General features: G+C 46.7%; 4 protein-coding genes and 1 pseudogene across 5 annotated transcripts; 3 read left to right on the forward strand and 2 right to left on the reverse strand.

Moving 5' to 3' along the window:
• Window positions 1-2,840: 2,840 nt before the first annotated feature.
• Window positions 2,841-29,551, reverse strand: Cacna1f (calcium voltage-gated channel subunit alpha1 F). Its single transcript, XM_028881336.2, has 48 exons — window positions 29,490-29,551; window positions 27,651-27,900; window positions 27,006-27,111; window positions 26,661-26,800; window positions 26,278-26,420; window positions 26,038-26,190; window positions 25,246-25,442; window positions 25,036-25,139; window positions 24,289-24,479; window positions 23,969-24,061; window positions 23,761-23,854; window positions 23,587-23,613; window positions 23,278-23,438; window positions 22,080-22,305; window positions 21,037-21,244; window positions 20,772-20,892; window positions 20,579-20,660; window positions 19,458-19,503; window positions 18,673-18,724; window positions 17,775-17,928; window positions 17,488-17,617; window positions 16,517-16,576; window positions 16,264-16,370; window positions 16,087-16,174; window positions 15,582-15,689; window positions 15,451-15,503; window positions 13,801-13,947; window positions 12,489-12,690; window positions 12,238-12,396; window positions 11,405-11,515; window positions 11,081-11,164; window positions 10,332-10,352; window positions 9,862-9,990; window positions 9,520-9,585; window positions 9,176-9,267; window positions 8,444-8,603; window positions 8,084-8,211; window positions 7,723-7,819; window positions 7,435-7,537; window positions 7,086-7,187; window positions 6,834-6,964; window positions 6,468-6,608; window positions 6,034-6,206; window positions 5,312-5,419; window positions 5,077-5,204; window positions 4,879-4,991; window positions 3,379-3,576; window positions 2,841-3,148 (listed from the first exon to the last, which is right to left on the reverse strand). Exons 1-48 carry the CDS (start codon window positions 29,512-29,514, stop codon window positions 2,918-2,920), a joined length of 5,943 nt encoding a protein of 1,980 aa, XP_028737169.1. The 5' UTR covers window positions 29,515-29,551; the 3' UTR covers window positions 2,841-2,917.
• Window positions 29,552-31,209: 1,658 nt separating this feature from the next.
• Ccdc22 (coiled-coil domain containing 22) lies at window positions 31,210-42,143 on the forward strand. Of its 2 annotated transcripts, XM_028881337.2 has the most exons (17): window positions 31,230-31,503; window positions 32,643-32,820; window positions 35,293-35,425; window positions 36,274-36,380; window positions 36,512-36,578; window positions 36,680-36,858; window positions 38,301-38,495; window positions 39,136-39,198; window positions 39,391-39,510; window positions 39,971-40,090; window positions 40,173-40,289; window positions 40,384-40,485; window positions 40,568-40,675; window positions 40,927-41,022; window positions 41,215-41,274; window positions 41,351-41,425; window positions 41,780-42,143. In XM_028881337.2, exons 1-17 carry the CDS (start codon window positions 31,454-31,456, stop codon window positions 41,891-41,893), a joined length of 1,884 nt encoding a protein of 627 aa, XP_028737170.1. In that variant the 5' UTR covers window positions 31,230-31,453; the 3' UTR covers window positions 41,894-42,143. The 2 variants fall into 2 exon arrangements, with proteins under 2 accessions (XP_037054811.1, XP_028737170.1); XM_037198916.1 differs by lacking the exons at window positions 40,927-41,022; window positions 41,215-41,274; window positions 41,351-41,425; window positions 41,780-42,143 and adding an exon at window positions 40,760-40,897 and having other exon boundaries at window positions 31,210-31,503.
• On the reverse strand, window positions 41,992-58,792 carry Foxp3 (forkhead box P3). The gene is made up of 12 exons (XM_028881339.2): window positions 56,925-58,792; window positions 50,053-50,277; window positions 49,422-49,526; window positions 49,186-49,324; window positions 48,712-48,799; window positions 48,525-48,629; window positions 47,652-47,739; window positions 47,438-47,518; window positions 44,475-44,625; window positions 43,751-43,827; window positions 43,245-43,346; window positions 41,992-43,077 (listed from the first exon to the last, which is right to left on the reverse strand). Exons 1-12 carry the CDS (start codon window positions 56,979-56,981, stop codon window positions 42,934-42,936), a joined length of 1,362 nt encoding a protein of 453 aa, XP_028737172.2. The 5' UTR covers window positions 56,982-58,792; the 3' UTR covers window positions 41,992-42,933.
• Window positions 58,793-62,502: 3,710 nt separating this feature from the next.
• Window positions 62,503-78,933, forward strand: Ppp1r3f (protein phosphatase 1 regulatory subunit 3F). The gene is made up of 4 exons (XM_028881335.2): window positions 62,503-63,545; window positions 72,549-72,601; window positions 72,928-73,007; window positions 76,992-78,933. Exons 1-4 carry the CDS (start codon window positions 62,542-62,544, stop codon window positions 78,264-78,266), a joined length of 2,412 nt encoding a protein of 803 aa, XP_028737168.1. The 5' UTR covers window positions 62,503-62,541; the 3' UTR covers window positions 78,267-78,933.
• Window positions 78,934-104,269: 25,336 nt separating this feature from the next.
• On the forward strand, window positions 104,270-104,393 carry LOC114701342 (annotated as a pseudogene).
• The last annotated feature ends 26,233 nt before the right edge of the window (window positions 104,394-130,626 follow it).

Here is a 130,626-nt window from a genome sequence, read left to right on the forward strand (position 1 = left end):
AATGAGTCTCCAGAGAGATTAAGTGACTTGCACAAGGTCACACAGTTAGTAATCGGCAGTGTTCAGAGCCTTTGCAGTTTAAATGTCTCCACAGTTTAAAAGACAGTTCAAGGTCTAGAGGATTCCTTTTGCGAAATCTGCATTTTTAAGCACATCCCCAAACTCTAACCACCTCAATTTCGCTCTTCTTCTTGGTAAATTATTGCCTACTTTAACTCTGTACTTCACCTTCTGTTTTTTCCTTGGCCTTCTCTTTTAATACATTTATTTATTGTGTGTTAACCCTCTTTTTTTTTAAAACTACATTTATTTAGTATGGAGAGAGGGATGTGGGTAGGGAAGGAAGGGGGGACACTATAATGCAGGTGTGGAGATCAAAGGTCAGCTTGCCAGAGTAGGCTCTCTCTTTTCACTGTGTGGGTCCTCCATCTCTTAATGGACTGCCCTCTTTCATGATACTAAACCGAGACCCATCAAGGTCAGTGATGATTGCCATGTTACAAAATCCAAGGGATAAAATATAGTTGAGGTTAAGATGGTCAACCCCACATTAAGAAATGCATATAAAAAGCACTAAGATTCTGAGTGCTAACCCATGAGTGCATCATCTTACACGGATAATAAAAGATAATGGATAACACTGTCAGCAGCGGAAAAAGAACATCATTTTATAACCCTCGGTATGCTTGGATTTCGAAACATTTGAATGGATGCCATTTATTTATTTATTTATTTATTTATTTATTTATTTATTAGAATTTCATAATAGCCCAGGTTGGCCTTGAATTTCATGTGCAGCTGAGGGTGACCTTAAATTCCTTATCTTCTTTCCTCTACTTCCCAGATGCTGGAATTATAGGCAAGTACCATCATGCTGTCTCTGGCTTTTTTGTTTGTTTGTTTGTCTTGTTTTTTCCAGACAAGGTTTCTCTGTGTAACAGTCCTGACTGTTGATCTGTAGACCAGGCTGGCCTTGAACTCAGAGATCCTCCTGCCTGTGCCTCACAAGTGCTGGGATTAAAAGTGTGTACCACCACAGCTAGGCTTGCTCTGGCTTTTATACCTATTTTTTTTACATTTAGTTATTTACTGTGTGTGTGCGTGGATGCATGGGGGAGGACAGAAGACATTGTGGGAGTCATTTCTTTTTACCTTGGGTCCTGGGGATCCAACTCAGGTCTTCGGGTCTTGGTGGTAATCATTTTTAACTGCTGAGCTATCTCCTTAGCCCCCATATTTACTTTATTTTATTCTTTTGAAACAAGGTCTCTCTGTATAGCCCTGGCTGGAACTCACTGTGTAGACCAGGCTGGCCTTGAACTCACAGAGATCCACCTGGCTCTGCCTCCCAAGTGCTGGGATTAAAGGCATGTACCACCGTACCTGGCCCCTATATTTATTTTAAAAAACACAAGTATGTAATAGATACTTCCTAGTTGTTTGGATTTGGGCACTCAGTTGCTTGAATCTCATTTCTAATATTTACTCCTGTTTGACCTTAGACATGTAAAATGTTTTAAAATGTTATATGTAGGGTTGTCATACTGATTAAAAAAGACAATCAACTCTAATGTACTTAGTAGAGGGATCATGGCATGGATCATCTTACTTTCCTTCCTATTCTGGAATCCACTGACTTCCCACCATCTCCCCTGTTACCTTCCCTGGCTAAGGTAACCATCATTTCTGACAATTTGAGCATCTCCATTCTCTTCCCCTCGGGTCTGTTTTCAGCACACCACAGAGCATCTGTTTAGAATGCGTAGTTAACTATGTCACCACCTTACTCAAGCTTTCCTGTGGTTCCCCATGCTTTTAGATAGAAAAAGCAGACATCTCAGAACCTGGCCTTCAAGACTGCATGATCTGGCCTCCAGCCTTAGTTCTCAGGAGTCTGTCTCCACTCTCCATGCTTTCCCCTAACTTGTGCTTTCATCACACACCAGCCCAACTTCTTCAAACCTTTCTTTCAAGGCCCAGTGTAATTAATCGTGTGCTCAGAGTCCCGGTTTTCGATTGTGGCTCCCCCCAAATTCCCTGGCTTGGTTGACACAAAAGATACAGCTAAGAACCCCTTGCTTCAAGAGTGAGGAAGGATGATTAAACGGTGGTCAATTCCTTTGCAGTGGCGCTGACTCCCACTTTAGATAAACATGTCATATGTCTAAGCCACCTTAGTTTGCCAAACCGAGGGAAACCAGCAAGGTACCTGGCCCACGCCAAGTGCCTGATAAGCTTTCCCTGAATGAATGAGATCCCCAAGGCAGATCGAGAAGCAGAAAGAGGAGCTCAGGCATCTGTGTGGGAAGAGAGTCACTCTCAGGTGTTTCCGGGAGATCAAGGGGGCTCGGAATGGGTTCCCTGGAGCCGGAAGCACCACTGTTTGCTGTCACCTAAAATTCCTACCAATGGATTTAGACTTTTCTTCTTGATGCTGTGAGAGGACATTTCTGCTTAAGCTACCAACTCTAACCTCTAGGCCTTTGCCCTGTCCAAACTCTTCTACGGTCCATCCTTCTTTGGGCTGACCTGACTGACCCCTTGTGACGTCTCTGCCTTTCCCGGTTATCCGGACACCCAGTATCTCCTCTGCTCCCTTCCCCCTCTCTGCCCAGTGCTCTCCTTCTCCCCCACCTCCACTCTGTCTCCAGCTTTTTTTGGCTGCTGTCTCTTTCTCCTCCTCCTCCTCCCTCCTTCCCTGACGCTGAATAATCAGGCCTAGCTGTCCTGGTTTCTGGAAATACTCATGTGTGGGCAGTGGCTCAGGGATGCAATAAGGGATGGATGGAAACTGCTGGGCTGCCCCAGACTGCCAGTGCAAAGACACTAAAATCCAGCAGTGTGTGGTCAATGCTTGCCTCCTTCTGGGCGAAGGAAGGGCCGGGGGTTTATTGAGCAGTGGATGGGGGGTACGAAATTAAAGGGCATGGACGCAGGCCATCTCATCTCTCAGATCTTCTTCATCAAAGCGGGAGAGAATAGACTCCTCGTCACTATAAAGGGAGGTGGTTCTCTGTGCTAGCAGGTCACTGGCAGCACTGTCCATCTCATCCAGGGTCAGGTGGCATGCATCCGCAATCTCCTGCTTGGCCAGGGCCACAAATCGTGGGTCTTGGGCAAAGAGACCCAGGCCTTCAGAGATGAGCACCTGGGGAGGGGGTTCAAGTGGGAATAATGGTGATCAACAGCACAATGTGCAGAGTAGTCACTGCGAAAAAATGATGTGCTAATGGCAGAATGCAGGGGGGCAGAGTCAAGTACAGTATACAAGCTCAACAGAGCGTCTGGCCACTCCTTGGTGCCCGTTCCCTGCTCCCACCTCTGCCCCTTCTACTCCAGCACTAACCCCACCACCCCCCTCCACCCATCAGGACTCACAGCCTCCACCAAACTGTCGGCACTGCCCCTCTTGCGGCGACTGGGATCTGAATGAGCTCCAGGCACTTGCAGGCAGGCGAAGGTACGCAGTGGCCCGCTGAGTTTGTTGAGGTATCCTTCGCCCACTGTGCCTTCCTCCACCAACAACAGGGGGGCATACAGCAGTCGACCCTTCTGAGGAGGGGCTGCCCAGGAACCCTGGGTCAGAATAAACCCCCGAGGGGGCAAAGATTGATGAGTGTGAGGGGCTATGATTCACTCTTGTGAGTTCTGTCCCTCTTCTCTAATATACATAACTGGAGTCATGCTGCATGGATATAAATCAGAGGAGAAATAAATGACTTCTTTATTTGTGGGGATCAAACCCAGAGTCATAAACATGCTAGGCAAATGTGCCACCAGCTCCAGACTTGAGTTTATGTCAGAGTACAGAAAGTCTTTGTTTGTGTGCATTACGTGTTATTCATCCATCCATCCATCCATCCATCCATCCATCCATCCATCCATCCATCCATTCATTCATTCATTTATTTGAGACAGGGCTTTACTCTATTATCAAGGCCTGTAATTTACTATGTAGCCCAGGTTGGCCTCAAATTTGCAGTCATCCTCCTGTACCAGCCTCACAGGAGCTGGGATTATAGGCATGAACCACCTCACCTGCTTGTTTTGGTTCTTTTGAAACAGAGTCTCATGTGGCCCAGGCTAGCCTCAACTCTATATGTAGCTGAGAATAACTTTGAACTCCTGATCTTCCTGTGCCTACCTTCCAAGTGATAGGGTTACAGGCATGTGCCATCCATCATATCTGACTCAAAAACCTGGATTTAAATGTCAGTTGTGATGCCGGGCGGTGGTGGCTCATGCCTTTAATTCCAGCACTTGGGAGGCAGAGGCAGGAGGATCTCTGTGAATTCGAGGTCAGCCTGGGCTACCAAGTGAGTTCCAGGAAAGGCACCAAAACTACACGGAGAAACCCTGTGTGTGTGTGTGTGTGTGTGTGTGTGTGTGTCGAGGCTAACCCTAACTCTAAGGGGAGCAGAGACAGGAGGATCACTGGAGATTGCTGGCTTCCAGCCTAGCCACGAAAATGTGAGTCCTAGGTTCAGGGAAAGAAACCGCTTTAAAGTAATAAGTGGAGACAGATAGAGGAGGACACTGACACCTTCTTCTGGACTCTGTGCACGCACGAATGCGTGTGCGCGCGCGCGCACACACACACACACACAAAGACATACATACACATACAAGAGTTAATGAATAAACAAATAAATACTAAGTTTTTTTAAAACGTCGCTTGTGCTGCTTACTAACTATGTGATCACAGGAGGATAAACTTCTCTGAGCCTCAGTTTCCTCACCTGTAAAACGGTGACAGCAAACCCATTTCCTAAGTCCTTTAAATGCCCCATTCTTTGGAAGGCCTTAAGATGGAGTACGTTTGTAGAGTTCAGCCCCAGATGCTACATCTCTGAAGGCCACAGTGTCCCTTTTCCTCACCTGAGCCCTGCCTGGTCCGGAGGTCCGTCCACGATGGTAGGTGCCTGGGATGGGTAAATCTTCACAACTGCCCTGGCGTTGCAGACACTGAATGGTGAAGGAGGGTTTCCGACCTGGCAGGCAAAGGACAATGGCAATTCCTCTCTTGTTCTGTTCTGCTAGCCCTTAGGGTTCCATCGGGCCCATTCGTCGGCTTACCTGCAGGTGTCGGAGGCAGCAAACGTCGGCGTGGTCCCTGGTGCCCATTTACGTGTCTCTGGGGCCAGTGGGGTGGCAAAAGGCCTGGGTTGGAGGGAGTCCCTGCCAGCTCATCCAGGTGGGGAGTCCTGTGGAGAAGGCAGAGCTAGCGGTGAACTGAGGTCTGAGATTCAGAGTTGGGGTTATCAACACTCCTGCCCTCCTCTCCACGGCCCCTGAGGTGTGGCCAGTGTACCAGTCAGGGACTTCCTGCTCCTCATTCTGATTGTCCTGCCCGTGAATTCCCTTGAGCTGAGTACTTCCTTCTTCTGGGATAGTGAACATGAAAACTCCAGAGCTCCTCCTGGGGGAGTGGGTGATGCATATTAGTTAGACCATGTCCCAACCCCCAAGATATGATCCAAGGCTCCCTGATCCTCTCATCCCATGCATGTTCCATTCTCTATACAAACACCAGGATATACAATTACTTTTAGACAGGGTCTTACCATGTAGTCCTGGCTGGCCTGGAACTCACTATGTAGACCAGGCTGGCCTTGAACTCACAGAGAGCTGTTTCCTTCTGCCTACTGAGTGCTGGGATTAAAGGCACGTGCCACCACACTTGATTTGCATTAACCTTTTGCACTGCATTTCTCATATTTTCTTGCTATTCTCTTTTCCATTTTTCTCTTGTTATCCTCTATTCCCATTTGAGCCCTTGATTTATCTTTGTCATTTTTAAAAACAGGGTCTCACACTCACTATATAGCCAAGGATGGCCTTGAACTCTGTATCCCCATGCCTCCACCTCCCAGGTGCTGTGGCCCACCACATCTGACTCTCACTTGAGCCCTTGAAACACATCTATCCTTCCCAAATTTCTTCTTGAAGGCCTCTAGCCCTTCTTCCAGCTCATCCAATACAGTGGCTAGTCTTTCTTCATTCTCACAACCTTCCCCAGATGCTTGACCATACCTGTGCGCTTGGGATCCAGCCTGGAGCGCACTGGGCTGCTTGGGGTTGGGAGCCAGTCTGTCATCATCATCACTAGGCCCGGGTGAGAGAGAATCTGGGAGTTTCTCCCTCACAGGTAGAGACACTGCAGTCTTGGAGTTCCACTGAGCTTGGGGCTGGGAGTCTATGGAGTCCTGAGGAGAAATTACTTGGCTGAGTGTTTTGTTAATGCAATGGCTAGGTTACTTCATCAGTGCTTCCCTCACTGGTCCATGGGGACCATCACTCCCTGGGGGCTGAATCTGGGTCTTGTTTTCCAACAGCCGGTGATAGGTATTCAACAGTTTTCCACTGTAGAGGAGGCTTCTCCCCAGAGACAGTATTGAATTGACTTAGGGGTCTGAGGGAGCATTTTCCAGGCAAGAGTTTGGAGGGGAGTAGAAACTTGTCCTCACTTTGTATGTTTCTGGGTTGTTCTCAGCTTCCTCCTCCTCCCCCTCCTGACCCACTGCCTCTTCCTCTTCTTCTTCCTCAGTGTCATAGGTGAGGGCCTGTCGGATCTCAGGACCCAAGTCCTGTAGGCTTCTTAGACCAACCTGTGGGGATGGATGGAAAAATAAGGAAATTGGTAGCTCATGGTCCAGAGTGCCCCTCTATGAGCTTGCTTCCCATGTGGACGTGTGTGTGCCAGGACTCTGAGGCTCCCTTGACCCTCTGTGAGGCCTAGGTCTCACTTTCTTCCTCTGTGACATGGGTTTCAGGAGATCAAGAGGGAGGTCAGCCTCTACACACATGACCACACCAGGCCCTGTCCTTAAGACCTGAAGGACAGAGGATGTGCTTGTTGGGGCTTCTGTTCCTAGTAGTCCTTTTTCTTTCCTTCTCCGGAATTTTCGGAAATAATCTTGGATCAGAAATGTGGCATAGAATTTGCCCACGGTGACTTCCTCCTCTGGGACAAGAAAAGAGGGCAAAGTCAGGCAGGGGTCCTCTATACTGCTACTGCCTCCTAGTTCCTACCCACCAGCAATGATCCGAGCAGACAATTAAGGAATTGGGGGTGGGCAGCTCACCATCTGGAGGGGGGATGACCTCATCCAACAGTTTCTGCTTTATCCGCTTCCAGATTTTTTTGATGACCATCCGAAGCTCCTGGTTGGCTTGATCCAGGTTCCCTGCAACGCAGGAGAGTGTGGGGTAGGGGAAATAGGAGAAGCTGCTCCTCATTGCTGGGGGGTGGGGCTTTGATTTGAAGCTTCACATCCCTGCTGGATCAGATAAGGTGTGGAAGCAGGCCCGGAGAAGCCAAAGCCACCCATTTTGAGGTCCAGAGTTTGGAGATGCATATCTGTCATTCTTTGCATTTGCTCCCTGAACGCTCCCCAGGGACCCTTTCACTCCTGCTCCGCCTCGCCCCCACACCTTCTGTCTTGATCTTCAGGGATGTCCGAACCAGGGCAAAGAGTGTAGCGTTGAATGTCACTGTTCCATCTGAGTTGAGGGGCACATTCATTGCCACAAGTCTCTGTAACAGCAGAGACATAGAACTCATTTTGGAAAAATGCTAGATATACTCCGAATTCCCAGGGTAGAAACCTTTGTGGATGCAGTCATACACCCATCCCTACCAAAGGAAGTCCCTGCCCGGTCCCATAGAGTATAGAGCCTTCTTGGAGGTCAGCAGGTAAGTAGATGGGCAAGTGCACAGACCTTGCAGGCCACTCGGTGTGGGCACAATTTTCCGAATCCCAGTGGGGGCTGGATGCGTCTCAGCAGGGCAACGACGTCCAGGTGCTTGATGCGGCCCCTGGGGCAGTCGGGGAGATGCCACTGGATCAACAGTGCTTCTTTAGACTTTTCATAAGCCCTGCCCCAAGTGAATCATTACCTCCCAAACCAACACCTCAAGGCTTTCCAGGGAAGAGCACAGATGGAGAAGACAGAGGCTAAGGCAGTAGAAACCTTTTTATCGTTGGGTAATGGAATGTGTGGGTCTGAAGGTCTAGAACTAGGGGCCATGGAGGACAGCACATTATCTCTAGGATTTGGGATAAGAAGTTAGAGGGTATACTTGGCTCCAGGGTCATATTCAGACCAGATCCTCTTGAATTCATCAAGGTGGTGGGGGCCCAGGATAGACCAATCTCTGGTTAGATAATCAAAGTTATCCATGATCACAGCCACAAAGAGATTTATAATCTGTGGGCCAACGAGCAAGCAGAGTTAAGTAAAGGAACAGAGCTGGGTTTTGGGGGGTGGGTAGGAGCTGGGATGATCTTATATGGCCATTGGGTCACACGTTCCTTGGTTGATCTTATTGTTGGGGCAGCCCTCTCAAGATCTGGGCTGCCTAATTCATTTGGACGTCTCTGAACCACTCAGGGCCAGCCCCCATGGCAATGATGGTGGTAGTGGAGAAATGTTTCCTTACCAGGAAGGCACAGAGCATGAAGAAGCTGATAAAATAGGCAATGGCAAAATTGCTACCACAGGTAAATTCCTCGCCTGGGCCAAAGTCAGACTCAGGGTCGCATCGATTTCCAGGAAGGCTAGCAAGCATTATCTCTTGCCATGCCTCACCAGTGGCACACCTGGGGAGGGTCACAGAGGGGTGGCATTCTGGAGAGGCTCTAAAGTTATGTCAAGTACAGTTGTGGGGGTCCAGAGGAGTGAGGGGATGACCTACTTCTCACTGGAGCTATACTTTACATTTAGTGTGTGTGTGTGTGTGTGTGTGTGTGTGTGTGTGTGTGTAGACAATCTGTGGGAGTCTTTTCTTTCGTTTCCCCATGTGGATTCTGGGAATCAGAACTCAGGTCGCCAGGCTTGACGGCAAAGGCCTTTGCTTGCTGTACGGTCTCACCAGCTTCCATGGCAACACTAACAACTAACATGACCACGACAATGGCAGTTATAGAAGGCCTCTTACAGATGAGGGCACTGTGGACTCAAGGGAGGCACATCTTACAGCCAGAAAAGGAATGGCTGAGACTCGAATATTTTGGAAGACTCCTCAGATCACAGTCAGAAATGGCCTCAGCTTACGTGGAACTCAGGCTGCCCTGATATTTCCACAGTTCAGGCATGTTGGGGCCCAGAGAGGGTATGTGGGGACCCTAGGTATTCTGGGGAGCAAGGTAGCAGGGAAATGGGAGTATATTACCTGAACAGAAGCAGCACAGCCTGTGGAAAGGTCTGGAAATTGTTGTTTCGATTTATCTGTGTGCCATCCTGAAGAGCCACCTTGCCAAACATCTGTAGACATACAAAGGCTGCGTGCCAGGAGGGAACCCACGCGTTCCCATTTACTTCACATTTCCTGTTGCCGAAGGGATCTTCCTAATCTTGAAATCTCTTCCTAATGAGCTCATTTCACACATGCAGGCTTACCCAGGGTCATCCAGTCTGTCTGTCTTTCTGCTCCTCCAGCCTCACCTTTGGGTTATTCCTACCAAGTCTCTCTGACAGAAGGGTTCCAGAGGGGTGTTCTCTCTGCTCTCCACTTACCTGCATGCCAATGACTGCATAGATGAAGAATATCATTGCTATGAGAAGAGCCACATAGGGCAAGGCCTGGGAGAATGGGAAGGGGACAGACATTTCAGGTGCAGTCATGGAACTATAAATCCCAGAATGCACTCCTCTCCCCCAGCCTGGGCCTGCTGGGGATGTAGTCTACCCTCAAAGTTTCCTGGATTACATGTGCCTCCCAAATGTCGACACAATATTAAATAGAATAGGGTAAATAAAGTCAGTGAACTAGAGGCCTGTTAAAGATTGAGAGCTCAGAGAAAGAAAGTTGGAAATGATATGGCAGACTGGGAACTGTAGTTCGGAGTGGGGAATTACCTGGAAAGACTTGATGAACGTCCAGAGAAGTGTGCGGATCCCCTCACCCTTACTGAGAAGCTTGACCAGCCTCATGACTCGGAAGAGGCGAAAGAATGTGATAGATATTCGGGAGCTGTCCTCTGAACTCTGGAGTTAGGGATGCAGTGGGGGTGCACAGTTTGCATCAGGTCTAGCAACTTCTTCTCCTCATGCCTTGGCCCTCTCAGTTCCCAAATCTCTCAGAACCCAGGCCCAAGAGTGGTCACAGAGCATTTTTTGTTGTTTACTTTTCGAGACAGAGTTTCTCTGTATAGCCCTGCCCTGGACCAGACTGGCCTTGAACTCAGAGATCTGCCTTCCTCTGCCTCCTGGGTGCTGGGATTAAAGGCATGCACCACCACTGCCCAGCTGTCAGGGAGCATGTCTAAGGTCTCTTGGGCTGGGAGGGATGGTTGAAAAAATTATTCCTGTTAGGGGTGAGACGCTACCTCGCCAAGATGGCCTCCATTCTGGTGGGACATGTGACCAAAACAGAGGTGATAAAGGAGATGATGTGATCATATGCCCAAACGGATAGGGGGAAATGATGGTGCATACTCAGCGAATGGTGGGGAAGGGTATGCGGTAGTAGATCATGATGGTTGTAGACAAAGTTTTAATGGGGTGTTAGTAAAAGGATCAGGTCAAGGAGATGGTGGAGCAAAGACATTGAAGGAAACGATGGAGCCAAAGTTTCATGGAAATGAGAACCAATGGGTGATCATTGGAGAAGCATTGTCAGTCAGGGTTATCATCAGGTAGTACCCATTGGATGAAATGATGGAGCCAATGATGCAATCAGTTGTGGTTACAGAGCCAGGGAAGAGCCAGTAGAGATGATGGAATTGGTGGAGAAAATGGAGCCAATGAAGTAGTCAGATGATGCAGCCAAAGCGGGAGTCAATGGAGATGATAGAGCCATCGGAGTGGGGTAGAGACAATGGAAGAGATAACAGAAATAACAAGGGAGGCATTTTAGGAGGCAGCAGAGCCACTGGGTAGGCTGCAAATGGAATAAGGGGTTGGTGAGAGGGAGGAGTACTTTGCCAGAGCCTAGCAAGGATTCAAAAAAGGCAGATCTAGAATGAGGAGTGCTCAGTCTCTAGAACCAGGGAGAATGTGAGTAGAAGCTGCCTACCCAAGTGAAGGAAGGCTCTAGGGAGAAGGTAGAAGGGTTAGCACAAAGCCCAGTTCTCACATTGACTTCTGTGACGGCAATGTCCACTACGCTGCCCACTACAATAAGAGCATCGAACGTATTCCAGGCATCGGCAAAATAATGCTGTAGACAGGAGGAAAGCAGTGTACTATGTTCTCTTAGCCGGCAGACCAGGGTAGGGGACCAGTAAAGGATAGGTGGTATTGAGGAGACAGGGCCTGGCTTGGGCCTCAAATGGTCTGTACCTGGGTCCCTCTCATTCCTTAGTCTTATGAATACTTGATTACGACCCCTCCTCCCAGGGCTGTGGAATGTGCTTCCTCCCCTGGGAGTTTATTCACAGGGAGTGGGTCTAGGGTGTACCTTGGGTTTGAAGGCAATGATTTTGAGCACCATCTCAATGGTGAAGAGGCCAGTGAAGACCATGTTGAGGATGTCCATGGCATAGTTAAAGGGAGCAGTCTGCTCATAGTGCTGTGGGGAGATCAGATGGGAACAGAGCCTAAGGCAGAGACACCCTACACACAAACACATAGTCCCTGGCTTGAGCTGAGGAGTCTGGGGACATGGAAACACTGTTTGCATTGTCTCTCATTATGGACATTGCAAAGCCTGGTTCTCGATTCCCAGACTGCCATGGTTGGCAGCTTCTGTGAAAAAAATTTTATTTCATTAAAATATGCAAGAGTTACTGCTTGGTTCAACTTTTTCTCTTTTTTTCCCCTGCCTTGAGCATGGAACTGATGTCTGGAATAGTTGTTTTGTGACCCTGAAACAACAACCAACTTACAGCAGAATGGCGTGGCAGGAAGATGGATAGAGCCTGGATCACTCATCAACAACGTGTTCCTCAACACTTGAGGTAACTAAACAAACTACACTGACTCTAGGATGCACAACCGCTTTCCTCTTAGAATCTGAGTCTGGAGCACAGTTTATAATCTGTGACAGTTTGCAACAGTCACGGACCGTTGTTTTCACATTCCTGCATCTTTAAAAGCAGAATTCCATTTTTGGCCTTAGATTTGAAGAAAAGTTACAAGTGTCATGATAACTTAAGACTCTGTCAGTTACGTGGGGGTGGGGCGTGGGGTTGTTACTTGCTGCCTAATGTATTCCTAATAGCTCTCAAGGGACGGTGTGAAAAGAACAAATGTCTGACCACGATCAAGATGGCGGTGGGGGCTCAGACAGACCTGCATGGCTAGGGCAACCGTGTTGAGCAGGATGAGCAGAAACATGAGGTACTCAAAGGCAGCAGAGTTCACAGTGGCCCACACTCGGTACTGATGTGGATTCTTGGGGATGTATCGGCGGAGTGGCTGGGCTTTGAGGGCATATTCTACACACTGGCGCTGCATAAGGGTATAGGGCATGAGTGAGCAGAGGAGGTTCACAAGGCAAGGAGAGACAGGTTGGTGGTCATTGGTCGGGAATGAGAAGTCACCTGGTTCTTGTCCAGCTCACAGTTTTGGTATTCCTGCTCTCCCTGGGCACGGAAGGTGATGATAACAAAGCCCACGAAGATGTTCATCATGAAGAAGGCAATGATGATGATGTAGACAATGAAGAATACGGAGATCTCCACGTGGTAATTGTAGATAGGGCCCTCATCTTCTGCGTGTGCATCTATAGCTTTGTATAGCAGCCTGTGGGAGACGGTGGGAGGTAGAGATGAGGGCATGTGCAGGGGAACCCCAGTCCCCTCAGACTTCTTCCCAGGCTACTTATCATAGTCACCTCCCAAATCTCCTGGCATACCAACCTCCCTAAATTTACAACCCAATCACTTGGGACTTCTATACATCCACAAAGAACCTCCCACAGGCCTTTTAAAGGGTCCTAAGTCTTTGTTTTTTGTTTTTCTTTTTTTGAGACAGGGCCTCACTATGTAACCTTGGCTGTCCTGGAACTCAACTGTGTAGGCCAGGATCCCAAATATTTTATCCCAGGCACCTCAAAGTTTCAGAGATTCCCATGCAGCCCTCAAAAGAATCCTATCCAGACCTTTCAAAATCCCCTATGTATCTACAGACACCTTATCCCTTTACAATGGTCCCTGGAGCACCTCCCCCACAAGCTTCTAAGATCCTGGAACCCCATCCTACAGCCTTGAATAATCTGCTCAATTCTCCCCCAGAAATTTCTATCTAGTATACCCAAAGGCTTTTGTAGCTTTCTGTAAACTTCTGAATCCTATCTCCTCAGTGAACCCCCCTTTGAATCCCTCTACATTCTATATCACCCTATAACACTCACCCACTTTTTTCTAGATTCACCTATTCCCTCAGAGACCTTTTCCCAATTTCTAGAGACCTTTCTTCAAAGTCCCAATGAATCCACAGTGAGGTTCTGGGAAATTTCCACCCAGTCTTCCAACACATTCACCAGTCTCTAGAAAGCTACACCCAACTGGAAGTGGGGGCACCAACCTGAATCCCAGCACTCAAGAGGATGAGGAAGGAGGACCACCAGTTTGAGGTCAAAGTGGGTGCATGGTAAGACCCTGACTCAAGAAAATAGGGGGGGGGTATAGGGATGTAGCTTAATGTTATACCATTTGCCTAGCATCTACAGACCCCGGGTTCCATTCTCAAGCCTTGAAAAGAGGAAAAAGGAAAGAAGGAAAACCCTATCATGGCTTAAGAGACTTTCCGAGTGTCCTTAAGCTACACTCCCATCCACTCCCAGTTGATCCCAGGCAATTATCTGCAATCATCTGCCCAGTCCCCTGCAATCCCCAAGGCCCTGCCCCTCACGCGGGCCAGCCTTCAAAGGTAGAGACAGTGAAGAGGGCCATCATGGCTGAAAGGACGTTGTCAAAGTTGAAGTCACTGTTGACCCAGAGCCGCTCTCGGACCAAGGGCCGTGACACATCTCCGTCAGGGTAGATGAGGAAGGAGCCCCTGTGAAAGTTGTAGACAGGCTAGTGAAGGAGGAGGAGGGAGGAGCTGTGGGAAGGGCCTAGGGTCTTTATTATGGATGTAGCAGGGCACAGTGGTGTACCTAGACAGCTTGAGTTCACACCCTGCCCTTTAATTTCCTGCCTGGATTATTGTAAACGTTCAGTCTCTGTCTGTGGACTTTTTGTTTTCACCATCTATCTCAAAAAATGAGGATTCTAACAGAATTCATTTCCCCTTTCTCACTAGGATTAAGTCAATAACCGACAGTTAATCATGGCAGAGGCAGGAAGATTTTTAGCGTTTGAGGCCAGCCTGGCCTACATGATTTCCAGGTCTTCCAGGGCTACACACTAAGACCATGCCTCACAACAAACAAACAAACAAAACAAACAAACAAACAAACAAAGCCAGGCATAGTGGCACATGCTTATAATCCCAGCGACTCAGGTGACAGAAGACAAGCAACTTGTGAGTTTAAGGCTGGCTTGAGACATACCGAGACTGAGGCTCAAACAAACAACCACCCCCCTCAAAACAACAACAACAACAGAAACCCAACAAGGGCCGGCAAAATGGCTTGGTGGCTAAAGGTCCTTGCTGCCAACCTGATGTTCTGAGTTTGTGCCTCAGAATCCACAGGGTGGGAGGAGAGAAGCGACTCCCTCAAGCTGGTCTCTGGTCTCCACACCTGCAGTGGCAGGCGGGTTCCCCATATGAATAAATACGAGAACTTAAGAAAAAAACCAAGCCTAATTTCTGGAACCCAGTTGGGATAGCATCGTCACCACAGCCATTAGCATTTTTTGCCACCAGGGGAGAGTAGTTCTCCAGGTGGCCAAAGTTTCTTAGCGCTGACTCTCCCAGGTACTGTGGCGGCCTGCCCTGTAGGTACTTTACTGTGTCTACATATTCCATGCCCTGACTCGCTGCCTCTCCTAAGCCCTGTGAAACAGGCACCTCCCTTTTCTCTGTTTTTGGAGACAGGGTTTCTCTGTATAACAGTCCTGGCTGTCCTGGAACTCACTCTGTAGACCAGGCTGAACAGGCCCTCTTTTTATCCCCATTTTCAGTTGAGCTACCTGGGACCCAGCAAAGTGACTAAATGCCTCCAAGCCTTGTGAAGTGGGTTCGAGCCAGGGATTCCTGGCCTCATGGTTTTTGCTAGAAGCCACCGCCCTCTCCAAACATCTCTAGAGGGAAGCTGGGATTCTGGGGGGGGGGCAGGAATTGCTAGGGCTTCTGGGGTGGAATGTAGGTAATGCTGAAGAATGTGGAGAAAGGTTATGGGGCGACTTAGAGTGCTTGCTCTGATATGAAGGCCTCTACAATTATTGGGAGAGTTCTTCTGAGGGTCTTAGGGATTTTGAGGAAACCGGAGATGTCTAGAGTTCTTGGCAAAAGACTCTAAGTGGCTTCCGGGACCTTAGAGAGAGAGGCCTGTGTTTCTCTATGTGATTGGGAAGGGGTTCTGGATTCCACAGAGGGCGAGCCTCAAACACTTACTTGCATTCTTTCAGGGTGTGTTTGGCCTCATCAGTGCAACTGTAGAATTTTCCCTGTATGGAGGACATTGGTCAAACAGGTTCACCTTTCACCCCCACCTTGACCTGGGCCTCTCCCTGGGTCTCCCCCACCTTGAAGAGCTGCACACCAATGCAGGCGAACATGAACTGCAGGAGGGTGGTGACGATCATGATGTTTCCAATGGTCCGGATGGCCACGAACACACACTGCACCACGTGCTGCAGACACACACACATGACTAATGGGCATCGCAGGCCATAGCATGTAGTGAGGACTTCGGTGATGGATACAGCTTAAGGACTTGGGCCAGGGGTATGTGGTTACAAGTCAGGAACACATACATGGTCAAAGGCAGTATTGTGGGCTAGCATGTATGGGTATTAATAAAGAATAAGTGTTTTCTAGGTAAGGACATGTAGTCAGTCACATGTCAAGGACATGAGTCAGAAAATTGTGGCCACTGGTATAGTCACTTGTAAGGAACATGGGTCAGACCACATGGCCAGTAGTCAAGAATCTGTGGTCACATGTTGGATTCAGGTTGCCAACGGTCAGTTGGAACTGTGATCTTGACCCAGGCCCTGGGTTCTGTGGGCTTGGGTAAACTGGGCTTACCTTGAGTCCCTTGGCCCTGTTGATGGCTCTGAGGGGCCGGAGGACTCGGAGGACTCGGAGAATCTTCACGACTGAGATGGCACTGGAGCTGGGGTGGGGTGGAGAGTTTCAGGCCTTACTTAGGGCTTGCTCCTGGTTCTGGGAGGAGTGGGGTGGGCAGGGGCAGGAGTTACTCACTGGATGCCGAAGGAGATGAGGGACACACTGACCACAAGCAGATCCAGCATATTGAACCAGCTACGGCAGAAAGAGCCTCGGTGCAGGAAGGCTCCAAACACCGTCATCTGGGGATCAGATGACATTAGATTAGACCTCAGATATGAGGCTAGCTGGTGGGTAGGATGGGAGAGAGACCAGAGAGAGAGGTGGTAGGGGTGCCCGGGAATGTATTGGGGGCAACTGAGGGTATGGTTGGGGGTTCAGTTATCACCTTTAGTAGAATCTCCACAGTGAAAATGGAGGTGAAGGCATAATCAAAGTATCCCAGAATCTGAGGAAATGAGAAAGACGAGGAACACTGTCATTACTAAAGGAGATAGATAGGTATGTGTGTGTGTCTCTTTTTACTTCCTTATCTATCTATCATCTATCTATCTGCATATCTATCATCTACCTATCTATCTACATATCTATCTATCATCTATCACTTATCTATCTATCATCCATCTACATATCTATCATCTATCTATCTATCTATTTATCTATCTATCATCTATCTACATATCTATCTATCTACATATCTATCTATGTATCTATCCATGCATCTATGTATTTATCTATCATCTATCAATTTATCTATCATCTATGTATCTATCTATGTATGTATCTATATCTATCTAGGTATCTATCTTTGTATCTATTTATTCTCTCTCTCTCTCTCTCTCTCTCTCTCTCTCTCTCTCTCTCTCTCTCTCTCTCTGAGACAAAGCCTCACTCTGCAGCCCAGGCTGACCTCTGAGTTGCAGTAATCCTCCAGCTTCAGTCTCCTAAGTGCTAGAAATCCAGGCAGGTAGCACCACGGTAGCTTGTGTGCGCACCACTCAGTGTAAACCTTGCTCTCCCTCCTTCCCTCCCCTCAGCATTAGGAAAGACCTTTGTACACATGCCAAAGGCTTGGCCATCTGAGATGAGGGCTCAGATTCAGACTCCTTTGTCTCTACCCAGCTGCATGAGTGCCCTTGGCCTGTTTAACCTCTCTGAGCACAGGTTCCTCTCATCCCCAGTCTAATCCTGATCCCCTGCCCGCACTTCCTGCAGTATGGAAATGGCTGCTGGCACTGTAGTCTCCACCATTACTGATCCTCTTCCCCAGCCCAGTGAGGGGTCTTCTCCTCACTGGCTCGAACTTGTGCCCAGGAGAATGCCCCTGTGAGTTCGTCCTAGCCCTCAGCATGGGCTCACATGGTTGCGGAAGGAGTGGGCTCGGATGGGGTCCTCAGCGGCCAAGGACACGCTGCTGAGGATGATGAACACCAGGATGAGACTGGTGAAGATATGATGATGTATGAGGGTGTGGCAGGCCTTCCGAAGTCTGGGGAGTGGGAAAAAGGCAGTGATCAGAAACCAGGATCAGTGTTTATTGGGAGACCTCCAGGGAAACATCTGTACCTGGTGCCTCCTGGGTAGTTCTAGGGCTCTCCAGCTGGCCAGCCCTGTTACCCTGCCCCACTGCCCCTTCTAGCACTCACGGATTGGTTTGGCTGAGGCAGAAGAAGGCACTGCCTTCAGGAATGGGTACCACCTTCTCCTTGGGTACAACTTCCTGCAAGAGTTCCACATGCCCTGCACCGCCTTCCTCGTCCTCCTCCTCCTCTTCTTCTTCCTCTTCCTCTACGCCTGGTGCTGGAAAAAGAGCAAGAAGCGAAACTGGTTGAGAAGTCAATGGAAAGCTCCTGGAACTGTGCTTGGTACAGGACAAATTCTTCTCATTTCCTGCCCAGAATCTCCGCTCCTCAGGGAAAGGATCTTAAGTCTGTTTTGTTTAACAGATGCCTAGCTTTTAGAACAATTCCTGGGACACAGTGAGAACCTGGTGAGTGTGTTTAGTGAGTGCCATGCGTGCACACACACACACACACACACACATACACACACACACACACACACACAATTTAATACAAAGGCTCTGAGAAGGTCCACAGTAAAATAAAATGTCCATTTGTCTTGTTTAACCTTGGTGTCCCAAATGTTGCTGTCTAGGGATCAAGCCTATTCATTCCTCTCAGAATAATCGTTTTTGCAGTCCTTAAGACTGTACTTAGGGCCTGGTACATGCTATGTAGGCACTCTACCACTGAGCTATATCCCCAGTTCTTATTTGTGTGTTTATTTCATTTTGGAGATAGTGTCCAGTGCCTCTAATATAGTCCAGGCTGACCTGGAACTCACTGTTTAGCACAAGGTGTTCTTGAATTTGCCACCCTTCCCAAGTTTTGGGACTACAGGCATGTGCCACTCTGCCTACTGCCTTCAGGATGACCTTGGAAGAGTCTGCTGGCCAGAGAGGACCTTGTCAGGGGTCGGGAGTTCTCTGCCTGGGTTCTTTCCCAAGACTCCATGCCTCTTCCATCTGACCTGCCTACTTGCCTGCTCCTTCACTCTTTGCACCCTCTGCTTCCTTGTTCTCTCCACCAGGCTCCTGGAGATAGGAAAATTGGAGTTATTGATTATGCTAAAGATACCAGAAAATGGACACAAAGGAGGCATGGAAGAGACAGGATAATGTGGAAATGGATTGGCAGAGGATGGAGTTAAACCGTGTCCACATCGGTAGGTGTGGGTGGTAGGAGGAGGTACAGACAACTCCCGGGCTTCTTTCCTTTAACATTTATTCATTTATTTATTTAGGCTTTTGTTTTTGGCGACAGGGTTTCTCTGTATAACAGCCCTGGCTGTCCCAGAACTCACTTGGTAGCCCAGGCTGGCCTCAAACTCACAGAGATCCACCTGCCTCTGCCTCCTGAGTGCTGGGATTAAAGGCTTGCACCACCACTGCCCAGTTTTAAGATTTTTATTTTTATTTTTTTTAAATTATGTGTATCCGTGTGTAGGTATGTGCATGTGAATGCAAGAGTTCCAATGCCTTGGAACTCTTGGACCGGAATAACAGGTAGTTGTGATCTGCCTGACATGGGTCTGGAAACCAAACTCAGTCCCTTTAGAAGAGCAGCAAGCACTCCTAACTCCAGCTCCCCCACCTTTTTTTTTTTTTTTTTTTTTTTTTAAAGACAGGGTCTTACTATATAGCCCTAGCTGCCTGGAACTCACTATGTAGACCAGGCTAATTTAAAACTCATAGACACTCCCCTGCTTCTGCTTTCCAAGTGCTAGGATCAAAGGCGTGCATCAGCATACCCAGGCTTCGAACTCACCAACACTCTGTTCTCTGGTGGGGGGTTTCCTTCACTTCTCTTCTCTCTGTTCAAGGAAATAAGGGGTGATTGCTGTCGGTGGGAACAGATGGCTAAAGCTGGGTGGCCAGCGCTGTCAGGACAGACCTTTCTTGGGGCTTCCTGTTTCTGTTCCCAAAGCCTATAGTCTATCCTCACAGCACCCAGAAAGAGCCCATGAAATCCCACCACTCTCATGCCTCTCTCCAGCAAGAACAAAAGCCAGAATCTCATCTTGACCCAGAATCAGAGTCTGGTTCTTTTGTTCCTCCCAACATCTACCCATGTTTTCTGTCACTCCCTTTCTGCTGCATTCCTACCTCACTGATGGGTTTTGTTTGCTTGTTTATGGCGCCGGGGTAGAAACCAGAACTTTAAACAGGTCAATTTTCTTCCTCTCAGCTAGGTCCCAAGCCATGGTGTTCTGTTGTCAATGTGCTGATAACACCACAACTTCAAAGGAGCAAATTCATTGAACCTTGTCTGCTACAGTCTCACTGTGGCGCCCAGGCTGGCCTTGAACTCCTTATCCTCCTGCGTCAGCCTTCCAAGTGCAGGGAATATAGCTATGGCTTTCTAGCTTACTATATAGCTAGATATATAATTTGGTTTCATTTTTCACTATTGCTTTGTTCTGTTTTCTGTTCCTTCACTACTTATTATTAACATATTCTTTTTTTTTGAGATAGTCCATAACTGGACTGGAACCCACTATGTAGACCAGGAGGGTCTCTAACTCACAGATAAACAAACCTGCCTCTGCCTCCTGAGAGCTGGAATTAAAGGCATGTGCCACAGCACCTGGCTTACTAACATAACCTTAAAAGTTTGTATCTATTTTCTTGTAGTTTGCTTGTCTTCTTCAATTACGAACAGCAATGACTCTGTCTGCCTGAACCCATGCAGTCTCCCTAGCATTTGCAGCAGGGCCCAGCACAAAATTATTGAGTGTGTGCTCAATAAATTCATGTTGAAGAGATGAGTGAATGAGGCCTATATCTGGAGCTGGGAATTGCCATCACAAACGAAGACTTGTAGGATGTGCGTGTGTGAGAGCCAAGTCAGCGATCGTAGGGAAAGCATGTCTTGGAGATGGAGCTCACCTGCCCTTGTCTTTGGCAGTGCCTGCATCCCCGCTGGCTAGGTTATCCACAGCAATGGCAAGGAACACGTTCAACAGGATGTCTGGAGTGAGCTCAGGCTGCAAAGATGGAGGAGTGCCTGCCTGTGGACTGCCCAGCACTCCCCTCCACCCCTCACCCTGCTCTGTCCTGTCTCCCAAAGCTCCGAGGATACAGTTGCCGCAGATGAAGAGGATGATGAAATAAACACACACCAGCATCCCTGGGAAGAAGGGGCCGCCGTAGGCCATGATACCGTCATACATGACCACGTTCCAATCCTCACCTGTCAGGATCTGAGGGTAGGAAGTCATCAAAAAGTTCTTGGGACCCCCTATAACTCCAGGTCCTACTAACACACCACACACACACACACACACACACACACACACACACACACACACCCCACACACACACCCCTCAGGGTCTCCAGGCCATACCTGAAAGACAGTGAGGAGGGCTTGGGGGAAGGTGTCAAAGGTGCTTCTCTTGGTTTGGGTTTGGTCGAAGTTGAACTTGCCCCCAAACAGCTGCATGCCAAGCAGGGAGAAGATGATGATAAAGAGAAAGAGGAGAAGCAGCAAGGATGCGATGGACTTCATGGAATTGAGCAGGGATGCCACCAGATTGCTCAGAGATGCCCAGTGCCTGCGGCAGAGGTAGAAGGAGCAGGGTTGACGTTTTGTTCCCTGTAGACTCCTGAGCCAGGCAGGCCTCCAACTTGGGATACACTGGGACACATGGGGTTAAAATAGGTTGTGGTGCTGAGGGTGGAGGTGATTTTTGGAATCAAAGTGTGATAAGAGTAAGAAAGGAGGGGAGCCCTAAGCTTGGAGTTAGAGTTGGCATTCAGGGTGTGGTGGGAGGTGAAACTAGGGAGGAGTTATAGATAGAATTGGGTTGCATGTTGGGACTGGGATGAATTGGGCATGGGGTTGTGGTGATTTGGGGTTGGAGGAGTTGGGAGAAGGTTATGATTGAAGGTTGGTATGGGGAGAGCAATAACTGGGGTTGCAGTTGGAGAAAGGTTGCTGGCCAGGAGTAGGCATGCATCAGACAATTGAGAGAGGCGTTGTGGTTGGTGGTCAGTGATGGGGCTGGGGCTGGGAGTTAGCGCTGAGGTGGGAGGTTGGACTGGGCTTGGGGTTAGATAGTGGACCTGTGGATGACATGTAGCTGGGCTTATTAGAGAGGGTAGTGTGGCTGGGACTGGAGATGAGCATGGAGGTGGACTTGGGGGTAAAGTCATGTCGGAAAATGGGATGGAGATGGAAAAGGCACTATCCCTAGGTGACTCTCCTCTCCATGAGGACAGGAACTTGTGTTTGCTTTGCTTTCTGGTCTTTCCCTGGGGCCTAGAAGGTCAGCACACGGCAGTAGGTGCTCAATGGATGTTTGCTAAATGAATGATGAGGCTGATGGAATTATCTCCAGAGCTGGGGTGTGGAATTAGGTCTGCATTTTGGGCCCCATGTATACACACCTGGTGACCTTGAAGATCCTGAGGAGGCGCACACATCGGAGCACTGAGATCCCGAGGGGCTGCATGGCCCCCACTTCCACCAGAGTGGTTTCTAGGATGCCCCCACAGACCACGAAGCAGTCAAAGCGGTTGAAAAAGGAGGCAACATAGACAGAGGGACCCAGACCATAGAGTTTGAGCAGCATCTCCACCGTGAAGAGACAGAGCAGCACTTTGTTGGCGTACTCTGTAGGGAGAGCAGGAAGGGTGACTGAGCTGGCCATGGCAACATGCAGGAAGCCAGGAACCTTAGCATGATCTTGGGGTAGCAGGGAGCCAGCCAGGTGTGGGCTAGGCTTTAATTGGGGTTAGGGACTGAGGTGAATTTGTAGGTCAGAGCAAGTGAGGTTTGGAGCTGGGGTAGAGGTAGAATTGAGATGGGGACCAGAGTCAGCCTATGTGAGTCCAAGACAACTCCAAATTCAATGGTACAGTTAATATCTAGGATTTATTATTTTCAAATTATTTTTTATGCTTATGTCTTATGTTTTTAGTTTTGGGGATGGAACCCAGGGGCTCACACAGGTTCTCTACCAATGAGCCATACCCCCAACTCCAAACCTAGGGTTTCTTTAGGACTGAACTGGTTTGGGGTGGGGTTAGGAGCAGGATTAGTGGTAAAATTGGGGTTTCTATTGCAAGGAATGATAGCAACAGTTGACATGATGTGGGCCAAACAATATTCTAAGCTGATCTCATTTAATCCTCCTAACCACTCCAGGCCACGGATAGCTAGCATTATCTCCATTTTGTGCATGGGGAAACTGAGGCACAGAGGGGTTAACTTGTCCAGATGGCACGATGTTAAGAGCCTGGATTAGGATTCCTGCTCTGCCCCTCGGGAGCTGAGTCCTGGGGTTAGTTGCTTAACATCAGTGCTGTGGTGATCAGGACCTTTGGCTGGCTTTAGTACTTAGGTACTAAGGTTCTAGCAGAATACAGTTTGAGTTTGGACATGTGAAATACTAGAGACTGATGCACATAGTAAGTACCACATAAGTGTGGTTTGCAGGGTGGGATAGGGCAGGTTAAGGTTTCTGCACTCATACGGATTGGAAGATAGTATCTGGGGTCTAAGACTCCCTAGAGAGCCTGCACTTGAACTTCGGGGGTGGAGGAAGCAAGGGATGAAGAAGAGAGCTGACAAGTGGAGGCACACCCTGGGTCTGGGTGAGCCACACAGGCTGCCCATGGTGTTCCGAAGCGATGGTCAACGTGTTGAGGAAGACGAGCAGCAGTACGGCCCAATAGCAGGCGTTGGACTTGACAGCCCGGCGGCAGCGTGCGCGGAGACCCCTGTTGGCTCTGCGGAAGTGGCGGCTGGGCAGAGGAGAGCCCATCACATCACTGAGATGGCCTAGGTCCGCCCAGGGGTTCAGGTCGGGGAGCCCAGAAGTCACCTGGTCCTGGGAGGTGGACCGGTCTCAAAGTCATGGGGTCAAAAGGCTGCACAACTTTCACAACTTACCAGACCTGCGTTTTCATGATCTTGTTTCTAGAAATGATTGGAAAGGGATGGGGTGTCATAAGGGGCTGAGGGAATCAGCATCCAGACTAGAGGTCAGGACTGAGGTCAAGATTTGAAGCTAAAGTAAGGATGGAGGTTTGGGCTACTTAGGGTTCAAGGGCTGGGATCCCTTACAGGCAGCGTGTACAGCTAGCCAGAGACCCCTCTTCTTCATCCTCATCTCCTGGGGTGTCTGTCATGGAGCCAGTGTCACTGGCTGGGAGGCTGGCTGTGGGCAAAGTGAGGATAGAGGTTAGGACCCAAGACCCTAGGTCCCACGTTTGGTTTTTTCCTCCGTCTACTAGCCCAGCTCTACCCTGCCCCTTGCCGGGTTGGTTCTCACCATGGCTGCTGGTGGAGTGTGTAGATCTAGTAGAGTGACTGAACCAACGTAGTCGTCCACGCCTCCTATTGGTCAGCTCTGACAGCTGTGGTCCTGTGGGGATAGAGCCAACTGGGAAGGATGGCCTGGAGGCAGAAGTAGGGTCAAATCTAAGGGAGAAGGGGCTGGTTGGAGTCTGTGTCTGAGTCTGGGTTGAGATTCTGTGTCCTGAGCCAGATCTGGGGCAAAGCCTAGGGTGGCTGCAGGCTTGGTCTGAATCTCAGGAGGGTAAATTCACATCTGGGGTGGGAATGAAGCTGGCTTAGAAGTGAATTGCCTACGATGGCCGGCCCGTCCCTCTTCAGCAAGAGAAGCCAAGTTGCCATCTATGGAAGGGTCGTGGAGGTCTAACTCCTCAGCCTGTGTGATCCAGTCCAGGTAGCCCCGAAGGTCCTCTTCCATCTGCTGCTTCTCTCGAAGCTTCTGGAAGTCACCTCGTGCTTTTGCCTTTTCTCTTTCCTTGGAGAACTCCCTGGAGGAGGAGGGCGGAAGACTCCATAGGGCAGTCACCCCAGTCACCTTGCCTTTACCACACCAGCCACATTAGCTTTCTAATTGTTCTTTGGATATGCCAAGGGCATTTTAGCCTCCAAGCATTTGCATTGGCTGTTCCTATGGCTTAGACTGTTGGGGGGGCCCCCAGACAGGGGAATCGGGATCCATCCCTGGTGCATGGGTGGGCTTTTGGGAGCCCAGTGCCTAGGGTGTGACACCTTGCACAGCCTTGGTGCAGGGGGGAGGGGCTTGGACCTGCCTCAGCTGAGTATGCCAGGCTCTGCTGACTCCCCATGGGAGACCTTGATTTGGAAAATATGGGGATGGGGGGTGGGTTGGGGGGAAGGCTGGGGGTGGGAAGAAGGAAGAGAGGGGAGTCTGTGGTTGGTATGTAAAGTGAATAGAAAATTTCTTAATAAAAAAGGGGAAAATACTATCACCACCTTCTCAAGAGGTCTTTCCTGATTTTTAAAAGAATTTGGCAGCACAAAAGGGTTGGAGGGATTGTAGGGGAGACTTAAGTGGCTTCTCACCCACTTAAGACGCCAAGCACAAGGTTGAGGACAAAGAAGGAGCCAAAGATGACGAGGCTCACAAAGTACACCCAGGGTAGCTCATACCCCATGGCATCCTGCATCTGGAGAGAGAGCATATTTCCCTCATAGCATGCAGACAGGACAACCCGAGCTGGGAAAGAAGGGCAGGTGCAGCCCCCACGCTGTGTGAGGGCTTGTTCACCTCACCCAGTAGAGGACGTCTGTCCAGCCTTCCATAGTAATACACTGGAACACAGTTAGCATGGCAAAGAAAAAATTGTCAAAGTTCGTGATGCCACCGTTGGGCCCTGGCCAGCGCCCGCGGCACTCAGTCTGGTTCAGTGTGCATGAACGCCCAGAGCCAGAAGATGCACAAGGCGATGGGTCCTCCTCTGCCTCTACATCTGCAGAAAAATTGAAGCCCAGGGCTATGAAGGAAAGTCACACACTAGTTCCTTGCCCCTCTGCAGCCTCCTCCTCATAGGAAGTTTGTTTTAGTGCCCTAGATATTTTAAAGGCAAAAGTAATTCTTGTTTCCTCTGCCAGGGCCAAACCCCTGGAGGTATTAATCTGAACCACTGGGAAGCTGAGTCCTTCCAATATGGATCCGGGAATTGTGAAGTGTAAATCCTGTATAAAATCTTAAATAACAGTGAATCTTGTGAGTATGAGGGTCTCGAAAAGAGGACAGAGAAAAGGGGTCTCCATAAATGCCTAAAAAGGCGAGTCGTGGAGTTTGAAGTCTGAAATGCAGCTAGGCAGACTGGTCCTGTGCGTGGAGTCTTGGGATACCTGCACAGCCATTATTGAGGGAGGGGGTTGTATTCTGGTATTTAGGGCGGAGTCTTGAATACAGGGGTGGGGATTGACTATACAGAGGTAGAACCTGAGCCTAGAGACCGAGTCTTGCAAAACCGAGTGGGCTTTCTGGAAGCAAGAGGGGGCCCCAGAAGTGAGGGCAGGGGGCGTGTCCTGTCCTGTGAAAAGGGGGTGGCTGACCAGATCCCAGGAAGTAGCACGTCTTGTGCATGCGTCCGAGGAACAGCTCGAGTCCGATGATGGCGTAAATGATAATGACGAAGAGCACCAGCAGGGCAATGTGCAGCAGCGGCACAAGCGCCTTCATGATGGAATTGAGCACTATGTGCAGGCCTGTGGCGGGGATGGGCGGGCTCAGCGCATTTGCCCTCGGCCGGGAGCCCCACCTCCAACTCGGGGGTCGGGGGCGTATACACTTACTTGGGACCCCAGACACCAGCCTCAGTGGCCGTAGCACCCTAAATGCCCGCAGTGCCTTCACATCGAAACCTCCCGGCTTTCCTCCAGTATGAGGGGCATCGCCTGGCCGCCCGGGTCCTTGCTCCAGAAGCACGCTAAACAGCCTGATTGGGGAGCATGGGACGGGGAGGGGAGAGTGAGACCATTGGCTCCCGCCCCTTCCCTCCTTTCTGTTCAGAAAAGCACAAGTCTCTGTAACTGGAAACGCAAATGGTTTTATATATGTTAATATTCGTGATTTTAGCTGCAGAATAAGGGCTGTCTGAGTCAGTCGCTTCCCTGAGCCCCAGAATTCAGTGGACTGCAAACTAGGGTGGGGTGCCCCTCCCCCTGCAAACGCGCACCCGACCACGACGATGATGAAGTCGAGTAGATTCCAACCATTGCGAATGTAGGCGCTGGGATGGAGCACCAGCCCATAGGCCACGATCTTGAGCACTGTTTCCACGGTGAAAATCACCAGGAACACGTATTCTACCTGTTCCTGAGGGCGGAGCCGGGGGCGGGGCGTGAAGACCGGGACTTATTTGGGGCAGGGTCAGACCCGGTGGGTGTGGGCACAGGTTAAGGTTATTTTTTGCCAGAACCGAGTGGAATAAGGTAGGTCCGGGAGGGGTGGGGCCTGGCTGGGTGGCTTAAGCTGTGGCTCTAAGGGACTGCAGTCTGGCTGGGGATGGGGTAGGCCTCACCAAGTTGTGGTTAGCAGTGTTGGAGTCGTCCTCAGGGAAGGGGATGTATACTCCCAGGGCCACGCAATTGGCAAAGATGGTCAGGAGGATGAGAATGTCAAAAGGTCTCAGGTGAACACAGTCAAGGACCCAGGAAGAGTGACGTGGAAACCCCCACATTCCCTTGGTGCCCTCTCCACCCAGTGCTGACTCTAGACTGGATCATGCTATGTAGCCCAGGCTGTCTTTGAATTTTCAGTTCTCCTACCTCAGCTTCCTGAGTTATAGGATTATAGGTGTATGCAGGTATGGCTAGCTTAGTGCTTGATCTTGGTGACTGTCATCTCTCTGGACTCCCTTTCTATTCTAGTTCTTGATCTCTGTCTCTGTCTCTCTGTCTCTGTCTCTGTCTGTCTCTCTCTCTCTCTCTCTCTCTCTCTCTCTCTCTCTCTGTCAATTTGTAATGATTTGGATTGAACTCAGGGCATCTAATACACTAAGTAAATGCTCTACCACTGAGCTATCCAGTCCCACCCCAGGAATCTTTTTCCCCCCAATATTTGATCTTTGGTCCCTGGTCATCTCAGCCCTCCTCCATTCCAGGCCTGACCTAATCCTTGACTCTTCATACCCTGGGAATCCTTACCCCAGAGCCTCCTAGGATACTTCCACTCCACAATGCTGATGCAGGACCGCCGAAGGGGATTGGTTAAGGTGAGGCAGAAGAGTGCTCGAGGTGATCGCTGGGCACTGGCCACTGCCACAGTCTTGTGTTTGTTATGCTGGGTCCTTCGTTTTGGGGTCCCTAGGCCTGATGCCCCACTGGTATCAGCCCCCACGGCTGGAGGCCCAGGACACAGTCCCCATTCAGGACCAGGGCCTGTCCCATTGGCTGGACTGGGCTCTGGAGTGGTGTCTGTGTGGAGAAACAGAGTCAGGGAAGGGATGGCATAGAGTAGTTATGGCAACTTCTTGTCCAGTCCTATCCCTCTGTTTAAAGGAAGAACATGGAAAGCTATGGAGAAATGGAGGATGCTTGGGTTAAGGGTTGAGGGTTAAATATCAATACTGGAATCAAGTTTAGGGTGGAGTGTGTTTTGTTGAGGAATGGAGGTAAGAGTGTTTTCAAGCAAGGCAGGGCTTGGCTGGATGATCGCCATGCAGTGCACTTCAACTAAAGGTCAAATTTGAGTGGTGGATTTTGGGTCAGAGTGGGCTTAGCCTTACTTGATATAGGCAAGAATGGAGTTTGGTTGAGATTTTATTTAGGGTTGAAGCTGGGTATTTGAATGAGTTGAGCTTGGAATTGGGATCAAAGTGAGGGATAAATTTTGAGTAGAATTTGCATTTTTCATTGGGGTTTCATCCCTCAGTATCAAGATTCTGTGGCTTTGTTTCAGCTTCTGAGATGGGTAGTAGGTTGGCCTGGTTAAGATGCCCAGATTTGAAAGAAATAAGCTGATTTCAAATTCTGACTACTATTTAGAAGTTGTGTATTGCCTTGAGTAAATTATGGGATTACTCTTGAGCCTCAATTTTCTTATCTCTATAATGGGGAAGACAATAATGGCTGCCTGCGTTATAAGGGTGTTGTGAGGAGTAATTGAGCTCACTAGTCATAAGAATGCCTAGGAGGTAGTATTATTTCTATTTTGAAAATGAGGAAATTGAAAGGTGTTAGTAATTTGCTGTAGGGGCCAAACCAGGGATTCTGACTATCAACAACATCAGCTGTATGCTCTTTCTCTGTATTCGTTTTGTATTTGGAAAAGGGTCTGTTCAAACTGGAGAGGTGGCTCTGTGGTTAAGAGCACACACCGCTCTTCCAGATGAGGGGAGTTTGGTTCCCAGCACCTACACAGCAGCTCATAGTCTCCTGTAACTCCAGTTCCAGGGGATCTGACATCCTTTTCTCGCCTCTCCTGGCACTGAACATATATGACATTCATACGTAAACTCGGGCACATACATATACTTATAAAACATAAATGAATAGAAATTTGAAAAGGGGTCTGTGCTATTTCTGGACAGCCAGGGAAAATCATTCAGTAGCAGTACTGGCATCTAGAGGTTAGATGACCTTCAAGTTCATGATAAAGTCTGTAGCCATTGTGAGGTTTGGATTCTAATGTCTCATGTAGGGGATTGTCTTCTGGTTAGGAGGGTTTAGATTAAGATTTAGAGTGAGGCGGGATTTGGAGTTTGAGTTGGACAGAGTGCTAGGGTCAGGATTGAGCCAGGGTTTCATTTGGGAACTAAGGCTATGAATAAGGTTGGGGGGCTATTGGGGATAGCATATGAGCTGGGTTGTGGTGCATCTGAGATCAGGTGGCAAAGAAGCTCTATTAAGGGGTGGCTAGGGCAGGAAGAGGGTGATGATACTCTGGGGAACCAGAGACTCTCCAGGAGTAGGATCCAGGTGGGCAGTGGGTAGGTGAGAGGGTGAGGGTGGACCAGAGCCCAGGGCGACTCCAGGGGTCTTCAGGGGTGGATGGCTGCTCTCACCTTTCCTGCCTTCAGATTCCGACATCCTCCTCTGGAGATGTAAGGGCCATCTGCACACAGTCCCCCCTCTCCTCCTCCAGCCTTAGAGGGATTAAGGTCAGGGGGCGGGGAATAATAGTGTCAGTTGGGAGGGTGAACAGAGAGCAAATGGGATATTTGTAAGCCAGAGGCTGCCAAGTGAAACGGCACTGGTTAAGAGTTTACCAAATAGATATCTGCACTAAGCAGGCAAAAGCTAAAATAAGAAAAAATGGTGTCATTTTCCAATAACAAAATTTTAAGTACTTAGGACAAAACTAGCATGTGCATTATCTCTATGAAAAAAAGAGTCAAATAGTAAATATCAAAGGGATATAAAATGGAGAAATATTTAACATCTAGTGATGATGTAAGTTTTTCCCAAAGTGATTGGTTTGGCATTTTGCATTGGCTATACCAAACAAAATCTCAGCATATTTTTTTTGGAATTGATATCTTTGAGATACAAAAGACCAAGAAAAGCCAAAACCTTTTTGGGAAAAAAAACAAGATGGGAAGACTTGCCGTATCTGATATCAAGGCTTATTATAAATCTACAGTAATTAAAAATAGATTACAGCCATGGGTGGTGGCACAAGCTTTTAATCCCGGAACTTGGGAGAAAGGAGTATTATCATTACAAATTTGAGGTCATCCTGGGCTACGTTGCAAGACTCGGTTGTCTTAAAACCAAACCAAACCGAGACAAAACAGCACAACAATAAAAAAAAAGTATAGTTCGGAAACTGAGCCATGCATATGATGTGTGTGTATATGTGTGTGTAATGTATGACAAATTTTAGCACTACTGGGCAGTGGAGACAAAATAGGCTGTTCAATAAGTAATGGTTATATAGATATTTGCTGTGTCAATATTTTTTGATTGAACATGCATGTATAGCATATTAAAATGGCCCATTGATTGATTGAATGAATAGGTATAACTGACAGCTCTTTCTCTCTTCCCTCACTCTCTTCTTTTCTTTTGTGGTAGTCTCCCTGTGTAGCCCAATCTACACTCCAACCAGGTGCTGAGATTACAGGTGTTTTTCACTGCACCCGGCTTAGTAATTCTGTTTCTTTTTTCATCGTGTGTGTGTGTGTGTGTGTGTGTGTGTGTGTGTGTGTGTGTGTGCCAGTGGTACTGCTGCATATGTGTGGATGTCAGAGGACACTTTGTAGACGTCCATTCTCTTTATATGCCCTGTGGGTCCTAGGGATCTAACTCAGTTTATCAGCGTTTGTGGCAAGAGACTTTACATGATGAACCATCTTACTGGTCCAGTAATTATGTTTGCTTATTTATTTAAGATGTATTATTTGATTGTTTGTGTGTGCACACGCAGGCATACATGTGTCACAGTGTACATGTGGAGTTCAGACTCTATTGAGTCATTTCTCGACTTCTACCATGCGGATCTCAGGGACAAAATTCAGGTTGTGAGGCTTGGTAGCAGGAGCCCTTATCCTGAGCCGCCTCCCCAGTAGCAGTAATTATATCTTAACCCTAGGACATAGGTATTATCAAGATTCTCATTTTACAGATGAGGAAAGCAACACAGAGGGGAACAGTCATTTTCTATACTTGTAGGCTTTTGCAACTTGGAAGATGAACGCGTCCTTAAATGAAAATTTTCTCTGTCCTGTCCCTCAGCGGCTAGCACAATTCGTTTTTTTTCCCTTGGAGGAGTCTACGGGACTTCAGGTGGAAGAACTACAGCTTCCAGCAGCCATTGCGTGCCTAGCTCTGAGTGTATACAACATACCACGCCTCCAGGCATCCTGCCTGCCCAGCGATCACTCTCAGAACTACACTTCCCAATGTTCCTTGCGTGGCACGTGATGCTCTGTCCTCCTTGGGCGCGGGGAGAGCAGTTGCTACAGCATTGCTCCACTTTCTCTGATCTGGTCCTGGACCCAGCCCCAGAGTTAGAACTGACTCCACCATGGAAGAGGCCGACCGAATCCTCATCCATTCCTTGCGCCAGGCGGGCACGTAAGTACGCAGCTCCCACTCTCCTCCAATTGCTCACATCCGGGACTCCAAAACCTTGGACCCCATTACCCGGGAACCTTAAAATCGAGACCTTGGCACCCAAGGGCCCCAACTTACAGGATCCTAAGCCCCCCTACACTTTAACATCATGGATCTCCCAGACCCTTTGATCTGGACATTTGGTAAGCCCAAAGGACTCAGACACCTTACAAGTCTGGAACCTTAGAAACTGAGACCTGAAATGTGTGGTCTGGACACTAATACGCCGAGACCCTGATATTTAGAGGCTGTAGGACACCTGGACTCTGAGATTCAGGAAGCTTACAACCCAGGACTGGCACTCAGAGTCTCCAGAATCCCTGAAACTGGATACTAGAGGATCTTCAGACTTTAGCTCTTGAAACACTCAGGGCTTTTCAAAACACCGGGGCCCTAAATTCTGGCCACAGCCGCAGATGGTAATACTGACACACACACTGGGTGGTGGTGGTGCACGCCTTTAATCCTAGCACTGGGGAGGCAGAGCCAGGCAGTTCTCTGTGAGTTCGAGGCCAGCCTGGTCTACAGCAAGAGTCCCAGGACAGCCAGGGCTGTTACACGGAGAAACCCTGTCTTGAAAAAAACAGAACAAAACAAAACAACAAAACCATTGACACACAAGGAATCCTCTGTTTGAGGGCCCTAAAAGTCCTGGATGCCAAAATTTAAAGTGCCTGATTTTTGTTTCTATTCAGGGACCCTGGCATTTGAGACTTCTGAAAACCCCAGCCTCTTACCGTGTAGTTTTTTTCAAAGCCTGGTAGATCTAGGAGGCCTTGCCATGCAAAGAACACAATGTCTCGGGACCTAGAACTGTGGAGACCATGCCACTGGGAGCATTTTCACCTTTTCAGATCGCAGAGGTTTGAAACTTTGAAGTGCAGGGGAGTTCGAGACTTTGCTGAACCCGGGTCCCTTGTATTCACTGAGGTCTTAGGACCAAGTAGAAGTCAGAGTTGCTAACACCCAGGGTCTGTTGAAGCCTAGGTTCTTTCTTCCCCGCCCCCACCCGGGGTTCTAGAGCTTCCTTCTCTAGAAGGCTGGTTTTTTTTTTTTTCTTCCTAACTGCTCCTCCTTAAGCCTGCCGCCTTCCTCTTTAGGGCAGTCCCTCCAGAAGTGCAGACTCTGCGAGCGTTCACCACGGAGCTGGTTGTAGAGGCTGTGGTCCGATGCCTTCGAGTGATCAATCCTGATGTGGCCTCTGGCCTCAGCCACTTGCTGCCACCAGCCATGTCTGCCCGGTTCCGCCTGGCCATGAACCTGGCTCAGGCCTGCATGGTGAGTGCCCTCCTCCCATTATGCACACCATCTTCCTTCCCTTTTCACAGAGTCACCAAGTTCTCTGACTCCCTTGCCTTCCTCTCTGCCCCTCTTGGTGGCTTGGTCTTCATTAATGGTTAAAGCTGCCGCCTCGGTGGCCACACTGTGTGGCTAGTCCGGACTCCACCTAGCTCTAGCCATACTGGCTGTGTGACCCTAACCCTTCCATGCCTGTTTCCTTATCCGTGAAATGGAGATGATAAAAGTAAGGCTATGGGGAGTAAGTGAGCCGGTTCAGTTTACACGCGGACTACCTTCAGCACCCGTCTTTTAAGCTTGGCATCCAGATTTCACCCCAGTGTCACATAGTGGTCATTTACCTACTTACTTGGGCTGAAGAAAGACCTTGGTTGGGTTGTATACTCCTACACAAAGCTCTGCTTAGTTCTGCCCAGATCATATGGACACATCCTATAGGATGGATTAGCTGCTGTTTCATCCCATAGAGCTGGAGAAGGGAAGGTTCCCCAGAGAAAGGCATTCTGTTTAAGGAAAACATTGTCTGTTACATTGTATTATGCCTCTCATGGTTCCCAAAATGCTACTCTGTTAGGTGGAATAGAGAACTTCTTCAATGAAGCGCCCATCCCTCCATTTCAGAGCAGTTACTGTGGTCCAGAGCTGAGAGTTCTGCCTTTTCTTGTAGCTCACTGTCTTTGTGACTTTGGGCCTGCTTTTTAACCTTTGGGTCCTCAGTTTCTGTCTGTGTAGAATGAGTGTGAAAGCTAAACTGAGTCCGAGTGTAGCTCAGTTTTAGAGTGTGTACTTCATATGCATGAGGTCCTGGATTCAGTCAAAAACTAAGTTGCTATAGGAACAGTTGGTAGCATCATCTGGCTGCCTGCATCCCAGCAGCCTGTTGCTATGGAGTGATTGTAGACACTTCGAGCATACTCAGTAAGTTGCTAGTCTATGGTGGCAGGCCATTAGAATAGCCAGTGAAAACTTCCTTGCAGACCAGAGGGGACAGGGTCACCACAGCTGTTTGCCTTGGACCAATGTTCACGCAGTTTTGACCTGAGCAGTACCCCCGTTGGCTCTGCCTAGCTAGCTCATTACTCTAAGGTTCACCTAGCTGTCAGGAGGTCTCATATTCTTCTGTCTAGGGCGCTTGGTGGCCTCATGAAGTGATCAGCCTGCCCCTGTTTGGGGCCGCGTTCTGGAAGATGACCTTCCAAGAGAGAAGCTCTGTCTTCTGTTGGGTGTGGAGTATGCTCGGTGGGAAGCACCAAGGTGCTGGGATGAGGCTTTCTCTGAGGTTCCCTTCTCGGTGCTGTCTGCCTCTGGCAATTGTGGCTCATGTGAATTTCAGTGTGGGGCAAAGAACTTGGTGGCCAAGAGATACATGTGATTATCTAGTTCAGCAGCGATAGTTTGCCAGCAGCAATCAGAAAGGGTGTCCAATTCAGCATTGTGTGTTCTGGTGTCTTCCTCTCTACGTATCTTGAGCTGCCATGTGGGTGCTGAGAATTGAACCAAGGTCCCTCGGAAGGGCACTCAGTGTTCCTAACCACTGAGCCATCTCTCTAGCTCTTGGTATAATTTTTTTTCTTACATAGCAAAAGCGAAGTACAGAGAAGTATTGGCCCGAGGTCACACAGTTGGTAAGAGGCAAAGCTTGGGTTTGCGTCTAGGCAGTTTGCTTTCAGGGTCTGGACGTCTTTGAACCTATCTAGAGCCCTTGCTAGTCCTTCCTTCCTGAGCTGTGTGTTTGCTGATCTTTGCCTGTTGGTGGTGGGGATGATGATGATGGTATGGTGATAATTATTTTGTGGGTACTAGGGATGGAACCCAGGGCCTTGCTCATGTAAGCAAGCACTCTGACCCACATCCCCAGTTCTCTTTTTTTAGGCAGTACGTAGTAGATAATAGATAGGTTCATGACCTTCTTCTCAAAGACTGGATATTGTTTTCCTAAGCTGTCACTGCTCTTTTGATTTTGTTAATTATATTTTTCTTAAAGTTGTTTCTGTTTTTTCATATGGGCAGAGATCCTGTGTTCTTTTATGGCCTTTGGATTTTGAGTGATAGTTAGCAAGGCTGAGCTTTGCTTTTGTTTTTGTTTTCGGAGACAGGGTTTCTCTGTGTAGACCAGGCTGGCCTCGAACTCACAGAGATCCACCTGCCTCTGCCTCCTAAGTGCTTTAGGATTAAAGGCGTGCGCCACCACTGGCAGCAAGCCTGCTGAGCTCTGATCTCTTTTCTTGACCTTGCAGTACTGACTATGAAGGCTTTGTGGCTGTCGCTGAGGCCCGGATGCCTTGGTGATGCAGGGGGGACGTGGGAGGGAGATGGCAGGTGAAAGAGTCAGGGAAGGTGCGATAGATAGTCCCGTGGCCCCCAGAGCAGGAGGCGCCTCCCTGCTTGGCAAATGCGGGCTTGCCTTCTTACCCTCAGTCTCATTGTCTGGTTGTACTTGCCAACCCCCAGGACCTGGGCTATCCCTTGGAGCTTGGCTATCAGAACTTCCTCTATCCCAGTGAGCCTGACCTCCGAGACCTGCTTCTCTTCTTGGCTGAGCGGCTACCCACTGATGCCTCTGAGGATGCAGACCAGCCTGCAGGTATGGGGTCCTGCAGGACTGGGGAAACGGACTGTATTTCCAGGGTGACAGGGGCTGAGAGAGGTGGCAGGAAGGGTAGGGGGCAGGATGTAGCTTCAGGAGACCTGGGTGGGACCGAGGACAGAGAGCAGATGGATGCCAGGCAAGTAGCTAGGAGCTCCTGTACCTCTGATCCTCCCTCACTCCATGCTCATTACGTGGGTGTTCTTGGTGTTCTCTAAATGTGCCAGGCACAGTCTAGCCTCAGGGTGTTTGGGTCCCTGGATTATTCTTCTCTCAGATCTCTTCGTAGTCAACTCCGTGTCAGGTGAGGCCAGCCCTGGGGGCACACGCTGCTGAAGATAGCCGTGAATGTCAACCAAGACACAGCTGCAAAGCTGTTTAAAATGTTAGGAGATTTTTTTGGCGTGACTCAATTGCACTGTTCTTGAGCGTGAACTTTGTAGATGATAACATCATGTCAGAATGTCAAAAGGTTAAATACATCCTTCGCTCTCTGTGGCTTCTGCTCTGTTACCTCAGCAGGGCCTTTCACTGCCTGCTCTTTGGAACATTCTGGCTCCTTTTAGCAATCCTTCTCTCTCCTGCTTAGAATAGATGGTCCTATTCATGAAGTTTCTTTTCTGTTATCTTGCTGACTCCCTGAAGATGGGGACCTTATCACTTTTTCCCCTGAAGTGGTGTTTAGCCCGGTAACTGGTACCTACCTAGTTTAAGCTCAGTAACTGTTGAATGCCTGAGAATGCTACTTGAGTCCAACTGCATCTGGAGGCGAGAGATCAGGGGCTCTGGCTGGCTTCCCAGTGCTTTCAGATTTGTGGCATGTCCCCCCATCCCTCACCCCATAGGTGACTCGGCTATTTTCCTCCGGGCCATTGGGAGCCAAATCCGGGACCAGCTGGCCGTGCCCTGGGTCCCACCTCTCCTTCGAACCCCCAAGCTGCAACGCCTCCAGGTGGGATCCCCACCTCCTATCCATCTGGACTTGCCCCCTCCTTGCCTTCTTGGTCCTCAGCCACTTGCCCAGGTTGTTGGCCCCCTTCCCCTAGGGCCTCATTCCCGAGGCTGACTCCGCTCTCCCCACAGGGTTCCGGCCTCCAGCACTCGTTCCACACGAGCAGGTTGGTTCTGTCTGAACTGAGTTCCAGAGGAGGTGAGGCTGCAGTTGTGTGGATCTAAGTGAGGAGGGGAGAGGTGCGTGTGTGGGTGCTGGTGCACGGTGGGACAGCTGGCTGACACTGCTTCTGCCTCCAGAGCCACGGGAGTTCCAGGCAAGTCCTCTGCTGCTACCAGCCCCCACCCAGGTGCCCCAGCTGATGCGGAGGGCAGCCTCCCTCCTCGAACATCACGCCGTCCAGCTCTGCCAGCCTGTGAACAGGGACAGCCCAGGAGATGAAGACCGAGTGTGCTGGGCACACCGCCTCCAAACCCAGGTACCACCAGTGTTCAGCTCTCGTCCCAAGGCTTCTGCTTCCGGTGGCTCCTGTTAGCTCTCCGCATCCCATTTCCCCCACACTGTCCCTCTCTTCATTGTTCTCCTCTGTGTGCACCCGCCTGGCTCCCTGCCTGAAAGAACAGATGAGAAGGACGGAGCCTGCAGCAAGTCTTCCCCCTTTGCCTGCTTTCCTGTTCTGAAAACGGGATGGTGGGGTAGTGACTTTTCATGAATTTTCCCCGGGACTGTTGGGAGTATTCCCTGTGCGGACTGGGGCTCGTCCCTGAGCTCTGTCTCTGTCTCGGCCTTTGTCAGTGATCCTCATGGGTTCTGGCTCTGGGTGTCTGCACCATCTCCCCCTGTTCCTGTCTTTCTTGTTGTGGAGTTTCCCTGTCCCTCCTTCTCACCCTTTCTGCCTCTCCGTTTGTATACGGCATCTCTCTGTTCAGTTTTGCCTGTCCCTTCTTGTCCCCTCCTACCTCTTCATCTTCTTTCTCCACCCCTGCCCACTTCTGTATCTGTCCCCTCTCCCCCATATCTGCTTCTCCACCTGTCCCCCCTCCCCACCACACTCCCCCCAGTCCATTTCCGCTGTGTCTCTTTCTATCTATCTCTGCTACTCCGGTTGCCGTTTGCTTCTTCTTTCTCTCTCCCTGCCCCCTCTCAGGTTTTTTAGGAGAGATTTGAGACAGAGTCTCACTGTGTAACCCAAGCCAGCATCACAATTTACAATCCCCCTGCCTCGGCCTCCTGAGTTCGGGGACTACAAGCATGTCTCCTCTCTAAGTTGGCAGGCATTTGGAAGCATAAATATAGAGGGGTTATTCTAATGATTCCTGCCTTTCTTCCATTCTCTTTTAACTTTCTCCTTACATTTCTGAGCAAATCCCAGAGCTTGGGATGTAGCTCCATGGTAGAACACTTACCTGGCATGTACAAGGCCCTGGGTTCTATGTTCAGGATCAAACCCTAGCCAACCCAATCTGTCACATAATTTCAACTCTTAAGGAGTCCAGATGACGTGTCATTACTCATAGGAACATTTTTTATGTAACCATTCTGCCATTTTCATACTGAATGAAATGAATGATTTCTTAGTACCCTTCACCACTGAAATGGTCTCTTTTCTTCTCTCCTTTACTTATCTTCCTCTGTCCCGAACTTGGAACCATTTTGGTCTGGTACTCTCCCTTTTGTGTCTGCTGCCCACCATCCTTTCTGTCTCCTTCTGATTGGAAAGCTCCAGGCTCACTTTGCTCTCTTCTCACATTCTTCTGCAGGGTGAGGAGTGAGCGGGTAGAGACATGTAGCTGTGGAGAAAGGCACCTCTCTGTCCGTGGGGAGCTCCTAGGCCAATAGGGCAGGGACGGCCTTGGTGGGAAGGCAGGGTTCTAGGAACCAGCAGGCCCTTGTCTTCCTCTTCCCGTCTTTTCTTTCCAGGAGGATTCCCGGGCTCCACAGCAGCGACTGTACAAGCAGCTGGCTGAACATCTGCGTCAAAGCTGGGGCCCACTTGGAGCCCCGACACAAGTCCGAGATCTAGGAGAGATGCTACAGGCCTGGGGTGCTAGGGATAAGACTAGTACCCCCAAAGGCTCCCGCTTCACCCATTCAGAGAAGTTTACCTTCCATGTGGTGGGTAGGCCAGAGTGGACTGTGTTGATGGCTGACTTTGAGGGTTGCCTTATGTATTAACACCACTGTATTCTATACAAGTTCCCTGTGCCTACTGAATAGGCCCTGTCCAACTGGGAGAGACTCCCCTAGCTTCTTGGGACTTGAGTGGAGAACGGGCAGATAGATGGGACTTGTGTAAGGGGTGTGAAGTACTCCCAGCACAAATCCCATCCTTCCTTGGGCTTTCCTTTGGTTAACATGTTTGCTTTGAGAACATCTTTTCTTCTTGGATACCCACCCAGAGGAACACCTGCCTTTCTCATGGACATTTTGGCCAGGGTGGTTATAGGACCGGGTGGTTATAGGGTCGGGGTGGCTACAGGGTCAGGGTGGTTATAGGACCGGGTGGTTATAGGGTCGGGGTGGCTACGGGGCCGGGGTGGTTATAGGATCGGGGTGGTCAGGGTTAGCCTCAGGGAGGTTTCCTTGTGGTCGCCACTCTAAACTGTGCTTTACTCTGCTGTAGTCACAGTCTGAAAACTGTCAGTGGTTGAGCGGACATGGGTACAGTGCTTGAGGGTGCTTTGGGCTTTAAGGCTAGGCTGTGAAGGATAGGACCTTGTGTGACTGACAACCAGGTTGCTGCTTCTATCCATAGGAGCCCCAGGTCCAGGCCACCCAGGTACCAGACGTACCAGCTACCTCCCAGAGGCCTGAACAGGTAAGGAAGGACACACACACACACACACACACACACACACACACACACACACACACACAGAAAGAGAGAGAGGGTGTGTGTGTGTGTGTGTGTGTGTGTGTGTGTGTGTGTGTGTGTGTGTGTCAGTCCAGCTGGGCTATTGCCTGTCTTCTGGACTTGGTAGCTCCACCTAGACTGGCCTGTGCTTCCCAGGACACACGGGCAGCTCAAGAGCAGGAGTTAGAGTCCCTTCGGGAGCAGCTGGCAAGTGTGAACCACAACATTGAGGAGGTTGAAGCTGACATGAAGACCCTGGGAATGAACCTTATGCAGGTGAGGGGCTGGGAGAGGGACCTGGGCTGGATCAGGTCCCAAACTAGGGCCTTGAGAGATGCTCCGTAGAGGTGCATAGATGCCAGGCTTGTTGATGGAGGATGCTAGGGACCTCTGGTGTTATTGAAGGTTCGGGAGAACTTGTGAGGCAAAGAAAGATGTTGGATTGATGGCTTGGTGGACCTATAGGGGTTAGAGGCACATTTGGGTACCAGTCAGGCTTTGTTGGGGGACATAGCAGCCATGGGCATCAGTGGAGCAAGATGGGTCTGTATGGGCAGGGACTTGCAGGGCTTCTCAGGGCTTCTGGCTGTCGGTATGGAGCTGAAGATCCAGAGGCCTGGAGTAGGTAGAGGCCATGGGGTGCTCTGTAGGGCCGTGAGCTGGGCCAGGGCCATAAGGGGCTCACTAGGATTATAAGCTGTGTATATGACTGGGGGCTTGCCTGTGAGTCTACCAGGTGGAAAGCGAGTGTCGACAAAGTGAAGTCAGCGTGGCTGAGCAGGAGCAGGCCCTCCGCTTGAAGAGCAGGGCGGTGGAATTGCTGCCTGACGGGGCCGCCAACCTCGCCAAGCTGCAGGTGGGCTGGGGTTGGGGTTGGGCTGAGACGGGCGGGGTGGATGGGTCCAGCCCGTTTTGACCTACTCCCCGACTCCTGCCAGCATGTGGTGGAGAGCAGTGCCCAGCGGGTTATTCATCTAGCAAGTCAGTGGGAGAAACATCGAGTCCCGCTTCTTGCCGAGTACCGCCACCTCCGAAAACTCCAGGACTGTAGGGAGGTAGGTGGCAGAGTCCCGAGCGGAGATGTACCGCTTCCATTGGGGGCTGTCTCTAAGCTCTGCTCACTGCCTTCTGTCTATGGGTTCCTGGCAGCTGGAATCATCTCGACGGCTGGCAGAAATCCAGGAGCTGCACCAGAGTGTTCGAGCAGCTGCAGAAGAGGCTCGCAGGAAGGAGGAGGTCTATAAGCAGCTGGTGAGGCCGATTTTAGGGCCCCGGGTTGTAATGGTGGGTGAGGTGTGGGGCTTGGGCTCATGCCGGCCATGTTCCTGTCTAGGTGTCGGAGCTGGAGAGTCTGCCAAAAGATGTGTCCCGGCTGGCCTATACCCAGCGCATCCTGGAGATTGTGGGCAACATCCGGAAGCAGAAGGAAGAGATCACTAAGGTGTGCCACTGTGGCTCTGATGGGTGGATCATGTGGGCAGACAGGAATAGGGTAGTTACACAGGGACTGTATGGTCTCTGATAGGTAGAGCTGCTCCAGCATATAATAGTCACATACAGTCTACCCCCGCCACCCCAACACAGTGAGTGACACAGGCCCTGACTGGATGTAAGTACAGGCACATGAGTACCATCCCTGGCCAGCCACCATGCCCCCAGACATGGACTGATGGCTACCCTGGTTTCTGCCAGATCTTGTCGGACACAAAGGAACTTCAGAAGGAAATCAACTCTCTCTCTGGGAAGCTGGACCGGACATTTGCAGTGACTGATGAGCTCGTGTTCAAGGTATGAAGCAGGCTGGCCTGGGGGAGAGGAGGGGTGGGAGTGGGCACTGGCGCCTGTGGCTTGGGCCTGGCTTTGCTCTGTGGAGGGTGGAGGTAAAGTGGTAGGTAGTAGAGGATGGCTCTGTAGGGGAATGGAGTAGTGGAAAAAGCGGGAATGTCTTGCTGACGTTTGTGGTCCCTTCTGTCTTTTCAGGATGCTAAGAAGGATGATGCTGTTCGGAAAGCTTACAAATACCTAGCGGCCCTGCATGAGGTGAGGGGAGCCATGTTCCCGGTGGGCTGGCTGTGGAGGGCTAGCACAGATGCAAGCCTTGTATTCTTGTCTCCAGAATTGCAGTCAGCTCATCCAGACCATTGAGGACACAGGCACTATTATGAGGGAAGTTCGAGACCTTGAGGAGCAGGTGAGATCTGGGAAGGGGAATGGAGGCGGGCCAGAGGGTAGCTCCGTGAAAGCAGACAACTTACAGCTAGAGGCTCAGCCAGAGTGTCTGCTGGGCCTGGGACCTGGAGCTAGCCAGTTGTCTACTCTGGGCCCTGGCTTCTAGCTTGAGGCTCTTAATGCCCACCTCCCAGAACCCATGGCAGAAGCTGTAACTTTAGGCGGAGGGAAGGACATACACAATGGCCTGGTGATGGGAAGGGACAGGCCACTGTTCCAGGGGTGGGAGGAGCAGAGTAACACAGTAGAGGGGCAGCCAGTAGGGGCTGGAAAACGGGCCCTGCATGCTAAAGATGTGTGCCTCCTGTTGTCTTAGATTGAGACAGAGATGGGCAAGAAGACTCTGAGCAACCTGGAGAAGATCTGTGAGGACTACCGAGCCCTTCGCCAGGAGAATGCTGGCCTCTTGGGCCGGGTCCGGGAGGCCTAGAGCCCTGATGGAGGTCTCCTAGCCACAGGCACGAATTTGGGGGTGCTGGAGACAGTGCCCAAGCACTTGTTCCAGCACTGCCTTCTGCTTGGCATCTACTTTTTCCTGCTGGCATCTTAAACCCAGGTGCCTGCTTATCTGGTCCCATCTTTCTTTGATCAGGGTGATTGTCTAGCTTGGCCACGGTTTATTGGATGGGCACTGGGGGCCAGGGGGCTTGGATCCCAAATAAAAGAGAAATTCTTCTGTGGTCCACGCTGAGGCATCGATTGGGGCTTGGGGTCGGGGACTGGGGTCAGTGGCAAGTGAGACATGGGGTACATTTTGGTGAGTCAGTGTGTATTCATGGAGCTCAGGACATACAGTGGAGGGGGCTACATGTGTGTGCATGTGTGAGTTCTGACAAGCTGTGTCTGACTGTTGATTATTTGGGGGCATTGCATGAGGCTGTGTAGGACCAGTTATGCCTGTGTGGTTTTCTGGGATGTAATCTGGAAGGTTCCAGTGCTGCTCTTGTGCAAGGGTCTGCGTATACACCTATATGTGATAGTGCCCATGGTTCCAGATGTTGTGCGTGAGGGCTTTGGGGTGGGAGTCAATAAGATTGCAGTCGTGTGAGACTGCAGGACCATGCAACTTTGAGGGCAGAAGAATGTACCAAGGCAGGCTCTTTGTGTTTTAGGGTTTGGGTTGAGTCCAGGGGACAGGATTATGACTGTGTGTGTCTGTGTCATTTTTCTGCTTGGGAGTGGCCAAGGCAGGCTGTAGGTATGTATATATATGTATGTATGAGGGCTGTTTGGCTGGAAAGCCCATCTTGGGAATGGGTTGGGGATAGGGGCTGGGCTGGGATTGGTGTCCCTCAGCCTTACGGCAGAAGATACAATCCAGGAGGGCAGCTAGACCGGGAGCAGACAGGCAAGACGGTGGAAACATCATTGCCTGGTCTCTGTAGATACGTCCGGGACTTGCCTCCTTGCCTCCACAGCCTGAGTTGTGTGTTTTGGCCCCTGTCCATCTTTCTTGTCTTGGTTTTGAGGTCAAGGGCAAGGGTTGGAGCACTTGCTGGGGCGTTGGCTCCTCTTCTTGCGAAACTCGAACTCATCTACGGTCCACACTGCTCCCTTCTCACTCTCCACTCGCACAAAGCACTTGTGCAAGCTCAGGTTGTGGCGGATGGCATTCTGTGGAAGGAAGACCAGGCCCCCCGGGCGGGGAGGGGGTGGACAGTCATCCAGTGAGTTCAGCAGACCTCAGCCCTGACCTGCCCCTTCCCCACATGTTTAGCCCAAGGTTAGCCACCCCTTGGAGCCATCCCAGCCCCCCCCCTGCTGTGTACAGAGGTGCTCACCTTCCAGGTGGCCGGGTGGTTTCTGAAGTAGGCAAACATGCGTGTGAACCAGTGGTAGATTTCATTGAGTGTTCTCTGCTTCTCTGGAGCTTCCAGGATGGCCTGGAAGGTGGAGTCGGGTGGGGTGAGCATGCTTCCTCAGACTTGTGCCCGAGGGGGGAGCCTACTCTAGGCTCTCTGCCTGGGATAGGTGTGTAGTTGTGGGTCAAGGGAGGCGAAGGAGAGAATGGGGTGAGGCATGGGGGCCGGGGTGAAGTTAGTCGTGGGGTGGGCAATGGCAAGGGTAGTTTTTAGTGTCAAGGTTTGGCTGGCACTGCCCTGGCTTGTAGTAGTTTTCGGTCCAGGGACAGCTGTGGCATGAAGCTGTCAAGAAGTACCACATCTTTGGGCTCCTCAGAGCTGAGGTTTGTTAATGCGGGATTCCACTCTCGGTGCAGAGGGACGCAGCAGGGTGGGAGGCAAGCACCCCCGACCCCCAGCTGCCAGGCCTAGGCTGGCCTGCTTACCCATCGGATGAGGGTGGCGTAGGTGAATGGCGGTCTCATGTTGTGGAACTTGAAATAGTCCATGTTGTGGAAGAACTCTGCAGAGGGTTGGGATAGATCAGGCCCCACGACCTCCTCACACCCACCTTTGTGTCCAAGACCTGAAAGCCTCCCATTAGCACCAAGGGTGGAGGGGGTGGGTCTGTGATCACACACAGGTACTGTTTACTCAGTACCCGCCATCAGCTAACTCTTCCTTGCACTGCTCTTCCCAAAATAACTCCCCCCCCATTAAAGAGAAGTTGGGTAATGTGCACATCCAAGGCATGTAAGCAGTTCAAGTGGTGTAGCCGGTATGACACCAAAGAGTTGTGGTTCCTGGTAAATCCACAACCTAGGCCTGGCAGGTGGGAGTGGATTGGTGAGCTTGGAAGAATCCACCTGATGCCCCTTGAGGTAGGAAGAAGGGAGGGTTCCTTGGAATTCCTTAGCTAGGTCCCTCTCTCATGACCAAATGAAACAGCTGATGCCAGGTGGGTGAGGCATGGCTCCAATCCCCAAAAGACAGGGGCCCGGAGCTATGGATTTGTAACTACTGGAGGCTTCTAAGCCTAATAAACTCGGGTGCCGTTTCCTCCCAGCTGCTGGTGAGGGTGAGAGGGCAACGGGGAACTCCTTTGTACCTCCTGGCACCAATTGGTATTAGGAACGTGGGGTCGTCAGATGGGGTGCAGACTCCACTGACCTGGAAAGGTGCCGTTTCCATGGCTTCCCCAGAGGTGCCTCCGCACGGCAAACAGGCTGTCTGAAGGCTCCCGGGGAGCAGACCAGGCTGGGAGAACACTGCCCTGCGAGCTCGCAGCTACGATGCAGCAAGAGCTCTTGTCCACCGAGGCCTGGGCGGAGTTAGGAGAGGCTGGTGATTGAGAGGCTTAAGCTTTCCATTTCCTCTTATCCTTTCCAAAATGATTCTGTATTTGTATTGTTAATTAAATTTGCTTCTGGACAATTTTGCACATGTATGCAATACGTACAGACCACTTTCACCCTACTTCCTCCCTCTACTGCTTACCCGCTTCCTCCTCACAAATCTCTCTCTCATCCCTGTCTATTTTGTTTAGAAAATATTAATTTTATTATTATTACTATTAGAGATGGGGTCTTACTATGTAGCCCTGGCTGGCCTGGAACTTACAGAAACTTACCTGCCTCTGCATCCTGAGTGTACCACCATGCCTTGTCTATTCATTTTATTTTTGTGTTACTTAATTATTTTTCTGAGATAGTCTCACTATATAAATCTGGCTGGCCTGTACCTCCCATCTCCTAGCTCTACCTCTGGAGTTCGGGATTATAAGTGTGTGTCACCATGTGTAGCTTCTATTTTATTTTATATTTTATTTTTTTAGACAGGGTCTCTCTGTGTAGTCCTGGCTGTCCTGGAGCCCACTCTGTAGACCTGGCTGGCTTCAAACTCACAGCAATCCACCTACCTCTTCCTCCCAAGTTCTGGGATTAAAGGCGTGTGCCACCACACCGGCTTTCCATTTTACTTTTAAAAATGTAGCACAGGATGGCCTCAAACTTGGGGCACGCGCTTGCTGTATCAACCTCCCAAGTGCTGAGATTACTGCCTAACCACCACTCAATTTCCATTTTATTTTTACTTTAAAAAATGTTGTTCTGAGGCAGGGTCTCATGTAGCCCATGCTGGCCCTCTAGCTTGTTATGTATGGTAGGATGACCTTGACACTCGTGATCCTCTTGCCTCCACCTCTGGAGTGCTGGGATTACAGGTACGAGTCATTATACCCAGCTTCCATTCTATTTTGATTGTAAATGAACAAAAGGATTTTGTGTGTATGGACATTTTGCCTGCATGCATGTCTGTGCACCACATATGTGCCTGGTGCCTGTGGAAGTCAGAAAAGTGCACTGGATCCCCTGGAACTGGAGTTAGAGACAGTTGTGAGCTGCCCTGTGGGTGCTGGGAAACTCTGGTCCCCTGGAAGAGCAGCAGGTTCTCTTAATCCCTGATCCATCTCTCCAGTCCTCCAACCCCACTTGATTTTAAAATTTGCATTTACTTATTTGGTTATATTTATATCTCACTTGTGTGTATGTATGATGTGTATACACATACATGTTTGTATGTGTGTAAGTGCTGGTGCATGTGTAGAGATCGGAGGGCAATCTTGGATGTTAGTCCTAACCTTTCACCTTGTTTGAGACAGGATCTCTTGTATGCCTCTGCTTATGCCAGGCTAGCCGGCCTATGAGCTTTGAGTTTGGGAGGTTCTGTTTTTTTCAGAGTTTCCCTATGTAGACCAGTCTGGCCTGAATTTATAGGGATCTGACTGCCTCTGTCTCCTAGGTGCTGGGATTAAAGGCTTGTGCTAACATGCACAGCATTTTGGGTAATTGTGTCTCCACCTGAGTGCCCTGGGATTACAGACTTGAATACTCTGCATCTGGTATGGGTGCTGGAATCCAAACTCAGATCCTTTTTCTTGTATGGCAAGCACTCTTCCCATTGAACGTTCTCCCCAACTCCTCCTGTTTATTTGGGTTTTTTGTTTTGTTTTGTTTTTCAAGACAAGGTTTCTATGTAACAGCCCTGGCTGTCCTGGAACTCACTCTGTAGCCCAGGCTGGCCTCGAACTCACAGAGATCCACCTGGCTCTGCCTCCCGAGTGCTGGGATTAAAGGTGTGCGCCACCACCATCTGGCTATTTGTATTTTTTTTTAAACTTTTATTCTCCTCTCATACATTACATCCCACCCATAGTTTCCCCTCCCTCCACTCCTCACAGTTCCTCCCTCCACATCCGCTCTCCCCCAGATCAACTCCTCTTGTTTCTGATTAAATAAGACTGGGCACAGACCCTCATATCATGGCTGGACGTGGACGTGGCAGCTCAGTATTTTTTTTTTTTTTTGAGACAAGGTCTTCTGTGTTGGTCAGGATTGTTTTGAACTCAAGGGGTCAAGTGATCCTCCTTCAAGTAGCTAGAACTACAGGTGCATAGCGTGTGTCCAGTGAGGTCAGTGCTTTTGAGAAGGGTACCACCCTCTTGCCAATTGCAGGCTGTGGTGGAACTCCACAAAGTAGCTGTGGAGCATCTTGATTAGATACAGGAGTGAGCATGCTATGACGCCAGAGATGCTGAGGCTGGGGGTGAGCAGGGGCTGAATTGGGATCCCCTAGCATCCACCTGTGAATTTGAGAGAATCAGCTCAGTCTTCCTGACCTCAGTTGTCTTCATGTGGTCATTAGGACGACAGTGGTAGCTACCCCAGGTGTAGTATGAGACTTGAGTAAGCTCACATGAGCAAAGTGCCTGGGACTGGGTGTGTGAAATGTATGGTCACACAGGACCCTACAGCGTTCAGTGTTCTGAGGTTGCTATCTTGAAGTTTGAATCTAGGGCCCTCCGTTTTCTTTTTGAAGTGCACCCTCTGAGTCTGTCCCTGGTGCACTGGGGTTACTGTCTGCCCCCTGTATGTGGCTATCTACTATTGCTTTGAAAAAGCAGAATCGTGATGTTTTGGGGTCACAAGGTCAGAGGGTGTGTACGCGTATTAAAGAGGTGGGAATGGCCTGTACAGGCCAGGGCTGGTATGCGAGAAGAGGCCACATGGTCCTTAAGGGCTTCTCTCTTGCCCCTAGACATTAAAGTCTTCTGCCTCTGGACTTGGGGTACTCACCATAGCTGGAGCCTTTGACAGTGCCATCTTCCCGGCCAGGTGGGCCTGCATAGCACCCAGCTTCTCCTTTTCCAGCTCCAGCTGTGGGGATGTCCACCAAAGTGAGCTCTCCACCTGGTCTTTCTCAGCCCCACCTTGGACTGCACTAAGGCCCTTCCCTTGGAGCGCCGCCCCCTCCTTCTTTGCCCTCAGCCACCCCCCCTGCAGGCATTACCTGCTGTTCCAGAGACTGGACCACTTCTCGCTGCAGGAGGCACTGCGCTTTGCCCTTCTCATCCAGGAGGTGATCTGCTTGGCAATGCCTGAGCAAGGAGAAGATTCCATGTAGCTGGCCTCCTGGCTTGGTGTTCCATTTAGGGACAGCCAAGACCCTTTGGGAGATTTCTCCTTAGAGTCAGTTTCTCTACACCCAACCAGAGCCCCGTCTCTCTCCTCTCTCTCTCCCATCTGGACCGCGGTAACAACACACTCTGGCTTCCAGGCTTGAGCTATCAGAAAGGTGGTGAGGGAGAACGGTACCTCAGGTGGTGGGCACAGCCTAGGCAATGGCCTGGCCGTACAGGGCCTGTATTGTTGCCAAGAGTTAGGTGAGTAGTGAGATACAGAAGGGGAAGGGAGCAGATAGGAAGCCGAGGGGAAAGAGCCACAGCCATCTAGAGGGGCAGAAATGGGAGGCTCAGAAATGTGTGTTGCGTGGGGGAAAGCAGGGGGTGGGGTGGGGTGGGGGAGCAGTTAGGAGAGTGTGGCTTCTGGAGCCTGGCTGCCTGCGTTCATGGCCAACAGTCATCACACCTGTGTGAGCTTCATGGAGACTTAATTCTGTTTGGGCCTTAGTTCCTTTGTGTATACAATGGAACTAAGATAACTCTCAGCATATACCTTCATTATTGTGTCTCGTCATAGAGGTGAGACAGCCTGGGCCTAGAGAAGCCCAGTAACTTGCCCACGATCACAGACCAGGGAGGGATGAAGTCTCAGCCTTTACCACTTTCTCCTTGTCATCCATCAAAAGGATTCTGAGTTGAGATATGCAGTCCAGACCTCTGCTCAGACACCAGAACCCCATGGCTAGAGTCAGGGTACTCACTTAAGAAACTCTTCTGGCTCCTCGAAGACCTTCTCACAACCAGGCCACTTGCAGACTCCATTTGCCAGCAGTGGGTACGATCCTTGCGGGGCAGCCAGAAGGTTGCTAGGTTGGGGGTGAGAGAACCCAGGATATGAGCAGAGGGGTGGCCAGAGAGAACGGGGTCTTCCCAACACTGGCAACTTACTTATCTTTCCTGGGTGTCCCTGAGCGTGGGAAGGTGCAGAGTAGAGCCGGCTCCCTGGACACCCATTCCAGACTGGCTACGTTGATCCCTGTGGGTAGAGACCATGTCCTTCTGGAGCTGCAAGCTAGGTTCTGCAGCTTGTCCCAGAAGGCTTCTCCGTTCCCTGAATCTTGAAGATTCTGACTCATAGGGCACTGCTGTTCCCACAGAGCAGGGCTTCTGACAGGGCAGCCTAAAGATGCCCACTGGCAAGTAATGACATTTTGACGAATGGCAGCGATTTATGGTTTTTGACATTCTATGTCTTCAGGGTTCTAAGCCTGAGGGTTTTTGGAAGTTGGAGTTTTCATGACTCTTAAGACCCCTCTAGACCTCCATAGGGCTGCAATTCAGATAAGTTTACATGGTGTATGTTCGAAGATCTGAGGACTTGGAGAGTCTGTGAAGCCATAGGGAGGAAGCTGAGGTGTTTACCAGGTGGCAGGCCAGGCCGGGCCTTGAGGGAGAAGACCCCAGTGGCAGCAGAAGGTGGTGGGAGGCTGATCATGGCCGGGTTGTCCAGTGGGCGCACTTGTAGCACAGGGGTCTGGGCATGGGCATCCACAGTGGAGAGCTGAGGAACAGACATGGGCCATGGCTCAGCCTGGCTCGGGCTCTGCCTCCCGGTTGTCCTGTTTGCTCCCTCTTCCCAGCCTGTTCAGATTCCATACCTGATGCATGAAGTGTGGTCTGTCCTGGAGAAGTGCCTGCAGGTGGGGTGAGGGGCCTAGTCGGGCTCCAGAGGGTGCCACCATGACCAGGGGTACTGTAGGCAGCTGGAAGGGGAGGCAGACGCCATGAGATGCTAGCCTCGTCGTCGTCATCATCACAGTTCTGTGTCTCATTCATCAGCTTTTCACTAAAGTTCCACGTGGTAGGAACTATTCACATAGCCAGTTCACACGTGGACTCTGGGGCTCGTGGAGACACAACTCACCAGTATCCAACAGTTACAAGTGGTAGAGTTGGCCACAACACGGTCACCTTACCTTTCTGGGCTCCAGCCATCTCCTCTTGTCACAGTGAGATGAAGACACATGGCTATGCCCAAGGGATCATAATAAGGTCTCCTTTTGGGACAAGGATTGGGAGGGTGGGGGAAGCCTCGAATCGCTGAGGCCTGGAGAGTGGGGATTTTCTTGGCCCTGCAACATCTGCATAAGTCATAGACTTGCCTGGGACCCATAAACCACTTCCTGTGCCCCAGCCAGCCCCCCTCCTGCCACATGCCACAGTAAAGGTCGGCACCTATAGGCTCAGGTACCCCACCCTGCTTGCCCCACTCTGGGCCCCGGGCCTCACCTGCAGCTGTGATGGTGGCAGGGGGTTCAAGGAAGAAGGGTGAGCCCCACCTCGCAGGTCCCGGCCTTGGAAGGTTCCCCCAGGACCCCTGGTCCCTAGGAGCTCTGAGGCCTTGGGTGCAGTCTTCCAGCTTGGCAAGACTCCTGGGGATGGACCAAGGGCCAGGGAAGGGGCCACGGGCTTGGCTGGCCTGGGGTTGGGCATTGGGTTCTTGTCAGAGGCCGGCTGCAGGGACAACAGTGGAATGGAGTTACATGCGTTCCAGGGGTGGCGTAAGATGGTCATCCAATTGGACCATACACATAGCCTCTGGTCAGAGCAGATGTTGGCTAGGGCATGCCCCAAAGGGGCCCATAACTATACCCCAGCCCTTGTGTGTCTTACACACATACACCCTACCCTGGTACATGTGTATGTGTGTATCTATCTATCTATCTATCTATCTATCTATCTATATATATATATATATATATCACATATATGTATATCCCCCACATGTACATGTCCAGCACCTGACTTGTCTGCATGCACCACAGAGCCCTGTTGTGAATGTGGGGCAATGGGAGTTGGTTGGCGGGGCCTCAGCCTTCTGGTACTCCCTGCATTCTGTACAGGCTGCAATCTTTGCTGACTCTGCTGGGGCTCGTCTTAGACTCGCTTCTCATTATTTTATTCCAGTGACTTGAGCATGAGCTCAAAGATTCAGCTGGATGCTATGCGAGGGAAGGTTCCAGGGAACTAGTATTACTAGTGAGACGTCTACAGCAATAGTGTAGGCAAGTGATGCTGCTGCTGCTGCTAACCTGGATAATGGCCGAGGAGCTGGGAAGAAATGGCTGGATACTAAGTCTCCTTTGAAGACAGAGTCGGGCAAAGTTGCTGGAAGCTTGGATGTAGGAGATGAGAGAAAGGGTCAAGATGACTTCTGGGGTTGAGCAGAAGCAGCTGTGACAAAGTGGGCACTACCAGAGATGGAGGGTGGAGAAGCAGAGTTTGAAGTGATAACAGTCAGCTGTGGCTAGATGCAAAGGTAAGCATTAGATGCCTGGATAGACATGCGGGCAGGGAACTGAATTCAAGACTGCAGAGCTCAGGGCCACGGTGGGGGTTAGTCTTCCCTGGGCTTCTGTCCTGCACGGAGTTAGCATGGCAGGTGCCAGAAAAAAAAAGAGGGGTAGGATTTCTTGATCTAGGGCCTTTGGGTGCCCCCCAAATTAGCCTCACCCTTAATTGCCCCAATCTATGTACCTCAAGGTTGGAATTCCTACACCATATCCTCTTCCCTTAGCCACACCTCAGTCTTTGGTGTTCCTCCTCAAAGCCCTGTATGGTGACCCAGGCTTCTCTGCTGAGCCCCAGTACCTTACAGCCCCTGAGAGGCATGTTTTTTTTTTCTTTCAGGATCTTACAGTTCTAGTCAGAGAGGCAACCAGATCTTGAAGTGACTATAATATAATTATATATATATAATATAACTCTACCCCCTTTTAAATTAAAGGGGTGCCCAGGTTCATAAGTCTATAGTCTTTCCATAGCCTTTTTGGACAGGGTCTCATTTAGCCTGGGCTGCCCTGGAGCTCATTACATAGCTGTGCTGTTCTTGAACTGTTAGCCTCTGCTTTCCGAGTGCTGGGATTACAAGCCACCATTCCAGACTGATGTCTCCACATCTTCCTCTCAGAAGCCTGTGTCCGTCTCTACAGTTCAGAAACTCCTGCTCTGTCTATGTGTGCTCGTGTGTATGTCATTCTCTAGTCTACTATACTACACGGGTTGGGCAGACGGCTTCTGGAAACAGCCAGGGGAGCACAGACGTGTTCTGGAAGGCAGTTTCTTCTTTGCTGTCATGTCATGGCGATCATCAGAACTGTGGTCCTGACAGAGACTGGTGTGAGTTTAATACCTGGGTATTAAAACTGTAGTGTCTCAGGGGTTAAACCATTAGCGTGAGAACCAGGGGTCTGGGTCTGTGGAGGCTGAGGACACGGGCTTCATAGAACAGTGATGAGAAGAGGAGGTGAAAGACTGAATGAAGGCAGGCAGCCATGAGGTGATGCTTCTCCAAGGCAAAGGGCAGCAAAGAAAACAATCAGAAACTAGGAGAAGGCCAGGAAGAGATTATAAAAGGAGCCAACCCTGCTGACATCTTGATCTTGGTCTTCTAGCCTCCAGAACTGTGACACAATAAACTATGCTGTATAAGTCACCCAGTTTGTGATACTTCATTATAGCAGTCCAAGCAAACATGTATCAAGTTCGGTGAGTAGAATTTTCCACCATAATGGCTTAGCCCTCATGGGCGGACCATGGTCACTTTTGAAGCAGTCTAGATATTTGGCCAGAACTTATAAGAAATCTCCCTAAATACATCTGGAACTGACTCTGGGAAGCATCAGTACATTCTCAGAAAGGGGACCCAAATTGGATATGGTCTGTCTGGTGGTAGTAGGGACCTAGAGGGCTGGGCTGGCCAGCCAGCTTCCTGCACTGTCTGTTGGGGCGTCCCTTTTTGACTGTTTCTCAGAAGCTGTATGGAGGTTGTTTCTGGGACATAGAATATGTTTTCCTATCGGGGTCTACATCTGGGCCCTGTTGTCACAACCCCAACTTGGCCAGATTTTTCTGCCATTGACGTCATGGCGGCCGGATGCACCGGGCTTCATTGGCAACAGAGAGGAAGAGAAGGGGGCAGACAACCCACCCCACAGGTTTCGTTCCGAGAACTGCCTGGTCCATCCCATAGCCGGATAGGCCCAGGTAGGGTGATGTGGGTGCTAGCGGATGTGGTAGGTGACGTCCATCTGGCCACCATGCAAAACCCAAGTTCTGTAGATCCTGTATTTCTTGGATGTCAGAGAGGCCCAAGGTTGGATGCTTGGTGAGTTTTAGGCAGGCCTCATGGATATTGGGACCCGTTGGGTCTTCAAATGGTATAGTAACCGAAACTTAGAACTATAGGGTCTCATTTCTTAGAGCCAATGGATTTCAGGATCTCAGGAATACAAACTTTGTAGGGTGCATGGATTCACCTCACTGTGTAGATCCCTGTCCCAGAGTCCAAAGAAATGAGAACCACCTAAAGGCTAGGAAGCCCAAAACTCTTTAAGGCCTCTTGCTGGGCCTGGAATGTCAGCAAGTTCTCCTCAGCTTCCTCCCCGAGCTCCCTAAAGGCAGAGAATTGGAAGGACCCTCTTCTGCCCTGATCTGCAGGACAGGTTTTGCCCTCCTTTCTAATTTGGGATAGTAACAGGGGCCACCTGCCAAAGTTAGTACATATAAAATGCTGAGCAAAATGTCTCATTGATAAATGGACACTTACATATGGCGCCAGCCCCCTATCCTGGGACAGCATTCCCCAAATCATAACATTCTGCCAGAGATAGGGGCAGGAGGAAGACATTTGGCCTGGGACTCATGGAAAGAGCATACCACCAGGCTCTTTGGAAAGACCTCAGAATAGTGATCTCCAGGAATCCAGTACCAACTCTGAGGACACATTCTTACTGATATCCCTTCATCATTACTATTCTCTGGTCAGCTAGGGCTTCTGACTCATGAGGCCCAGGGTCTTACATAGGCCAGAGTTTCTGAGGCTTGGCCTCATTCCATGATTATGGATCATCTTGCTGAAATCTGGATCCAATTTTTGAGAAGGCAGAAAGGGGGACTGACATCTCAGGTCTCCTGGGTACTGTGGGGTAAACTGAGGCCACAATGGGGGATGGTCAGAGGCAAGGTCCCACTGAGAATTCTGAGATCTGATCTTGAGTTTAACTGACACAACATCTCTGTGAGGCCTGGAAAGAGTATGGGATGGAGGAAGGCCAGGGTCTTTCTGTCCTGTGTCTGGGGTAAATCATACAAAGGCCAGGGTCTTTCTGTCCTGTCATCCACCCACCCATCCATCCATCCATCCATCCATCCATCCATCCATCCATCCATCCATCATGTGTGTTTGTGTGTGCCCATATGTGTATGAACAAAGACATGGGAAAACAGACACGGAAGAAGAGATACAGGTGGAGAGAGAGATAGAGATATAGAGTGAGGGACATGAGATGGAACAGAAATAGATCACAGAGATGTGAGAGCTATTTAGAGAAACAGTGATGGAGAAATAATGAGAAAAAGAGTGAAAGAAACAGAGAGATAGAGAGAGGATTGACTCAAATAATCACTGGCCTCTGGCTGGAGGACTAATGCCGCTAGCTGCCAGAGACATCCATGGCTGGTATTGAATTGTTTTGCAAAGCAACATCAGAAAAGCAGTATTGGTCTTGTACAAGGACAACTACTAAGGACCAGAGCAGAGTAGAAAGCTTTGGCCATAGACTTATGCATGGAGAGAATGGGATTTGTGATGAATGCAATGTTTCAACACGAGGGATCGTGCAGGCTAGGTTAACAAATGCTTCTGAGACAGGACAAAGTCAAGTGACTGGATAGAATGATCAGTCCACTTTCCCACCAGCACCTCTCTGCCCACTTGAAATGTTTCCAGCATCACAGGCTCTAGAATAATTTCCAGATCCCCCGAAGACATACATTTTAATGCCTGTCATTGTGTGTTCAGCCTTGTGCTAAGCACCTAGCATGATTAATAGATCCAATCCCCAGAAAGAGCCTTTGAGGTAGGTACTAGTATAACCATCACAGTACATACGAGGAAATGGAGGGACAGAGAGGTTGAGTGATGGTTAAAATTCACATAGATGACTTGAGGTGAGGCTAGGTTGTTCCAGACAGTCTGGCTCCAGTACCCACACTTTTGACCTCTGTAGTAAATGGAAAAAATGAAGCCATAAAGGAGACTGGAAGCCAATATGGGGTGAACAATTATCTCATTTTCAAGTGGCAAAATACTTTTAAAGCACAAAGCCATAGACAGAAGCCACATGAGAAAAGAGTAGTCTGAATACATAAAACACATGTGCATTACAAAGCACAATAAGTAGGAAAAAAAAAGCAGATGACAGTCAGGTATAGTGACGTGTGCCTTTAATCCCAGCACTTGTGAGACAGCGGCAGATGGCTGGATCTTTGTGAATGTGAGGTCAGCCTGGTCTACACAGTGAGTTCTCTAGGCCAGCCAGGGCTATACAGTGAGACCCTGTCTCAAAACAAAAACAATAGAAAAGCACACAAATGGAGCTGGAAAGATGGCTCACTGGTTAAGAGCACTGGTTGCTCTTCCTGAGGAGGTGGCTTCAATTCCCAGCATCCATGTGGCAACTCACAAACATCTGTAACTCTAGTCCCATGGGATCCCACACCCTCTTCTGGCCTCTATGGGCACCAGGCACGCATATGGTGCACATGCAGGCAAACATGCATACCCATAAAATAAGTAAAAAAATTAAAACACACATATTCACAAATGATGGACTTGGGGCAAATGTTTGCTATATACATATAGCCAATAGAAAGTTATTATCCTTTCCAAATTAAGATCTGTAGAAAAAAATCTTGAGTACTCTATTAGGAGTAAGAACATGATCATACAACTCTTGCACACATGGCCAGTAGTCATTAAAAGTCACCAAAGAATGCAAAATTTGACAATGTAACTTCTTCTTATGATGGATTAAAAATTTTAATACCCACCTACAATTCTAAGATTAGCTTGAATAGAAACAACATAAAACAAGACAGCATTTTGGAAAAGCAATTTGCAGAGAGAACAAAAAATAAAATAAAACAAAACAAAAGCCTTAAAAAAAACGAATACTCCTTCTTCCCCAGCTACTCCATTTTCAGGGTCCAAGGAGTCAGACATGGATTTTTGTAATTAGAAGAAACCTGAATATCCAACCATCAGCACTTAATTCAGGCAATTCAGAGCGTGATGTGAGGACAGTCATGGCAGACATAAAAGATCACGTGTTCATTTTTTTACTATGCTACAAAAATGGTGTTGATTGAATAAAGCAGGAACAAACCCCAAATACAGCGTGATTCTAATTTGTTTAAAAATACTAACAGCTAACAGTGAGAACTTACCATATACCAGATACAGTGCCACAGGACTAAGCCTGAAGAGACTAGCTCACCCTCGTCCTGAACTGCCTGTTCTCCATGGACATGAACTCCGGTCACACTCACACAGTCCTTAGATAAACCATGGTTGACCACGCTGTGAAGTGCCTTTCGAGAGCGTGTTCTATTATGTGACACAGCAGAAGTTCAATTAAATGCTAAGACTGACCTGCTGCTCACAACCCTCCTCCCCCGAGGACCAACAAAACTGATAGCCATTTTTGGAAAATGGAGCTCTCCAGTCATTATTAGCAAGTACCAGCGGTGGTCCAATCTCTGTGCTGGATACTGGGGAGAGAAGCAGGTGGAGGAAGGCGAGCCCAGAGAGTCGGAGAGGTGGAGGAAAGCAATGGGACACAGGTGGTCAGGATGGAAGAGACAGAGAGGAATCTAGTCAGAGCCTCGGAAAGACATGGACAGTGAGTGGCCATTCACCGGAGAAAGACAGAGACAGACAAAGAAACAGTGAGACAGGAAAAGAAGTGGGGGGCACCAAGAGGAAAGAAATGAGATGCAGTTCAAGTGCCCAGTTCCAGCTGGACAAGATGCTGAGTGGCCCAAAGCTCTGGCATTCATAGAGACTAGCATTTAAAAACCCCTGTCCATCTGTGTATCAAACCATCAATTTTCTTCTTTTTGTCCCTGTCTAAGGACTGACTACTCCACCTATCTGGTACTTAGGATAAATGGTATTAGTTTCAAAAGTCCTTACCTGGAGTTGACAGTGGCTGAGTGTGTCCAGCTGGACTGAAGGGCTCCTGACCCCCCCAACTGCTATCTCCCTGACACTTTCTCCAGCAGAGCTATGTCTGGTGGGGGAGAGCAGGGACACTCACCTTGGTGAAGTGGACTGACAGAGAAGGATCAGCCTGGCTTGTGGGAAACTGCCACATTATCAAAAACAACTTTGCTTTTATACCGAGAAGAAAAACCACGGTGTGGAAGCCGCAGACCTCTCTCTTCTAATAATCCAATTTTTTTTTGATGAGTGTGTGTGCTGATAATCACAGGGTGGGGGGGTTCTCATAGTTTTTTTTTTCTCTCTCTCTCGCTTTGTTTATTCTTTTCTTATGAGACTTAAACGGAAATTTTGAAATTTTGGGTTTTTTCTTTGCCCTTTACAAGTCATCTGAAAATATGATTTCTTCCCCTCACCACAGAGGTAAAAGGTATCAATGAGATAACAGGGCTCATGAGAAACCACAATTTCTTAAACAAAAGTGTGTAGAGTCAGAAAAAAAAAATAAGGGAAGATAAATCACAAAGGCATCCCAAGGCAGGTAGAGACGCGGTTCTGTGCATGGGAGGATGTTTGAGTACCCCTGGTCTGAACAGGAGAAGGGATCTGAAGCCCAACATTTGGATGGGAAACAGCGAAGAAAGAGATGGACTAGTGCTTGGTTTCCAGAGGCTGCATCCTGCTTCAGGCCTTGCTTTTTCCTTAGGTAGAATCAATATGATCATCACCATTCCTGCTGCCAGAGGGTGGGAGATCTGGACACCTCTGTAACCTTTCTTCCCATAGAAGGCAAGAGCTGTGTAATGCAGTTCATGGAGAAAGAAAGTGGGGTGTACTCCTACCACAAATTCATAGAATCAACCAGTCTCAGAATCACTGGCTCCTAGAATCTGCTGCGAGTCTCTGTGTGAAGAGGAAAGAATCTCCACATGCTGTTTATGCTTCAGCGCTCTGACCCAGCCGTCACCCACCTGGGAACAGCCCGAACGGTCCTAACGGCCCCATACTAATGCATCGAACATCACACCCAAGGGCTAGGGTAAGAAAGGCTCGCCCGCCATGCAGCTCAGCGGCAGAGGGCTTGCTTAACATGTGCAAGACTCCTGGGTCCATCCTCAGCACCACCAAAACAAGATTAAGGAAAAAAAAAGTCATACACAAGGCAGCCCAGGGTTCCCATCCTGTCAGGAACAATATAACTATATAGCCTGATGATTCTGATTACCGCCCCCCAGCCTTTGTGACATTCTACTATGAAAAGCCCCAGTTTCACCCAGCATCCTAACACACACCAGTAATCACAGCACCCAGGAGGTTGAGGCAGAAGGATCAAGAGTTGAAGGCTGCCTGGGGCTATATAACCAAATTCTGTCTCAAAAACCTAAACGACAAAAGGAAAGAAAAGCTACAGTTCCCAAAGGTTTAGGATTCTAAGTCACTGCCATAATTTTGGTAGCCAACATTTATCTAGAAATGTCCGAATTCCAGTCACAGAGCTGACCATTTCTCACAAATAATTGTGTCCAATCCTCACCCTTTGAGGTCCATCTCATCATTACTGTATTGCTAATGAACCGATAGGGAAAAGGGAGGTACAACTTGCCCAAGGTCACAAAGATGGAAAATAGGGGTCCTTAGCACTGGGTTCTGAAGTGCCCAGTTTTCCTGAAGCCCACAGTGTCGGGTTTTAATTTCTAGGCTTCGATGATAGGGAAGTTCTGGGATTTGGAGATTCTTCTGGAGCTTGACGCTTGGGAGCTTTTTAGAGTTTTTGTAAAAGAGTGGCAGTTGCGTTTTCTCGCTTTGGCACAGACCTGCTCCCTCCAAGCACTGCTTAACACAGACCAGCCTCTACAGATTTCTCCTGACCAGGCACAGCCAAAGCTTCCAGCTTTTGGTGCCCTGGCACCCCGGAGAGCGTCGAGTTCCAGGTATCCAACTGCAACTTCTTTGCAAGACCGGCTTCGGGCCTGATGAAGAGAAAGTAGACGTAAGTTTTTATTCACATGATACTAGTCTAGTGGCAAATACCCAGCCCTTTACCGTTTCCCTCCTCCTTTGCCCCCTTTCCCTTCTCCCCTATCTTCAACACCCCCCCCCCCACCAAAATAAAAGAGAGTGTGGCTGTCCTCAACTTAACTCACCTTTCTAGAAAAGAAAGACAAGAGTGGAACTGATGATGGCCTGGCTTTGTAAAGACAAGAGGGGAAAAAAGTGAATAGAAAAAAAAAAGACCTAAAAATATCAGCCAACAACAACAACAATAAAAAAAAACCCTCCACCCTTCCTACCATTAGCTCAAAGCAAAACTTTCACTGGCTGGGGCTTCTAAGTTGGTGGGACATATATCTAAGCACAAACATGGCTGTGTGGTGGCTGGAAGCAGAGGGAGGTGCTGAGGCGAAAGGGAGGTACAGAGGTGGGATGAGGTCCTCTTTCTGACTTTGGAGCTTTGCAGGGATCCTAGGAGCTTAACAGAGTGGTTGTGTGTGGGAGGGGAGAGGGGGAGGGTGAAGAACATACCTAACAGGGAGTCCTGGGCAGCTGACTGTGGGCATGCCCAGAGTTAATGCTCCCTGCTCCCTGTATACTTGGGCCCGAATAGTCCCTTGTATCTTCTATGTGACGGAGACAGTTCTAGTCCCTGCCCTGGCACCCGTCTCTTTCTGGAATAGGTGCTGTTTTTCTCAGGGGTCATGGTATGGTCTGCATCCTCCTTTATATCCCCGTGACCATCTGCCTGTTCCTGCCACTCTGTGGAGAAGACTGGCCAGAGAGGTGGCAGGGAACACGAGTGAGGGTTAGCGACAGAGATTCTCAGGAGTCTACTTGAGTGGGGCTTCAGGTGAGGGAGGGCTAAGGTTACTGAAGCCGAAAGCCAGGATCTTTGCAGAACAAGGGCTGGAGCGGGGGTCAGGTTGTCAGAGGTCAGCATCTCCCCTCCACCTTAACTATATCTGCTCTTGTAGGATTCTGGGGAAGAAGATCTGGAGGGCTGCGGGTTGAAGATGAATGGGTAGAATTGAACAGGTCAGGGAAAGTTCCCAGGGAAAGGGATCTTTGACAAAGATCTGGCATAGGTGAGGAAGAGAGCCATGGAGAGGTCTGCAGACCTGGAGGGAAGGGCCAATGGGAATGCCCTGAGGTGAGTGTACTGGATTTGGAGAGCGGCAACAAGAAGTCTGGTGTGCCTTGAGTGCAGTGAGCGAAAGCAAGAGGAATGAGAGGTAAGGTCAAAGAGCACTCGTTAGATTATGCCTTTTACAACACCCTGGAGGGGTGGCTTTTCCTCCAAGTGCGGAGGAAGCCCCTGGAGTGTCGGGAGCAGAGGAGGGACGTCACTGTCAGGACTTAGGAGGATACCTTAGATTGCTGAGTGTGGAATAGGCTGTAGGGACATGGGGCAGAGACCAAGCAGGAGGTGGCTACTATAGTAGCCCTGGTGACCGGCACTGGGGCTGGTCCTGTCGGTACAGTGATAGTGCAAAGGTGGATTTGGGACTTTAAAAAATGGTGCTAGAGGTGGGGCCCATGCACTTGCTAGGAAGTGATTTACCACTGAGCTGCAATGCATCTAACCATTCTTTTTAAAGACAAGCTCACACTTGTAGCCTAGGCTGGTCTTGAATTCAGTGATCCTCCTGCCTCAGCCTCCTGGGTGCTGGGATTACAGATGTGCATCACCATATTCTGCTTGGGAAATGCTTTGGATAAATAACCTACAGGATTTGCTAAAGAATGAGACTCCAAAGCAAGACCAGGGCACAGTTGATACCTAAAACGGGCAGGCAGGATAAGAATCCTGAGATTACTTGCCACCTTGAACTTTCAGATGAGAAAAAAAGAAAAGTTCTGCTTTGTTTAAGCCTTCATCATTTTTATTATTTTTCTGCTTCTTGTAGCTGAACATACTCCTTTCATGACCCTGGCCACAGACTGGAGGAGCAGAGACACTGTAGGGGCCAAGAGATGGCCTTCCTGCTAGGGGGACTGTGAGGGCTAGATAAAAGCGTTCCCCGAACCTGGCATACGGCGGACGGTAGGGCCTAATAAGTAAGTTAGGAAGACGGAAACATTCATGTGTGAATGAACATGCTGGCAGAGTCTATTCCGTTCCCATAGTAGGTGAGGTCTCAAAGGGAGAACGAAAGGAATTCACTAGAGGAAGGAAACAGATGAGACAGCACCCTGGGCAGAGGAGATGGTCTCAACGGAGATGGGGAACGAAAGTGGGGGAGAGGAAGCCACTGTGGAGTGCAACGTGTCAAAATGAGCAAGAAGGGCAGGATTAGCCGGAGTCTGTTAACATGCTCAATCAACTGGTTGCATACTGTCAGGGTCAATGTGTGCTGAGTGCAAGTTAGAAAAAGCTAATCCTTCAAAAAGCTCTATTTCCTATATTGTGATTGATTTTCCCAATGGTGCCAAGTCCTGAAGAACACCAATGCTCAATTGGGAACTTTAAGGAACAATCTTTAAGATTTAACTTTAAGAGCGTTCTTGGCTAGTTGCACTGTTCACGAAAAGGCTGGGAGGTGTGTGTGTGTGTGTGTGTGTGTGTGTGTGTGTGTGTGTGTGTGTGTGCAGGACACACCCAGTAACTGATGGCAGCGCTGTTTTGCTTTGGTCTCACACTATGGTACAGTCTAGGCTTTTAGGGGCTCTGGAAATTCGTGGGGGTCATGGGAGTCATGGAAGGTTAGGGGGAAGGTAAATCCATTCCTCAGAGGCCTAATCTTTTTATTGGCTGCCTGAATCCGGATTCTTTGCATTGAATAGCTCAGGCTCACCCTATGCACCTTCTTCCACTCGAACCTAATTATTGGCTACTTATGCTTTCCTTCACATCACCTACACCACCACCCTTGGCTCTGCTTTCCCGTTTTGCCTCTAGAGTCTCTGTCTGGCTACACTTTCCAGTTTAGGCATTGATTAATCCTGTACTGGCACTGCCCTTTGAGATCTCACAGCCTTCACCCCGGCTCCCCATCTCTTTCTCGCTCCCACCTTCACTCCTCACATGCCCAAGGGCTCTTCCCCCTTCAGTCCCGCCTCCGTGTATGCTCACACAATATCTTCCAGCCTCCTTTCAGTCTCGGTATTGGCTAGATCCACCCTGTTACCACCCCTTGAAGCCATAGTGTACTCTCACAAGACTCCCCATTGGCTCGTTGCAATCATTATCGTCATCCTGCCTCTACATCATTCGCGTGCAGTTCTCCATTGGCTGTTCTTTTTATCTTTCTTACGTCTCACCGCCTACGCAACCTGCGGATCTCCCACTTTTTGGACCTCTGGGTTCGCTCCCCGCTGCCCCCATCGCCTGTAGCCATTCCATCTTCCCGCCGCCCACCATGCCGCTCGCGCTTAGCCCTCCCCCCTAAATGTCATGCTTCTGCTAGCTACATCTTCGGTCCCGCATTAACCCCACTCCGGCCTTTCCATTGACTCGGTGATCATCCCGCCTCCCACACCGCCCACGCTCGGGCGTCCTCATTGGCCGCTAGCTTCTCCTGCCCGTCAGTCACTGCCTACGTCACTCCCGTGTGGCTGTCCATTGGCTGTTGGCTGTACCTGTCTTCATCTCACCGCCTACGCTCCACTGGAGCCCCACCCCCCCGCTCTGGCCTTCCCATTGGCTGCCCGCCTTTTCAGGCCCTGCCCCCGCCGGTCCCACCGCCGGTGCCGTCGGTGCCGCCGCCGCCGCCGCCGATATGGCGCGCACGGCCCCTGTGGAGCCACCGCTGCGGCATCCCGCGCCCCCGTCGCCGGCTGCGGGAGAGCCCCGCGCCTCGGTTGAGGCAGCGGTGGCCCCGCGGAGAGTGCTGTTCGCTGACGAGGCCCTGGGGCTGCCTCTGGCGCAGCTCCGCCGCTACCGGCCGTGGGGCGGGCCCGGGGCGGGCAAGATGGCGGCGGCGACCGGGCAAGATGGCGGCAGCGGCGGGGCTGATGAGGACGATGATGGCGAGGATGGGGATGAAGGGGAGGAGGAGGAAGAGGAGGCTTGCCCTGATCCCTCGCCGCTGTGTCCCGTTCCCGCTGGCGGGGGGTTTTACCTGGTGCCCACATTTTCGTTGCCGCCCGCGCTGGGCCGTCTGGAGCGGTTGGGGCGCGTGATGGTGGAGCTGGAGGCGCTGCTGCCGCCTCCTGGAGCGGTCCCCGGGGGTTCCGGGGTGTGGGTGCCTGGGGGGCGCCCGCCGGTGGTGCGCGGGTTGGTGCGCGTGCTGAACCGCTCCTTCGAGAAGGCGGTGCACGTGCGGGCCTCACACGACGGCTGGGCTTCCTTCTGTGACCACCCAGCGCGCTATGTCCCACGCAGCCCCCCGGGGGCAGGAGTGGGAGGAACAGGAGCAGGAGATCCCCTCCTGGATCCGGGTCTAGGCCTGGGCCCTGGCCAGATGTCTGCCTCCTCACCCGACGACGGTGGCCGCACTGACCGTTTTGCCTTCCAGCTGCCCTTTGCTGAGGGTGCGGGAGATGGGGCGCGCCTCGACTTCGTGGTGCGCTATGAGACCCCCGAGGGCACTTTCTGGGCCAACAACCATGGCCGCAACTACACTGTCCTGCTCCGGATCGCACCCGCTCCCACACCCACTGATGCCGAAGGGCTGCCCCAGCAGCAGCAGCTGCAGCAGCTGGAGCCACAGCCTGAGTGCCAGGGTCCTGTGGAGGCTGAGGCCAGGCAGCTGAAGAGCTGCATGAAGCCGGTGAGGCGCAGGTAATGTCTGCCAGCGCCACCTCCGCCAACGCAGGGCTGAATGTAGAATGGAGAACAAGCATCCCATTCCAGGAGCCCCCCCCCCCAGGCCTGCTCTCCAGGACAGGGAGGAGGGGTGCATTTGGTCAAAGAGTAGTGGAGGCCAAACTGTGCTAGGCACTGTTGTATCCTGGGGTATCATCCATTACTGAGTTCCACTGTAAAACCCTGAACAAGACAGACACCTTCCCTGCCCTCAACCATCCCGCAAGGCTCCTGTGGGAAACAGTATGAAAAAGCAAACAAGTAGATAAGATAAATAGGGCTAAGGTTAGTGCTGAGAGGGAAAAAGGTAGTTAAGGCTCTGGAGAGGGAGTGGCAGCTGTAGACGTGTTGAGGGTGAGCTCTTTGGCTGAGTCCCAGACGCTGATGAAGAAGAGTTATGGGAGAGAGAACTGATAGGAAATGGAACAGGTAGGACTTTCCTGAGGAGGTGGCATGGAGTCCTGAGTGGTATGGAGCAGTGACTTACGTGGAAGGAAAGATGTAGGTAGTGGGGACAAGTTTGAAAGGCCTGAGGTGGTGACGAGTCTGGTATGAATGACAGCCGGTGTGCTGGCGTGGGGAGAGCTTGCGGTGTGGTGTGATGATGGTGTGGACTAAGGGTCTCCCAGTGTGGGGTGTGGAATCTGATTCCTATCTGACCTAGCAGGAAGTCAGTTACAGAGGTGCAGAAACTGCTTGAGGAAGTGGTGCTACGTGGCTTTTTAGTTTCACCCATTTCTGGTCTTGAAGTCTATGCAAGCTTTTTTACTGTTCCTCTCGTAGTCTGAGGCCTCCTGTAGAGGTGAGGGGCTGAGGCCATATTCTCACATGGACGGATTGGCTTTGGCAGAGGCAGAAGCAGATGAGAAGTGGACTTGAAGCTCATGTCTCTGTTTTTGCACATGGCTCCCATAAACTTCAGGGGCTGGGAGAAAGAACCATTTATAACCCAGGAGACTGATATAATGCTTTTCTAGGTCTTCTTTACCAGGACTTTATACATTTTTCAAGGACAACAGCTAGGCCTGATTCTTTTTGTGGTTGTCTAGGTGAGGTGACACCTGGGGTCAGTTAGATTCTCCATGAAATGCGTGCATTTCAGGAGGACTGAAAATGGGGAATGGGAGGTTGCTCTTTTGGTCATTGGAAGCTGCATGATGGAGCAGGGTGTTGTGGGATCATCTGGTTGTGGTAAGGGCTTAGGGCGTGAATGGTTCTGAAAGGTTTAGCTCTTAGCTGATGAACCTTGAAGTGTTAAGAACTTGGATTCTGCCATCAGATTACTTGTGTTCAAACCCCAGGCCTGCCACTTTCTAACCAATTGCCACCTTAGCCAATTCTTACCTGCACTGTGCCGTAGTTAACTAAATATGCCCTCATCTGTAAAATAGGTAATGATGGCACGTACTGCACAGGGTGAGTCAAAGCATTCAGGGTTTAGCCTAGTTCAAAGTAGTGCCATAGTGGTGTTAATTCGCGTTAATATTTAGATACTCACATGCAATCTGTGCATCCCCCTCCTGAACTCAGCTTTGTTGTATGGTCTTGTCTCTGTTTCCTCATTTGTCAGAGAAGGATGGCATTAACATTGTGTGGTTGAAGTGGATGCAGCAACTGTGGGCAAGGTAACTGAGGCATAATTGTAGCTGTGAAAGGTGTGGTGGTCAGCATTTAGTGGTCTCTGCTAACAGTGGTAGGTAGGTGCATTCTCCTCTCAAGGCCAGCTGAATGTGCTGTTTGCTGTAGGTGCTATATTGATTCCTAACAGGGAAATGGGGAGCTCAGAGAGATGATCCAGCTTGCTTAAGGCCACTCAGCTAGTGAATGGCAAGAGCAGGGAGGAGATGTTAGGGACATTAGTTGAAAAACAAATTCTGGATTTCACTGTTGTGTTCTTGGTTCTTCATCTTTTCCCTTGAACCTGTTATGTGTGCTTGATGTTTTATTGAGGTATACCAACATGGAGTGTACTGATCTTGAGTGCATGGCTCAGAAGATTGACAAATATGTTTGCACCCCATCCCCACCCCTCCAGAGCTGAGGACCGAACCCAGGGCCTTGCGCTTGCTAGGCAAGCGCTCTACCACTGAGCTAAATCCCCAGCCCCAATGTTTGCACTTCTGTAACCACCACCCAGACTGAGCAGTTCCAGTGCCCCCAGAATCGCCTTCATTTTAGTCCCTTCTCATCCCAGTTGGCAGTTGTGGGATCCCTGTCTGTAAGGTACCACAGTGTGGGTATTGAACTTTGGTCATTTTCAAGAGTGTGAAAGAAAGAGAACAGACAAATCAAAACCTTGCCAGGCCAAGGTGGGTGGAGAGGGTGTTTTTCTTTTAAAATACATGGGTGGTTTTAAGGAGAAATTGAAGTAGTTCATTTAGACAATTGTTTTGGTAGCTGGCCCCATGTTTGTGGTTCCCAACGTGACTTGAGATATTATTTTAAGTGGGTAGATGGCTTTTTGATAGCTTCTTTATCTTTCGATCTCAGCTCTTGCAAAGGGGAGGCTGGTGTGCACTGCAAGATCAGCGATAAGGTTTTCTTTGTAGGTCGGCGGCTTTCTTGGCAAGTACATTTCAACTTATTATTGTTGTAAGGCCTGTGTGCTGCTGCTGCTGCTGTGGAGCGCTGTTGAAGAACAGCTCCCCCTGTGATCTAGCCTTCTGGGGAAATGGTGGTGGACCTCAGGGGATCCCCTCTTCTTATCTGTGGGAGGCCTGTTGTAGAGGGCTTCAGAAATGCTGGCTGCAGGCCCACAGTGCAGCTGGGCCTGGACAGGTGGGGTCAGGGGAGCTGTTTGGCAGCCGGGAGGATATAGTTCAGAGGCTCAAGCATGCTTTCCCCGGGTTGCAGGACCAGGTTTTCAGTACCCACTAGGTTTAGAGATAATCCATCAACAAGCATTTTTTTTTGTAGGGCCTGTTATGTGCCGAGCACAGGGCTAGAAAGAAGTAAAGAAGATACAGACTGGTTCTAAGATACCCACGGGCTGGTTCTAAAGCCCGGCTGCAAGGCACATATAAAGCCTTACCAAGTGACCCATGGATGAGCCCCGTTTCTTTGCAAGGCACTTTGCAGAGTATTTTTGTATAGTCTCATTTATTCTCGACTGGTTTCTGTGAGCTAGACTGCTTTTAATTCCTTTTCTGCGTGGGTGAATAGCATTTGAGTCCTCAGTGCTAGGCCTGATATGGGAAGAGGCCTTCTGGTCAGTCTTGGTTTTATACTTTGAGGGGGTGTCCTATTCCTCTTCAGAGTCAAGAGTAACAAAATCCGACTGGCCCTTAAAGCCCTCACTGTTCCCGGTTTGCCTTCTGCTGTCGCTGCTCTTGCTTTATACTGGCTTCTGTGGTCGTGGCACCACATCCTTTCTCTTACTCCTCTTGCTTTGTGTCTTTGCTCATACTGTTTGCTTCACCAAGAATGTGTGTCCCGCACCCCTCAGATTCTCCTCATGTAGACCCCTCTGTTCTAAGAGGGATTCCTCAGGGGAGCTTGTCCACCATAGCCTCTTAAATCCCTCATTTTATTCACAGCACTGATGAGCTCAGGCAGGTCAAGTTAGAGAATGCCACAGAGCCTGGCATGGGAGCCTTACCCCGAGTCCAGGATCATCCTCCCTCCTGCCTGGGAATCCTGTGTGTTCTCAGATCCACCCTGGGCTCCTCTTTCATGGGATCCTCTCAAGCATTCTTTACCTCCAGACTTTGCCTTTTGCTTTCTCCAACATGATAGAAACCATCAGAATGGAACTCCCTATCACTCAGCCCCCAGCTGTGAACACTGACACCCCTCACATTGTCCCCATATTAGGCCACTTCCTGTTCTTTGCTCCAGAGCTTCCGTTTTTGCCATTTGTTCCAGAATCTGAGATCATAAACCTCGTTTCTGTGTTGTCAGGCTTTTTTCCTGTTTCCCTCACCTGATCTTCTCTGTTGACTTATCCTGAGGCCAGAGCTTCTGCTTCTGGTCAGTACCTGATGATCACCCTTGGCCCCTTCACCCGAAGTGAGGTCACCGGCACCTGCTTCCGCTGCTTGCTCACCTCACATGTTTATCAGCCAGTCCCTGCTTTGGGCCCACCTGAGAAGGCTTTGGGGCTTTCATTCATTCTTACCTACTTAGGTCACCTCTGTCTGTCCCTGGCCTTGGGACCACACCCTGTTCTTTTTCCTCAAAATCCCTGGCTCTTCTCTTTCTCCTTGTTCTTCCTGCCTCAGTTACTGAACTTTGTGTCTGCACTTGACAGAAGGCTTAGGTTTCTGAGGCTTACCTGTCTCCCACACCGTGCTCCCAAACCACCTCTTCCTTCCTGACCACACACACCCCGCCACTTGTTTTCTGAGCATCCTTAAAGCCTTGCTGATTCTAGTCTGTGCCAGGGCCTAGTGTTCCAGCATGCTCCTTCCTTTCCTAAGGCTCTGACTTGAGGCTGTAGTGAGACCTTTAGGGGATTACTGGGTGACCGCACTGCTAGACTGTAAGCTCCGTGAGGGGTAGGGACATGCTCTGCATTGGTGACCACTGTATTCTCACAGGCCTGCCACGGTGCATGGCACGTAGTAGGTGCTCAATAAATATTTGTTGAAATGATGAGTTTGAGTATTTTTTCAAATGTCTCCACATCCAATTCTAAATTTCATAGTTCGGTTTCTTCCCCAGTGTGTCTCCTGTCAATCTCCCTGACGCACAGCAAAGCCTCAGGGGTTTTTAACTGTACCTGTAACTGAACGGATGGCTGAATTGGCAGCCTGAGGGAAATGAGAACAATTAGAATTGAAACAGGGCGGGCTAGGGGTCATCTGAGTTGTCTGGAGAGAGGATTTTATGTGAAACTGATGTCCCTTTGTTCTACAGAAAACTGGTAGGGCATCGTGGTTACGGCTGTGGGCTGGAGGCTGCACACCTAAGTGGCAGAGCAGGGATCTGAGCCTGTCGAGTCCCGCGAGTACTCCAGTTTGGAACTGTGGTACTAGGCTAGCTGATAGGTCCTGCCAGCTGGGCATGGCTGACACGTTGCTTTCCTTTTCAGAGCCTCAGTTTCTCTCAGTGGGAGCTCAGAAGGAATTAGTTTTAAGCACTTTAGTGGTGCTTTTCATGTTTCCCCAGTCTGTTCAGCAACTCACTGAAGTATTACTGTCGTCTCTTTATAGATGAGAAGACTGAGGCACAAGGTTAGGTAATTTGCCCCAGGTCACACAGCTGGTATGTGGTAGAGCTGGGATTATTCAGCATTGCATTTTCTGGCCATTAATTGAGATGCAAAATCAGTTTGCTAGCTTCCAACAAACATTGAAAAATGGTGTAGGGAATAGCACAGTACATTATGACAAGCGGTAGCGGTAAGTATTATTTTGAAGAACAACTGTTCCAGTTCTCAGTGTGTCTGCGTCTGTGTCTGTATTTACTCGTGTGGATGTGCTGGGTTATGATGTAAAATGGTTTTCTCACCCCGGGCTGTGACCATAGAAGTGTCAGGGAGCTAGAAGAAACCTGAGGCATGGTAAGTTGCTCCACAGTGCACGAGCCCTAGAATTGAGGCTGACACTTGTTGGGGAAGGCAAGACATCGTCCTACATAACTTGGTGGCTTTCATAGCCTCCTCACCCCATCCCCCGCCCCTCCCCCATCCCTGAGCACATGGCTTAGGGTAACTAGAATTCTAAGTATCTCAGAGCAACTTTCTGAAGCCACCTACCCCTCCAGACAGCATCATCAAGTTGTCTCCATGGGAGCTGGGCTCTGCTGTGTTTCCCTTTGGGGTTCAGCACATGACCCACTTTGGGCAAGTAAAGTTCTTTGAAACTTGGAGTGCTAGGAGGGCTCACACAGGCCCTGATGATGTTGGTGGCTGTGATGTGACTGAGTCGACTTTGCATGTCTTCTCGGGGCTTGTTAGCACTCATTTCTTCTTTCTCCCTGGCAACTCATCTCTCTGTCCTGTCTCGGCTGGCCGGGCCTGGGGCAACTGTCACCACTTTCTGAAGTCTCATCCCCTGGTCTCCAGGTACCGTCTGGAGTCAAGCAGCCATCAAGTTTCTTAATGGCAGGGCGAATTTTCACACCCAGTAGAGTAGTCCGGTCTAGGTTAAGATGGACTTGACTCATGTTCACAGGCCCTCAAATAAGGTATGCCAAGACATCCCCGGCAGTTTGTGTCCTGGGCACGGGGTATCACTGCCCTTGAGAGGATGCCACATGGCATTTGTGGGACTGGTGCCCAAAGAGCAGGGTTTATTCTTGAAAATGAACAGGCACACTGCAGGCACAGTTTTGTTCTTACTCTGCCTCCCCATATTTCTAAGAACTGTTACTGCTCAGTGTGCCCGTGCACACTTACACTCAGTCCCTTCTTTTCCTCCTTTTGATTGTAGTCACAGCTGCCGCCAAGTTTTTACCACGGAAGCCAGTTCAGAAGTTTTACACACACACACACACACACACACACACACACACACACACACACACACACACACCCTGCCTACTGTTTGAGACAATGTCTTCAAAGTGGGGCTGTTTTGGGGTGTTGTCAGTATGGAGTGTATTGTAGTTAGTGGTTATAGACACAGGTCCTTCAATCTTAGTTTCTCCATTTGGAAGAAGGAGAGCTGGCTGTTTTGAAGGATACATGTAAGATTTTCAAATGACCTTGATGTAGTTAACAAACAGGCCCACAGTGGAGGAGGCGAGGCACAATCGGCCCTGCCTCCTGCTTTTCTTCCCAGCTCTTTGAGGTTGGGAAAACAACTTGCTTGCTTCTGCTGACTTGGTGGATCTTGGTGTGGGCTGATGCTTGGGTGGCTTCAGCAGGAGAAGAGGTGTGGCTGAAGGACTTCCTTTTGGAATGTATTTGTCTTCCTTCTTCTGACTAGAAGTCTCTTTTCTGCTAGTGGCTGCTGCCTGGGTTCTCTTTTCACTCACATCTATGACTTAACAGGAGCTCGGTTGTCATGTGTGTCAGGATCGAGGCAGATTACAGGGGTGTTTGTTTGTGTAGGGCCTCTCCATGGGACAAAGGGCTGGCTTTCTGTCCAGTTGGGAGTGTTCATGAAAAGTTTTACTTTAGAAGATCCCAATAAGATGATTTAAGAACAAAAACAAAGGATGCTATCTCTGCCAGGGAGAAATCCTATGGAGCTGTAGATCCAAAGGCCTGGATTTTAGACCCACCTAAGAGACCCGGCTCAGGACTAACATGGTTTTTCCTGAATCTTCTCATTTGTGTTGTGTGGAAGTTTCTGGCTGGGCTTCCAGAGCCACCTGCTCCAGGCTCTCTAATATTCAGACCAAATCACCTCTGGTGGGATGCATGAGCCCTAGACTACAGAGAAAGACTCAGTACCCCTTCCAAAGATTCTAGACTCTAGGCCCTCGTATTAGTTAAAGCTCCTTCCTCCAAAGTGCTGATGAAAGGTTCCTGTAGCTGCTCTTTGGTAGTAGTCTAGCCGTACATGCCATGGAACTAGAGAAATAGTGAATATGTGGATGATGGGCAGCTGAAAAACAGCCTTCCTGAAAGGGAGGGGGCGGGAATGGATGTGTCTGTTATGGGTTCTCCCTGCTCTTTCTAGTTAGGGCTGGAGATTGGGTTGGGTGCAATACGAGTCTCTTATCCAAACAGCATCAGCTTGTTAGCTAAAGATCTGGGTTTTGATCCTGCCTGTGCAATCTTGAGTCATCTCCTTAGCCTCTCCTTCATCATCCACAAGATGGGGGTAGCAGAACTACCCCACCTCAAAGGATTTACAAGTTCCTCCCTTGCAGTCACCACCGGTATAAACCGGTACCTGTGACACATGTAGACCACTGGCTAGCACCAGAGCTCTGTGCATAGGCCTGCTGCTGGCATTCTGTTTCTGTGAGGGTCATTTTGATTAGGGATTTGATCAGGTGTTTTCTCAGTTGCAACTTTTTTCGTGTCAACAGTGCCCTGTTAGCTCTGAGGAAGAAAAAGTTGTGATGGTTTCGGTTCCCCTCAGGTCTCTGAATCCTATCATCATTGCTGTCGTAATCATTGTTTCCTCCATTTGTCTTATTTGTGAACATTTAGTACTCACAGGTAAGAATAAGAACTGATTGCCCCATGATTAAATCCCACTCCTGATAGGACTGAAGTACTTGGCCTATGCCACTCAGGGATCTAACTTGGCTGACAGAGGGGCAGTTAGACCGAGAGATTTCTCCCACTGATTGAGCTACTGCTCTGTGTCAGGCCAGATATCTGGCTTTCGATCCTTACTCTTGACTTCCCTATGCCCACTGTGTTTCATACAAGGAGGTGATGGATCCTGGCAGGCTGGTATGGGGGCCAAGAGGAGGTGGAGTAGAGGGACAGGCCTTTCTGACTCCCTTCCCATTCATTCTCCGTTTGCTTTTCTTCTTCGCCTCCGCTGCTTCCTGTGTCCCCTAGTCTTCTGCATGCCCTTCCTTAAAAATGGCTTCTGTGACAGCCAGGAACAAACCCTAGATAAGCGATGCCAAACTGCCCATTGATATTTGGTTTGTAACCATAAAGTAAAGGAAACAAGCTAGCTACTCAGCAGGAAGGGGATGGCCACATAGATAATGTCAAGGCCATTTGATAGGAGCACAAAGCTGGTGTTTTTTTCTCTGTTTGCAAAAGTCTGTAATGATGTTTCTTACTGTTTAATGGACAAAGCCAGCTGTGAAAGCATGTTTGCAGAATCTAAATGGTTTCAGGGAATGTCTGGAATGAAATTTTCCAAATAGTAACAGCGGTTGCCTCTGGCTCATATGTGATTGTTTTCTTTCCTGCATCCTTATGCTTTTCTGTATTTTGAAAAATTCCGACGATGAGTATATAGGACTTTTATGATCAAAGAATTAAAAAGCAGTGGAAGAGAAAATGGCAGCTGTTAGGTGAAGATTGGTCACCACAGTGGCACAGAAGGTGCCCAAGGGTGGCAGAACTGTCCTCTCAGGGTGTCAGATTTATGTGCTGTCTCGTTTGCCCCACAGGCCTCTTGAGGAAGAGCTGAGGATGAAGAACATGGATGATAATAGCCTTGTGGGTAAGCATCTGGCAGGCTTTGAGGAGTCTAGCCCCTTCTAATACCTGAATTATTTTTCATGGTGCTGGGGATGGAACTCAGGGCCCGTGTGTGTGCGTGCGCGCTAGGCAAATGCTCGGCTACGGAGCTGTATCACCTAACCTTTCTAGTGGCCTTTTACCATTTCTCCTTTCCTTGTTTCTTTCTGTAACAGAGAAAAGGTCACTTCCTTTGACTGGCACAGAAAGTTCCCACTGTAAACTTCCAGTTAGTTTCCTAGATGAGCAGGGTTAGGCTGCTTGTGTACCTGTCTCGCTTCCACAGTGCCCTTCTCTTCTCTCTGACAGAACATGCTGATGTTCCAGAGTCGCTGGGTCCCCTGGTTGCCCCAACCCCTCTCCGTCCCTGGCCCCAGATGACACTTCAGGTAAGCAGGTCCTTGTAACCTTGGTGTGAATAGTCTGGGAGGTAGTTCCCAGGGGGAACACAGCTGGACCTAGGGATAGAGCTGACAAGCTTTTGTCTGTCCTAGAAATGGGGGTGGAGGTGGGAGTGAGGTCACACCTCAGAATTTGATGGGGGTAAGGGATGGCTGAAATTATTCACTTTCTTTAAACTGTTAATTAGCAAACATTTAGAATACTTGTTCCATGTTATAGACACTGGAAACCTAACACAGATGACATCTGTATGAGGAGTACATGTTCAGGCAGAGACACAATGAAATAAAGATTAAATATGTGCTATTTTAAATGAAGATGGGTGCTTAGGGAAAATGGAGGGCGGGAGGGGCATGAGAAACTAGGCTTGAGAGAAATTTGAAGGTGAGAGAAGGAGCCCCATGACAAACTGGGAGAGGAGCCTTCTTCCAGGCAAGTGCCAAGTTCCTAAGGTGGGCTTCGACTGCTGTATGTCAGAAATAGGACTAAGCTGGGCAGTGGTGGCACACGCTTTTTTTATATTTTTATTTTTTTGGTTTTTCGAGACAGGGTTTCTCTGTGTAGCCCTGGCTGTCCTGGATCTCACTCTGTAGCCCAGGCTGGCCTCCAACTCACAGAGATCCGCCTGCCTCTGCCTCCCGAGTGCTGGGATTAAAGGCGTGCGCCACCACCACCCGGTTTGACGCATGCTTTTAATTCCAGCACTTGGGAGGCAGAGGCAGGCAGATCCGAGTTCCAGGCCAGCCTGGTCTACAGAGGGACTTCCAGGGCTACACAGAGAAACCCTACCTTGAAAAACAAAACAAAAAAAAGGAAAGAAAGAAAGAGAAAGAGAGAAGACTGTTGTGGGAGCAGAAAAGCAGAGTGAAGTGAGGGGCAAAGAGGAGAAGTGGCAGGGAACAGACTGGGGGAGGGGAGCGTGGGAACCAAGGTGAGGACTTAGGCATTTTCACTCTTAGTGAGGAGGAGACAAGGGAGGGAGAATCATGAGCACTGCTGTGGGGCACTGTTGGAGAGGGTGAGAAACAGGAGCACCAGGGAAGAGGAAACTGGTGAACCGTGATGCTGTTGGCAGGGGAGGAGGGAACACTTAAAATGTGTGTGTTTTAACTTTTGTTTATAAAAGTGTAAAAGTAAAATTATATATAAAAGTAGAGAGACTAGTGTAATGAACCCACAGTTTCAACACATACAGGTGTATAAAAGTAAAGAGACAGTGTAATGAACCACATCACCCAGCATCAACACATACAGGTGTATAAAAGTAAAGAGACAGTGTAATAAACCACATCACCCAGCATCAACACATACAGGTGTATAAAAGTAAAGAGACAGTGTAATGAACCCACGTCACCCAGCATCAACACATACTGGTGTATAAAAGTAAAGAGACAGTGTAATGAACCACATCACCCAGCATCAACACATACTGGTGTATAAAAGTAAAGAGACAGTGTAATAAACCACATCACCCAGCATCAACACATACAGGTGTATAAAAGTAAAGAGACAGTGTAATGAACCCACGTCACCCAGCATCAACACATACTGGTGTATAAAAGTAAAGAGACAGTGTAATGAACCACATCACCCAGCATCAACACATACAGGTGTATAAAAGTAAAGAGACAGTGTAATGAACCCACGTCACCCAGCATCAACACATACTGGTGTATAAAAGTAAAGAGACAGTGTAATGAACCCACGTCACCCAGCATCAACACATACTGGTATGTGTCCATTCCTACTTTATAGCATAGCTCTTTCCCTTCTCATTTCCTGTGGAATTATTTTGGGAAAAAAATCCAGATAACACTCAATTTGTGAATGCTGTAGTTTATTTCTCAGAAAAATAACTGTAAAACAAAACAAAACAACAACAAAAAAATCCCCCAATGATCATGTCATGATCACATCTCTGAAAATTAACAGTATTCCTTCATATCATTAATGATTGGGTTAGTGATCCATTTTCCTTACATGTATTCCTAGGACCCAAACAAGGTGATGCATTGTATTTTTTCTTTCTTTCTTTTTTCTTTCTTTCTTTCTTTCTTTCTTTCTTTCTTTCTTTCTTTCTTTCTTTCTTTCTTTCTCTCTCTCTCTCTCTCTCTCTCTCTCTCTCTCTCTCTCTCTCTCTCTCTCTCCTCTGTTTTTTTTTTTTTGAGACAAGGTTTCTCTGTGAATCCCTGGCTGTCCTGGAGTTCACTGTACAGACCCTCTGCCTCCTGAGTGCTGGGATTAAACTGCCCAGCTGATACATTGTATTTCATCTCGATATGTCTCTTTACTTTTTAATATCCCCAAGTTTCTTCATTGTAGTTTGTTTACTAAACCCTGTTTGTCATGCAGAGTTTTACATCATCTAAGTTTGGCTGATTGCATTCAGGTGGAAACACAATTCTTATTCTATTTAAAAAATTTAAATTACCTTTATTTATCTATCTATTTATTTATTGTGTATCTGTGTGTACATGCACAGGTGTGTGCATGTCACAGTGTGTGTGTGTGTGTGTGTGTGTGTGTGTGTGTGTGTGTGTGTGTGTGTTGAAAGTCAAAGGACAACTTGTAGGAGTTCTCTCCATTTGTTGTGTAGGTTCTGGGAATCAGACTCGGGCTCTCAGGGCCCTTACTGAGCGGTCTCACTGACCATGACCTTCTTACTCTATTTTCGTTAATTCATTCATCTTATTTACTTCAGTGTTTTATTAAGTTACATTTACTCAACCATTAATTCTGCTAAATATATTTGTTAAATGTTGTCTAGCATTATGAAATTGACTTAAACAGAACTGATTCCATTAAGTTCTTTTAAATTCTGTCATTCTACTTCTTTTATTGGCTGGGCTTTTTCTCTAAAGAAAATTATTACACATTCATTCATTCATGGATCCAAAACGTATTTTTGTCTCTGAACCCATTGCATTTGTTTATTTTGAGGCTTACATTGAAGTATCTTTGGCTAGGAGTAGTTTGTGTGTGTGTGTGTGTGTGTGTGTGTGTGTGTGTGTGTTGTGTGTTGTGTGTTGTGTGTGTGTGTGTGTCTTTTTACCCCTATTAGCACTCCCCATTATTCTGTGAACCTCTTTTCACATCTTGCTATGATAATATATCATGGTCTTGTACTTTGCCTGCTCCAAATCTGGAGAAAGCAGTCTCATTAGGAAGCTTTGGTTCGGGGGCTGGAGAGATGGCTGCTCTTCCAGAGGACCTGAGTTCAATTCCCAGCAACCACACGGTGGCTCACAACCATATATCATGGGATCTGATATCCTCTTCTGGAATAAAGATGTACAGATAGAGCACTCACATACAATAAATAAATAAATAAATAAATAAATAAATAAATAAATAAATAAATAAATAAATAAATAAATAAAAGAAGCCTTGGTTCCTTTTGAGGGAGAATCATGTCTACCAACTCAGATGGGGGCTCAGTAGGACTGTTGCTACTAGACTGAGCATTGTTTTCAAAGACAATTACGAAGTAAATATTAACTTTCTGTTAACTTTATTGTGTGTGTGTGTGTGTGTGTGTGTGTGTGTGTACAACTTGTAGGAACTGGCTCTTTCCTTTCCAACGCATGGGTTCTGGAGATCAAACTCAGGTCATCATGTTTGGCGGCAAGTGCTGTTACCCGCTGAGCCATCCTACCAACCCATAAATAAATATTTTTAAAAGAGAAAACTCATCATGAATTCATTTGTTACAGTTATCTACTGAGTACGGATGCCCAGTGGCTCACTTAGCATTATCACCTGCAAAAAGAGGTCTCTTTGTACTTGCCAGAACTTGGCTCTTTGCATATACATGATCAAGTCTTTGGCAGTTAGAGAATTACAGGGGATTCTTTAACATACTTTTGCCTGGAAAACTCTAGGGACTGGGTGTAGGCTGTTCCCAGTTCTTACTGTCTCTTCTTCTACTTTATTCCACTCCCTTTCTCTCCCCACACATGTAATGGAAACAGGTTTCTGAAGTTACAGTGAACAACCCTCACGAAGAAGGTGACGTCCCCAGAAGCAATCCACCTGTGGCTTTTACAGAGGTCCTCCAGATACCAGCCATCAGGATTCCTCCATCTACCTATGGCCTGGGTGGCCCCCCCAGGGACCAGGCCTCCGGGCCGGATGCAAGTGATAGAGCCACTGGGCCCTTCCTGGAACCCAGTCAGCAACAGGTGGAGGCCGCGTGGGAAAGTGGAGGGGGTCGAAAGGCCCCCATGGTGGGGGCTGTGGCAGATGAGCCCACTCGGGGTCTGGAGATTGTGAGTGGGTTGGAGGAGTTGCTGGGTGAAGACACCATTGACCAGGAGTTGGAGCAGCTCTACCTGTCTCACCTGAGCCGCTTGCGGGCTGCCGTGGCAGCAGGGGGTGGCGGGGAGGGCTCCACAGACGGGGGAACCTCCCCCAGCCATCCCCTGGGCATGCTCACGGACCGTGACCTGATCTTGAAGTGGCCTGGCCCTGAGAGAGCCCTGAACAGTGCCCTGGCCGAGGAGATCACGCTGCACTATGCGCGCCTGGGGTGTGGCGTGGAGCTCATCAAGGACACTGAAGACCCTGATGACGAGGGGGAGGGCGAAGAGGGACTCTCCATCACTCCTTCTAGCCCCGAAGGAGACAGTCCTAAGGAATCACCTCCAGAAATCCTCTCTGGGGCACGCTCTGTCGCAGCCATGGGAGATGTGTGGCTCCCATGGCCTGAGGGCTCTGGATGTGACAGCCCTGTGGTTCTGGGAACACAGGGACAGGTTACTGAGAATCCAGAGAAAGAGATGGGCAAGGACGTCAACTCTTGGCACATGAATAGGCCCATAGTTGGGATGACCGGGTCCCCAGGGGAGGCTGGGACAGAAGCCCAGATGGAGATTCCTACTGAGTGGGCAGGCCGCTTGATACCTGTTTCTGAAACGGAACCGGAGCCGGCTGCACCAGCTCTGCCAGAGCAGAGTCCCGCTCTCCTTCGTCCCGCGGGGACTGAAGTCTGTCTGTCTAGCGTAGCCAACTCTCATGGGCTCTCCCAGGATGAAGAGGGTGGAAGCCCAAATCTTGAGTCCCCAGAGAGGTCTCCCACGCCAGCAGCCCCTGCACAATGTAGGTGTGGATTGGCTCCTCAGCTTCGGGGGCCCCTGACCCAAACTCTGGGTGTCCTGGCCGGGCTAGTTGTGGTCCCTGTGGCTTTGAACAGTGGTATGTCCCTTCTGGTGCTTGGGCTGTGCCTCTCTCTGGCCTGGTTCTCGTAGGGACTGCCCGTAGGATCAGTGACAGCAGATCTCCTCTTTGGGGTCTGAAGATTGGCAGTTCCTCTGCCACCCCAAGGAGTTGAGAGGAGATCTGTGGCCTGTGTCATGAGGGACTCTGGTCCTTGGATTTTGAGAGTGCTCGACTGGAGAGAGACCTTCCCGTCTCGGAGCTCTCTGGTCAGCACCAGGCTTCCCGCAGTAGTACTTGTGGAGTGGAAAAGAATGGTGGACGGTGTGAGAAATTTTAGAATGGAACCAGGCATGCCCCCCACCCACCCACCCACCCCAAGCCTGTATTTATTTTTGTATAATTCTCTGGATGAGGGAGAGTGGTCATGAGCTGGTCTTGGGGCACAATTACCCAGAGATATATTTATTAACAGCCAATCTGTGCAACCTGCTGGAGCTTTATTTTTAATTTAATTTATATAGAGTACCTATTATTATATGCCACAATAGAGCTCTATGAGAAATGATGTGTCTTGCTGTGCTGGTCTCCTGTTTGGGCCTAAGTGTGTAGGGTGGTCACATTCTGGGGAATGACCATGATCCATGGTGGGCATGGAGATGGCCATGGCCATGCCTACTTCTGCCTCCTCAATGTGTTCTGGAGGATCTGTATCCCTTTGCCTTGTGGTCCTAATATATGTGGTCCTTTGGTCGTGCATATTTTGTCTGTGGGAGCCTCTGTCTGTGTATATGGGTGGTTGTGGTGGGAGCCAAGGGGAAGAGGCCACATGAAGTTTTGGTGTTAGTCATGTGGCTGTGTCAGTGGCTGTGGCCAGCTGTAAATATGGAGACATGGATTAGCCACAAGGTTTTGAGGCTACTGGAAAAAAAAAACCGCTTTTGACACCAGCAGGGAGACCCCTCAAACCCCCAAATGGGGAAGGCCCCAGAAAGAAATTAATGTACTGTGAAAAATTTGTATCAGATTTGTTGTCCACAGACATTGCATTTCTACTCCAAACAGGAAACCCAGAAGCTTTAAATGAAAGGTTAGATACATTTATTGCATGCAAATAAAAACTCTTGGCATAGCAAAATAAAACACAATATATTTATTTACTTCCCTTTACAGCAAAACTTTGAAAAATGGTAATTGTTTTGGTGGTTTTGTTTATTTACTTAGCAGGGTTTCAGACTGGCTGGGAGCTCACTGTCCTGTTGCTGCAGTCTCCTAGCCGTGGGATTCCAGATGTGTGTCAGCATATATGCCTAGTGGTACAACAGAACTTCTTAAAAGAATTATTGTAGCAGCTTTCTCCATTCTTTTCTCTTCTGTCAATACCCCATGCCTTTCTGAAATTGCCCCAATTTGTATTTTTCCCAAGCAATTTAAAAAATGATGCTGCTGTTATAGCAACAGTTATGCCCCAGATCTTTCTCCATTCTTTTCTATTCTGCCAATACCCTATGCCCTTCTGAAATAGCCCCATCTGTATTTTCCCCAGCAACTGAAAATTGCTGCTGCTACAGCAACATTTATGCCCCAGATCTCATCTTACATGGCTTCCTGGCAGTATGTGACAGGCTGATCATCTCTATTCCCAGCTTTTTCTTCCCCTGGTTTCCAGGGTGCCACACTCTCCTAGTTTTCCTCCCTTCTCACTGGCTGTTCTAGAACAATGCCCATCATGTAGATTTGCCCTGTAAATGACCATTGAGTGAAACATGAAGGAAGAGACACATAGATAAAGAAATACAGAGAACTGTGGCTACAGTCTCAGCTCAGCTTTGCAGGTGTTGACTGACTGAGCACCTCTGCTCTGTGGACACCAAGTGGGGGTCTCACAGTCCTGGGGGTGAGCGGTACAGAGAAGAAGTCTGTGCAGCATGCTCAGTGCACTAACAGTGTTAAATGTTAAGGGCTGGGGAAGCCCAGGACAGGCGCTCGGCATAGTCGGGAAGTCTGGAAATCTTGGAGGATCTGATACCTGTCCTGAGTTCCCCAAAGCGAGGAAGAGTCTGGCAGACAGTGAAGGGGAGGAGAGGACCAGTCAAAAGGAATAGCCTTGTGGCATGGAAGGAAAAAACAGCCAGTGAGAAATTCAACACACCTGTTTTTCAAGAATTATTTTTTTTATACAGCTTCTCTGTGGCCCAACTTGGTCTTGAATGATGATCCTCCTGCTTCAGCCTCCCTGGTGTTGAGCTTACAGCATTATCATGCCTGGCCTCAAGAAGCTATTTTGACTTCTCAAATATCAATGTCCATGTCTCATCTAGGGTTTCTATTGCTGCAGTGAAATACCATGACCAAAAAGCAAGTTAGGGAGGAAAGGGTTTATTTTGTTCACACTTCAACATCACTGTTCATCACTGAAGGAAGTCAGGACAGGAACTCAAGCAGGGCAGGAACCTGGAGGCAGGAGCTGATGCAGAGGCCATGGAGGGGTGCTGCTTACTGGCTTGCTTCACACTGCTTGCTCAGCCTGCTTTCTTATAGAACCCAGGACCACCAGGCCAGGGATGGCACCACCCACAATGGGCTGGGCCCTCCCCATCCATCAGTAATTAAGAAAATGCTGGATCTTTTGGAGGAATTTTCTCTATTAATGTTCCCTCCTTTCAGATGGCTCTAGTTTGTGTGTCAAGTTGGCATGGGACCAGCCAGCACAGTCCAGATATCTATGGATTTCTGTTGATGTGATTTGTTTTTGAGACTGGCTCTTGCTTTGAGCCCCAGGCTGGTCTTGATCTGTCCATCCTTCTGCCTCAGCCTCCCAGGATTACATGCCTGGCTTTGATTTGATAATTTGATTGTTTGAAACAGTTCCATATGCCAAATTGTTTGGGAAAGAAAGACAAATTACTATCAATATATAACTTATGAAATGTGTCCCAAAAGGGAGCAGAAAAATTTAAGTAGTTTTATAACCATTGAAGAAACAGAAGTTTTCCTCCACAGAAACTCTGGGCCCAGATGGCTTTACTATTTTAAAACCCAAGGAACAAATAACTCCACTTTCCCAAAAGTAATTCCATGGTGTAGAAAAGGAGCGCATGCTCAATTCATTTAATGGGACTGATAGAATCTTGATATTTTAAGAATCTGATGAACTGAAAATGAATATCAACAAAACCATCTCATAAACATAGACAAAAATATTCTAAATCAAATGATTGTGTATAGCAAGATAGAAGTCCAGGATCAGGTCAGGTTTATTAACAGATGACATCAATAAGGTACACTCACGACACAGAACAAGGTTGACCCTGCTGCTGATCCAGCTGTCACTGCCCTGCCTTTCCACCCAAGGGAGACGGGAACCAAACCACAAGCCACGATTCTCCTCCACTCACCGCCTGCTCCAACCAGCGATATATATATATATATATATAGTCTTCTCCTCACGGGTTCTTAATGGGTCACTTATCTTCAGAGAAGACCACACCCACTGAACAAAACCGCTCCATTCAACTGGTCATTGGACCGAATGGCAGAATTCTCACAACAATTGCTAAGTGCAATATACTTTTTAAAATGTCTAAAATGACCAAATTGAGCCAGGCATGGTGATGTAGTCAACCTTTCTGAAGGCTGAAGCAGGAGGATTGCAACTTTGAGGCCAGTCTTTGCTACAGAATGTGTTCAAGACCAGTCTTGATTGTATAGCAAAACACTGTCTCAAAAAACTTGGGGAAAAAAGGACCAAGTTGGATTTATTTCTAATATGACATGTGTTTCAATATTTGAAATAGCACAGATACCCTCATTAGCATACTAAAGGAGAAAAACTACAGGCACTGGAGAGATGGCTCAGCAGTTAAGAGCATGGACTGCTCTTCCAGAGGACCTGGGTTCAATTCCCAGCACCCACATGACAGATCACAACTGTCTGTAAATACTAGTTCTAGGGGATCCAATCCTTTTCTGGTCTTCACCAGGCACACACATGGTGCACATGCAGGCAAAACACCTATATACAAAAAAAAAAAAAGAAAAGTTACAGTTGCATCAATATTTAAAGAGTTAGATAAAATTCAACATTTATTTATTGATCTTTTTCAAATCTTAGCAAAACAGCCAAATGAATTTTCTTGGTAGAAAGCTTATCTAGAAAGATTGTCAATGAAGTGCATACTTGCACTGAGATGTTTAATAGAATTTGACACTGGAACTGTGGTAAGGCTGCTGCTATCATTTATAATCAACATTGCCAAGCACCAGGCTGAGCTCCAGGAGTCCAGTCAAAGACAGGCAAGAGAGATTATGTGAGCAAGGCGGGGGTGGGGGGGTGGTGGGGGTGGGGGGTGGGGGGGTGGGGTGTGGGGTGTGGGGTGTGTGTGTCAAGATCATGATGGGGAAATCTTCAGAGACAACTGAACCAAGCTTGTAGGAACTCAGGAACTTTAGATCTACAGCTGTGGAGCCTGCATGGGACCAGACTAGGCCCTGTGCATAGTGAGACAGTTGTGTGGCTTTATCATCCCCTTTAAGGGGCCCCCTGGTAGTAGGGTCAGGATCCATCCCTGGTGCATGAGCTGGCTTTTTGGAGCCCATTCCTTATGGTGGGACACCTCCCACAGCCTTGATGCAGGGGAGGGCCTTGGACCTGCCTCAACTGAATGTACCAGGCTCTGCTGACTCCCCATGGGAGGCCTTACTTTTTTGCAGGAGGGAATGGGGGTGGATTGGAAGGAAAGTTGGGGGGGGCAAGAGGAGCGAAGTGAGGGGGATCTGTGCTTGGCATGTAAAATGAATAAAAGATTTATTAATTAAAAAAATTATAGTCAAGGTCCAGCACAATAAGACATGAGAAAGAAAACATTTAGGGGCCAGTGAGCTGGCTCAGTGGTTAAAGGTACTTGCTACCAAGCCTGATGACCTGAGTTTAATCTCTGGGGTCTACATGGGATAACAAGAGATTTCCACACACATGCTGTGACACATGTCCCCCATAAATAAATGTAATAAAATGTTATGAAGAAAAAAACATTTAAACATTGGAAACAAGGAACAGAATGATCATTATTTGTAGGTTATAACATTATGTATGCAGAAAAGCCAAAATAATCTGTGGAAGAGCTTAGGATGATTAACTTAGAAAAATTTCTGAATACAAAAATCTATATTTAAAAGTCTTTTTGGGGGTTGGGGATTTAGCTCAGTAGCAGAGCGCTTGCCTAGGAAGCGCAAGGCCCTGGGTTCGGTCCTCAGCTCAGAAAAGAAAAAGTCTTTTTGGCTTGGGCTGGGACTGTAGTTCAGTGGTAGAATGCTTAACAGGTGAGAGACCCTGGCCTATCACAAGCACCACAAAAATATGTTTTTATATTCAGACAACAAAGAAAAAATTAATAAACCATTTATAAACAACTTAGAAATTAACAGCTAAGGGCAATATCTTCTTGGAAAAAAAATACAAAACCTAATTGAAAAATTTTAAAGACTAAAATGATTTACATATTGATTGGAAGAGTCAAGGTCATAAAGCCATAATAAGGACCCTCTAAACCGGTGAGTGGTTCTCAACCTTCCTAATGCTGTGACTCTTTAATACAGCCCCTTGTGTTGTGGTGACCCCCCGCCCCCAATCATAAAATTGTTTTTGTTGCCACTTCCTAACTGTAATTTTGCTACTGTTCTGAATTGTAGTGTAAACATCTGATATACAGAATACCTGCTGTGTGACCCCGGTGAAAAGGTCACAGCTTGAGAACCACTGCTCTAAACTGTTTGGCAGGTTCAATGTAAACCCAATCCCAATTTGTGGGGGTGTTCAGATTGTGACAAATTCATTCTTAAAGGTGTATGGAATGAGACAGAAAGGTACAGTAATCAAGGTGGTGCAATATTGGTTCAAGCCTAGGTAAATGGGTGGTCTCAGCCAACACTCATATGTAGATCTAGAATCAGTGATCAAGGAAAGATTCTAGACTAGTAGGGGAAAGGTGAAACTTTTAAAGAATCGAACAATTGGTGTCTAGTTTGGAAGAAATGAATTTTGATCCCCATATCACAAATAGCAACTCTCTGTGAGTTAAAAACATAAATAGGAAAGGGAAAAGCAAATCACTTAATAATATGACCCAAAGTTGTTCTTTGAGGTGTTGGGGGTCAAGTTTTGCATTCTGTGCAAAGACAAACATCCTAATTCAGCTATATCCAACCCTCAACCTTGAAAAACATTTGTGTACTAAAGGATAGAAAAGTGTTCCTTCAATAAGACACAAGAAGCACTAACCATAAATGAAAATTATAAAACATTAAATGACATTAGGAATGCCTCCGGACAAGCAACATTTTGAGGTAAGACAATGGAAACACATCTAACTGATGAAGGGCTTAATCCTAGAATGTATTGAAAACTACAAAGAGAAAATCCAGGGCCCAAACAGGTATATGAATGGTGACATTCACAAAATGCAATATTGTGCAATGAAAAGGAATGATCTACAGCTGCATGATCTGGTCGCATCACAGGGCTGTGATGCTGAGCAAAAGGAGGCAAATAAAAGAGTTTATAGTATGGTAACCATTTAATCAAAGTTCTCAACAAGTAAAACTAATGCATTACCATGTGACAGATAATGTAAAGAAAGCTGAGGGGATGATCACAAAGTCACTGCGCACTCCCTCTGCGGGAGGGAGGGGTAGGTGTGGCTAGGAAGAAGCCTACAAGACTTGTGAGATGTCCGTCATCATTTAATGCTGTTATTTTGGGTGTGGCTTGTGGGTGTACAGCTTATTTTGTCTATTAACTCCCAAAATGTACATTTAGAGGCTGAAGAGATGGCTCAGTAGTTAAAGAGTACTTGCTGCTCTTTCAGAGGGCCTGAGTTCGGTTCCCAGCATCTACATCAAACAGCTCACAAATCATCTCTAACTCCAGCTCCAGGAGATCTGATACCTCTGGCCTCTCTGGGCACCTGCACTCATGTGTACACAAGAGACACGAACACACACACACCTACACATAGTTAAAACATGATAAATCAGCCGGGCATAGTGGCGCATGCCTTTAATCCCAGCACTCGGGAGGCAGAGGCAGGTGGATCTCTGTGAGTTCGAGGCCAGCCTGGGCTACCAAGTGAGTTCCAGGAAAGGCGCAAAGCTACACAAAGAAACCCTGTCTCGAAAAAACCACAAAAAAAAAAAAACCATGATAAATCTTCAAGTGAACATTTATATTTTCTAGTCTTGGGTAACAAATCTAATCAAGTCAAACTTAAGTGAGAAGAGGGGGTAAGGTGTGGGGCTTCCTCACAAGGCTCCCAAGAATCCCCTTCTCCTGGTCTAAGGCATGAGGCATAGGTGACCCACATCCTTCCAAAGCTCTCCTGAGTTCATTCTCCTGCCTTCTTTCCTCGCTGCCCCAGGAGTTTCCTCATCCCTGTTTGGGTAAATGATGCCGAGAGAAATTGTTTAACCTGTATCCTGAAATGGTAGTGGATCAGGGCCTCCCATCTCCCAGGCCATAGATGGTGAAGTTCATCTCATCTTGGGCCTCATCACTCCCATCCTTAGCCAGGACATTAAAAAGCCTGGCTGTATGACTATAAGCAAATTATTAGTTCTCTCAGAGTCTCAGTTCTTCACTCATAAGAGGGATTTGGTATCTACTGGGCAGAGTAAACTTGTAACATAACCTTACCCAGACCTCATTCATTTAGCGTAGTGTTTGATGTAGCATTAGCAGGTCGGGCAATGATGTGGTTCCGGACTGAATCTTCCCAGCCAGCCATCACACGATGGGTCAGTTCTTTCCGTCTCCCTTGGCTCATCTGTCATCAGGTAAGAACTTTCTTCCTCAAAGGGTTTTGGGAAGTTGAAAGGAGACAACCCGTCAGCCACTGACTGACTTGTCTATTTCCGCGATGAAACACCATGACCAAAGCAATGTTGGGATCACATTTCCAGAGGGCGAAGGGTCTATCACGGTGCGGCAGCATGGCAGCGAGCCGCAGCAGCCATGGCAGCCGGAGCAGCCGCTCAGAGCTCACGTCTCAAACCACCAACAGGAAGCAGAGAGAGCAGATGCAAAATGGCACAAGTCCTTTGAAACCTCAAAGCCCTCCTCCAGTGACATACTTCCTCCAGAAAGGCCACATCTTTTAATCCTCCCCAAACAAGCCACCAACTGGGGACCAAAACCACCACAGCCAGTGACAATGGCATCTTTCACAGAAGAAGCTTGAGTTCAGGCTTGCCATCGCCATCCCTCATAAGAACTTACAGCTGATGTCCCCACAGCAATTGCCCCCAACCAGTGCATGGATTGTTACAATGTGAGTGATATGCAGGGGGGGGGGCTCCAGGTACCTTCCTGGCCTGCTCTCTCATGAGACACTGGGCTCCTCATACCCTGTCTAGGGGATTCCCATCTTCTCTGTCACTGAGGCTGATTAGGGCCCAGGCGCACCACGAGGTAGGCTGGGTGTTTCTGACACATACGGCCCTGAGGGAGGGAGAGAAGCGGGGAAGGATGGGAGATTGGCTCACGTTCTTGCCTGAATTAGTTTTCTGTTGCAGATTCACAACGAACCAACAAATAGTCACCGTTACATTTCTGAGACAGTTTGAAGGGACAGGAGGCAAAAAAAAAAAGAGACTAGAGACTGACCTCAACAGACTTGACTGTTTATTTCAGACAGCAGGAGCAGACACAGCAGGAAAAGGGTGTCTGCTGAAGGGGGAGGGAGTGCTTGGGGTTTCTTTAGGAGCTTTGGAGAGTGGGAAATTAAACGCGACTGCTGGAGCCATATGAAAGCCTGCAGTTTACCCTTCATGGAGCTGGTTGTCCAGACAAGGCAATTTTATCTCTAGCAACTGCCTTGCCCTGGCAACTGGGATGTGGGTGACAGCGGGTGATTGAGTGCAATAGCAGTGATAGGGAGGGGCTGGCGTTTCAACATAGGGTGTTGGTCAGGGTCCGACAGAGTTTGGACAAGGCTTACTCTAACAGCCAGAGGTCTCCCAGGTTTGTAGGCTGGTCCTTCAGGAGGATCTAGGACAGCGGTTCTCAACCTGTGGGTCGTGACCACTTTGGGGTGTGTGTGCGTCACATATCAGTAGCAAAATTACAGTTAGGAAGTAGCAATGAAAATACTTTCATGGTTGCGGGGGGGGGGGGGGGTCACCACAACCTGAGGAACTGGATTAAAGGGTCGCAGCATTAGGAAGGTTGAGAACCATTACTCTAGGGGGAGCACTCATCTTCTTGCCTTCCCAAGCTGTCCTGTAGATGCATCCTGTAGTCCTTGGCTCATGTTCTTGTCCTCGGTATTTGGAGCCAGTCATGGCCAGTCAAGTAGAGAGCAGAACCTGGAGAGGACAACATGGAACAGCCAATTGACAGGGAACGATTCTGGTGGTAATAACATGGTGAGTATTTCCCCCACCCTTCCTCTGCCCCAAGTGTGGCCGAGCGCTTGTCATGAGTCATATTTTCCTTACACCAAGCACAGGCATGCAGAGTCTACTTTGACCACTAGGTCACAGATGGAGAAACCAAGGCTCTGGGGCTCTGTGCTCTCATCAGGCCTGAGCACAGTCCGTTGCTGGCTTTCCTGGCCATCCCTTCCCTTCTCTTCCTTGCCCAGCATCTACATCTCATAATGGTCCTTGTTCTATCTGTCCCAGTTTTCAGCCTAGCTAGCATCTGCCTCCATCCTACAACTCCTCTGTTTCCCATTCAGGGTGGCTATGGTCCAGGGGGAGGCCAGCTCCACATCTGATCTTCCTTTCTTTTCCTCAGGGAAGCCCCATGGTGGTTGTGGTCCCACAGTGGGGTTGTAGTGCCACAGGACATCGTTTAGCCCTGAACAGCCCACATTATAGTGATGTCCACTTTTGCTAGAAGGGTGCAACTTATTTCCCAAACAGGGAAGGCTTCAGAGGACACAGAGAAGGGTCACTCTTTTTTTTTTACATTCTTTTTATTTGAAAAAAAAATTGTTTTTGGTTTTTTGAGACAAGGTTTCTCCGTGTAACAGTCCTAGCTGTCCTGGAACTCACTCTGTAGATCAGGCTGGCTTCGAACTCACAGGGTGAAAAAATTATTTTAAAGCTCAACAATTTATTGTTTTATTGTGTGTGTATGTGTGCATGGGTTTATGGAGGTCAGGGGACAGTGTTGTCCTCTGTTGCTCTCTACCTTATTCTTTTGAGGCACGCTCTCTCGCTGAACCTCAAGCTTACATTTTTAGGCTTTGCTGACAGTCAGAAGGCCCCTGTGATTCTCCTGTCTTAACCCTCCTTAGCGCCGGGTATACACAAGATCAGACCATATGTGGATGCTGACAATCTAAGTCAGGTGTCATGGCTGCACAGCAAGTGTTCTTAAGCACAGAACCATCTTCAGACCCCAGCAATTGAATTTTAAAAAACCATTCATTAATTTTGTGTTAGGAGTGTTTGTGTAGCACGTGCATGTTTGGTGCCCACAGAGGCCAGAAGAGAGCATAGGATCCCTTGGAACTGGAGTCCTAGATGGTCGTGAGTCACCATCTGGGCGCCGAGAATGGAAGCCAGGGCCTCTGCGAGAGCAACAAGTGCTTTTAAGTGCCGAAACACCTCTCTAGCTCTCCCCCGAACATCTTAAATGTAAACCAGGACTCCCGAACTCACGCCAATCACCTGTTTAAGTGGTGGTATCTACACATTAGCGAAGGCAGCTCAAAGCAAGAGAACACCAAAGAGGAGACGGTAGGAAGAGGCAGACAAGGGCTAGAAACTGGGACTCACCCTTCTTGCTGCCCTATCCTCTTAGCTCTTTAGAATGCCAGTCTAACCTCAGGCTTGAGCAACAAAGCAGGCTACTTTCAGAGCAAGTAGCTGACTGGAACCAAAAATAAATTAGGAATGGAACTCCATGGCTGAATTTAGACCCTGAAAATCTATAGGAAGTAACTGACATTTGAAAAGATTAAAAGCCTCAGTTTAATAAGTGGGGGGAAGCTAGATGGATGGTGGAATCAGCACGAATGGCCCCATTACCAGAAATTGGCTTCCTGTAACAGCTAATGAGCACCCCCAGACTGTTGTCTAGAAAAAGGTCAGAGCTCACCTGTCTTCTTTGGCCTTTCTAATTACCTTGCAGGAAAAGGGCCAGAACAACAACAAAAAAATCTTGGAAACTCAGGGGCCTAAAAGTTCTGCTCCCATGTTGCTTTCTCACCTAAATTAGCAGCCAGATGGGGAGTAGGACCTAGCTTCCAGCAAAACTCCCCGACTTATGTGCTTGGCTCAAGGACCACCAGCAGAGATGCAGTTGAGACCATGAACAGCATACCTAGGTGTCTCTGCTGCCCTTGCCCCCCACTTGTCTGATCCAAGCATACCTTGCTCATGTCTCCACACTGCAGGAACCCCTCTTCCACAGCTCAAGAATGAAGAACCAGTGTACATGTCTATCACGGAGACTTGAGCCCCTGTGAGCACAAGCAATACCTGTGAATAATGATTACACACAGCTCTATTGTGCCTTCTCTATAAGGGGTTCCTACTTCAACCATGGCTCAAGCTTCAGATGAATATCCAGATGAGGGTGCAAGTATGAACAATCGTTAAGAGAAACACATTTTGGCACTAGAGCTGGGATTCTCAACTGTGGGCAATTTTGTCCCTATAAGACATTTTTGGGTGTCAGAACTAGGGTACGTCAGGGATGCTATCAAAATATTTTATAATGCACAAAACAGCCCTCTGTTACACAAGATTTATCCAATCCAGATTGCCACAATCATTTCCAAACAGGGATGGGATGAGGGCAGAGGTACAGCAGGATGAGAGTAATTAAATTAACTCTAATTAAAATTTTAATTAATTAAAAAAGGAACATTGCCAGAAAGCTAGTAATGCTACAAAAACATAGGATTAGATGGCTAACTGGAGAAAGACCCTGGTGCTGGCAGAGAGATACGGAGGAACTGTGAACTTAAGATGTAGGCAACAGCCACCCTCCCAGCCCCTTGGCCTCTGCATAAGTTCAGGCATAGCAGAACTTTGTGAGTTTCTTAGCAGAGCTGCCTTTAGCTTCGGTCATCCTGTCCACGTGCACCATTTGAGGAGTACTGTTTAAAAACAGATTGCACGGGGGGGGGGGTACACAGTCCCAGAAGTTGGCAACATCTTGTCATGGGGTGGGGAGGGGCTCGTGGTGCCCTACTCCTCCATGAGGATGTATGTGCAGCTCACGGTTGGTGGGGAGGGAGAGGCATTTTCTTTAGTTGTGTGGCCACTTAGTAAAGGCCCCATGCTCCGGTAAGCGGACCCTTGACCGTGCTTCTGTAAGCAGCCCCAATTAAATTCAGTGGATCACAAAAGCGGGTTATGAGAGAAGAAGTGGGACTAGTTAGGAAGAGGAAGGAGACCAGTGGGTGTGGGACAAGATAGTAAGGGGGATGATATATGTACGTGTGTGTGTGTGTGTGTGTGTATGTGTGTGTACATGAGATACGTCATTATGTACATGTATGAAACTCATTATCACAGATAGTTAATATATGTCCATAAAACACTAAGGAAGTTTCAAAATGTGAGATGGTGGCACATGACTGCAATACCAGTAGGAGAGTGGGGTCAGAAGGCTCAGAAGTTCGAGGCCATTCTTGGTTACTTCGTGAATTCAAGGCCAAACTAGGATACTCAAGACTGTCTCAAAAACAAACAAACAAACAAAAAAACAAACAAACAAACGATAGATGGTATCCAGACTCTTCCGCAGGAACAGGGAACTCGTTGTGGGTTCTCAGAAAACCTTAGCTCAGGCCTAGGGTGTCCAGAGCTTCTGTTGAACTCCTCTGGCCAACCAGTAACCACTTGGTTAGTCTTGTTTCAGGGAGAGCAGAGGCCAGAAGGAGAAGAGGGAGAATAGCCCTCATGCCTTTGCAGGCAGTTAGATGGGGAAAAGATGGGCCCTTGGACCACTGGCTGTAGGAGGGATGGATGTGAGGGAGTATCTCTTCTGGGATGGGCATGGACAGACGGTACTCCAAGACAGCGGAATCACTCCTCTGGGAGCTATGATTGCTCCATGGCCTGTCTTTGCTTCTCTTAGATCTCACATCCTTCTGAGCTGCACCTGCCAGGGTAACTCCACCCACAGCCCCAACATCCCCAAACAATGTGAGTCAGGTGGATAAAACTGATTGGCTCCTCAATCAGGGTTAGGACAATTTGTCTTTTTTCTTTTGCCTGGGGATTGTCATATTGCATGTGTGGAGGCCAGAAGACAGTCTGTGGAGACCAGACGACACCCTGTGGGAGTCCGTTCTCTCCTTGTGGGTCTTGGGGGATTGAATTCTGCTAGTCAGGTTTTGGAAGTCAGCATTCTTACCTGATGAGCCATCTCACTGACCCTCCCATCTTATAACAACACTCTGGGTTCACTCAACTAGGTGGATCTAGAAAACGGGGATGGTCTTGAGACCCTTACCTGAGCATTGGAGGGCAGCGTCTCAGACTCCTACAGGGCCAATGAGAGGCAAGCATATGGTTGTTGGCCTCAGATTTTGAAGGCTGCTGTTGTCAGATATCATGACATCTAGCTGATTGGGCCTCTAGCCTGATGTCTGCCCCTCTAGATTCCCAGGCTTGCTCCTTCTTGGAGTTGGGGATCCCAGGGCCAGTCAGCCTGTTCTTTTCTTTTTATTAAGAGATTTTCTAGTCATTTTACATATTAACCACAGATTCCCCTGTCCTCCTTCCTCCCACCCCCCAGCCTTCCCCCCACAACCCACCCCATTCCCACCTCCTCCAAGGCAAGGTCTCCCCCGGGGAGTCAGCAGAGCCTGGTACATTCAGTTGAGACAGGTAAGCTTCAGTCCTTTTTTTTTTTCCCCGAGACAGGGTTTCTCTGTGTAGTTTTGGTGCCTGTCCTGGATCTTGTTCTGTAGCCCAGGCTGGCCTCGAACTCACAGAGATCCACCTGCCTCTGCCTCCCGAGTGCTGGGATTAAAGGCAAGCGCCACCCCCGCCCGGCCAGCCTCAGTCTTAAACACGCACTCCTGGTTGGGGTTGCAGTCCTCTGGGTTCCTGAGCAGAGGCCAGGGTGTTTCTTGGAGCCTGCTGCATGTGGATAGGTGTGGGTAGCCTTGGCCTGTCTTGTTCCTGAAGGGACCAGGTTCCAGTTGGTGCTAGTGTGTGTGTGTGTGTGTGTGTGTGTGTGTGTGTGTGTGTGTGTGTGTCTTTTGCATATGCCTTCCTCTTCCTCCTCATCCTTGTGTTCTTCTTCCTCCTACTAGAAGCTCATTTCTGTCACTAAAGGAAGAGTTCATATTTTGAGTCTTTTTTTCATTTAAAACTTATTATTGTTGTTACTATCATTTACTTTTTGATCCAGGTGTGGTAGCCCAGGCCTGTAATTCTACCCATGACTTGGGAGGTGGTAATAGGAGCATCAGGAGTTCAAGGTCACACACAGCTTCATAGCAAGTTGGAGGCAAGCCTGGGCTAAATGAGATTCAGTTTTATCTCCCATCCCAAAAAGGAGGTAAAAGAGAAATATGTGTTATTTTTTTTTCTGTAATGGCTCTGTGAGCAGTCCAGAGAGTGCATACCTGGATCCTGAATGTACTGAGTAAAACCTGATAGTAATGAAAAGGCCACCATCTTGAGCCCCAGCCTGGTGTTGGATGGACATGCAGACCAGCAGGGCTCTTCAGAGTGGAGACATCAGAAGATTTCTGCATGATCTGGGTGTGATGGCACATGCCTGTAATCTCAGCACTCTGGAGGCTGAGGCAGGAGGACTGCCACAAGCTCAGGGCCAGCTTAGCCTAGGGAATGAGACCCCACTTAAACTCTCCCATTTCCAAAACAAAAACAAGAAATCTGCACCTGGCTTGGGGGATGCCTGGCTATTGGTAAGCAGGATCTTATGCCCAGACCTTAAATGTAGTTGCAGGCCTAGGTTCTGCCATTTACAGGATTCTGTCTCCTCACCTGCACATTGGGGATAACGACACTCTGTCTGCAGGGTGTGTTCATGGGGAGGAGACAGCTGAAGCCATGGGAGAACAGATTTGGCCCAAGATCAGAAGAAGCAGGTCGGAGTCAATGGGGGAAGGGCTGACTTAGATCAACAGAGGCATAGTTAGAGGTACCCTGGCTGCCCAGGGTAACCAGGGAGAGTAAGTGCTTAGGCTACCATAGGCCTGGCATGGGAGGCCATCTCTATAGCTTTCTGGTGAAGCCAGCTGCTAGGGTCACATGCCTTTTCTTCTGGGTCCCGTGTCGAATCACGGGAACTCTGACGTTATGTCAGTGAGTTTACTGCTGCATTGTTTACTTTGACCCACACACGGTCATTAGAGCCATGAGTTGTCATTACAAGAGGCACTGGGTTGACATTTGTGTAATGTATCCAAGGACTGGCTCATGTACTCTCAAATGATTCTCACAACTTAATTTATCATCACATTGTTTATCTTTCTACATGATGGCGAGGCAGTGTTTGATTTACTTTTCAACTGTCCTAATTTAGCGAAGGTGGACATTCTTTGTGTGAGTGTGATATTGGGGATTGATTCCAGGGCCATAAGCATGCCAGACAAAGCACTCTGAACAACAAATTACATCCCTAGCCCCTAGCATTCTTGCCCATACATGAAACCTAGGAGAAATGCAGGAATCTTCATGATCTAAAACTGCTTGTAATAGAAAAAAATATGAAAACAGCCTGATCATACATCAACAGGAAATGCATAAGTTGAATGTGCTATTTCAACACCCGGGGCTACGACAGACCCAGAAAAAAATCTACATGCAAAAGAGGCAATGTGGTAAGATTCTTTACAAATAGCTTGGAAACGAATGAATGGTTCAGAAGTAAACAAAACTAATCTCTAGGCATACAAACACTTGCAGCAAAAACAGTTTTAGAGAAAACAAGGATTCTTATGTGCTTGATTGGAGAAAATTAAAACACAAATACATATTGGGGATGACTGGAAGGAGCAAGAGGGCGGAAGATTGGGATAGATATGATCAAGATACGTGCTTTACCTGTATGAAATTGTTAAGAAATAAACAAGATTTTTTTTTTAAACAAAAGGAGAAAGTGAGTGAACAAATGTAATTAAAATCCTACCGAATTCATTTTGAATTTTATGAAGTTTACTACATGCGCGGATTCTTGTAACTGGCAGTATAATGGTTCAGAAAGGATTCCTCAGCCTAAAATCTCCATTATGTTTCCTCTCTGACACTATACGTTCTTCTCAGTGCCAAGCCTCTGCAGCCCTCCACCACTCTGCTTTTTCTTTTCAAGAAAGGCATAGAAATGAAATAACAGAGTCTCTTATCTTCTGAGACTGTGTCCCTTGGATCAATTTCACTGACTTTCTTTATCCATTGGGTGTCATCCAAGTTGTTGAGCATATCAATATTTCATTCCTTTTATTATAGCCTACATTTGTAGTACAGTTTGTTTATCCAGTTACCCACTGAGGAGCATTTGGTTTGTTTCCAGGTAAGAGTAATTATTAAGAGAGCTGCCATAAGCGTTTGTGCATGAGGTTTGTGTGAACATAACTTCTCATTTCCTTGGCAGAAATACTCTAGATGTTCAATTGTGCTGATGCTACTTGTAAATACTTTGCTGTAAGCAGAATATTCTGTCCCACCAGCCAACCCCTAACTAACCACACAGAGACTTATTATTAATTATAAATGCTCTGCCAAAAGCTTAGGTTTGTTACTATCTCTTACCACTGAAATTAACCCAGATTTCTTATCTACATTCTACCACCTGGCAGTACCTTTTTTCACCAAGGCATGTTCATTTAGGTTTTCCCTGAGTCTCCTAGGGAGTCTGTCCTTCTTGTTCGCAGAGTTCTCTCTGTTTGGCTCTCCTGCCTAAATCTTCTCCTGCCTAGCTATTGGTAAATGCCTAGCCATTTACCTCTTTGTTAAACCAATGAGAGCAACACATCTTCACAGTGTAGAAACAATTGTTCCACAACACTTTTCTTTTCTTTCTTTTTCTTTTCTTTTTTCTTTTTTTTTTTTTTTTTTACCAAATTGCCCACAGAAATCCAGCCAAATGATTTCTCCCAGAAGTAAGTCCATCCCTGTGTCAACACCCCATTGTATTGTTTACTGTGTGCTATGATTTAAATCTTTTTTTTTGATTTAAATCTTAAAAATATTCTTTAAAAATTTATTGATTTTTATGTGTGTGCATGTACATCTGTGTGAATGAATGCTAACTGTAGGCAAGTGTCCTAAGAGTTCAAATGAAGGTGCTGAAGATCTTCAAAGTGTAGTTACAAATGCTAGTGAGCCACCTGATAGAGGTGCTGAGACCCAAACTCAGGCACTCTGTGTGTGTGGGGGGGGTGCTGTGTAGATGCCAGAGGTCAACCTCAGGTATTTTACCTCAGCAGCTGGATACCTTGTTTTTGACACAGGATCTCCCTCCCCTGCATCTGAGGATTAGCTATTAGACTGTGCTGGCTGGCTAGTGAACCCCAGGAATCCTCCTATGGGCCCCTCCTCAGCAGTAGGATTACAAGCACATACCAATGTGTGGAGCATTTTATGCTGGGGGAATCATCCTCAGCCTCAAGCTTGTGGGGCAAACTGTTTCCCAACTGAGCTGTCTGCCCAGCTCTCTATTTTAGAACATTTACTAAATGTATTGAAATGAAGGGAAATTACATGATGCAGAAATGAAAAGTCTCAAAGGCAGGATATGGTGGTATTTGGGAGGCTGAGGCAAGGGAATCATGGCCTGAAGCCTATTCTGGGCTACATAGATATTCTGAGGTCACTCTCAGCTAAGATAACCTCTCTCAAGAATAATCACCTCCATAGCAATCTGTATCTAACAAAAGTGAATATAAATTATCCAACTCTGTGGACATATTGAGTTAAATACATATTTACTCCTTTGTATTTTTTACAAACAACCTACACATACATGGATCGTGTCAACTCTGGCAAAAAACCTCCTAAAAACAAACACACAAACAAACAAACAAACAAACAAAAAACACCTCATTTTTAAAACTCTTCTCAAGATAAAAATATACTGTTAAAAAATTAATAATGAGAAAGAAAAAATACTGTTGAGTATGTTTCAATAACAGTGTTCCTCCTCTGATTATTTCTTGAGACAGGGCTTTGCTTTTATGCCCAGACTGGCTTCCAATGTAATGGGCTCAGGTGATCCTAACACATTAGTGTCTTAAATATTTGGAATTAAAAGGGCCCACCACCACACTCAGAATCTCCTATTTAAATATCAGGTCAGGAAGAAAGCTAAACAAAGGATTAGATTCCAAGATCTCTTTCCGAAGGGAAAAAAGGGATAAAGTATAAAAATAATAAGATAAAAGAATGGATTGTTGAGTCTACTTTTGAACAACTATTAATCTCAAATATTTACATTAGAATTGGTGTTTGTATATTGTTAAATATTAAGGGTATTTTTGTTAGAACATACTCTACATATGTTTCTATGCTTCTTTAAGTTTTTGTACACGTGCAGCTTTTTTAACTGAATTTCCAGGGAAAGGAATCTCTAACTTCACTAATAAGAAACTGAAGCAAATAAAAAAAGAACCACAGTTACTGCTTCCATAACAAAATCAGGTGGGCAAGCTGAGCAAAGCGCAGACACACTAGCTCAAGTGAGCTGTCTGCTGAAGTTCATCACCCCGTCTCAATCCTCCCTACAGAAGCAGGAGAGAGAGGCACAGAGCTTGAAGAGATGGATAGCTCAATCCCCTGACGCCTCACAACCCTAGGAATGACAAAACCTTCAGTGGGCGAGACTGGCCTGGAACACTGTAGACCAGGCTGGCCTCGAACTCACAGAGATCCGCCTGGCTCTCCTTCCTGAGTTCTGGGATTAAAGTTGTGCGCTAAAGATGAGTAGGTCGTAATGCTGTTCTCCAAAAGAATGTAATTCTCTTGACACAGAAAAAGATAAGTCACAATTTATTGTTAGGAACAACAAAAATTAATCATTCTAATTTGAAAGGCAAATTGATATTTTCCTAAATACTTAGGCCAGGTGTGGTGGCACATGCCAGTAATCCCAACACTCAGGAGGCAGGAGCAGGTAGATCTCTGGAAATCGCCAGCCAGCCAGGGCTAGGTTACCTAGTGAGACTGTTTAAAAACAAAACAAACAACAACAACAAAAAAAAATGCTGGATGTAATGGCACAGGCCTGTAACCACAACATTAAGTAAGATGAAGCAGGAAGTTCAGGAGTTCAAGGCTAGTGTGGGCCACATAGAAACACTCTGTCTCAAAATTAAAACCATTTAACTTTATACAGCTAGCTTCCGGTCTTGAAAAGTCATTGAAAATACAAAGCATTGTAGCAAACAATCATCACTAATTTTTCAAACCTCAGTAAGATACCATGTATGTAAAAAGTTTTCATTATTAGTAATCCATTGTTTCCTGATGCCCATATCATTAAATTAAAAAGCAGCACAGTGTGTTGGTAGTAACCTTGTTGTTCCTGAGACAGGGTTTCTCTGTGTAGCCCTGGCTGTCCTGGATCTCGCTCTGTAGACCAGGCTGGCCTCGAACTCACAGAGATCCTCCTGCCTCTGCCTCCCAAGTGCTGGGATTAAAGGTGTGTACCAACACGACCGGCTAGTAACACACACCTTGAATCCCAGCATTTGAGAGGCAGAGGCAGGCAGATCTCCCTGAGTTCAAGACCAGCCAAGCTACAGACTGACACAATCTCAACAAATTGAAAGCAATCCTGCTTTGAGTTGCAGGGTACTGGCCAGAGAAGAAGGTTCAGAAAATGGGTTTAAGCCAATAGAAAGGCTTTGTTAGCCTGCCGGCAAGTTCACTGGGTGTTGGGAATCCCAGGCCAGCTCTGGGCCTTCCTCAGGGTAAGCTTTTAGGCATAAAACCCATGGCCTGGGTTAGTATACTTCAGTTAGCAAGATCAGTCAGGAGCCTGAAGAGATGGCTCAGGGGTTAAGATAACTCTCTCACCTTTAAGAGGTCTGGAGTTCAATTCCCAGCAACCACATGGTAAGGTCACAACTGTCTATAATAAGGTCTGGTGCCCTTTTGTGGTCTACATGCATACATATAGGCAAAACAGTGCAAACATACTAAACAAAAGTTTTTTTAAACAGTTCACCAGAAGCAGAACTACAGAAGCCAAAATCAAGGTTGGTACCTTTAAAGACTTCCCCAGAACTATGGACTTTGATGGATTAGGTCTTTGTTTTCATTATGGGTGTGGTTCTGTCTACATGCTGAGGTATACAGCCTGATTAGTACTTCCATCGTGGAGTCAGTTGTGCTAAGGTCTGAGGGTCTACTAAGTCTGGGGCCCAGTTACACTTTGAGCATTATAAAATCATGAAATTCAACTAGGCGTTTTCTCAGTGTGGTAGTGGGCCCTTTTCGTTCCAACTATTTAGGACACTGAGGTGTTAGGATCACCTGAGCCCATTACATTTGAAGACAGCCTGAGCATAAAAGCAAAGCCCTGTCTCAAGAAATAACCAGAGGAGATGGAACATTGTTATTGAAACATATTCCACAGTATTTTTTCTTTCTCATTATTAAATTTTTTTTTTTTTTTTTTTTTTTTTTTGGTTTTTCGAGACAGGGTTTCTCTGTGTAGCTTTGTGCCTTTTCCTGGAACTCACTTGGTAGCCCAGGCTGGCCTCATACTCACAGAGATCCGCCTGGCTCTGCCTCCCAAGTGCTGGGATTAAAGGCGTGCGCCACCACCGCCCGGCTCATTATTAAATTTTTAACAGTATATTTTCATCTTGAGACTAGTTTTTAAATATCAGGTATTTTTTTTAGTTTATTTGTTTGCTTGATTTGTTTTTTTGCATTTTTTGCCAGAATTGACATGGTGAATGTGTAGGTTGTTTATATAAAATAGAAAGAATTATATAGGTATTTAACTGAATATGTTCATAAAGTTGGATAATTAATATTTACTTTTGTTAGATACAGATTTCTATGGAGGTGATTTTTCTTGAGGGAATATTATCTTACTAGAGGATGACCTCAGAATATCTATGTAGCCCGGACTCATCTTCAGTCCATGATTCCCCTGCCTCAGCCTCCCAAATACCACCATATCCTGCCTTTGAGACTTTTCATTTCTGCATCATGTAATTTCCCTTCATTTCAATACATTTAGTAAATGTTCTAAAATAGAGAGCTGGGCAGACAGCTCAGTTGGGAAACAGTTTGCCCCACAAGCTTGAGGCTGAGGATGATTCCCCCAGCATAAAATGCTCCACACATTGGTATGTGCTTGTAATCCTACTGCTGAGGAGGGGCCCATAGGAGGATTCCTGGGGTTCACTAGCCAGCCAGCACAGTCTAATAGCTAATCCTCAGGTGCAGGGGAGGGAGATCCTGTGTCAAAAAACAAGGTATCCAGCTGCTGAGGTAAAATACCTGAGGTTGACCTCTGGCATCTACACAGCACCTCCCCCCCCACACAACACACCTGCATCCCCCTCAAAAAATAAAACAAGAGTATGGGGCTTGGGCCATGGCTCAGCGGGTTAGAGCACTTGCTGTGAAAGCATGAAAACCTGAGTTCAAATACCAAAACCTATGTGAAAAGTCCGACATTGCTGTGTGAGCCTGTGAACCCAGCATTGGGGGACAGGGAGAGATCCCAGAAGTCACCGGCCAGCCTGTCCGGTCACAACAGCTAGCTTCTGCTTTAGTGAGAAATCCTGTCTTAAAGAATAAGGTCAAAAGTGATGATCAAGGTAGTCTATGTATGACTTAGCCTAAAGCTCTTGTACTCACACACACATGCACACACTAGCTGTAGATCAAACTTTCAAGAATTTGTGGGATGTTTAAAATGGAAACTATGGGCTGGAGAGATGGTTTAATAGTTAAGAGCACTTGCTGCTCTTGCAGAGTGCCTGAGTTTGGGTCTCAGCACCTCTATCAGGTGGCTCACTAGCATTTGTAACTACACTTTGAAGATCTTCAGCACCTTCATTTGGACTCTTAGGACACTTGCCTACGGTTAGCATTCACTCACACAGGTGCACATGCACACACATAAAAATCAATTTTTAAAGAATATTTTTAAGATTTAAATCATAGCACACAGTAAACAATACAATGGGGTGTTGACACAGGGATGGACTTACTTCTGGGAGAAATCATTGGGCTGGATTCTGTAGGAAATTTGGTAGAAAAGGAAAGGTGTTGTGGAACAATTTTTTCTACACTGTGGAGATGTGTTGCTCTCATTGGTTTAATAAAGAGCTACATGGACAATATCTAGGCAGGAGAAGATTTAGGAGGGAGAGCCAGAAAGAGGGAAGTCTGGAAAGAAGAAGTGTAGAAAGCCCAGGAGACTCAGGGAAAATCAAAATGAGCATGGTGTTGTGAAAATGTACTGCCATGTGGTAGAGTGTAGATAAGAAATAAGGGTTAATTTCAGTGGTAAGAGCTAGTTTGTAACAGGCCTAAGCTTTCAGTGAGCATTTATAATAAATATGAAGTCTCTGTGTGGTTGTTTAGGAGTAGGCCTGTGGAACAGAATATTCCTCCTACAAATGGCACCCAATACCAGGAACCTACATGCACATAAGGCCTGAAAGGCTTTAATAAAAGGACAAGAACACGGGGTCATAGAGAGCTACCTGGTGATCTCAGGTCGACTCAGAGTTAGCTGCAAACAGAGTTATGCCTCTTTTAAGAGGAACTGTTCCTGAGCACTTAAATGAGCTTCCTAAGCAGCAGGGAGCATGCTATTGGGAGGCATGAAACAGGATGAAACCACTACAGCAGCATGGACCCAGAAACTTCCCAGAGCTGGGACAATAAGTGTAGCTCCCCCCACTTTCTCTGCCATGAGGCTGGGCTCTCTGGAGACAGGAGAGTGGAGCTGCCAGCATCATGTACTAAGATGAGTCACACCAGTGACTGACACGGCGGCGTTTTAAGATTTGTTTCATGTGGTAAGAGAACATTACAGATACTCAATAAAGAGAGATCCAGATGGAAGAAACCTGTAAACAAGTTGCCTTGAAAAATGTACATATACTTGAGAAGGAAATGTGAGAGAGCATAGACAGTCATAGGAAAAAGGAATTGTTCAAAAACAATAAAATAAAATCTTTAAAGAGAGAAGTAAAATTATAATAAAGAATAAGCCACACAAAAATGGAATATACACAGGGTGTCCAGATCCTATATGGTGTTGTGTTGACTTTAAATTGTTGGATTGCTGATAAACAACGGATAGTTAATGAGAGACATTGCATTATGGAGGCTGCTGGTTTGAATCGACCTATGTATTTGTAAAGTGTCTTGATGTCAAAATGGCAGCCAATAGGGTGTTACTTTGGATAAGATGTTATGCTTTTGTTCAAAGAGAAAACAAAAGGCTGTGGATTCATTCAAGATCAAAGAAGATCAAGTAGAGCACAGGAGACTCTCCTGAAAATCCTGGCTACAGAACTAAGGAAATAAACCTAAAAAAAACCCAAATGACAGGTGAAATTTATTTTACATGCTCAAACAAACAACAAAACATCCCATTTGGTTGATTTGTGTACACCACACAGTATATACTTGTATTAATGCAGATATGTATGTTACCACTGAATGTTTATGTATTTTCAGAACAGGGGACCAGACATCAATAAAAAACCAATGACCCAGGTGATCCAGCATCTCAGAGCACCTCTGCTGTAGCTTCCTCTGAGTTCTGTATCCAAAACGGCTCAAGGCTTTTACTGAGATACTCCAACCTAGAGACTACTCCAACCAGGACAGGACCATTATCCTGATTTTCTCAGGGTCCCCCAAACATAGCAGCACCACAGACAACAGAAAGCAGTCTAAAGAGTGGCACCCTTATTCTTAAGATACGGTATGTGCTTGGGTATTAGTTAATGGTGGGTTATGGATGTTTGTGGTTCTTTAGAGTGGTTTGGATATAAGTTGTTACTGGATATAGTAGTGATTGGGAGGCTGAAGGAGGGGAATCATGGGCTGAAGCCTAGTCTGGGCTGCATAGATAATTTGAGGTCACCCTCAGCTAAGATGACCCTCCCTCACGAAAAATCAGATCCATAGAAATTTGTATCTAAAGAAAGTGAATACAAATTTTCTAATTCTGTGGCCATTTTCAGATAAACACATATTCATTCCTCTCAATTAAATACAGACAACCTAGTCATACATCATGTCAAATTCTGGAAAAAAAAATCCCAAAACCAAACAATAAGAAACCCAAGATGTTAAAACTAGTCTCAAGATGAAAAAATACTGAAAATTTTTAATAATAAGAAAGAAAAAACTGTTGAATATGTTGCAGTAACACTGTTCCACCTTCTCTGGTTATTTCTTGAGACAGGGCTTTGTTTTTATTCTCAGGCTGGCTTCCAATGTAATGGGCTCAGGTGATCCTAACACATTAGTGTCCTAAATATTTGGAAATAAAAGGGCCCACTACCACCCTGAGAAAACTCCTAGTTAAATTTCATGATTTTATCATGCTCAAAGTGTAACTGGACCCCAGACTTAGTAGGCCCTGAGACCTTAGCACAACTGACTCCATGATGGAAGTACTATTCAGGCTGTACACCTCAGCGTGTAGACAGAACCACACCCATAATGAAAACAAAGACCTAATCCATCAAAGTCCATAGTTCTGGGATAGTCTCTAAATGTACTAACCTTGCTTTTGGTTACTATAGTTCTGCATCTGTTGTACCGTTAAAAAATTCTTTCGTTTATTGTGAATGCAGTGTTCTTCCTACATGTGTGCATGTAGACCAGAAAAGAGCACCAGATCATGTTATTGATGGCTGTGATGTACCATGCGGTTGCTGGGAATTGAACTCTGGACCTCTGAAAGAGCACCCAGTGACTTTAAGCCCTGAGCCATCTCTTCAGGCTCCTGACTGATCTTGCTAACTGAAGTATACTAACCCAGGCCATGGGTTTTATGCCTAAAAGCTTACCCTGAGGAAGGCCCAGAGCTGGCCTGGGATTCCCAACACCCAGTGAACTTGCCGGCAGGCTAACAAAGCCTTTCTATTGGCTTAAACCCATTTTCTGAACCTTCTTCTCTGGCCAGTACCCTGCAACTCAAAGCAGGATTGCTTTCAATTTGTTGAGATTGTGTCAGTCTGTAGCTTGGCTGGTCTTGAACTCAGGGAGATCTGCCTGCCTCTGCCTCTCAAATGCTGGGATTCAAGGTGTGTGTTACTAGCCGGTCGTGTTGGTACACACCTTTAATCCCAGCACTTGGGAGGCAGAGGCAGGAGGATCTCTGTGAGTTCGAGGCCAGCCTGGTCTACAGAGCGAGATCCAGGACAGCCAGGGCTACACAGAGAAACCCTGTCTCAGGAACAACAAGGTTACTACCAACACACTGTGCTGCTTTTTAATTTAATGATATGGGCATCAGGAAACAATGGATTACTAATAATGAAAACTTTTTACATACACGGTATCTTACTGAGGTTTGAAAAATTAGTGATGATTGTTTGCTACAATGCTTTGTATTTTCAATGACTTTTCAAGACCAGAAGCTAGCTGTATACAGTTAAGTGGCTTTAGTTTTGAGACAGAGTGTTTCTATGTGGCCCACACTAGCCTTGAACTCCTGAACTTCCTGCTTCATCTTACTTAATGTTGTGGTTACAGGTTGTGCCATTACATCCAGCAATATTTGTTGTTGTTTCTGTTGTAGTTTGTTTTGTTTTCAAACAGTCTCACTAGGTAACCTAGCCCTGGCTAACTTGCAACTTTCAGAGATCTACCTGCTCCTGCCTCCTGAGTGTTGGGATTACAGGCATGTGCCACCACACAGGACCTAGGTGTTTATGAAAATATAAAATTGCCTTTCAAAATAGAATGATTAGTATTTGTGGCTCCTAACAACAAATTGTGACTTATCTTTTCCTGTGTAGAGAGAATTATATTCTTTTGGAGGACAGCATTAAGACATACTCATTCTTGCTGTGAATCGTGGTTCCAGCTTTTGAGTCACAGCATTCAGCAAGTTGAGGCAGTGAGTTCAAGGCCACTATGGGATACTGAGGGAGAAGATCTCCAAAGAATATCAACCCCATGGGGGCCAGGTGTGCAATGGTTACAAAGAGCAGCTTACTTGGTAGTTCATGGAGCCTCTTGTCTACATTAGTGGCCGTGAGGGACGGACCTTGGAGACAATTTCCTGGCATTTGGGGATGTCTCCAATCTCAGTGCTAACCCCACGTCTAGGCTCCAGACAGGTATGGGTGGTGCCTTTAGGCACTGTGCCCAGGGTGCTCTGACCAGGCTTCACTCTGTCAAGTTAAAAATTTGCCTCTGCACCAAGGTGCAGAATAAGAAATATGTGATTGAGGCCCTCTGTAGAGCCAAGTTTAAGTTTTCTGGGCTCGAGTCCTCAAAGAATTAGAGCTTCACTCAGTTTACTGCAGATGAACTTGAAGACATAGTAGCTGAGCATCAGCTCATTGTTGATGGCTACGTGGAGTAACTGAATGCCCTATGGCAGATGCAGTGTTTCAACCTCACTGCAGTACCATGGCATCTTCATCCTTAACTATGGTCCAGCATATCATGCCACCAAAGTCAGATGGTCTTCCTGTCCTCACAGTCCTCTTAAATATTGATTTAAGCCGGGCGGTGGTGGCGCACGCCTTTAATCCCAGCACTCGGGAGGCAGAGGCAGGCGGATCTCTGTGAGTTCGAGGCCAGCCTGGACTACCAAGTGAGTTCCAGGAAAGGCACAAAGCTACACAGAGAAACCCTGTCTCGAAAAACCAAAAAAAAAAAAAAAAATATATTGATTTAAAACTGAAGTATTTCCACGGTTTACAATCTCTGTGTTGGAGCCAGGGGATGGTGATGCACCCCTTTAATCCCAGCACTCAGGAGGCAGAGCCAGGCGGATCTCTGTGAGTTCGAGGCCAGCCTGGTCTACAGTGTTCCAGGCCAGTCTCACCCTCTAAAGTCTTTGTCATTCCTAGGGTTGTGAGGCGTCAGGGGATTGAGCTATCCATCTCTTCAAGCTCTGTGCCTCTCTCTCCTGCTTCTGTAGGGAGGATTGAGACGGGGTGATGAACTTCAGCAGACAGCTCACTTTAGCTAGTGTGTCTGGGCTTTGCTCACCTTGCCCACCTGATTTTGTTATGGAAGCAGTAACTGTGGTTCTTTTTTTATTTGCTTCAGTTTCTTATTAGTGAAGTTACAGATTCCTTTGCCTGGAAATTCAGTTAAAAAAGCTTCACATGTATAAAACCTTAAAGAAGCATAGAAACATATGTAGAGTATGTTCTAACAAAAATACCCTTAATATATAACAATATACAAACACCTATTCTAATGTAAATATTTGAGATTAATAGTTGTTCAAAAGTAAACTCAACAATCTATTCTATTATCTTATCATTTTTATTCTTTATCCCTTTGTTCCCTTCAGAACGAGATCCTGAAATCTAATCCTTTGTTTAGCTTTCTTCCTGACCATGACCAGTAACAACTTGTATCCAAACTATTATAAATGATCACAAACATGCATAACCCACCAAGTAACCAATATCGACCCACGCCCCAACTCTTAGGAATATGGGTGATATTCTTCAGACTGCTTCCTGTTGTCTGGGGTACTGGTATCTTTGGGAATCCTGAGAAAATCAGGATAATGGTGAAGTCCTGGCTGGAGCAGTCTGTGAGATTTGAGTATCTCAGCCAATAGCCTTGAAGCTGTTTCACATGCAGAGCTCTGAGTAAACTACAACAGAGGTGCTAGAGATGCTGGGTCACCTGGGTCATTGTTTCTTTCTTTTTTTTTTTTTTTTGGTTTTTCGAGACAGGGTTTCTCTGTGTAGCTTTGCGCCTTTCCTGGATCTCGCTCTGTAGCCCAGGCTGGCCTCCAACTCACAGAGATCCACCTGCCTCTGCCTCCTGAGTGCTTGGGATTAAAGGCGTGTGCTACCACCGCCTGGCTGTTTCTTCTTTTCTTAAAACATTTAAATTTCAAAGGTAACATACAAATCTGCATTAATACAAGTATAGATTGTGTGTTGTACACCAGTCAGCCAATGATGGTTTTTGTTTTATGTTTGAGCAGGTAAAATATATGTTAACCTTAATTTGATTGTTTTAGGTTTATTTGTTTATGTCTCTTGCCAGGATTTTCAAGGGGTGTCCCCCGATCTAACCTGATCTTCTCCAACCCTGAATGAATCCACAACCTTTTGTTTTCTGGTAGTGCATGCCTCTAATCCTCTTTTTCCCACTTGCATCTAACCTTTAATGTGGAAGGTTCTGAAACTCTTTGGGTATCAAGCAAATGGTGCTTTTCATCTCTGAGTCCTTAGATCATAGCACCATGCCTAATGCTTGGGCTCTTAGCAAGATTTAGCAAGTGAAGAATTCCCTCCCACTTTGAATCAAAGAATTTAAATTAAAATCTATACACAGAGAGGAGAGAGAGACACACACACAGAGACAGAGAGACAGAGACAGAGAGAGACAGAGACAGAGAGGAGGAGGAAGAGAAGAAGAAAAGAGAGAGAGACAGAGACGGACAGAGAGACAGAGAGAAGAAGAAGAAGAAGAAGAAGAAGAAGAAGAAGAAGAAGAAGAAGAAGAAGAAGAAGAAGAAAGAGAGAGAGAGAGAGAGAGAGAGAGAGAGAGAGAGAGAGAGAGAGAGAGAGAGAATGAATAGAGAGATCATGCCCATATGTGCAGGTAGGTGCATGTGGAGATCAGAGGCAGCCTCAGGTGTCTTTTCTCAGGAGCCATCCACTTTGTTATTTGAGCTAGAGTCTCCCACTAGAACCTGTGGATCCCAATGAAACTAGGCTGGCTGGCCAAAAAGCCCCAGGAATGCTCCTGTCTCTGCCTTTCCAGTGCTGGGATGGCACACGTGCCAGTGTGCCCAGGCATTTATGTAGTTGCTCAGGTGTTCGTGTTTGTGTGGCAAGCACATTGCAAATGGAGGTGTCTCCCCAGCTTTCTAAAAGGAATTTTTCTTCTAAGGACTATACCAGACGCATCGAGTGTTGACGTGGTGGAACTGACCATGTGACTTTTTCTGCCCGGAACTGTTTTGTGAGAGGAAGAACTCGGGGCTGGAAAAGTGCTTACATGCTCAAAGCTTGATAGGCTGTTCTGTGGTAGCTTGGAAGATAAGAATGTTGAGAGCAGTTTGGATTCTAGAGGCCTGGATTGTGAAATTTCAGAGTGAAGAAAAGACTATCAGGACCATTTGTGTGATATATTTGAATTCAGCATCTGTGGAAATGAAATCTTCTTTGGTTTACTGGACAGTGGAAGCTTGTTAGTTGGAGCTGAAAAAAAGTCAGCTGTGGCTAATAAGGACCAGCATTGCTGAGGCAAAATCTTTTGGGAAATATTTCCTCAGGGTCAGCATCCACAAGCTGTGATCTTGGGTCGGGACTTGGCAAATAATGGATAGGAGTCTCCCACATGGTACTGGTTTTGAAGGCATGAAGTAGCTATGGAGAGAAACTGGGACTTGGCACTGTGTGGCAGGTTCAGAGTCTCCCTGAAGAGTGAGCAGGAGCGGCGTTGATGAAGAAGCAGCTTTTGTTGTAGAAACCCCAGGATTGAAGCAGTCATGGAGAGAATGAAGCTTGGCGCCATGTAATAGTGTTGGCCTGTAGAGAGGCCAGGAGGCCGTTGGTGAAGGTGCTTCCTCAGTTGCAGCGCAGACACCAGCCTGTTGGGGACAGCATGACTACGGGACGACCATCAAGGCCAGGGACAAGTGTGGAGTGAAGCCAGCTGGAGTCTACAGTGTGTGTTGAGGATGGAAGAGCTGGAGAGGTAGAGCTACCCAAACCTTTTGTATCCCTGAAGATCATGAGTGAGTCCCAGACGCTGGACACTGAGCTATTTATACTGTTGGGTTTGGTTTTACTTTGATCTGATTTATAACTGTGTTCTAGTTCTTTCCTCTTGGAATAAGAAAGCATATAACTTGCTTTTGAATTTACAGGAGCACACAGTTAAGAGTCTTTGGACTTTTACAGAGACATTGGACTTTTACAGTATTGAAATCTTTAAAGACTGTTGGACTTTTAAAGTTGAACTGTAGGGTTGGAGAGATAGTTCAGAGGTAAAGAGCACTGGCTGCTCTTCTAGAGTTTCTGAGTTCAATTCCCAGCACCCACATGGCAACTCAGCCTGATGCCTTCGTCTGGTCTGCAGGTATACCTGCAGACAAAGCACTTGTATACAAAAAAGATAAATCTTAAAAAAAATAATGTCGAACTCTATTTTGTATTGTGATATTAACATGAGATCCTGAGGACTGAAAGAACCAAGCAGACTCCATAACAGGGTGCTCAGTCTTCTCTCAGAGATCAATCCTCAATTTCAGTTTCCTGAGACTTGAGCAAGCAGTTTCTGGGAGGGCCATGAACAAAAGACATAGTCCTTGCAGTAGCTCCCTTTCTGCATGTACTCTGACTGCTCAAGGTTCATCCAGTTGTTTACTGTCCGGGACCCCTCACCAACTTTGAGCTACATGTATGAGTCAAGGACAGGGCCTGGGCCACTGAGTCAGCCCCCACAGCCAGTACATGCTGGGCCAGCCAGTCTCCATGGCAGCTCAAGGACAGAGCCTGCCCAAAAATGGATGACTGTAACTCCCAACTAAGCTTAGTAAGCAGTGTACCTCCATGGCCCCTGTCTCCAGATTCATGCCTGGAATTTCTGCCCTGAGTTCCCATCATAATGGACTATAAGCTGCAAGGTGAACTAAATTCTTTTCTCCCCAAGTTGATGTATCACAGGAATAGAGATTAAAGTAGGACAGAAGTACAAAAGAAAACATAGGTCCTAAATTTAGTGTATTGTGTAGTCCTTAAAATATTCCTTGAAATAATTTATTATGCACATGATAATTTACCTCTTCTATTTGGGCCTCCATCAGCATTCAGCCATCATGACTAATGAGCCAAAATAGATGCCACTGAATCTGTCTGCAAAAGAGCATGGGAAAATGAACAAAAAGATACAAAAAAGGTGGGCTGGAGAGATGGTGCAGTGGTTAAGGGCACTGGCTACCCTTCCTAAAGGTCCTGAGTTCAATTCCCAGCAACCACATGGTGGCTTACAGCCATCTGTAATGAGATCTGGTGCCCTCTTCTGGTCATCAGGCATACATGCAGACAGAACACTGTATACATAATAAATAAATCTTTTTTAAAAGAGGTAAGTTTTGACTAGCTGCTCAGAAGTATACATTTAACAGCGCTGCAAAAGTTAAAAGGTATCTTAATTACAAGAGGTGGGTGGAAAGCATACTATTGCTACTGTAGTTGGCGGTGGGACCTGGGGGAAATGAGCCGATTGATGAGGTAGACTAAAGTCTCATGCAATAGCCAACTTTATTCAGAGCATCAGACAATTTATACTCTGAGGGTTAAGAAGACTCACATGAGTAAAGTGTACAATCACAGGGACAAGCTGCACATGGCAAAACCATGTTTTCCCATAGGGGCATGTGAGTAACAACAGCTGAAATAAACTCACTCCTATCTGCTACACCTGGGAGGGCCTCAAAAGCAGAGTCCGTGAACAGTGTGTGTTTTTGAAGAAACAGGTCACAAGACTCTTGTCTTGTTTTCTTGGAGTTTGCTCAGAAGCAGTCAATGTTCTCACATGACTCCATTCTTGGACTGTGTTCTGACAGCATGCTTCTACAAAAATCATTGTAGTTTTACATGTCAGTCCCAGTGTTTGTGAAAAGAAAATTCAGGAAGTTGTGTAATCATTGGTGCTATCTAATTCTAGGAAATTTTTACCATTTGCAAATAAACGCTATACTCATTAGCAGTCACGACTTATTACTCCTCTTCAAACCAGTTCTTGGCCATAGTGGATCTATGATCTGTCTTTATGTGTTTAATTTACTCTGAATATCTCAAATAAACAGAATAAAACATCTTATGGCTTTTTGTGTCTGCTGTCTTTCACTTTGCATACTGTTTTCCTTCCTCCCTTCCTTCCTCCCTCCCTCCCTCCCTTCCTTCCCAATTTCTATGTTTTGGGTTTTTTTTTTTTGAGTCAGGGTCATGAAATGTAGTCAAGACTGACACTGAATTCACTCTGTCAGGTGAGTCTGGACCTGAACTTGCCATTCTCCCGCCTAAGCTTCCCAAATGCTGGGAATACACACGGTCACCACTGTGGCCATCTTTGTATAATGGTTTAAAGTTTTAGCCATGTTGTATCATATATTAGCACTCCATTCTTTATCAAAATTGAAAAATATTCCATCACATTGCAATTTTATGCCAAAAATTTCTTTAATAATATATTAATATATTATATTTCATTTGGTCAATCATATGGAGTACCATGTAATGCTTTAGTCTGTGGATACAATATAAAATGGTTAAATTAATCACTAAATTGTGGTTAAATAATAATTGCCAATGACTTAGCATTTACTTACCTATCTCTTTTATGATGAGACATTGAAATTTACTTAGTCTATTTAAATATATATGAGACATTATACTGACTGTAGTCAGTAATTTATTTCTCTTTTTCTAGAACTTTGTACCCTTGCTCAATGACTTCCCATGCTGGCTTCTTTTTGAATTATAGCTATCCTAGGGGGTATTAAGGAGTATCTCATTTGTGATTGTGTAAGTGTATGTGAGCTTGTGTGAGCATGTGCATGTATATTGTTATGTATGTATATGTAAATGTGCACGTGTGTGGTTGCGTATGTTTGTGTACATGTATGTATTGTATGCGCATGTGTGTGCTTGTATGTGTATATGCATGCATGTATGTGTGCATACACATATATGTGTGTGTATATGTGTATGTGGTTGTGTATGTGCATGTGTGCACATGTGTGTCTGTGTATGTGCACCTGTGCGCATGTTTGTGTGCATGTATGTATGGTTTTGTGCGCATGTGAGTGTATGTAGTTGCGTGTGTATGTGTGTTGTTGTATGTGTGTGTGTGTGCCTGTGTGGTATGTGTGTGGTTGTATGTGTGTGTGTGTGCCTGTGTGGTTGTGTGTGCATGTGTGTATGTGTGTTTGCTAAAGATAAAGTGCAGGGCCTTGAACATACTTGTCAAGCCATCTAAATGCTCAGCTCATTTTGGTTTTGATTTACATTTCTCCAATGACTAATGCCAAATACTTTTGGTGTGTTTGGTGTATATCTTTTTTGGAGAAATATTTATTCATGTCCTTGGTTCCTGTCACCTCGGCTGCAACCTGTCTGACAGCTAAACTACCCCCCCCCATGCTGCATGGTTTAGGAAGCCAACGCTGGCTCAGAATTACTAGGGCCTTGCATCAGTGGCTGACAACCTCTCTAGTTCTTGTCCCACTTTTAAACTCAGGAATGATTAGAAAAGAACAAATCTGCTGGCCCAGCCAGTCACGTAGGATGCCTGGTTTGTATAGCTGCTTTCAATTTCTGTAGGCCAATGGCCTCTAATCAGGACACACTTGAAAGCATCTCCCCCATTATAAAGCTCTCCTGTCCCCTGCCTGGCATTATCTGCTAATGCAAGTGATGGTGTCTGTCTTCCTTGCAACATATAGCAAATTCTGAATGAAGGGCCAGTTTGCTCTCATTTGAGTGGGTTTTGTTCACTTTCACAGTGGATTGCCAGATAAAATACACACTTCTCATTTAGGTATATTGCTCACTTAAATTCAAATTTCAGATAAACCATAAGTACTTTGTTAGCAGGGCTGTATCCCAACTACTGCATAATTAATATTTGCTTAACTGGAGCCTCGCACACTTGCAAAGCTATAGGCCCGCACAGAATTTGCAGACAGAGGTGTCGTGGCTTTGCTAACCCCAGACAGCTGGCTAGTCTGGCTCAGCTGAGCCCACTGGCTTGCAAAGTGCCAATGAAACGACATTGCTGTTTTGTTGTGTTGTCTTCTTGTAGCAGGCTAGAGATTATCCTCTGGTCAATTCTTGCTTTCATTGACCTTTATTAAGCTGTGCGATTTTCAAATTATTGTTTGGGTTTTAGCTGCACACAATACAAGGCATTTCATTCTAAGAGCTCTTTGCTCCTTGCAAGTTAATTAAAGGCACTTCGATGGTCTCTGCTGCCAGTTTCCTGTGATCTTCATTCGAGTAATGTTAATTTAGTCCCCAGGGCCTCTGGAGATGCATACAGGCATCAATCCTGATTTATTTTTGTCTTGACCAGATGGCTCCAGGTTCCTGTGATTGCACCGATGTCTTTTGGATTATCCTGTTTATCTTTCCCAGTGCCCAAGGTTAGGGTTGATTCTTCTGAGACACATTTGTCATCAGCATAAGCCATTTACCTCCACTGCTGCTCGGGCAGCATAACCAAAGCCATTAGATGTGACACCTGTTTTTCTAAACTCTCTGACAAAAGCTGGCAGAAGGCTGGTTTGTTTTCCTACCTTTCAGAAGCTGCAGAACTGAACAGAGAGGAAGGGGTCTCTCCAGGAGCGCTGAAAACCCTCACTGGGTTCATCTCTCCTTTTTAGGTGAGTGGTCATGAAAAGTATAAACAGAATATAATCAATAAATTCAATAAACATGCAAAGGAACATAGGATGTTTGAAGAAACAAAAACCAACAAAAATGATATTTCCCTGTGAGATTTGGGGATTACATTCACACAGAGGATACACTCAGTTCGTGTGAAAACAGCGCCTGCACGTTCTCACACAATGAACACTCTCATATCCATCAAGGCTAGAGTGTAATACTCTCTGGGTGGTGGGTTTTGAAGCCTTGAAAAATGTGCTGGAAGCCACACTCTACAGAGGCTTGGACTCAGGCATGTGGAGGGAGAGAGAGGTCCTCCTGGTCCCCTTCATTCTCATATGTGCTCTTTAGTCTGAATCTAGAGAGCAAATTACTACAGGCATGATTAGTAAGAGGAAAGCAGTACATGCACATGTGATCTCTATACAAGTGACGTCCAAAGAGATGTGCAAAGCCAGATGCTCTTCCTTTTAGACCAAGAACAACAGTTTTGAAGAAATGAGAGGATGAGCGGATCTCTGGACCAGGTAGTACATTCTAGGCCTGTCACTAGCCTCTAGGGACGAGAGCTTGCTGGGAAAGGGAGAGCTAGTGGAAGATAAGGGAGGCGCCAATGAGATTATTTATTTACGTTCATTATGGCCCAAAGAACATGTGTTGGTGACAGAAGCTATTTTCTCACCTTAATAGGGGAGGACACTCTTTTGGAATCAATCTTTATGGCTTCCTGTATGCAGCAAAGGCAAAGCCAAATGGCTTTCTTGACAGTTACAGAAATCAAGTGATTTGGGCTTAAAATAATCACTATATTAGCATGCAAATTTAGTATGTTTTGAGACGGCATGTCCCCAATTTCTTCACACATATGTGTGTGTCCACATACATGTGCCAACACACATATAATCCAGAAATGAAAAATTATCACTTTTTTAGGGATTTCAGTTACCCAAACCCTCCAATAAACAAACAACATCCACCAAACTGTAAAGATGCATGGCTGACCCAGGCACTCAGGACGCTTGTTTTGATTCCTAGATCAGTTCCTGACCTACCCATGCAGAGCAGAATCCCAGCGGGCTCAAATAGCTGGGAGTGCTGATTGCCCTTTATCTTGGAGGACTCAAATCAAGAATTGACGAGGCTAGGGTTGTAGCCCAGTGGTATGTTACATGCTTGGGGCCTTGGTGCCATCCTCAGTGCCAAAAGAAAAAAAAAAGTTCCCAACTTTTGGGATCTACTTAGCCCACTGTGTGCCTTGTTCTGGCTGGCTCCAGGGTGTGAAAAGTTAGTAAAGCATTATGCTCGTCTCGCTGGCCAGTTCGAAGGTTTTGCCTACCAAAGGAATGTAATCCTGCACTACCCATGAAGAACAAGGTAAAGGTAAAACGTGCAGTCGAGTGGTGGCCAAATGAAGCTGGGCGGCATCCTTTGCCGACTTGATCTGGACCCTGAGGATGGAGAAGTGCTGAAGCAGGACTATGCATCTTGTAGCTCTTTGGCTGGGGTGAAGGTGGAGTGAAGATACCCTCAAGTGAGGATGGAACTGAGGCCATTGCCCATGGAACATGCCACTGGGCTACATCCCTAGCCTCGTGAATTCTTGATTTGAGTTCTTCAGGATAAAGGGCAATCAAGATTCTGTGCTATTTGAGCCCGCTGGGATTCTGCACTGCGTGGGTAGGTCAGAAAAGCTCAGAAAAGGAACTGATCTAGGAATCGGTGTGAAGTACCAAAAGTAGATACCAGAAAGAGTAAGGAATGTTTATGACAGTGAGAGATAAGCAGTGTTTTGACACACAGTTGCAGGGCAGATTACTGAAAGTATAGTAACCACTGTACTGTATGTGGCCTGCCTTAGTTTGTGTGCATTGGCGTTTTACCATGGGTGTCGGATTCCCTGGAACTGGAGTTAAAGACAGTTGTGAGTTGCCATGTAGGCACTGGGAATTGAACCCAGGTCCTCAGAAAGAGCAGTCACTGCCCTTAACCATTGAGCCATCTCTCCAGCCCTGTGGCCTACCTTATATTGGCCTCATGCTAAGTTCTTTTCACATAGGGTCACATGAAAACACATGTTTTTGAGGTTGGTATCATTTCTGTTTTGCAGATAAGGAAGCTGAGGTACAGAGAATTTTTGTGGCCAATGGAAAGGCAGAATCTGGCATGACTGAGCTGAGAGGTCAGGGGACTCTCCAGGAGTGCTGAAAAGTTTCTTTTTATTTTTGAAAGGGTGTGGCCATGAAAACTATAAACAGACTATCCTTACTTAAGTTAGTAAACAAGCAAAGGATGTTTGAGGTGGGTATTTTCCTAAAATAGACTCTAAGGAGCTCTGTTGGGGCAGCAGAAGGTAGCCAAAGGGTTCAAAATATCTGATGGGTCTGACTCCGTTCCTCCCCATCTTCATGCATCTCATCTTTATCATTTTCACCCCTCTTCTGCCCTTCTGTGGCATGTGAAAATGGCGAAGTCCCACCGCAGCAATATTCTAGAAGGGATTGTTTTATGCATCCATACGACTATTTCCTTAAGGTAAGGAAATTTATCCGGCTTTTGTCTGTTTATACAAAACCAGAATAGACTGGTGGATTTCTAAAAAAAGTTTGTGTGTATGGATGTTTTTCCCACATATATGTATGTACGTGCCTGGTACCTGTACAGATCAAAAGAGGGCTTCAGAGCCCTTGGAACTGGAGTTATGGATGGTTGTGAGCCACCATGTGGGTGCTGGGAATCAAACTCAGGGGCATCTACAAGAGCAACAGTACTCTTAGCTGCTCAGTTGCTGAGACATCCAGCCCTCTCCTTTAAAAAAATAATTTTATGTAGGGTTGGAGAGATGGCTGGACTATTAAAGGCTAGGCTCATAACCAAAAAAAAAGTTTATGTGTGTAGATATCTTGTCTCCCAGTGTGTCTGTGCATCACATGCTTGGCTGGTTCCTCTGGAGACTAAACAAGGGCGTTAGATCCCCATGAACTATAGTTACAAACAACTGTGAGCCCTGTGAGTGCTGGGAATCAAATCTGACCCCCTTCAGGCCCCGGAAGAGCACCCAGTGCTCTTAACTGCTGAGCCATCACTCCAGCTCTTAGCTTTCTTTACTAAAAATAAGAGAGGTAAGGGGGAGACTTGTAGCCATATTTGGAAACAGTAAATTTTGCTTTCCTTTTGTTGATCAACTGGTCAAGGGTCAAGTAAGCTGTTTTACTTGGGCATCATTTAAGACCAAAGAAAACATGGTGTGTGTGTGTGTGTGTGTGTGTATGTGTGTGTTCATATGTTCTCCAGAAATCCTTTGCAGGTTAACGTTGAGCAGTGCATGCCAGGCAGTCTGTGTGCTCTGATTGTCCCTGCCTTTAGTTAGCACCTATGCCGGATCTGCACCGTCTAGCTCCCCAGAAAATGTCAATTACGGCCTCTCGGCCACTGAGTGAGCAAGGCTGCCTAGGATGGCTTTACTTTCCTTCAGAATCTGATCATGAGTTTCCCTGTCATGGGATTGTGGCTGTGCAGCAACATATCACTTGCATGTGTTGGTGGAAGAGGGCAAAACGTCTAAGGAAAATCATAGTAATAAGAAATAGTGGGAGCCGGGCGGTGGTGGCGCACACCTTTAATCCCAGCACTCGGGAGGCAGAGGCAGGCGGATCTCTGTGAGTTCGAGGCCAGCCTGGGCTACCAAGTGAGCTCCAGGAAAGGCGCAAAGCTACGCAGGGAAACCCTGTCTCGAAAAACCAAAAAAAAAAAAAAAAAAAAAAAAAAAAAGAAATAGTGGGATCCACTTCACATCCAATTCCTTAGTTTTCCTAAGCCCAACAAGGAAAACAAGTCATTGACTTAGTTTGGTCAATATTAAATATGAAGATAGCTTTAAATTTGATCGACTGATTGGTTGCCCTACTTCTACTGAAGTATTTATTCAGGGATATAAAGATGCATGATCCAGTACCCAGATGTCACTTTGGTTGGCGAACAAATAATTATTGTATCTGGTTGTTGTATGCTTGTTTGTGATGTTTCTAATGCTCAAGGTATTTCATCTGCTATTTAGGTCAAAGTCTGATATAAATTATGGATAACACCATCTACTTGAGGAACTCCTAGCCAGCATATAATTCCTGGCACAAATCTGTGAAAACCACCTGGTAAAATAACAAGTCAAATTATGAATGAAAGCAGTGGAAGGTTTGCTTTGAAAGGTTTATTTTGAAATACTAAATGGTTATATGCTGTATAGTATAGTTTAACAGGAAATCCATTGGATTATACCAAAAGAAAATCCCATGAGCACCCACTGAGAAGAGCACAAATGTGTTATGGTAGTTAGCATTTAATGTCTGAATTTAATTTGTCTGATTGTGAATGAAAAATCTGTTGGAAAAAGTCTATCAGTCATACTCAGATGGTCCCCAGTTTATGTTGATAGGAAAGTAATATTCATTTAGTTGAAGCTGTACTTCAAATTTTGATCTACTCCCTAAGCTATTAATATGCAAGATTCCATGGTACTGGGCAGGGGCAGTGAGTCACAGCTAGTCAGTCACCAGACTAAAGAGGGCAACCGCTACTACAGTATAAAGCACTGAATTGCAAATGTTTTGAATATTCGTATTTAGTGTTTTTGTATGCTCTGATAGCTACGAAATGCTTACCTGTGTGTGGATCTGACATCATCAACACTTTACTATAAAAAAGTTGTTACGTTAGTTGATTTTCCAAACTGTAAGCAAATGTGTTTTAAGAATGTGTATGCTAGGCTAGGCTGAGGTATGGTATTCATTATTAAATTTATGTATGTAAGATCTCTTTATGTGCCCTGAAACTTGCTATGTAACATGGGCTGGCCTTGAGCTTGTAATCCTCCTGCCTCAGCCTCCTGGATGATGGGATTACAGGTAGGTGGCATCATGCTTGGTTGGCTTAGGACTTTTGCATTTTGTGATGGGCTGATGGCTTTTGTGCAGCTTTGTGAGAAATAATGAGTTTAGTTTTTATTATTAGCCCTATATCCTGTCCTAGTCATGATATTTCCCTTGTCTATTTTAAGGCTTTCCAAAATGACAGGAACAGTAGCCAATTGTTGGCGGTCATGGCATATGGATATGCAAAAGTTAATATTTTTGTATTAGAAGAGTTATAAGGGAATGAAATGATCAATTTTAGGGTGAAATCTGGCACCATTTAGGTTCACAGACATAGCTGTAAAATTGTTACCAAAACATGTGGGGCTGGATGAGAAATCCAACAGTTGGAAAGATTGCTATTGTTACAGTTGTTTGAAGATAATGAATTCAGAGTTTCTGGAAATTAAGGTATTTGAGGAGTCTGAAAACAGGAAATTTTAGAGTGAGAATTTTAACTACAATATTTTTGGAGGTTTATATGGTAACTCTCACTTTTCTTTTTTCTTTATTTTTGACAGGTTCATATATATACATATATACACATACATACATACACACGCGTGCATCCTTTCCTTTGATTTGCTGGTCTGGGATTATTTATTCCCTGTGTTTTCTTGGTGTAGTTATAACCTCTTGAGGTTGGAGTTTTCCTTCTAGCGCCTTCTGTAGTCATATTCTGTCTTTGTTCTGTATGTTTAGTGTTTTGATTATTATGTGGCAAGGGGCTTTCTTTCTGGTCCAATCTATTTGGTGCTCTGTATGCTTCTTGTTCCTCAATAGGCATCTTCTTTAGGTTAGGGAAACTTCTATGATTTTGTTGAAAACATTTTCTGTGTCTTTGAACTGAGTTTCTTCTCCTTCCTGTAGTCCCATTATTCTTAGATTTGGTCTTTTGATGGTGTCCCAGATTTCCTGGATGTTTTGTGCCAGGAGTTTCTTAGATTTAACGTTTTCTTTGACCGAGGTACCCATTTATTCTATCGTGTTGTCAAAGCCTGAGATTCTCTCTTCTATCTTTTGTATTTTGTTTGTGAGGCTTGTCCTCGAGGTTCCTGTTTGATTTCCTAATTTTTTCATTTCTAGAGTTCCCTCAATTTGAGTTTTCTTCTTGATTTTATTTCTACCTTCAGGTCTTAAACTGTTTTATTCATTTCCTCCCTCTGTTTGTGTTTTCACAGATTGCTATAAGGGATTTATTCATTTCCTCTTCAAGGATCTCTATCATATGCATCAAGGCTGTTTTTTGGTCTTTTTCTTGTGCTTCAGCTATGTTGGAATATTCAGTCCTGCTGTGGTAGGGTTGCTGGGCTCTAGTGGAGACATATCATCCTGTTGCTACCTGTTTTTATCGTGGCTTCTAGGCATGTGCATTTGGGAAGATTTTAATTCTAGGTGCTGATATCTGGTCTTGTTTTAGTTGGGTGTATGCTTTGCTCCTCAGTTTCTGTTTGCTCTCTGGTTCTTAGGAGAGTGTGGTGACTGTGTGTTGCCTGGTAGGAAATTCTTCTGGGATTTTGATAGGTGTGGCCATTGCTTTCCTGGTCAGAGCAGCCTGTGGGTTCCCAGGGAGTGCCTGCTGGAGTTGGGGGCTGCTTCTCTGGTTTGAGTCAATAAATAGTCTTTAAATAAATTGTCTTGAATTTCAGAAGAGACTTAGAATTTTTTAATGATATTGGGATTGTTAAAACTTTTGAGGACACTTAGAGATGAATGAGTGTCTACAGAGTCCAGGAAGCAAGAAACGATCTATGGTAGAAGACACTAATTGGTGGATAAATATTAAAACACTGGGGATATGAAAGTAGGGGAGGCTAACAAAAACCTAGGATGCATTTAAAACCCATAGAGAAACCTACTACTTTCGAAATTGAAAAAATACAATTAAAACTTTTAATTTAAAAAAAAGAATCCCAGTACAAGATACAGAAGTTGTTTTGTGGTACAGGTTTCAGATGCCCCCCAAAGGATACAGGCTACTGCCATTGCCCACCAGAACTAAATGGTAAGGCCCTGTTGCTGAAGACACAACACACTTTGGTTATAGAACACATAGAAATGGAGATGGTACAGAGCTCAAAACTCTCTCCCTGCTGGCTAGTGCCTAAAGGTGTTATGTAGGCTACTGTGAAAGAAAATTAATCAATTGTCCCAATTCTCCAATTAAAAAGACAATGGCTTACACTATGGATGCTGTTTTTGCATCTTCTAAACCCAAGAAACACATCTTAACATAAAGGATAGAAAATACCTTAGGGTAAAAGGATGGGGAAAAGATGTTCAAAGCAAGCAGACATAAGAAGTAAGCAGCTGTAGTCATTTTACTATCTGACAAAATAGACTTCAGACCAAAACAAATCACAAGAGATACAGAAGAACACTACGTACTCATCAAAGGAAAAAAAATCTACCATGAGGACATTGCAATTTTTTGTTTTGTTTTGTTTTTGTTTTTCGAGGCAGGGTTTCTCTGTGTACGCCTGGCTGTCCTGGATCTTGCTCTGTAGACCAGGCTGGCCTTGAACTCACAGAGATCCACCTGGTTCTGCCTCCCGAGTGCTGGGATTAAAGGCATGCGCCACCACCACCCGGTCGGACATTGCAATTCTTAATATCCATGCCCCAAACACAACTTTCTGCACAGAACACCAAACTCACAGGCACTAAGATCAGCACTTAATGAATGGTACCTCACAAAGCAGAAGCTTCTGTATGGCAAAAGACACTGTTATTTGAACATAGAGGCAGCCTACAGAATGGGAAAAGTTTTTTACCAACTACACAGCTGATGGAGGGCTAATATTCAAACTATATAAATAATTCAAGAAACTAGATATCAAGAAAACAACCTAATTAAAAAAAGCCATAAGATGTTTTATTTTGTTTATTTGGAATATTCAGATTAAATTAAACACATAAAAGAGAAAATCAATCCTCTATGTCCAAGAACTGATTTGAGGAGGGGCAATAGGTCAGATCTAAACAGAGAATTCTTAATAGAGGAAACTCAAATGACTGAGAAACACTTAAAGAAATGTTCAACATCCTTAGTCATCAGGGAAATGCAAATCAAAACTGCTTTGAGATTCCCTTTACACCTGTCAGAATGGCCAAGATCAATAACACAAGTGACAGCTCATGCTGGAGAAGATGTGGAGTAAGGGGAACACTCCTCCATTGCTGGTGGGAGTGCACACTTGTATAGCCACTATGTAAATCAGTGTGGCAATTCCTCAGGAAGATGGGAATTGATCTACCTCAGGATCCAGCTATATCACTCTTAGGCATATATTCAAAGGTTACTTTATCTTATCATAAGGACACTTGCTCAACTATGTTCATTGCTGCTCTATTCATTATAGCCAGAAATTGGAAACAATCTAGATGCCCCTCAAGAAGAATAACAGGTAAAGAAAATGTGGTACTTTATACAAAGGAGTATTACTCAGCTATTCATAAAATAAAATCATGAAATTCACAGGTAAATGGGCAGAACTAGAAAAAATCATCCTGATAGAGAGATCTCTGACACAGAACGACAAATATAGTATGTACTCACTTATAAGTGGATATTAGCTGTTAAGTAAAAGATAACCAAGCTACAATCAGTGGATCCACAGAGGTTAGGTATAGAGTAAGTGACTAGGGTGTACAGATAGATCTCTTTAGAAACAGGAAGTAAAATAGATAATTATGGATGGATGGGGGGTACAGGAGCAGGAGGATCAAATGGGAGGGGAAGAGGAGAGGGGGGTGAGGGAGGGAATATAGGGAGAGCCAGCTAAAATTAAGGGCCATTTGAGGGGTAGAATGGAAACCTAATACAGTAGAAACTTCCTAAAATACATACATATATGAAAGTGACCTAAAGGACATCACCAAATAATGGGGGAGACAGAGTCCCAATTGGACATCTCTTGTCACCAAATGAAGCTTCCAGTCCCAGGTTTGGGTTACATCTAATTGAATTGTTGGCCAAAAGGGGTCCCATGAAGATCCTCAAACAACCCGGGCTGTTGCCAAGACTATAGGTTGCTCTCCACAAACTGACAGCAAGACCCCATTGTTGAAGACAACACCTACACAACTCATTAAACATGGAGAAGGGGAGCTTGTGCCTACATAGAACCTTTGTTCCCATGTTCTAGTGTCTTTGGTGTAGGAAGATACTCTGCAAGCTACCAAAAGAGAAAAATAAACACCAAACCAGCCACAAAGCCTTTATCTACAATTGTGTCCTGCCTGAAACATATACTAAGACAATGGTGGCATAAACTTATGGGAGTACCCAACCAATATCTGGTTTGAATGAAGTTCCACTCTATGAGATGGAACCCATACTTGACACTGCTTGGGTGATCAAGAACCAGAGACTAGATAGCTCAGAGATCTAGGGTAAAACCAAATACCACAATTCAAAAAAAAAAAAGTAGCAATTAAATGACTCCTAGTGACATTCTGTGATACCTATAGATCAGTATCAGTGCCTTGTTCAGCCATCATCAGAGAAGCTTTCTCCAGCAGCTGATGGGAACAAATACGCAGAGAGTGAGAGACCTTAGAACACTCAGCTCTAAATGGGATGTCTCCATCAAATCTCTCCCCTCAGGGCTCAGTGAACCTTGCAGAAGGGGAGAAAGAAAGACTGTAAGAGCTAGAGGGAATGGAGGACACCAAGAAAACAAGGCCCTCTAGATCAACAAGATCAAAGCTCATGTGAACTCACATAGACTGAAGCAGCACGCACAGGGCCTGCACGGTCTGCACCAGGTTCTCTGTGTGTATATCATGGCTTCCAGTTTAGTGTTTGTACAGGACTCCTGAGAGGGTGAACAAGTGGCTCTCTGATTCTTGTGCCTTCTCTTGGCCTCTTTTCATTTTGCTTGTTTTTCCTACCAAACTCTGATGTGTTAGTTTTTGTTTTATCTTATTTTAGTATTATCCCTCAGAAGCCTGTTTGTTTTCTAAGGAGAAAGGGAGTGCATCCAGATGGGAGGGGAGGTGGGGAGGAATTGGGAGTGGTGGGGCGAGGGCAAACAGTAATCAGGGTATATTATGTGAGAAAAAAATCAATTTCCAATAAAAGGGGAAAAACACTGTAAATTCCAGATATTAAAAAAATATTTTTAGTGTATATGTGTGTATGCTAGAGTGTATCTAAGTGCATCACTGCATGCAGGGGCCCCGGAGGTCAGAAGAAGGCATTGGGTCCCTTAGAACTGTAGTTCAAGGTGATTGTAAGCTGCCGTGTGGGTGCTGAGAACTAAATCCAGATCCTTTGCAGGAGCAATAAGCCCTCTAAGTGCTGAGCCACCTCTCTGGCCCCTCAAGTCAACTTCTTAATTGTGAATCAATGTAAAATTGAAAAGAGTCGCATGTGGTAAACATTTTCATTACAAATAATAGAAAATTCATAGAAAAGCAGGAGGATAGCAAGGAAAGATCAGAGCAAAGCAATGCTGAAACACATAAGGGCAAACACCAAACTTTGAAGCTCCATGGCCAGCGTTTGGAGCTCATGGCGGCAACATAAAGGCTCCGAGGAGCTCAGGGAACCCTCAGCCTACACAGGCTCCGTGGCCTGCAGCATACACGGTCATTCTCTTGGCTCACTCTACTTGGTGCTTGTAGCTTTCTTTAGCAAATGTTCCATATTCCTGGCATCTCCAGCATCCTAGGGTCTCCATTGCAAGGTAGGTTTCACCTCCATAGTGGTACAGCTTTTTCGGAAACTTCATGCAGGGAATCCAGTGTTGCTACACATTGCTCGGCCTCAGCAGCTTTCTTTTTTTTAAAATTGATTTTCTCTCATATATTACATCCAGACCCTAGTGTCCCCTCCCTCCTCTACTCCCAGTCCCCCCACCCCATATCCCCTCTCCCCAAAATCCAGTTCTCCTCCTTTCCATTCAGAAAAGGGCAGGCCTCCCAGGAATAGCAACCAAACATGGCATATGAAGTTATAATAAAATTGGCACATCCCCTCATATTAAGGCTGGACAAGGCAACCTGGTAGGAGGAAAAGAGTCCCAAAGCAGACAAAAAGTCAGAAACAGCCCCCGCTCCCACTGTTAGTAGTACCACAGGAATCTCAAGCTACACAATCATAACATATATGCAGAGGACCTAGGTCAGACCCATACAGGCTCCATGATGGTCAGTTCAGTCTCTGTGAGCCCATACAAGCCCAGGTTAGTTGATTCTGTGAACTGTTTTCTTGTGGTGTCCTTGACCCCTCTGACTCCTACAATCCTTCCTCACTCTCTTCAGCAGAGTTCTCCCAGCTCTGCCTAATGATTTTCTGTGGGTCTCTGCATCTGTTTCCATCAGTTGCTGGATGAAGCCTCTCTGATAACAATTATGTTAGACACCCATCTGATGACATAAGATGGCCAGGTCAGGTTCCATATCCCACATTTCTAGGAGTCTTTGCTAGGGTCACCCTTGTGGAATCCTAAGAATTTCCATTGCATTGGGTTTCTACTTCACCCCAAAATGTTCCCCTAATTCCAGTCATCTCTCCTAGTACTCTTTTCTTCCATGTCACCCTACCCACCTAATCCCTCCTGTTCCCATGCCCACCTGTCCCCAGTTCATCCATGAAATGTCCCCTTTCCAGGGAGATCCATGCGTCCCTTTGAGCTCTCCTTGTTACCTAGCCTCTCTGGGTCTGTAGAATGATTATCCTTTACATTACAGCTAATATCCACTTATAAGTGAGTACATACCAAGTTTGTCTTTCATGCAAATTTCATGATATTATTTTTTAACAGCTGAGTAATACTCCGTTGTGTAAATGTACCACATTTTCTCTATTCTTCAGTTGAGGGACATCTAGGTTGTTTTCAGCTTCTGGCTATTACAAATAAAACTCTCAGCAGCTTTCTTGGTGCAACCTTCCATGACCTCACAATGCTTACATTTTATATGCTTGATAAAGCATATGAAGCATTATCCACCCCGATAATGCTAAGATCTTCTACCAGCTTGAGATGTAACCTGACTGTCTTGGACCATAGACATAGACAGAAGCCTCTATGTGTTTTCATGACTGAATCTGGGAAAGTATTTTGTTGGGTGATCATTTTCCAGAAGGATACCCTTAAAATCTGTCTTTTTAGACCACCTCTTTTCCAATAAACTTGTTATTATATCCTTGGGCCAATGACAGGCAGGGTCTTGTCCTTGGGGCTCCTTTCCCATTGTTTCAGTGCAAAGCCTGTGGTTTATCTTTAGTGATGCTAACTCCTTAGCAGTTACAGATGTTTGGTCCATACCCACTATGTCCACAACTGTTAATTCACTCATGCTCATTTCTTTGTCTTCTTTGATCTTTGATCTTTCTGCTTCACTTGCTGATCTTCTCTATTTAATCTGACTAAGAGCTGTGAGAGGTAACAGTGACCCAGCCTGAATCCCATACTGTCTTGACATTTCCTTTGTCAAGCAACTTAGCCAATTGCTTTCCAATTTAGTCTCTGTCAAATGTTCAGGACACAGAAACATAGCCAGTTCTTTGTTAGAATGTAACATGCATGGCCTCTCGTCCAGTTCTCCATAGAGTTCTTGTTCTCTTCTGACACCTCCTGCGCCTGGTCTTTACTCTCTGATTTTCTTTGGCGTCCTCACCTTCTGAACTCCTATGAGCATGGATCAGTAGCTCTGCTTAGCCCTAGGGTTAATCCCATAGCTCCAAGCTCACATTCCTCTTGGAAACCAGTTCTAAATGCCTGTGATCCACATGGTCAGGTTTCTCACAACAATGGCTCTCCTTCTGAGGAACTTTTCTTGTTGCCGTGACTATTTATTTTGACTCACAGTTTAAGGGAACACAGTGTATCATGGTGGGGAAGGTCTGGCAACAGCTGGTTCTATGGCAGTGAGAATGTGAGGCCACTTGCTCATGTCTCAGCAGATCAGAGACATGGAATGCTGCACTCTCACTAGCCCATTCTATTTTACTGAAACTTAGTCAGTCTAGGTAAGACAGTTTTAGTTTTAATGGGAGTACTTTGCACAGTTTCCTAGGTATTTTACCGGTAACATGATCTTTTCTATCACTAGACAGTAATAAATGTGCTCTCTAGGTGGGAAAAGCAAAATCTCTGCATTAAATTATTTAAAGTTATTATTTGAGTGTTGTGTGATATTTTGTTTGTGTTCTGGCAAATAAAGCTTGCTTGGAGTCAGAGGGCGGAGCTACCCATAGTTAACCATAGAGGTCTGGAGGACCATACAGAGAGGAACAGGAAGTGATAAGGTGGGACTGACACAGGATCTCCACCCTTTTGGACTGGAGGAATGGAAGAGGAAGGACAAGACTATGGCTGCTCTCCTGCTTCTTTGATCTTTCAGTTTTACTCCCGATATCTGAGTCTTGGTTTGTATTGATAAGATTAATTAGATTTATGCTTCATTTGAGAATTTCATATATGCATATGTGGTGGCTTGAATTTGAATGGCTTGCATAGGCTCCTATGTTTGAATATTTGTTTCCCAGTTGTTGGGACTGTTTGGGAAGATTTAGGGGGTATGGCCTGTTGGAGGAGATGTGTAATTGATGCCCTCTTTTGGCCTCTGATGGTGCAGCATAGTGCTTTTTACACATTCACTCAGGCCTTCCTCCTGGTCAATTCCAAGTCCAGTGTCAGAAATGTGTGCTGCCTTCAGCAACTGAGTTTTCCCCTCAAGTTCTAGAAAGAAACCAGGGACAATGGCAATAATTTTATTTTTTGGAAGTCTCTTAGACCTCCCTGGTCAAGGACTTCAAGGAGATTTTCCCATGCCTGGCACTGAGGTTTTTATTAGTCTATTGTTCTTGCAGGGAGCATTATCTCCCCAAATTTTATAACTTCATTTGCAAGGTCTTTCTGAAAAGGCCTCCAGAATGTCAGGAAATAATAGCAATAATTGACAAATGGGATCTCCTGAAATTAAAAGTTACCTTTCCTAGAATTTGACAATTAACCTAAAATTTTTCTTTCAGGATAAAGATAACTTCGCCCATACCCAGCAGGAAGCAATTTTAAGAATACGACGCCCACATTCCCAAAGAGGTGGTGTGGGGTAGGTGGTTTTTTGGTCATTTTAATGGTTTTGGGGTCTGGGATAATTTTCATTGTGTAGGGGGGTTGGTTACAAGTTGTTGTCAAGGGTTAGGAAAAAGGCTAAGCAAAGGAGATTAGATTTAAGGTTCTTGCTTTTTTAAAAAAAAGAGAAAAGAAAAGAAAGAAAAGAAAAAGACAATTACTAGTTTTAAATACTTTACATGGGATTGGATTGTTTTATATTGTATACAAATTTGAAATTGATATTGTTAGAAAATGCTATATGTATATTTCTAATTGTACTTATACCATTCATTTAACAATGTAATGCAATTTTCTGATCCTTGAATGTTATTATTACCAACTATTAGGATATGAAGAAATGAAAGTTAGTAGTTAGACATTACAATAGAACTTGTAGTCATATTAGATATGTTTTAAAAATTGAGCAGATATATTTTAGATAGACAGGTCATCTTCAAACCCATCAGAGATCTACAGAATATGGCATTTAAAATGTTTTAATAACTTAGAAATTTTCCTTTTTGAGACATGTTGGCTCCTGGCAATACCAATCTACTTCAGAGAAAATATGGGCATTGAAGAAACTGCATATGGAGTTGACTTTCATTGTGGCAAAAGTTAGCCACTGGACAACAAAGTATCCTCGAATCAACAGGACAAAATGGACATATGGAACACGAAACAAAGGAATACTGATTCTTGCCAAAACAAGTGTGGTTATGGCTTTATCAAAAGGCATCTTCTGAGGCCCGGACAATATGGCCCCATTCCTGAAGTGGCCTTCGCAATCCGGAAAAGGTACAGTGCCCTTTTCTTCGAAGGCAGATTAACAGGCAGTGGGCCGATGGCTTCTGTTGTGCAATTGAACAGCAGCTGAAAGCTCACGCCTCTCAATAGTAGACTGGCATTTAATAGAGGGATGTGGAGAAGAAGGGGATGCTGAGATGAAGCCATATATACACAGCCAAGAAGAATGGACATCTGAATTCAAAAACCGTCAACAATTTCTAGAATTTAAAATCCTGAATCATGACATGATGCTAGTGGAATTCAGGTGTTTCTGGTACATGGACTGCTCTCACCAAATGTGAGGTTGAACTGTTGACCTTGTGTATATCCTACTTCACAAATAAGTCTGTCAGATACGCTAAGCCTATAGGCTGAAGATGATGCCCCAATACTGTGGAGAAACCTCAGGTGACTGTCTAGGCAGCTGGCTGTTTCTGTCAACTCACAAATTTTTTGGAAGTTGCTTGCATGTACTTCCTGTTTTTATTTTTGTTAACTAATATTATTTCCTTCTTGTGTCTCTGAGGAAGTTGAAGATTAGTTAGTTATAGTTGAAGATTAGTTAGTTATAGTTGAAGATTAATTAGCATAGAAAGTGAATTAGATTCATTTTGGACTTACCAAAATAGGATAGATAATGGAATTATTTTCTCTGATTTGTCAAATACAAATGGACTAGACATTGTTTAGGTATTTATTATTTGTATATATTGTATATAGTTATTGTACTTTTGTATATAGTTTTTCTTATGTTAGTTATAACCTTTTGCTTTTTTCTTTTTATTAAAATAGAAAAGGGGAAATATGGTGGTATTTTATTTGTACTGAAATGTGATTTTAATTATATGTTAATAAATAAAGTTGCCCGGGGGTCAGAGCTATTAGAGCCATAGCAAGAGCGTGACAGTGGTGGCGCACGCCTTTAATCCCAGCGCTTGGTAGACAGAGCTAGGTAGATCTCTGTGTGTTCAGGGATACAGCCAGCATTGGAGACATACGCCTTTAAGACCTGGAGGGCTGTACTTACAGGCAGTGACTAGGCAGTCATGTGTTTGGGTTTACAACCAATGAGAAGGCAGAACAGAAAGACTATATTAATGACAAACACACAGGAAGTAGCTCTTTTTTGGAGAGGTAGGAGCACAGCAGGAGGAAGGGTAAGATTTTAGCTCTGAGCTCTGACCTCTTGGCTTTCTCTTTTACATTGGTTCTGTGTTTCTTATTTAATAAGACGGTTAGTTACATCTACATAAAAGCTTCTTCACAGTGAAGAAAGCAATTAGCAGAATGAAAAGACAGCCTAGAAAGTAGGGAGAAAATCTTGAAAACTATTCACCCAATACCTAGACTCTATAGCAAGGCCATAAAATTAAATACTAAAAATATTAATCAGCAAATGGGCAAGTGAATTGAACAGACTTCTCAAAAGAAGAAGAACAGCTGGACAGTGGATATGGTGGGGCACACCTTTAGTGCCAGTACTCAGGAGGCAGAGGCAGGCAGATCTCTGTGAATTTGAGGCCCACTTGGTCTAAAGAGCGAGATCCAGGACAGCCAGAGCTACATAATGAGACCTTGTCTTGAAAAACAAAAACAAAAACAAAACAAGCAAAAACAAAAAACAAAAACCACAATTTTATTATTGGCCAATAAATATATGAAAAAATGCTCAATATCTTTAGCCATCAGGGAAATCAAAATATGAGATTTTGATTTTGAGATTCCATCTTACCCCAGTCAGAATGGCCATCATCAACCAAACAAATGATAGGGGCTGTGGCATATGGCTCAGTTTTGATCCCTAGCACTGCATAAAACTAGGCATGGAGTACATGTCTGTAATCCAAACAGGAAAATCAGGAGTTCAAGGCAATTCTCAGCTACATAAGGAGGTTGAGGCTAGCCTGAGCTAAAAATATAATAAAAGAAAAAAATTAAAAATTTTTAAACATCTTTTTTAAAATTTCTTTTTATTTTGTGTGCATTGGTGTTTTGCCATGGGTGCCTGGTCCCATGAAACTGGAGTTATAGACAGTTGTGAGCTGGCATGTGGTTGCTGGGAATCAAACCTGGGTCCTCTGGAAGAGCAGTCAGTTCTCTTAACCGCTCAGCTATCTCTCCAGCCCAAAGAAAAATTTTTTTTTAAAGAAAACAAGGGGCTATGGAGATGGATCAGTGGATAAGAGCACTTGGCTCTGAAGGTAAGAGGACATGGGCTCAAAGCCACATGGGCTCACAACTCCCATGTAAAAGCCTGGCATGGTCATGCATGCCAGTAATCTTAGTACTGGTGGCAGAGACAGGAGGATTCCAGGAACTTGCTGGCCAGCCAGACTAGCCTAAGTGGCAAACTTCAGATTCAATGAGAGATTTTCAAGAGAGTAAGGTGGTCCATGATAGAAGTTATCCCTTTTGCTTCTGCACGCATGCTTACAAGTATGTACAATACAGGTATGCAGAGAGAGAGAAGGGGGGGGAATGGTGGCAAAGATGCAAGGAGAAGGAACTCTCATATAGTACTGATGACAATGTAAACTATTTCTACCACAGTGGAAATTAGAATGGCGGTTCCCCCAAAACTAAAAATAGAATGATCATACAATCCAGCTATATCATTTCTGGGTATCTACCTAAGGAATCTAAGTCTACATTTATCACAGCACTATTCACAATAGCCAGAATATGGAGCTAGCCTCGATGCCTATTAAGCAATACACGAATAAAGAAAATGTGGTAAATACACACAATGTAGTTTTACTAAGCCATAAAAAGAAATGAAATTGTGTCGTTTGTAGGAAAATAGAAGACAAATATATTTTCTTTCACATATAGAATATTTCATTGATGTTTTGGGGGGTTGTGACAGTTAACCCTGGGGCCTCTTACGTGGGCAAGCACTGCACCACTGGTGTACATCCCCACCCTTCACATACAGAATGAATCTATCTATCTGTCTGTCTGTCTGTCTGTCTATCATGTGTGTGCAATGTGTAGGACACAGAAGTAAGAGGTGAGCTATCTGGGGGAACAAGATACTATAACCAGGAGAAAAAGAAAGTCAAGTGCCATGTTTTCTCTCATATGGAATATACTTATTTGGGGAAATATTTGGGAGGAAGAAGACCAGTGGAAAGGAGAGAGGTG

The sequence above is a fragment of the Peromyscus leucopus genome, chromosome X (genome assembly GCF_004664715.2).
Source record: "Peromyscus leucopus breed LL Stock chromosome X, UCI_PerLeu_2.1, whole genome shotgun sequence".
Lineage (NCBI taxonomy): Eukaryota > Metazoa > Chordata > Mammalia > Rodentia > Cricetidae > Peromyscus > Peromyscus leucopus.

Excerpts from the sequence above, each read along its gene's own strand:
- Cacna1f (XM_028881336.2), bottom strand. The coding sequence starts at position 29,514 with ATGTCGGAATCTGAAGGCAGGAAAG. Across the intron at positions 26,191-26,277 it reads GCTGGTGTCTGGGGTCCCAA|GCCTGCACATAGTGCTCAAT; the intron begins GTAAGTGTATAC and ends TCCCCGCCACAG. Across the intron at positions 3,577-4,878 it reads CCGGACCAGGCAGGGCTCAG|GGTTCCTGGGCAGCCCCTCC; the intron begins GTGAGGAAAAGG and ends ATTCTGACCCAG.
- Ccdc22 (XM_028881337.2), top strand. The coding sequence starts at position 31,454 with ATGGAAGAGGCCGACCGAATCCTCATCCATTCCTTGCGCCAGGCGGGC. Across the intron at positions 40,091-40,172 it reads CCAACCTCGCCAAGCTGCAG|CATGTGGTGGAGAGCAGTGC; the intron begins GTGGGCTGGGGT and ends GACTCCTGCCAG. Across the intron at positions 40,486-40,567 it reads AGGAGGTCTATAAGCAGCTG|GTGTCGGAGCTGGAGAGTCT; the intron begins GTGAGGCCGATT and ends GTTCCTGTCTAG.
- Foxp3 (XM_028881339.2), bottom strand. The coding sequence starts at position 56,981 with ATGTGGCAGTTTCCCACAAGCCAGGCTGATCCTTCTCTGTCAGTCCAC. Across the intron at positions 49,527-50,052 it reads TGCCACCATCACAGCTGCAG|CTGCCTACAGTACCCCTGGT; the intron begins GTGAGGCCCGGG and ends CTCCCCTTCCAG. Across the intron at positions 43,347-43,750 it reads ACGCCACCCTCATCCGATGG|GCCATCCTGGAAGCTCCAGA; the intron begins GTAAGCAGGCCA and ends TCCACCTTCCAG.
- Ppp1r3f (XM_028881335.2), top strand. The coding sequence starts at position 62,542 with ATGGCGCGCACGGCCCCTGTGGAGCCACCGCTGCGGCATCCCGCGCCC. Across the intron at positions 72,602-72,927 it reads GGATGATAATAGCCTTGTGG|AACATGCTGATGTTCCAGAG; the intron begins GTAAGCATCTGG and ends TCTCTCTGACAG. Across the intron at positions 73,008-76,991 it reads GGCCCCAGATGACACTTCAG|GTTTCTGAAGTTACAGTGAA; the intron begins GTAAGCAGGTCC and ends TAATGGAAACAG.